The sequence below is a fragment of the Podarcis pityusensis genome (assembly GCF_964106645.2).
Source record: "Podarcis pityusensis genome assembly, chromosome: 13".
NCBI lineage: Eukaryota > Metazoa > Chordata > Lepidosauria > Squamata > Lacertidae > Podarcis > Podarcis pityusensis.
In genome coordinates, this window is record NC_138038.1 from 43311728 (window position 1) to 43453173 (window position 141446).

General features: G+C 45.5%; 6 protein-coding genes and 2 long non-coding RNA genes across 12 annotated transcripts; 2 read left to right on the forward strand and 6 right to left on the reverse strand.

The window, feature by feature from the left end:
• Nucleotides 1-16295: 16295 nt before the first annotated feature.
• On the forward strand, nucleotides 16296-63535 carry ADCY4 (adenylate cyclase 4; the record flags this gene model as incomplete). Of its 2 annotated transcripts, none has more annotated exons than XM_080977717.1 (25): nucleotides 16296-16466; nucleotides 19533-19730; nucleotides 21443-21604; nucleotides 23140-23289; nucleotides 23938-24092; nucleotides 24248-24359; nucleotides 25077-25204; nucleotides 27836-27994; nucleotides 30964-31096; nucleotides 32859-33041; nucleotides 36906-36949; nucleotides 37892-37978; nucleotides 39206-39275; nucleotides 40253-40350; nucleotides 42499-42583; nucleotides 43767-43904; nucleotides 44011-44103; nucleotides 44361-44545; nucleotides 45352-45436; nucleotides 48936-49094; nucleotides 50530-50679; nucleotides 52843-52950; nucleotides 56535-56649; nucleotides 59616-59740; nucleotides 61195-63535. In XM_080977717.1, the coding sequence occupies 25 exons, from the start codon at nucleotides 16296-16298 to the stop codon at nucleotides 61345-61347; spliced, it is 3246 nt and encodes a 1081-aa protein (XP_080833843.1). In that variant the 3' UTR covers nucleotides 61348-63535. The 2 variants fall into 2 exon arrangements, with proteins under 2 accessions (XP_080833843.1, XP_080833844.1); XM_080977718.1 differs by having other exon boundaries at nucleotides 50533-50679.
• On the reverse strand, nucleotides 49510-56423 carry LOC308461127. The gene is made up of 2 exons (XR_013978811.1): nucleotides 56127-56423; nucleotides 49510-49990 (listed from the first exon to the last, which is right to left on the reverse strand). It is a non-coding gene; the product is annotated as an uncharacterized lncRNA (long non-coding RNA).
• Nucleotides 54000-55988, reverse strand: LOC308461126. The gene is made up of 2 exons (XR_013978810.1): nucleotides 55359-55988; nucleotides 54000-54695 (listed from the first exon to the last, which is right to left on the reverse strand). It is a non-coding gene; the product is annotated as an uncharacterized lncRNA (long non-coding RNA).
• A 700-nt stretch (nucleotides 63536-64235) lies between the features above and the next one.
• Nucleotides 64236-89502, reverse strand: LOC308461104 (leukotriene B4 receptor 2-like). 3 transcript variants are annotated; one of them, XR_013978798.1, is made up of 3 exons: nucleotides 73443-74207; nucleotides 64647-67140; nucleotides 64236-64606 (listed from the first exon to the last, which is right to left on the reverse strand). XR_013978798.1 is itself a non-coding variant. In XM_080977730.1 (2 exons), coding segments are annotated over exons 1-2 (1152 nt in total). In that variant the 5' UTR covers nucleotides 89011-89502; the 3' UTR covers nucleotides 85020-85580. The 3 variants fall into 3 exon arrangements, 1 of the variants encoding a protein (XP_080833856.1); XR_013978799.1 differs by lacking the exon at nucleotides 73443-74207 and adding an exon at nucleotides 69692-70790; XM_080977730.1 differs by lacking the exons at nucleotides 64236-64606; nucleotides 64647-67140; nucleotides 73443-74207 and adding exons at nucleotides 85020-86730; nucleotides 89009-89502.
• Nucleotides 89503-93991: 4489 nt separating this feature from the next.
• LOC308461112 (uncharacterized protein) lies at nucleotides 93992-102453 on the reverse strand. Of its 2 annotated transcripts, XM_080977743.1 has the most exons (6): nucleotides 102297-102449; nucleotides 100059-100097; nucleotides 97796-98092; nucleotides 96540-96836; nucleotides 95439-95534; nucleotides 93992-94430 (listed from the first exon to the last, which is right to left on the reverse strand). In XM_080977743.1, exons 1-5 carry the CDS (start codon nucleotides 102325-102327, stop codon nucleotides 95446-95448), a joined length of 753 nt encoding a protein of 250 aa, XP_080833869.1. In that variant the 5' UTR covers nucleotides 102328-102449; the 3' UTR covers nucleotides 93992-94430; nucleotides 95439-95445. The 2 variants fall into 2 exon arrangements, with proteins under 2 accessions (XP_080833869.1, XP_080833870.1); XM_080977744.1 differs by lacking the exon at nucleotides 100059-100097 and having other exon boundaries at nucleotides 102297-102453.
• A 941-nt stretch (nucleotides 102454-103394) lies between these two features.
• Nucleotides 103395-113733, reverse strand: LOC308461111 (immunoglobulin superfamily member 1-like). Its single transcript, XM_080977742.1, has 6 exons — nucleotides 113486-113733; nucleotides 111251-111289; nucleotides 109757-110053; nucleotides 106065-106361; nucleotides 105071-105187; nucleotides 103395-104048 (listed from the first exon to the last, which is right to left on the reverse strand). Exons 1-5 carry the CDS (start codon nucleotides 113514-113516, stop codon nucleotides 105078-105080), a joined length of 774 nt encoding a protein of 257 aa, XP_080833868.1. The 5' UTR covers nucleotides 113517-113733; the 3' UTR covers nucleotides 103395-104048; nucleotides 105071-105077.
• A 3020-nt stretch (nucleotides 113734-116753) lies between these two features.
• LOC308460909 (vomeronasal type-2 receptor 116-like) lies at nucleotides 116754-124829 on the reverse strand (the record flags this gene model as incomplete). The annotated part of the gene is made up of 4 exons (XM_080977443.1): nucleotides 116754-117905; nucleotides 119088-119214; nucleotides 121878-122105; nucleotides 124572-124829. The coding sequence occupies 4 exons, from the start codon at nucleotides 124827-124829 to the stop codon at nucleotides 116995-116997; spliced, it is 1524 nt and encodes a 507-aa protein (XP_080833569.1). The 3' UTR covers nucleotides 116754-116994.
• Nucleotides 124830-136908: 12079 nt separating this feature from the next.
• On the forward strand, nucleotides 136909-139409 carry LOC308460910 (vomeronasal type-2 receptor 26-like; the record flags this gene model as incomplete). The annotated part of the gene is made up of 3 exons (XM_080977444.1): nucleotides 136909-136977; nucleotides 137651-137777; nucleotides 138511-139409. 3 exons carry the CDS (start codon nucleotides 136909-136911, stop codon nucleotides 139407-139409), a joined length of 1095 nt encoding a protein of 364 aa, XP_080833570.1.
• Between the last annotated feature and the right edge of the window lie 2037 nt (nucleotides 139410-141446).

Genomic DNA, 141446 nt, shown 5'->3' on the forward strand with positions numbered 1-141446 from the left:
GTTGGGGATGTGAGGCCAGTTTCCTCCTCCAGGTTAAAAAAGGAAGGTGATCCAGGATGGGGGCGGCGAAGCAGCATCTTGTTCCATTACGGAATTCCCTGGGCAGCGAATTTCCCATCAGCCCTTTTAGTATAGCTATTCTGCGGTTCCCCTTCTCCGTCGCCTCCAAGCCGGCTGGTTTCTCCGCAGGTCTCCGTCCAAGAGCAAGCAGCTCTGGCAGCCCCGAAGCACTCGGCTACGACTCGGAGTCGACAGTGTAGTAATAATGAGTTTTCTGGGCCTCGGCCAAGGGCCTAATGGCATCTGCACCGTGGCGTCTTTATTGACTGCGATGAGTGCTGCTGACTTATATATAGGAATGGCAGGGAAGGCTGGCGGAGGTGAAGAGAGCTGAGCATTGGGGGAGTTCGGAAGAGGAGAGAGGAGGGCGAGGCTGGAATTATGCGAGGCGGGTGGGTTGGGGTGGAAAGGGGCTGGGATCTTAGCCCTTAAGTTCCTTCCCTGCTCAGTTTAGGTCATAAGAGCATTCTCCATTAGATGTCAAAATACTGCCCTTAATCATCTTTAGTCCTCACTCAGGCCCCATAAACCAGCACTGGCAGCAGCAGCAAAGAGTTTTTTTGGAACCATGAAGACCAAAGCAGAACTGGGGGATTCTCAGGTTAAATGGAGTTCTCCAGGCCTCTGTTTCAGCCCTCCAAACTCTCCTCAGGCTGTTACTTTGACAGGCCCTGATTTAAGCCCTTCTTGCATATTTCTGCCTGCCTGGAATGTGTCCTTGAGCCCAGTTCATTCCTCTTGCTTCCTTGGATAGAGGCTCAAGAGGAATACGTGAGTGCGTGGGGAAGCTAACCCACCGTGCAAAGGAAAAATTACATTTGCTGCTCAGCGTGCTTTTGTCTCTGGCCTCATCCAACTGCTGGCATGCAGCTCTTGTAAAAATATACGGCCTTTGGGCTGAAAAATGTTCCCCTGCCCTGGATAACAGCACAAGCGTTTGTGGAAGCAAATAGTCTAGGGACTATATTAAGGGATTTGAATGCGCTATAAACATGCAACACTAGACTGCGCCAGAGAGCAGGAAATTCTAAAACACGATTTTCCATAGGGATTTTTTTTCTTTTGTTAAAGCGATCTAATTTCTGACTTATTTATAGCATTTTACCCACCTGTGTTTAGATCCACCCTAGCTTTTGGCTAGGCTATTGGGTGAATGGCTATTGGGATTGCGTCATATATCTCTGAGGAAGTGGGCTCATGCCCACAAAAAAATGATGCCGTAATACATCACACTTTCTAAGATTTCAGTCTGTGTTAGGAGGATTGCTAGTTTGTGCTTTCAGAAAGCGCTTGTTTAGTATGTAAACCTGGGAGCAGCATGGGAGCTTTCCAGTGGGTCAGGAACCAACCCGGCCCCTGCATTTATCATCTGAGGCCCTTCTCACTGTGTTCCCTCCGAGGGAGGGAGGTGCAGAGTGTGTCAACAGAAGAACATGCCTTCTCAGTGGTGGCTCCTTGCTTATGGAACACTCCCCAAGGAAGCACATCTGGCACTATCACTTTAAGGGCCAGGCAAAAATTTCACCAGGTCTTGGCTCTTAATTATCTGTGGCCTCCTTCAGTGAGTGGGATGCATTAGTCTTGCGTTTTTACAAATACATTTTTAGCTTTTACTCTCTTTTAGTTTTACCTTGGTTTTAATGTATGCACTATTTTTGAGTTACTTTAAATAAAAAGTGCAATAAGTAACAAGAACAACCACATGCCCTCCACCATGTCTCCGATGAAAATAGGGACGTCCTATTCCATAATAATAATAATTTTACTATTTAAACTTCACACATCTGACCGGGCTGCCCCAGCCACTTTGGGCAGCTTCTAACATATAGAAAAACATAATAAAACATTTTTAAAAACCCTACCCTATACAGGACTGCCTTCAGATGGCTAGGGGTGTGTGTGTCATATAACTCCATACCCTCCAACATTTCTCCAATGAAAATAGAAACGTCCTAAGGAAAAGTGGAACATTCTGGGATCAAACCAGAAACCAGGACAGTTTCTGTAAATCTGGGATTATCACTGGAAAGTAGGGAGAATTGGAGGGTCAGCAACTATCTCAGGCCTGGAGACCAAGTGTGACCCTCAGGCCTCTCGATTTGACCCTCCTCCTTAGCCAACCCCACATCTCTCCCAGCCCCACTTTTGCTCACCCTCCTTGCATGTTTTTGCCTGGCTGGAATGTGTCCTTAAACTCTGAGAATGCATTTTGTTTTCCTGGATAGATGGAGAAGGGCGTGCGAGTATGAACAGAAGCTACCCATGCAAAGAGGCACACATCCCAGGGCAGGTGGTGTAATCTTTCTTCTCGGAAGGTTTAGGCTTTGTCACTTTTTGATTTAAAAGCAGAGTCTTGTAGAAGGACCAGACCTAGGGTGAGATGTTGATTTCTCCTCCTGCTGCTGCTGTTGTGAATCAGCAAGGAAAAGGAGGGGCAGGAAATATCACAATTTCCTCTCTCATCTCAGGCAGCTTCAGCAGGGAGAGGGGGCTGGGGTCGGAAAACAAGGGGCAAGAGAGTGGGATGCAAGCGTCTTTGGTGTGAGTTTAAATATTATCATTATTTTTTTCCTCAGGAGGGAAGGAGCAGTAGACACTGCCCCACCACCTACCTGTTTTTTACTCACAACAACCAGCACTGCCTGTCAGTTTCCTCCTCCTCAGGCTGTGTACACACGCCAGAGTGTCAATGCACATGTGAGTCACACAGATCTGATTTTCCCCACGTGGGCTTTTGGGGAAGTTTGTCCACACAGGACCACTTTCCATTGAACTCTGTCTTAATGTTCCAGTCCATGCAAGTGGGCAATGCTTGATGGGTTGTGATCAGTGCCAGATATTATGTATAAGCTAAACAAGCTATAGCTTACAGCCCCACTCTCTTGGGGGCCCTAAAAAAAATTTAAAGGGGAAAAAACCTGGATGTACATTTCCAAAATATAAGAAAAAAAAAACGATTACTTTGATAAAATACATACAATGGTACCTCAGGTTAAGAACTTAATTCGTTCCGGAGGTCCGTTCTTAACCTGAAACTGTTCTTAACCTGAAGCACCACTTTAGCTAATGGGGCCGCTTTGCCGCTGCTGCACGATTTCTGTTCTCATCTGAAGCAAAGCTCTTAACCCGAGGTAATATTTCTGGGTTAGCGGAGTCTGTAACCTGAAGCGTATGTAACCTGAAGCGTATGTCACCCGAGGTACCACTGTACAGTCATACCTCGGGATAAATACGCTTCAGGATAAGTATTTTCGGGTTGCGCTCCGCGGCGACCCAGAAGTAACGGAGTGCGTTACTTCTGGGTTTCGCCGCTCGTGCATGCGCAGACGGTCAAAATGACGTCACGCGCATGCGCGGAAGTGGCAAAACGCAACCCGCACATGCACAGACGCGCTGTAGCAGCTTACGTTCTGTTTAGGATGCAAACGGGGCTCCAGAACAGATCCCGTTCACATCCCGAGGTACCACTGTATTTTGTTATGTGCAAATGGGTTTAGATACCTATTAGGTCCATAAATTACCATATAGCATATATTCAACACAAAACAGCGACAATTTGTTGTTGACAAAGGACAGCTGGACATATAAAGGGCCCCATTAGCTTCAGTGGGTTAGGGCTTCATCAAACCTAAATCCGACCCTGGTTGTGACACCACTTTATGGCTCCCCTCAAGTCATTCTGGGGGCTGTGGTGTGTTAAGGGTGCTGAGAGTTAAGAGGCCCCCATTCCCCTCACAGAGCCTCCATTCTCTTTGCCAATTCATTTCTAGGTTGCTAATTCAAGATGCTGACATTAGGGTTTACTGAGGCCCCAAATCTCTGGAAAACCATCTCCTTCCCTACAAACCGTCTAGGTGCCTTCAGAGGCTTGGGGTGGAGGCAGCAGAAGAGGGCATTCTCTGTTGTTATAAGGGGGAAAAACTGCTCCTTTTCCCTTATGGGGTATCAAAAGGCCCATACAGAGTCCTTAAGTAGGTTCCCTATTGGTAGGAGAAAATCACAGAGACCAACCAGAGTATATTGAGAAGCAAAGCAGCTAGTAAGCCTGATCTTTATTGCAATAGAGAAGTACTGTTGCAACAGGGTCCACACTCCCCCCCCCCACAGGAGGGAAGAGAGAACCCAGAACAATGGTGTGCAAGCCCTTGTATAGACTTTTGAAATTGCCTCCCCTGTAGCCCAAGACCACCTCTCTGAAACATCATACATACATCACAGAAGGAGGTGGTCTCTAGTAGAAATCCTGTTTGCCCGAATACCTGATAATGGTCACTGATTGCTTTACCTGGGCAGCCTGACCATTCTTTTGTGATGGTAAATACTTTAATTCCTGAATCCAGGTCACAGGCTCACCCTATCCATAACAAACACTCCCTTAAGACAAGATTTGTAAGCAAAAGGCAATGGGGAGGCTTTCCCATTTCTTTCCCGCTTGCAGAGAAATATTTGAGGTTGATTTGGGAGAGTAAAAATGGCTTCAGGATGGCTCTCCTTTACCATTTGAGAAACGTGGTTTATATGCATATGTATGTGTTTGCCTTGTACATTTATGAACATTTTATTTATATTTGAGACCTTAGAATTCTTATAACACTGTGGTGGCCCCTAAGGTGTGGAATTCCCTCCCCACAGAGCACCTTCTGGCACCTTCATTACACAATTTTCGGAGAATGTTGAAGGTGTATCTCTTTGCTCTGGCTGTTGGGACCCACCTTATTTTTGTAATTGTATGTTGTTTTGAACTGTATTTAATTGTTACAACCTGCCCTGGGACCTTAGGATGAAGGATAGGTAATTAATAATAATAATAATAAATTAATAATAATAATAATAATAATAATAATAATAATAATAATTCACAAGGGGTCTTAACAATCAATCCCTCTTCCCAGGAGCCTATGGAAATTGTAGCTCTGGGAGGGGAATAGGAGGTCTCCAAACAACTCTCAGCATCTTTAACTAACTGCACCTCCCAGAATTCTTTGGGGGAAGCCATGTCTGCTTAAAGTGGCATCATGGTGCTTTAAATGTATGGTGTAAATTATGCCTCTGTGTTGCTGTGCCCTCCCCTGAATTTCTACTTGCTCACCCTCCCTGAGTTCTGGAAACCTATTATGAGCATTCACACAGGAATGTTTACCTGTCTGTGTGTCCATTTAAGTCAGGCATAGGCAAACTCGGCCCTCCAGATGTTTTGTGACTACAATTCCCATCATCCCTGACCACTGGTCCTGTTAGCTAGGGATGATGGGAGTTGTAGTCCCAAAACATCTGGAGGGCCGAGTTTGCCTATGCCTGATGAAGTAGGTTTTTTCCTGCCTACCAGGCTTCGTGGAATCCAGCTACCAATTAGAATCATAGAATCATAGAGTTGGAAGAGACCACAAGGGCCATCGAGTCCAACCCCCTGCCAAGCAGGAAACACCATCAGAGCACTCCTGACATATGGTTGTCAAGCCTCTGCTTAAAGACCTCCAAAGAAGGAGACTCCACCACACTCCTTGGCAGCAAATTCCACTGTCGAACAGCTCTTACTGTCAGGAAGTTCTTCCTAATGTTTAGGTGGAATCTTCTTTCTTGTAGTTTGGATCCATTGCTCCGTGTCCGCTTCTCTGGAGCAGCAGAAAACAACCTTCCTCCCTCCTCTATGTGACATCCTTTTATATATTTGAACATGGCTATCATATCACCCCTTAACCTCCTCTTCTCCAGGCTAAACATGCCCAGCTCCCTTAGCCGTTCCTAATAAGGCATCGTTTCCAGGCCTTTGACCATTTTGGTTGCCCTCCTCTGGACACGTTCCAGTTTGTCAGTGTCCTTCTTGAACTGTGGTGCCCAGAACTGGACACAGTACTCCAGGTGAGGTCTGACCAGAGCAGAATACAGTGGCACTATTACTTCCCTTGATCTAGATGCTATACTCCTATTGATGCAGCCCAGAATTGCATTGGCTTTTTTAGCTGCCGCGTCACACTGTTGGCTCATGTCAAGTTTGTGGTCAACCAAGACTCCTAGATCCTTTTCACATGTACTGCTCTCAAGCCAGGTGTCACCCATCTTGTATTTGTGCCTCTCATTTTTTTTGCCCAAGTGCAATACTTTACATTTCTCCCTGTTAAAATTCATCTTGTTTGTTTTGGCCCAGTTCTCTAATCTCTAATCAATTGGATGAGAGCAACATTGTGTGGATGAACTAAGCAAGATGCAGACACGAGATGCATCAAATCCACTTCAAAATACTTCATGTACACAGTCTTGGTCTCAGGTTTCCCCCTTGTACAACTCAGCAGGGAGGAAGATGGGGACAAAACTAGAATTAGTTGGCCCTGCACTTGTGGTTGGTTTTGTCTCCCTGTCACATTCTCGGGCTCCACCTCCCGTTGGCCTCCCAAGTCTTTCCAATTACCTGTCCCAATCCAGCAGCCGCCGCCACTGGGAGCTGGCTAGGAATTGTGGTCATTCCATACCTTGGCTTGTCATCATGTCCTATTAAGCCCCAGTTCCAGCATCATCAGATGCAAACGAGGGTGACCAGATGCAAAGGAGGCTTCGGCTCTCTCACAATAACCTTTCATTATCGTGCAGAAGAGGGGAAATGTGCCAGGTACGGTTTGCCGTAAAGGTCAAAGGTGAGAGAAGCCTGCTTGTACTACAACCCTTAACCGGCTCATATTCTCGTGTATGTATAGGAAGGGCTGATTTTGTCTCGCTGTGTTTTTTTACATAGAGTTTCAGGTTTCTAGTTCTCAAAGCTACAAAGAATGTCCAAGACAAAAAAACCCATAGTTCCCCCCTTTTAAAAATTTCTTTCTTTCTTTCTTTCTTTCTTTCTTTCTTTCTTTCTTTCTTTCTTTTTTATTGTTTTCAGGGAAGATTTATTTATTTATTTATAGTTTTCAAGTTTATACATTTCACTAATTTTACAATCATTTTGACGTTTCAAAACTTGACTTCCCTTCCCCCTCTTTCTGCGGTTCCCTAAATTTATTTTTAATATCTTCTGCACATCCAAATTAACTTAATTCACTCATTTATTCATCTTCTTTAAATATATACTCTTATAAAACTGCAGGTGCCAATATTTTCATCTGTTTATAATTTATCTGTAAATATTCAATAAACCATTTCCATTCTTTTGTTAAAAAAAGAAAAAGGAATGTTATCTGGATCTCTTATTCTTCTGGTAAGTTTCACCATTTCTGCATGTTCCATAAATTTTTGTATCCATTCTTCCTTTGCTGGGACTTCTGCTTCTTTCCATTTTTGGATAAGTAACATTCTTGCCACTGTAGTAGCATACAATGGTACCTCGGTTTAAGAACAGTCCTGTTTACGAACGATTCGGTTTATGAATTCCACAAAACCGGAATTAGTGTCCTGGTTTAAGAACTTTACCTCAGTTTAAGAACAGTCCTCTTTACGAACGATTCGGTTTACGAATTCCACAAAACCGGAATTAGTGTCCTGGTTTGAGAACTTTACCTCGGTCTAAGAACGGAATCCGAATGGTGGAATGGCACCGGCGGCATGAGGCCTCATTAGGGAAAGCTTGCCTCAGTTTAAGAATGGTTTTGGTTTAAGAATGGACTTCTGGAACGGATTAAGTTCGTGAACCAAGATATGTTCTCATTTTAGCCTCACAACAGATTGCGAAAGTGCAACTGAATCTAACCATTACATCCCAACAGCTTCCTGTTGGTGTCACCTCTGTAGAGGGATGTAACTGTGGTCTTGCAGGGTACTCCTTGCCATCAGGATGCTAAGGAAAGTTTCCTCTGTAGAATTTCTATTACTAGCATTAATTCTTGAAAAAATATATCTAGAATTTGAATGACAGAGCCCTCTAGATTTGGCAGAGCTCAGAACAGGTCGGGTGGGGGAGGAGGCAGGAAACAAAGACTAACCATTTAGGGGCAGATCTGAGGCTGAGATTTGTTCAAGCTTGAGTGGTATAGCTCAGTACAAAATCTGTCTGTTTACCAGCAGTTTTTCTTTTAAAATGCATTTTTTTCAAAGCAGAGACTGGATGGTCACTTTATCAGGGATGCCACCATGCTGGGTTTTCTTCATCGGCAATGGCCTGGACCATATGATTTGTGGGTCCCTTTCATCCCTAACTAGAGATTTTTATGTGACTCTAAGCTTGGTGGTATATTTCTAGCGACACATATAATAAGAACGCAAGAGCGTAGTCACGCAGAAGTAGTTTGCGTGGCTGCCAACAGGTGGCACTATGAACCATCACAGCTTTGCTTCTCCTAGCCCTCTGCTGTGGGGGCCCAAATAGCTTCATTGGCCTGAAGTGGTTGGTATGAGTGAGGGGAGAGGAGGCCCCATGTGGCGGGTGGTTTGAGCAAGCTATAAGGGAGGCAGATGGCAAGGGGGTTGGCCAGGGGAGTGAGCAGGTGTCAACACCTCCCCAATCTCTGAGGAATGAGAGACTCCATGGCTTCCAGGTGCTCACCCAGGTTCAGTTTTCTTGGAATGAAGGTCAGCGGATACTGTGATGTCTTTAGGATATATGTAAATAGAACCTGAGCATAAGATGGAGGGGCTCACAGCATCAACACCCCAAAAGATCTTGCTTCCCCAATAGCTGCAGCTTTAGTTGCAGCACAGATCAATTATGTCTCTGTGTCTCATGCTTTAAGCTCAGCTCCCCACACACACTGCCTATTTTTCTTCTATCTACCCATCACATGAGGTTGGGCAGCATGGGAGAAGGCCCACCTGTTTGTTCTATGGCACAGAGAAACTCCTTTGGTTATGCTAGCTCAGGCGTTGGCAACATTTTTTGAGGCCGGTCCGGTCCATACCCCGGCAGACCTCTCGGTGGGCCGGAGCATGTGAACCCAAGCTATTTCCGGCACACCTCTGGGTTGGAAGAGCGCAGGAAATAGCGTGTGCGCATGCGCACGGGCGCTCCTCTGTCCCGGAAGTGTGCGGAAATAGCGTGTATGGGTGAGGAGTGCGCGTGCGCACATGCTAATTCCGGCGCTCTTCCAACCCAGAAGCTGGTTCCCGCGGTGGATAAAAAAATGGTGCCGCGGAAAAAAACACGGAATCCCCACACTGATCCATAGAACGGCCGTGGGTCGGTTCCAGGAAGCTCATGGGCTGGAACCAGCCCATGGGCCTTAGGTTGCCGACCTCTGTGCTAACTTATGGCACTTAACTGTTGTTTAGTCGTTTAGTCGTGTCCGACTCTTCGTGACCCCGTGGACCAGAGCACGCCAGGCACTCCTGTCCTCCACTGCCTCCCGCAGTTTGGTCAGACTCATGCTGGTCGCTTCCAGAACACCTGGCACTTCGAGAACATGGCACTTAACTAGCCAGCCGCAACCTATTACCTAGTGAAAAGCACTGGTTGGGTGACCTTGCTCTCATACCTTCTGCCCTCAGAGAAACAGGGCCCCAAGAAGGGACTCTTCACATCATCCGGACCAGGGGTCAGCAAACTATTTCAGCAGGGGGCCGGTCCACTGTCCCTCAGACCTTGTGGGGGGCCGGACTATATTTTGGAAAAAAATATATGAACAAATTCCTATGCCCCACAAATAACCCAGAGATGCATTTTAAATAAAAGCACACATTCTACTCATGTAAAAACATGCTGATTCCTGGACCGTCTGTGGGCCAGATTTAGAAGGCGATTGGGCCAGATCCGGCCCCCAGGCCTTAGTTTGCCTACCCATGATCCAGACTGACCCTGCAAACCTACACCAATACTTTTGTAAGACCATCATGGCTATACCTGGAGTTTTAGAAAGCAATGAAAGAACAGAGAGACAAATGATCGAATATGAAAGCCTGGCTGGAGACAATATTAAAAATAACACAAGCCACGGTAAACTGTGTAAGAAAACAGCAGAAGAGAAGAAAGACAGGTTCTAACATGGGGAAGAGCTTCCTGATGGTGCCAGCTGTTTGAGGGTGGAACAGTCTGCCTCGAAAGTGGTAGACTCTCCTTTGTTAAGCTGAGGTTGGAGCGCCACTTGCCAAGGGGCTGTGCTAGATTTCCCTAGCTATGGACACTGGAGCCCTGCGGAGGGAGAGAGGTGGCAGTATTCCTTAAAGCAGGCAGATGTTGAAGGCCCAGCCAGGTTCTTCTGTGAAACGACAGTTTGTTGGTTGTGTATGGAGAGGGTCCTGTGTTTGGGGAAATTGATGGGCCATCTAAATGGGACAAAACTGTCTTGCGACTGCGAGGGACAGGATGACAAGCATGAAATGACATTAGCTGGACAGCTCATTAGTGGCTCTAAAGCCGTCAGGAAGCTGCCGGTTCCCTCTGGTCTCATAAGTAGCCTGTTTCATTCAAAGGTTTATTATTATTATTTTGCTTTCCTGTTTCTAAGCCTACTTTCCCTTTCTTCTGGCCCCCTTTCTCCTCACCAGCTTCCTGGTGGGATCCTCGCAAGCACACACATATACTACAAAACCCGTTTCAGCAGCTGAAATAGGCTCTGCTATCCAGTATCGGTTTTTCCTTTGTCGCAAAGAGGCAGGCGGAGGAAACAGATGCTTTTGACGTCTCGGCTCCCAAAGGGGGCTCCAAAATGATCAAGAGGACTAGAATTCCGAGCCGAGAGTAAACAATGGGAATTCCGCAGCCGATTCTGTGACTAAGCTTCTGTTGGGTAAATGGGTGCAATTCAAACACTTGATTTCTTTGAAGTGCTGAATTGGAAAAGAACAGCTGAGACACTGTGTGACAACTGCGTCATGAGTTACATGGCCGTTACGGACAATACAGCCTCCCTTTTAAGCGTTTTGTCGGAATTGCTTGGTCTTTGATGTGGGACAATGCAGCAAGCTCTAATGGATATTTGTTTGCTCCAAGCCCTTGGGATGTGAGTCACACCTGCATTCTATTTCAGGCGCGGTGAATGTAGCTTGCGGGCACCAATCCCTGCTCCTTTCTTTCCCTTGGTCTAGGGCAGAATCCTTCTCAGCCTGAGAACCATGTTCCCTCATGCAGGATCTTCCAGAGGCTGTACGCCATTGGTGGGTGGAGCCAGAGGCAAAAGTGGGTGGAGCAATAGCTGTGTGCAGGAAGCTGCATTCCAGAGTCAAAAGTCAGAGGTCTCTGCACCTCAGACCTCTCAGCTCTCCAACCGTCGTCCAGAAAAGTGGGAGGTGTTTTAACACAGTTCAAGGACACATTTCAGCCAGACCCAAACGTTCAAGGAGGGAGTGGAGCAGGACTAATGTAGCCTGGAGAGGGGGGTATCCTAGAAAGGGAGAATGGCCTAGCAAAAATCTCGAGGGCCAGAGAGAGAGAGAGATCTGAATGGCCACAGTCAGGGCCAGCCCACCCATGAGGCAAGGTGAGGTGACTGCCTCAGGCGGCAAGACCCACCAGGGAAGCAGATGCTGATTGTGATCTCCACCCGCCCCACGTGCTCCTGATGTAGATCTTCCCTCACCCCTTTTTCTTTGGGGGAGAGCGGGGTGCCCTTTTGGCAGTCAACATTTGGGCCTGAGATTCTCTCCCACCAACCTAAGCCAAACCCTGCTGCCAGGGAATTGTAATAAACCCTGTTTAATAAGCCTGCTTCGTTAATAACGCCTACACATGGAGCCTGAATGAGGAATCTGGGGTCAGAACAGCACAAGAGATACTTATAAGAGGGTGAAGCTGGTTCACCAAGTGGGAAGAGAGCCTTGGATTTTGTTCAAAATTATAAAGCATCCTCAATTAAAATATGCAATAAAACAACCAAACAAAAATAAGGCGGAATATAAAGTAGTGCTGAGAAGAATGTCAGCGTAATAATTTTGGCTGGCCTGATGGAGAAATCTTTACTCTCCCCCTCTCCTCCACAGGTGCTGCTCTGGGGCGGTGTGTGTGTGTGTGTGTGTGTGTTTTTTTTTTCTCCCACCCCACAGAGACAATTGCAGGGAGGGAGAATTGCTCTAGTCTAGCAGAACTTGTTGCATTGGTTTGTGGAACTATTTACTTAAATATGGCTCTTCCCATTAAAACAGGGGGCGGAGGAATGCAGTTTAAATGATAAAACCATAAGTTCAGTTTAAGGATATGCTGGTCTAAACATGTATGTCTTCAGGAGCGAGGAGTAAGTGTTGTTATAAGTCTCCAGTAAAGAGTTGGATGAACGTGTAAAGTAGGCATTGGAGGAAAAACCCCTGCTATGTTTAAAGAATTTGAAGGGAACATTTAGAAAGTAAAAGGCTAGGGCTTGTGACAGTTTACTGCTGCGGGTTTTATGAGGTCCAAAGATGGAAAATTAAAACAAAATCAAGTGCTCTTGTGCAATGCAGTGTTCTTCAACCTTGGGGGCCCCAGATGAAAAAAGCCTCCATTTGACAGTGGCAAAGGCAAGAAAACTGAGCTCCTTTGGATCAAGGTCCTGCATGGGCCATAGTGAATCCCAAAGGGCTTCCAAGGTGTTGCCATTTGGAGGTGGGATTCCATTGCATAAGAGTAAATCGAGTTGTGCCACTAAAAAGGATTTCACACACTTGTGCCACAAACCCTACTTCCCCCCAAAGGTGGGTCACTTCCAGCTGACCTGTTTATTGAGCATTCAGCCTGATTTGTTTGCTGGGAGATCAGATGATGTCAGCTATTTTAACAAACATTCAGTCTGTTTTTTTTTTTGTTTTTTTTGCTTTTTTTTTTTTTGCGGGGAGCTTAGATGATGTTGCATCAAGCAAGTGCTTTCCCACACTTGCCGGTGCATTTTCTCCTCTCTTTCCTTATTGCAAGAAGTCCAGTCTTTTAAGAAAGCGGGTTTGTTGCAGCCAGCTTTAATTGCACAACCTGGATTTGTCGCTATGTGATTGACTCCCACCCACCCGCAGATTGCGACACTCAGGAAGCACAATCAGACTTTTTACAGATAAGGAAAGCAAGGGGGAAACGCACAGGAAAGTGCCGGATAGCCAGTCCTTGATGCTTCATCTTCGAACCTCCCTGCAAACATATTTGAAGCAAACATATTCAGTGCATAGCTGCTGGTGTCCAGCCTCTCTGCAAACTTTGTGCAGGGAAATCTGGATGAGTGCTGAATAGAACAGTCCACTTGAAAGCAACCCAGGAGGACTGTGCCTGCCCTGGCCATTGAATTCCACCCCCTGCCCCTTGGGGATGAAAGTGTTAATCTTGCCGGGGAGTTTTTAATCTCAAGTTCAGATGGCTGGGCTGTGGGGAGGCAGGCAGACTGACTTCCTGCAGCTGCGTGAGAGAAGTCGGAGCATGGTGAGTAACGGGAGAGGTTCCAGGCTGCCTGCTCGGAAGATGGAGCTGCCGGTGGTTGTTGGAGCAGGTAAGAAGCGCCCGCTTCCTCGGCGTTTGGGTACTTTGTGAGGTGGCAGCTGCCTGTTGTGTGTCCAAGGGAGGGAAGGCTGCGCAGGGGAGAGATGGAAGACGGAATGGGTTTTTGCATCTTGCCTTTTTAAAAAAACGTGATGATCGGTGGAGAGGCAAGAGGGGGTGGCCAACTAGGCATGGGAAAAGCAATCCATCGTTCTTGGGTCTTTCTTCACCTGCACAGAATGAGGGAGGTGAATATTTGTGGCATGGAGTGAGTCCTGGATTTTGTGAAATAGCACTTTCTTAGAGGGAACTGTTCAGAAATACATGCGCTCACCAACGGGAGTGTGTGGGAAGTGTGTGCATTTATACTCTACAAAGGAGCACAGCAGAGGTTGACGGATGCTTAATTTGTTGTGGCACTTTGACAGTTTATATCAAAGCTGATTGATTTCCCAAGTGGGCAAGATTATCTAATCTATCTATCTATCTATCTATCTATCTATATCTCTAAAATATTTATTTCTGTGTGTAATCATCCCTGAACGTCATCCATCCACCTGAATCGTTTATCATTTTGTATCCCTAAAAGTCAGATCTGCCTCATCTATCTCATATGGGCGACGTGAACAGATAGACAAGTTTGCTTTCGGGAGAGGTAGCTCTGAATTCAAATTCCAGCCCAGCCAACAAAGCTCTCTGTACTCCTAGCTCCACTTTCATGGGAGTAAGCCCCACTGAATTTAGCAGGACTTGCTTCTGAGTAGGCATGGTTAGGATTTCACCATAATCTATCTTGCAGAGTTGTTGTGAAGCAAAAATTGATAGAGCTCATTAGAGGAAGGTGAGATAAAAATATGGTAGTTCATGTTGTTGAGGGGAAGAATACATAAAATTTCTAGTAGCCAGCCTCATGTCTTTTAGTCAGCCATCTATCTTCTTCTCTCTTCTCTTCTCTTCTCTTCTCTTCTCTTCTCTTCTCTTCTCCTCTGCCACCCTTCACACTTTGTTTTATTTCCAGACAACTTTTTCTGGCTTTTCTAACCACTCTTTCTATCTGACCATCTCTGCACTCATTCACTGAGGATGTGAATTCACACGAATTCCAGCATGGCTGTTTTGCATATTATTAATATATCACTTGCCAGAGCTCATAGTTTAGATGATGAGAGGTTCTTTCTTTGTTTGTTTCTCCTTTCCTTTCCTTTCGAGGCCACAATTATTACATCCTTGTGTTCAAAACAGTCCTTACAATAATTAATAATAATGGTGGTGGTAGTGATGATGATGGCAATTACATTTATATCCCACCTCTCAAAGCTCAAGGTGCTAGCCACGGTGCTTCTCAGTCATATCGACACCGTATGTTTAAAGAACATTTGAAGCACCCAGATTTCTCCAAAGAATCCTGGGAACTGTCGTCTATTCCTCACAGAGCTACAAACCTGAGAATCCTGGTGTGGCGGTGACTTCCATTTTTATCCTCCCAGCAACCCAGTGTGACAATTCAGGCTGAGAGAGACCCAATGTCATCTAATGAGCTACATGGCTGAGTGGACACTGGAACCTTGGTCTCCCAGGTCCTAGACCGACACTCACCACAGCACCATACGGACTCAGCAGATGATGATGATGATGATGATAAAAACAAAATCCAAAGGCACCCACTTTGGGTCCCCAGATGTTGCCAGACTGCAGTTCTCATAATCCCCAGCCAATTTAGCTGATGGTCAGGTGTAATGAGAGCTGTAGCCCAATGACATATGTGGTCCTAAGGTTGAAGAATACTGATAACTCCGTTGGTAGAGCATAAGACTCTATCTCAGGGTGGTGGGTTTGAGTTAAACATTGGGTTAAAAAAATAAATCCTGCATTGCAGGGGGTTGGACTAGATGACCCTCATGGTCCCTTCCAACTTGACCGTTCTATGATTCTATGACAACATCTGTCTTTTCATGAATACTTACGCATGTAGCTAAAGAAACAGATTGTGGAATTATAGAGTTGGAGGGGACCTTTTAGGTCATTTACTCCAACCACTCTGGGGTTCAATATATGAAGTTCAGAGCTAGAGCGCCCCCTACAGGTGTCCCTTCAGTTTCTGCCTGAAGACCTCCAACAAGGTGGAACCTTTCTACCCATTATTACTAAGGAGGAATAACCAAGATAACAATTCTCTGGCATTTTCAGTACTAAATTTATATTTCACATTTTAGAATATTCACTTAAACAGCCTTAACATATCAGTGACTTCCCTTCCTCTCTTTCCATGGTTCATTTTGCGCAACATAAATCCCTGCATATTTTATATAAACTAAACCCTTCAGTATTCCATTATAACATCCACCAAAACTTATTTACGCTGTTGAATTTATCTTAATGCTGCCCACTTTTTCAAATATACACCATTTTCCTATATTCAATAAACATTACCCAATCTTCTTTAAATGTATGTTCTTCTTGTTCTCTTATTCTATATGTTAGGTCTGCAAGCTGCGTATATCCCATCTCTTTAAGTTGCCATTCTTCTTTAGTCTGTTCATTTTCCATTTTGGGGCTAACAGAACACAAGCAGTACCATTGAAGTATTCAGTATTAATCTATAAGTGTGAATAAGGACCATTTGTTACCTATTTTTAATTTCTTTTCCCAGGGCCTCGGGTTTCTGACTCTCTGCACTGACAATGCCCGCTTCACCTGACTTAGCTGAGAACATCGTTTCACATTGAGATCATCCACCCCAGGTTTCATGCTCACTGCTCAGTTGGATTTCCCCATGTCCCCTGTCTGGATTAATACACCTGTTTTTTCAACAATGGAGCTCTGCAGCCTTGAAGTACAAATGGGTACCCTCAACAGCTGCAGCAAAAGGTGCTGATTGGCTTTCCCTTACTCACCTTGGGAGGAGTGAGCTCTCCTCCCCTCCAAGGCGGGAGTTTGTGGGAGCAGGAAAGCCATGCCCTGCCAGCGTCGCCCACAGTCAACCAGCAGCGACACCCCACGGGAGGACCTCTACTATCAAACCTATTACAGCTTGAGCCAACAGTACCCCCTCATCCTCTTGCTCCTCTTCATTGTGTTGGGCATCTGCGTGGCTCTCATTGTGACATCCTTTGCCAGTGGCCGGGTAAGCATGTTTGCAAGGAGAGAGAGAGAGAGAGAGAGATGGGGTGTCTATGGGAGTCAGGACAGAATAAATTTGCTCCCATAAAAGACCACCAATGGGATGGTTTTAAAAGAGGATTAGACAAATTCATAGAAGATGTGGATATCAACAGCTCTTGGCTCTAATCGTTTTGTTGTATGTCCTTTTTCGGAAGCATTGTGCTTCTGAATACCAGTTGCTGGAAACCACAGAAAGGGGAGAGTGTTGTTGTGTTCAGGTCCTGCTTGTGTTGTCCACGGTGAGACTATGCTGGACTAGCCTGATCCAGGAGTCCTATTCTTAGGTTCTAAGAATTTGGTTATGGGTGGGAGAGCTTGTGACCCTCCAGATGTTGTTTCGACTCCCATCACCCATGCTGATGGGTTTTTGGAGCCCAAGAACATCCAGAGGACTACGCAGGTTCTCCATCCTTAGATGAGGTGGTTGGGAGAATAGTTGAGTTTGGTGGAGGGACCATAGCTCAACAGCAGAAAGTCCTCAGTTCAGTCCCTGGCACCTCCAGTTCAAAGGATCTGGCAGCAGGCAATAGAAAAAGCGGAGTAGATCTTGGTGGGCAGACTTCAGGCTTGCAAGATCTGTTTTGGGTCCCTCCAGACATCCTCTTTATTTTCCATGATTTGTAGTCATGATGGCTCCAGGAAGGATATATGTCATGCTGCTTTCATTTTTTTTATTAAGTTTATTTTACAACACATACACACTGATAAAAATGCACAATTAAAAACAAAAAATGAAATACAAATAAAACATAATAACATATGCAAACTTACACAGGTCAAATAATCAACAGAATATCTATATCATATTTCAATTCTTCTTTTCTTCTAGTTGACTTCTTTCAGCCTAAACACGGTTCTCTTTTTGTTTTTGGTAAACTGTCTCCTTAGTTTATTATTACCCCCTTTTCTTTCTATTTTTAGCTTTTATACTATAATTTATTTTGCAGAAGTTAGTTGAAACAAATCCAAGTATTAATTTGAGGACACTGCTTTTTCAGGTATTCTCTATATTTTCCCCATTCTTTTTGAAATTTTTACTTGGGCTGACCCCTAATGGCTCCTGTCAATCTAGCCAATTCAATATACAGTGGACCCTCCAGATATGAACTTAATTCATTCCGGGGGTCCGTACTTACCCCGAAAAGTCAGTATCCGGAGGCGCCACTTCTGTGCTCGTGCATGCCTTGATAGAGCGCTTATGTGCACGGGGCAAAACCTAGAAGTATACACTTCTGTGTTTGCCACGTTTGTAACTCAAAATTACGTTACCCGAAGATAACATAACCCAAGGTACTACTGTAGTCAAATAATTTATCTTGCCACACTTTTTTTGTTGCTATGATTTCTTTTTTCCAATTTTTGCCAGTTAGTATTCTCGCAGCCCCTGTAGCGTAAAGGAATATTCTCTTGTTTTCTCTGGCTATATCTGTGTCTAATATCCCCAATAAAAAAGCTTCTGTTTTCTTAACAAAGTTTTGTTTAGCTCTTCATACACCATGCTGTCATGCTGCTTTCAGTACCATTAGTGACTGAAAAAGTTTTGAGGCAGACAAACTGCTTTGTTTCCAATCGGTGCATGCCCCCATGACTTCCTGCTGTAATCCTCTAACTCAGGGGTCAGCAAACTTTTTTCAGCCGGGGGCCGGTCCACTGTCCCTCAGGGCTTGTGGGGGGCCGGACTATATTTTGAAGGGGAAAAAAATGAACAAATTCCTATGCCCCACAAATAACCCAGAGATGCATTTTAAATAAAAGGACACATTCTACTCATGAAAAACATGCTGATTCCCGGACCATCCGCGGGCCGGATTTAGAAGGCGATTGGGCCGGATCTGGCCCCCGGGCCTTAGTTTGCCTACCCATGCTCTAACTTCTCATATCACGAAAGATCGGGATTGTTGTTGTTTCCAGTTCCACTTTTGTTACACTACGGCTCTCAGCACTCTTAACATACGGCTTCTTTGAGGAGAAGCCACAATGCTGCTTTAAATGTGCAATGTGTTTGGGGACCTCGTTTCCCATCAGTGCATGTCCTGTAACTTTCTGCTGAAAGCTTCCTGGGCTCTGGGGAGGATTGCGCCAGTCCTCTGACAGAACGCTGGAGCCCTGCTTCCTCCTTCCTAAAGTTGGGCTGGATTTGGGAAGGTGGAAGAAGGGCACAAACCGCACACCCAGGGCCGGATTTAGGTTTGATGAGGCCCTAAGCTACTGAAGGTAATGGGGCCCTTTATATGTCCAGCTGTCCTTTGTCAACAACAAATTGTCACTGTTTTTTGTGTTGAATAGATACTATATGGTAATTTATGGACCTAACAGGTATCCAAAGCCATTTGCACATAACAAAACATGTATTTTATCAAAGTAATTGTTGAACTGAAATACAATTAAGAACACAGCTGTCAATGTTTTCCTTTTTTTAAGGGAAATTCCCTTATTCCGAATAGGATTCCTCTCAAGAAAAGAGAAAAGTTGACAGCTATGATTAAGAAGAAGTATATTTGGGGGGGGGGGCAAGAGAGTGGGGCCCTAAGCTACAGCTTGTTTAGCTTATACGTAAATTAGGCACTGTGCACACCACTGACCCTGAGATTAAGAGGAGGAAGCTGACAGGTGCTGCCAAACTCTGGACTGTTTGAAAGTACAGGCAGCTGTGGGATGGCAGACTGTGGTGATGGGCACCGTTTCCTTAGCCTCCATTGAGCCGTAGCACAAAGTCCAAACCGCCAGCTGCACCGCTCTGTTTGCTGCTGCGTTGAACATACAGAGCAGTATTATACTGTGTCTGAGCACTCCTGCATCTGCCCGGGAATTCTGTGCTCCATTCAGAGTCTCTAGCACTGATGTTTCCCATCTTGGTGTCCTGACTCTCTGACAGGGGATGCTGGCCTAAACCTGAGATTTTTCCTTTTTTGCGTTCAAAGCATCTGCTCTACTATTGAGTGCAGTGCCCCCCTAGTGGTATAACTCGGGCCAATGCTGCAAACCAGCACAAACGGAATTGCTCGTTTAATTCCCCTTTTCTCTCCAGGATTTCTCCTCCAACCTGGGCTTCCTGATTACATTGTTCGTTGCCCTGGCAATCTTCAGCCTCATCCTGATCCTTGTGTGCATAGAGAGCTTCTTCCAGCAATGCACACGGATCTTCTCTGCCATCATCTGGACCTGCCTGATGACCATGGGCTATGTCTTTGTCTTCACCGGAGGGGTGGTCAGTGCCTGGGATCAGGTGAGGGGCTCAGGCTGCATCCTGAAAATTAAAATGAGGAATAGGAGGAGCCTTCAGAGACCTGAGTGTAGGCTTGAGGGGGCCTCAGCGTAGTGCTCTTTGAACCTATCCCCGCCTTCTGCATTGGCAGTCCTTTTCTGATTGACATCTGTGTAGAGCTGGGAGCATGCTGTTATACCGTACTGGCCTGAATATAAGCCTCACTTTTCCCCCAAATTCCGTGTGGCTTAAATTCATGAAAATTGGCTTTTACCATATTGCTGCTGAAACAGACATACGGTAAAACGAAACGGGTGTGAGTGCCTGTGAAATTTTAAGGGCGCGGCTTATATTCAGGTATTACAAGAAAACCAAAACACCAAACCGGCTTGCAAATATAAAGGACAATTTTACTTAGTTCAGCAAATTAAAGAGCAACGTGCATATCAGAGCCTGGAGAGACTTATAGACATACAGTCAACTAACGGCACAACTCTGCCAATAATGTATACAGTGGTACCTCGGGTTAAGAACTTAATTCGTTCCGGAGGTCCGTTCTTAACCTGAAACTGTTCTTAACCTGAGGTACCACTTTAGCTAATGGGGCCTCCCGCTGCTGCTGCCGCGCGATTTCTGTTCTCATCCTGAAGCAAAGTTCTTAACCCAAGGTACTATTTCTGGGTAAGCAGAGTATGTAACCTGAAGCGCCTGTAACCTGAAGTACCACTGTACAATAATTGTGTCATAGCACAGTTGAAACAAGCAAATCGTTCTACAGTTAGTTATCTACTGGAAGCGCAAAGTCGTGTATGGTTGCAAGAAAGGGTTCTTCACATGGCCATATGTAGAGGCAGGGGTCATGTTCAAAGAACATCTAGACAGGAATTGCGCATCTGGGACTGGGCAACCGGGTGGGGGGAGGGGCGCCGGGTGGATCTTTGCACCCCGGCGCCGCATATGCTTAAGACAGCCCTGCCTCTATTTGCAGCCCTACTTGTAGATTGGTGACTGATATGGAAGAAACAGATGGGTATCATGTGTGGAAAAACTGGGAGTAGGCAAGTTCTTGACAATGGGTCTGAGGGGTGCTTGTTCCAAAGTCAGCATGAACGTGGCAGAAACCGTTTTAGCAGATTCTGGCCCACGTTGGACCAGTCTGGATAGTTAGCCTATCCAGACTTGATGTTTTCATCCCCAAGAAAGTTTTTGAGTTTCTGCTGAAATGAGGTTGCATTTTAATCTTGTACCGTATTTTTCGCTCTATAAGATGCACCAGACCACAAGACGCACCTAGTTTTTGGAGGAGGAAAACAAAAAATATTCTGAATCTCAGAAGCCAGAACAGCAAGAGGGATCGCTGCGCAGTGAAAGCAGCAATCCCTCTTGCTGTTCTGGCTTCTGGGATAGCTGCGCAGCCTGCATTCGCTCCACAAGACGCACACACATTCCCCCTTACTTTTTAGGAGGGAAAAAGTGAGTCTTATAGAGCAAAAAATACGGTATTTTAACCTTGTTTTTAAGTTGTATTCCAATCAACTTGTTTTATATTTGGTGTTAGCCGCCCTGAGCCCGGTCTTGGCTGGGGAGGGCGGGGTATAAATTATTATTATTATTATTATTATTACTATTATTCCCTGACCCCCGATTTTCTTTCGCAGACTAGTGGAATTTACACATTCCTAATTTCCCTCCTGTCACAAGGAGAACTGATGCCGTGTTCTTTTCTTCCAAAGGTCTCATTCTTCCTCTTCATCATCTTCACCGTCTACACCATGTTGCCCGTTGGCATGAAAGATGCCGTGGCTGCCGGCTTGGTCTCCTCCCTCTCCCACATTGTCGTCCTGAGCGTCTACCTCTCTCTGGGGCGCGGCTCGCGCTCGGAGCTAGCGCTGCAGGTAAGTGGGGCCCTGTCACCCAATCCGTGCTTCACATCACAAGGCAGGCCACCAATATTGTTTTTTCTGGTCTTGGAAGTACTTGCCAAAAACATAAGAGTAAATAAAGTGATTACAGGTGTAAAAACTGGGAAAAGTGAATTATCTTACTAGATAATTCACTAGATGACCTAGTGATAACAGTGGAATAACCTAAAACTTCACTCCCTAAAGTAATAGAAAAAATTCATAATTTTGGGGTAGTGGCAGGATTTAAGCTAAATAGGAATAAAACTAAATTATTAGTTAAAAACATGAAGGAAGAAGTAAGAACCGAACTAGAACAAAACATTGAGATTGAAGTCTATAAAAAGGTTAAATATTTAGGGATTTGGTTAACATCAAGAAATATAAACCTATTTAAAAATAAGTATGAAAAAATTTGGCTTGAGGTAAAAAGAAATTTAGAAATATGGAGCAGAATGAATCTCTCAATGTTAGGGAAAATATTGGCGATTAAAATGATTGTGTTGCCAAAAATGCTATTTTTTCCCCAATCACATCACAAGGCAGGCCGATGGGACATTCCTGGGAATTCCTGTTGTGTGTGGGGAAATTCCCTTTGAGGGACGCTCACAGTAAATTCAGCATGAGTCTGACCTCATTCAATAACGCATTACCGGACAGAGTCCAACAGAGTCTGTGAGAGCATTTCCATTAGCACACACCCTATATCGAAAATGTACATCTTCTTAGCTGCTTCATCCTCTAGCCAACCAGCTTCTGCCACCCTGGCATCTCGCCATCTCTTCATCCAATCACAGTCTTTGAAATCGCTTATTCAATCCAAGCTTTTTGCTGTACATTCAGTGCCTTCCTTGCACTTTGTCTGGAGTTGCTTTTCACTCTAACAAGCAGCGTTGGGCTCCTCTTAAACCAGATCTGTGTTCAGGCTGCACTCTTGCGTGGTGACGCTGGCCTTACTGATAACGGGCCTTGCAGAATTTCTACCCTGAGGTATTATTACATTTGTATCCCACATTCTGTCCAAGGAGCTCTAGGTTGTTGACGTAGTGCTCCCCTTAAACCCCACAACAACCATGGAAGGTAGGCTAGGCTGAGAGTCAGTATTGGCCCGAGGTCACCCAGGGAGCTTTGTAGCTGAATGGGGATTTAATCCTTGGTCTCCCACAGTCCTATGGCTCATCCAGACTTCCTTTTGTGCCATGCTTTCCATGTCTAAACAGAGTTGTTGTTGGTTTTTTTTTGGTCCCTGTGCTTTCACTGGGAAAACCCGCATTTTACTCCTGATTGTGATTAAGCATTGAAATGTGGGTTTTCCCAGGGACAGCTTTGGGACCAAATAAAATAAACACAGAGCTTTAAAGCCCAAATCTGGGCCTAGAAACATGGCACAAGAGGAAGTTGGATGAGCCCCTTGTCTGACACGCAAAAAAGTACACCGCACTGGCTTCTCTTTCCACCACTGCACTGTGTCATGATCGCCTCCAAGTCTTTCTTCGCCCTACATCTTCTCTTTTTGCATGTGCCTCCAGCTCCTGGCCAATCTAGTCATCTTTGTCTGCGGGAACCTGGTGGGTGCCTACCATAAGCACTTGATGGAGGTGGCCTTGGGGGAGACCTTCCACGAGACCTTCAACCTCATCCAATCCCGAGTCAAGCTGGAGTCTGAGAAGAGGCACCAGGTGAGTACGGAGAATGGCTTTGCGCACAGAAGGTTCCATTCCAGGTAGAGCATGGAAAGGATTCCAGCCCAAAACCTTGGACAGCAGCTGCCAGTCCGTGAAGATGAGCCTCTCCCAACCTGTGGCCCTCCAGATACTGCCTGACTACAACTCCCATCATCCCTGACCATAGGCTGTGCTGGCTGGGGCTGATGGGATCGTAGTCCAAAACACCTGGAAGGCACCAAGTTGGGGAACATTGTAGATAATATTGAGCAGGATGGACCGAACATCTGAAATGGTAGAGTAGCTTCCTATCATCCTATGACCTGGATCAGGCCCTTCTGGCTTGCATCCATTCCGTCAGGCCTTTGATTTATGCACAAGAGAGATATCAGAGCTTAAACCTTCCTGTAAAGGTTGGGTGTTCTTCTGCCCATGCACAGAGGAGCTATTTTCCTCTCCAATCATAGACAAAGAAAGGCCCCTTCAAACTCATTGCACGGGGAACTCCCAGGTTCTGAAACTTGTAAAAAGAGCTCAGCAACAAACCAATTAATGTTGAAGGTAGCATAGCATTCATTCAGTCCAGTACTGGAAGGGTACTATAAACTGACTCTGTTGTTCCTGATTCCTCCCACCACCACCTTGCTGTGCTGATCCTCCTAGGAGCATCTGCTTCTCTCCATCCTTCCTGCCTACATTGCCTTGGAAATGAAGGCCGAAATCATCGAGAGGCTCCGGGATGGAGGCCAGGCCCAGCACCGTCACGAGGGCACCAATAATTTCCACAACCTCTACGTCAAGCGCCATGAAAACATCAGGTACTTGCTTTTGACGCCATCTGTCATCTACAAGATTGCCTGACCTGATGTATATGGATTAGGGCTGAACAATTGGGAGCTGGTTAGGTGAATCCCACTCCATTGCACGGTTCCACACAACATCTTTCGTTTCTTTTTTCCTCGCCCTCTTGTAGCATCCTATACGCCGACATTGTTGGTTTCACACGCTTGGCCAGCGAATGCTCCCCAAAGGAGCTAGTCCTCATGCTCAACGAACTCTTTGGCAAGTTTGACCAGATTGCCAAGGTGAGTAAGAGAATATCTCCCCTCCATAAATACCCTTCCCGTGCCTTAAAAAAGGTTGCTCTCCTTAGATTGGAGTCGGGGAACCTGATGTTGTAGGAATACAACTCCCATCACCCCTGGTCATTGGCTGATGTGAGGTGGAGTCCAGTGACATGCAGGGAAATCTTGTACACAAGAAGCTGGCGTAAAATTAAGTTAAACTGGCAGAAGAGTGTGCTATATCCAAACTCCAATCTGGAGCCGATCTGCTTTCTGAGCTGGACTAAGCTTTGCAGAGAGAAAACAAGCCTTTAAACAGAGTTAGAAGACTCTTTTTGCAGGCTTAACTTATACCAGCTTCCCAGGTTACCTGACCCAGGTGAACAGGCTTAGGATGCAGCCTAAACCCCCCTTTCCAGGATTTATGCCAGCCCCCCCCCCCAAAATCCTGGGTGGTGCAGTTGTTAAGGGTGCTGGGATTTGTTAGAAGACCCCCCGCTTCCTATTCCCCTCCCAGAGCTACAATTCCCAGAGCAGATTAACAATCACAGTGCCTTTCTTCAGGGAAATTTGGGGAAATTGTGCTGTGGTGGCCATAGAAACATCCTACCCCTCTGTGCAGAAATGGTACCCTAGCTGAGCAGCCCTAAGCCAGTGAGTCATGATGTGTACGTTGCCAAGGAAACCGAGATGTTGTCTCAGGTGGCAAACTTCATCCTCAACCCTGTTCCCTCCCAGGATAACGAGTGCATGAGAATCAAGATCTTGGGCGACTGCTACTACTGCGTCTCTGGGCTGCCTGTGTCGCTGCCCAACCATGCCCGGAACTGCGTCAAGATGGGCCTTGACATGTGCCAGGCCATCAAGTGAGTGGAGTGGGGGAGGCAGTTGGCAGGTGAAATGAGAGGGAGGGGGAGGAAAAATGGGGGGAAGGATCCCAAGTCATGATTGAGGTCTGAGCAGCAGCAACATTGGGGTGCTCTGGTTTGGTACATGTGCCATTCAAGATCTACAACTCCATCCTTTAATGTTATATAAGATATTGGTGGGACGCGGGTGGCGCTGTGGGTTAAACCACAGAGCCTAGGACTTGCCGATCAGAAGGTTGGCGGTTCGGACCCCCGTGACGGGGTGAGCTCCCGTTGCTCAGTCCCTGCTCCTGCCAACCTAGCAGTTCGAAAGCACGTCAGAGTGCAAGTAGATAAATAGGTACTGCTGTGGTGGGAAGGTAAACAGCGTTTTCATGCGCTGCTCTGGTTCGCCAGGAGTGGCTTTGTCATGCTGGCCACATGACCCGGAAGCTGTATGCCGGCTCCCTCGGCCAATAAAGTGAGATGAGCGCCGCAACCCCAGAGTCGGTCACGACTTGACCTAATGGTCAGGGGTCCCTTTACCTTTACCTAACATATTGCTAAGCTATATTGTAAGCTATATATGTTTAAGGAAGTTTTTAATATTTAATGCTGTATTGTTTTAAACATTCGATTGGCAGCCACCCAGAGTGGCTGCAGACACTCAGCCAGATGGGTGGGGTGGGCATGTATGTATGTATGTATGTATGAATAAATAAATAAATAAATAAATAAATAAATAAATAAATAAATAAATTTCCACAGATAATTCACCTTTAAAGTCCTGAATGTCCTGGGCCCAGGTTACTTCAGGGACTGTCTCTCCCAGTATGAGCCTGCAATCTCTAGATCAGTGGTCCCCAGGTTTTTCAGGCCATAAACTCATCCCTGGTGCTCCCCTACCCTACCCTACAAAAATATATTATTTAGAATAGTGCTTTGCATGGCCCGCTAAGGAAGATAGTAACACAATAGAATTCAAAACAGTAACAATGAATTGCACATTTATTCAAAACCCAGTTAAAACTATTTAGTTTAATTAATTCAACAGAATCAATGAACTCGATACAGCGATACCAGCCATGACTAATGGCTATCTTTCAACAATTTAGAATCGTACATACAAATGTGACCAAAGGAAAGAGCTCTGGAAGCAACAAGAGCCATAAAACGTTGCATATGAACAGAGGAAGGTGTTTTGCTCTAGCTCTAGCCTGGCCACTCACGAATAAGAGATCAAAGCACTTGGAGGGACCTACTTCCAATGCCCCACTGCCATCCCTTGCCTCTTAGTGCCCCCTAGGTAATCCCACCTCCGGGGTGGGGACAATACCACCCACTTTGAGAACCGTAGCTCTGGATAAGACTTCTTCAACCTGATGCCCACTTACTCATCTCAGATCTTGTTGGACTCCAACGCCCATCAGTCCCAGCCAGCATAGTCAACAGGCAGGGTTTATGAGAGATGTAGTCCAGCAACATAGAATCATAGAATTGTAGAGTTGAAAGGGACCCCAAGGGTCTTCTATTCCAACCCCCCCCCACCCAAGGTGGGGCTCAAACTCACAACCCCAAGATTAAGAGTCTCATGTTCTACCAACTGATATTTAATTACTCCCTGACTTCTTTTAAAAAAGGCTAGTAGAATGTTATGACTTGTTAGGGATGTGGGTGAGCCTCTTGGGCTTGGTGATCGGAAAGTCAGCAGTTTGAATCCGCACAACAGAGTGAGCTCCCGTTGCTCTGCCCCAGCTCCTGCCAACTGAGGTTGAAAGCACGCCAGTGTAGATAAATAGGTACTGCTGTGACAGGAAGGTAAATGGCATTTCTGTGCACTCTGGCTTAAATCAAAGTGTTCTGTTGCGCCAGAAGTGGTTTAGTCATGCTGACCCATGACCCGGAAAGCTGTCTGCGGACAAACACCAGCTCCCTCAGCCTGAAAGTGAGGTGAGCATCGCAACCCCATAGTCATCTTTGACTGGACTTCACCGTCCAGGGGTCCTTCACCTTTTACATTTTGAGTTGTTCTTTAGTCATTTAGTTGTGTCCGACTCTTCATGACCCCATGGACCAGAGCATGCCAAGCACTCCTGTCTTCCACTGCCTCCCGCAGTTTGGTCAAACTCATGTTGGTAGCTTCGAGAATACTGTCCGAATCTCGTCCTCTGTCGTCCCCTTCTCCTTGTGCCCTCCATCTTTCCCAACATCAGGGTCTTTTCCAGGGAGTCTTCTCTTCTCATGAGGTGGCCAAAGTATTGGAGCCTCAGCTTCACGATCTGTCCTTCCAGTGAGCACTCAGGGCTGATTTCCTTCAGAATGAATAGGTTTGATCTTCTTGCAGTCCATGGGACTCTCAAGAGTCTCCCCCAGCACCATAATTCAAAAGCATCAATTCTTCGGTGATCAGCCTTCTTTATGGTCCAGCTCTCATTTCCATACATCACTACTGGGAATACCATAGCTTTAACTATACAGACCTTTGTCGGCAAGGTGATGTCTGACTTGCTATTTTAATTTCTGAAATACAGAGGTGTGTCCCTTCCCCCCTCACTTTTAATCGCTTCCATTTATTTCGTTACTAATTTGGTTCAGGCATTTTAAATAAAATGCAAACTTATTTTGTCCTGTTTGTCCTCTCACAAATAGGAAGCTGCGTGATGCCACTGGAGTGGACATAAACATGAGAGTTGGAGTCCATTCGGGGAACGTCCTGTGTGGGGTGATTGGGCTCCAGAAGTGGCAGTACGATGTCTGGTCCGATGATGTGACGCTAGCCAATCACATGGAAGCAGGAGGTGTGCCAGGGTGAGGGAAGCAACATGGTGAGAGGGAATGCTCCCACTTTGGTCCAGAAAAGGCTTTGTTTCTTGGTGTATGCAGTCCAGGCTGGCCCCTAGTGACCTAGCAAGGAATCTCAGCAACAACCAAACAAATCCGGGGTACCTCCGTTTATGAACTTAATTCGTTCCAGAGGTCCGTTCTTAACCCGAAACCGTTCTTAACCTGAGGCGTGCTTTCATTAATGGGGCCTCCTGCTGCCATCACGCCGCCGGTGCACGACTTCTGCTCGCATCCCAGGGCAAAGTTCGCTACCCGGAACACCTACTTCCGGGTTAGCGGAGCTCGTAACCCAAAGCATTCGTAAGGAGGACGGTACATAACCCGAGGTTCCACTGTAACTGATGATACACTTTTGACTGTGTTGCTATTTGTGGGACAGAATGCAGGCTCTACTGCTGCTATAATGCTATCGAGATACAATGAAAGTAGTGACCAAGCAGACCCTGGTGTATTGCGGTAGTTCTAGGGCAGGAGCTAGACCCAGAATCTTGTCGGTCCCAGGTTGGGACTGGAAGAATCAAATTCTAAGACAAAGCCATTTCCCGTACCCGGGGAGATGATGTTGCGGGCTGGGAGCAAGCGGGTGGGATAGCCCCTGCGCCATTGGTTGGTCCTAGGCCGCGTCAACCCAAGGCTCACCAATCCGGACGGTCCAGGGGCGTAGCGCGGGATATTTAAACTGCCCACGGCCGGGGACATATTCCTGCTCGGTCAGTTCTCCTACCCCCCCTCCCTTAGGTTAGGCTCTTTATCTCCTGACCTTGCTATGGACTTTGGTTGGTCACCTGTTTTTTAACAGGGGCCTGGTAGGAATATTTTCCACTTGGCAAATTGGCACCAGCCATTTAATTTTTCGCCTACTTCATAGCAATTTGTCACAACTTTGTAAGCTTTGGCGGTTAGGCATTGGAGTATTAGGTTGAAGGTGAGTGGAGGTAGTGGCCATCACCTACCCCTCGTATTTCAAGGGTATTCCGTTAAAGGAATCTGAGTGGTGTGGTCCTGTCCAAAGCCCCAGACGGGGGGCTAGGGCCATGGCACGACCCCTAGTGGTGACCCTGGGGGAGTTCCTAGTTGATGTGAATCAGCAGGGCTCCCCCTTCTGGTGGTCAACCCTTCCAAGACTCCTGCAGACGGACAGGAGTCAGATATAGTCGAGTGGTTTCCAATGCCTAAGCCAATACCACTCACATTCTGTAACCAATAAAGCTGTGGCCTTTTTCGCCCATTAACCTAAAATACTGTTCCATTTGTCTTTATTCCACTTCCCGGTAGGGTTTGGGACCTTGCCACGCAATGAGGGATCTGGTGGGCTGGAGGTGGCAAAGCTTAGCAGTTTAGGGGCGGAGCCTGGATGGAATTGGTAGGTAGCTGTGGGCTTAGTAGAAGGTGTTGGGTTAGGGGTGGAGCCTGACTGAAATTTATAGGTGGAGCTTAATGGAATGTGGTGGTTTGGGGTGGAGCCTGCCTGAAACTGGTGGCTCCACACCTTGTGAGAATGTGATGCGTTGAGTTTCAGGTGGAGACTGCTAGGTTAGGAGCAGAGGCTGGCCAAAAATGGTGGGTAGAAGTGGAGCTTCGTAGAAATTGGTGGGTTAAAGGGTAAAGGCTGGGAAAATCTGGCCTTTGTTGGCTTTTCAGATCCCAATACAGGTTCCCTGCCAGAAGAGTATTTTACTGCTCAGGCTGGGACAATACTGGCCAGTTGACCACTTTACCGCTATTTAATGTTGTAGACATTGCAATTAAATTAGCTATCAGTTCTCCACCTCCGTTATAAACTATATCCAAATAAAGGATTCCAACACAATGTTCCAATGCTCCCTTGAAAAATAATACCTTTTGTTGCTTCTCAGCGGTTGACTGAAATATGTGGGCACTGCTGTTCCCTGGAGGCAGGGAAGAGGAATTACATGAATTTGTGTGTATTTGCTGACAGTTATTGCAGTGGCAGAGCAAGCCGATTGGGCGCCTGGGACGACGCGCATGCCCTGTGTCCAGGGGTGGGTCCACCTGCCCGCGGAGTGGGGCAAGCCAGGGCAGGATGCCCCGTGGGGCCTTCAAGGAGTCTGCCTGCCTCCTCCCACTCAGCCACCCTACAGCTGAGGGGGAGGCGGCGGGCAGACCATTTGGGGCAGCTGAAGCCACTGTGTCACTCCCAGGAGAGATGTGTGGCTCGGGAGGGCTACGGGTTAGTACCACCTGGTGTTTTGTCACCCCCCTCAGTGGTGACACCTGGGGCAGACTGCCCCCACCGAACCCCTTCCTCTGCCCCTGAGTCATTGTATGATGAACAGTCTGTCCATTCTGTTGTACAGTGGTACCTCGGGTTACATACGCTTCAGGTTACATACGCTTCAGGTTACAGACTCCACTAACCCAGAAATAGTACCTCGGGTTAAGAACTTTGCTTCAGGATGAGAACAGAAATCGCGTGGCGGCGGCACGGCAGCAGCGGGAGGCCCCTTTAGCTAAAGTGGTGTTTCAGGTTAAGAACAGTTTCAGGTTAAGAACAGACCTCTAGAATGAATTAAGTACAGTGGTACCTCAGGTTACATACGCTTCAGGTTACAGACTCCGCTAACCCAGAAACAGTGCTTCAGGTTAAGAACTTTGCTTCAGGATGAGAACAGAAATCGTGATCCGGTGGCGTGGCGGCAGCAGGAGGCCCCATTAGCTAAAGTGGTGCTTCAGGTTCAGAACAGTTTCAGGTTAAGAACGGACCTCCGAAACGAATTAAGTACTTAACCTGAGGTACCACTGTACTTAACCCGAGGTACCACTGTATACATAGTTAGGACTCGATCTGCCATCTGGGGTGACCTCTAGTGGTGCATGCAGGGAAATGTCCTAAATGGGGGGAAACTGTACCTCTGTGTCCTTGGCTTCCCTCTTCTGTATCCGTCTACATTCTCATCTCTTTTCCCTTTCAGGAGGGTTCATATCACGGAGGCCACGTTGCTGCACCTGGGTGGGGCCTACGCTGTGGAGGAAGTTTGTTTCTGGCCACGAGACTCTTACCTGAGGGAGAACAAAATCAAAACCTTCCTGGTCGTTGACCCCAGGGTGAGGAGATCTGCTTTGAAACTGGAGGTGGTGCATCCACTTTTTAGGGGAGAGGGAAAAAAGGATAAAAGCTTCACCTGGACTTCCTAGTCTGTGATAGATAGTTATCAGCCAGTTTCCATCACTTCTTGGAAAAGAGATTGAGATGGTTGTGGTGGAGCAGCTGCAGGTATACTTTGGTGAAACTTACTATCTAGACAAACCTTTCCCAACCTCAGGTCCCCAGATATTGTTGGACTACAACTCCCATCATCCCTAGCTAGCAGAACCAGTGGGCAGGGATGATGGGAGTTGTAGTCCAAGAAGGTGGGACCCATGGTAGAGAAAGGCTGGTGTAAACCCATATTAATCTGATTTCAAACCTGGTTTTGGAACCCACTCAGTCTTGGTTGCCCTTATCAATGATCTCTATTAGGATAAGGATATCCAGAGTCTAATGTTGCTTCTTTTCCTTGATCTCCCCGCAACTTTTGATAACATTGGCCTCGGTATCCTCCTGGGTTGGCTTTGTGAGATGTATGTTCTAGGGCTGCCATATGTCCAGGATTTCCTGGACATATCTTGGATTTGTCCATCGGAAATAGCGTTTGGGTGGAATATGTGAAAATCAGTAAAAATGTCTGGCCACCCATATTGGAAGTGTTGATTTTATGGTAAATTTCCTTTACCATAAAAGCTCAAAAACTTCAATTATTTTGGAGATTTTGCAGAAAAAGCTCAGCAACTTTGCCCTCCCCCCCCAAAAAAGCTCAGCACTTTTGAAATATGGCAACCCTATTGGCAGGGGTGTAGCTAGCTGCTCTGGCACCCGGAGCGGTGGGGGCGTGGCGAGCTGCCTATGGGGGTGCTGTGGCGAACCGTGCATGGGGGCGCCAGGGCGATCCGTGCACAGGGGCACCACAGCGATCTGCCCAGGGGGGCAGCGCTACGAGCTGCCCACAGAGTCCACCTGGTAGACGCAAGCCCCATGCTGCCATTTCGGGCAGTTTGGGGCCCCGAGTCGCTGCGTCACTCCCAGGAGAGATACGTGGCTCGGGCACGCTGCAGGCCAGGCCCCGCGGTAAGTGCCGACCCCTGCAGTGTGCCATTTTGTCACCCCCCCCATGGATGACGCCCGGGGCGATGCACCCCCCCCCCCGCACCCGCCCTCCTATGCCCCTGCCTATTGGTGACACTCTTCCACAGTGGGTTCCACAGATTGGCTCTGGGGGGATGCTCATTGGCCCATTGGCATAAAAATAAAAATAAATAAAATTTATTTATACCCCGCCCTCCCTGGCCAGAGCCAGGCTCAGGGCGGCTAACACCAATAAAATCACAGTAAAAACATAATTGGGGGGGGGGGGGAGAGAGAAAAAAACCCAACCCAATTTAAAATACAGGTTAAAATGCAAATTAAAATGCAGCCTCATTTTAAAAGTAGCCAATAGATCAAGACCATAAGGGGAGGGCAACATAAGGGTCAGACTCAGTCCAAACCAAAGGCCAGGCGGAACAGCTCTTTCTTGCAGGCCCTGTGGAAAGCTGTCAAGTCCCGCAGGGCCCTAGTCTCTTGTGACAGAGCATTCCACCAAGTCGGGGCCAGTACTGAAAAGGCCCTGGCCCTAGTTGGGACCAATCTCAGGGCACACTTTTGACCCCCATGCTATGTAGCATCTATGTCAAGCCGTTGAGAGCTGCCATTAAGGGATATATGGATGCCGCTGGCTGGGGTTTGTCACTCAGGATTTTCACTTGCTCTTCTGGTTCCTGTTGTCTTTAGGCTGAAGAAGAGACCTCCAGTGGCACCCTCTCACCTGCGCCAGGTGAGGGCTACAAGATGAGGGCTCCAGCGCGGATGACTCGCTACTTGGAGTCGTGGGGGGCAGCCAAGCCCTTTGCCAACCTCAAACACCTCGACAACCTCCCCGCAGAACCAGCAGGGTTTGTCAGGAGCAACTACTCGGTACGTCCAGCAGGTTGTGCTCATGTCAATGCAAGGACATGTGCTGAGAACCCTCAAGCCCTTTGAGCTGCCCCTTTTCTTTTCTTTTTATATATTTTTATTAATTTTTTAACATAATTTCATATGATATACAATTTTTAGACTTCCGTCAACCGCATCTGAAGATTTTTCAATCTTTTTCACTTGATTTACATTTCTTAATTTCTCTATTACTTTTAATAATCTTTAACTAATAACTCTCTTCATAATCTTCCTTGCAATATTTCATATAGTCCTCCTTACAAAACTGCTTGCATAATCTGCTGATTACAGTTGCTTTTCAAATAGTTCGCATATTTATTTCAATCTTTTGAGAATCTCTGGTCCCGCAGGTTTAGAATCCTTCCTGTCATCTTATCTAATTCTGCATAGTCCATTAATTTCAACTGCCATTCTTCTTTCGTCGGCAATTCTTCTTGTTTCCTGAGCTGCCCCCTGTTCAGCTGCCATGTTTGTTTTGGCAAAATGGATTACGGAGAAGCTTCTTCTGCTCTCTCTGGTCCATCTGAGCTTATGTGCAAAGGTTCAAAAGCGTGTTTTTAGACAGGAGAGCAGAAATGAGATTATCTTATCAACCGCACTCACACGTCTTTGAAGCAAGATACAAAATGCAGTGCATGTTAAAAGCTCACAGGTTTCTTACTATCATTGTTTCATTGCATGCCTATTCCTTATTTCCTTGTTTCATTGCATGCCAGTGTGGTGTAGTGGTTAAGAGCGGTAGACTCGTAATCTGGTGAACCAGGTTCGCGTCTCCGCTCCTCCACATGCAGCTGCTGGGTGACCTTGGGCCAGTCACACTTCTTCGAAGTCTCTCAGCCCCACTCACCTCACAGAGTGTTTGTTGTGGGGGAGGAAGGAAAAGGAGAATGTTAGCCACTTTGAGACTCCTTCGGGTAGTGATGGAGCGGGATATTAAATTCAAACTCTTCTTCTTCTCCTTTTCTCCAAGAAGCTCAATGTGGCATGCATCGTTCATCTCCTCCCTGTTTTATCCTCACAACAGCCTTGTGAGGTAGGTTAGGCTGAGAGTGAGTGAGTGGCCCAAGGTCACCCAGCGAGCTTCATGGCTGAGTGAGGATTTGAACCTGTATCTTTCACATCCTGGTGCAGCGCTCTAACCACTTGTGGGCCAGGACTGACAGACACAAAGCGCTTGTCTGCTATTTGCAGTTCTGCATTCAAGCACAAAATGTAGGGTTATCCAGGAAGGGGGTGGGGGAAGGTGTTAGAGTTCACAAGTACATTTTACATGGCGTGGGTATTGATAGTGCAGGATAAGAAAACCATCTCACTGCCGCACATGGTTTTCGGAAGCATGTCTTAAAACCACAGTTGCTTTGCTGGAAATGTCACTCTTTGGGGGGAACCTAGGTGCCACCATTTTCTCTTCTGCGCTTGAGAAAAATAGGGAGGAGAAGGTGAACGGCAGAAGTTTCAAAGCACCTTTCCTACGGCCATTGAGATCTGGGATAAAATAACCTCCTCACCTGCTCACGTGCTTCTGGGAACCTCTGTTTTTTGGGGGGAAGGGCTGTAGCTCATCTAAAAGGGAGCGCATTCAACCCCTGGCTTCTTCAGGTAGGGCTGGGAGACACTCTTGTCTGAAGCCCTGGGGGAGCGTCTTCCACCCACTGCAGACAATACTGGGCAAGATGGACCAATGGTTTGACTCGGTATAAGGCGGCTTCCAAATTCCTAAGTTCCATTTAAGCACATAGTGTAAAGATAGAGCAGGGGGAAGCAGTTGTGTTGCAGATTCAAGGTGGAAATGGCAGAGACTTCAACTAGAAACACAAATTGGACCCAATGTACCGTATTGGCCCGAATATAAGCCACCCCCCCCATTCTGATCATTAAAAGTTAAAGTGTGGCTTATATTCACGACCTTACGCCGCCAACAAAGCAGCACAGCTCCCCCCCCCCGCCAAAAGCAGCCTGGGAGCATGGGGCAACTATGCCTAGCCTGCCTGCCGCTCCCAAGCCTCCCCATAGCTGTCAGAACGAAGGGGGCGGAGGGGGGAGCCTGCTGGCAAAGCGGTGCAGGCCCCCCCCCCCAGATCAGCTCAGAAGCGCAGGGCAATGGCGACCATCCCGTCCGCGGCTCCCAAGCCTCCCCCAAGTCGCCAAATTTTTAAGGTGCAGCTTATTTGCCGGTGCGGCTTATATTCGGGCCGATACAGTATTTGCAGGAAGGGTGGAAAATGAGGGAGGAGGTGCATTAGAAGTGTCTTTTTCTAGATTCTCACCCCCCCCCAAAAAAGTCAAAGGCATCCACAGAAAGCTGTCCGCAGATCTCTTTCCAGATTTTCCAAGGACAGGGTTTTCGCAGGAGAAAGTCCAGGACAGCAGCTGTTTCTGGTGAACATTGTATGGACAAGGGGGGATTAAAAGGCACATGGGGGTATGCATTTCACATTATGTGGAGGTGTGGATGGGCCCTTAGTCTTTTTCTTTCTGCTGCTAGATGTTGCCAGTTGCATGAGAATCAGGGCCTAGTTAGATGCCATGCCCTAGCCGCATGAGAGAGCATCTGCTTTGCTTGTAAAAGGTCCCTCCCCAGCTTTTCCTGGTGGGTCTGGTAATTTCCCCAGCCTGAAACCCCAGAGATGCATTTCCAGTCAGTGTCAAGAACACCAATCTAGGTGAGCCCCATAGTCTGACTCAGTATAAGACGTCTTCCTGTGTGTGCCAAATGCATCATTAGCAATGATGTCAGAGGAATTTGCAAATGAGTGGCAAGTGTGGGCGCCCATCTCCTGCTGCAGGAGGAAGGACCATGGCTCAGTGGTAGAACATCTGCTTTGCACAAACAAGGTCCTAGGTTAAATCCTCAGTGTCCCCAGATAGAAATGGGAAGGATTCCTTGTCTGAAAACCTGGAGAGCTTTTTCCAGTCAGTGTAGACAGTATTGAGCTAGGTGGTCTGACTTAGTATAAGGTAGCTTCCTACTTTCCTAAATACACCCTCAACTAAAGGCAGAACCTTTAGCAGTCCCTCTGTAACAGGCACCCCCAAACTTGGCCCTCCAGATGTTTTGGGAAACAACTCCCATCACCCCTAGCTAACAGGAACAGTGGTCAGGGATGATGGGAACTGTAGTCCCAAAACATCTGGAGGGCCAAGTTTGGGGGTGCCTGCTCTATAATGCGAATGTGCTCTAGCTGTGAGATGAATATTGCAGGTTGTCCATTTGGCAGCACTGTCTAAGGGAGCTTCCAGGCTGTCATTTCAATCACAAACCATCAAATTCAGGTTTCCAAATTAAAGCTGATCTGGAGGATTTGCCCCACAAACCTACCCTCCCCCTCCGCAAAAAAAGAGAAAGGATTGTATTATTTTGCAATAAGGAAAGTGATAGGAAAATGCACCGGAAAATGTGGGATAAGGTTTGCTTGATTTAGCAGCCTCTTGTTTCCCTGCAAACAATTTGCTCAATAAATACCGTATTTATTGCTCTATAAGACTCACTTTTTCCCTCCTAAAAAGTAAGGGGAAATGTGTGTGCGTCTTATGGGGCGAATGCAGACTGCGCAGCTATCCCAGAAGCCAGAACAGCAAGAGGGATTTCTGCACAGTGATCCCTCTTGCTGTTCTGGCTTCTGAGATTCAGAATATTTTTTTTCTTGTTTTCCTCCTACAAAAACTAGGTGCGTCTTATGGTCTGGTGCGTCTTATAGAGCGAAAAATACGGTATTTGACATTGTCTAGCTTCCGTGCAAACAAATTTGGATGGAAGCTAGGCGAAGAGGCTCCCTGGGAGCATTCAGGCTCTCGGCTGTGTCCCTACAGTTGAAGGCAACAAGTGTTTCTGTTTTCTTGCAGGAGATCTCTCTGGGGTCCTTGAACCAGCAGAAGACCTTGGAACGGTAACAAGGGGGGTATCTTGTTTAGAGGGGGGAGAGGAGGAAGAGGCCAACAAGCGAATAGATTACTGAGAAAAGAATGGGGGGGGGGGGAGAGGAAGAGATAGAGCAAAATGTACATTGTGTCTGGTGTTATCACACTGTGGATTGGAGCCAGGATGTTGCGGTCTAGCTTCCTTCTGCGGGTGCTGTGATGTTCTGCAGATCTGTGGGGCTAGAGTTCTTCCATGGCTAGAATTGCATGTTAAGCCTGTGGTTCCAATGACTGCAGAGCCACCCTGAGATGGAATGGGAGTCTCATGGAATCTGCCACAATTCCTTAGGCTTCTGTTGTCAGCTAGGTAGGTCTCTCAATGTATGTGAGCCCTAGAACAAGGCAAGGATGCTCTGGGGCCACCTAAACCACCCCTTGTCTGCAGTAAGTTTAGTGGCACAGTGGAGGGTACCAGAATTAATCTTGGGAGGGGAAGCTGGGTGAACATCCTGAATTGACCAGAGACCTCATGGTGTGTGTGACCATGCTGGCTGGGGCTGATGGGCGATGGAGTCCAGCAAAATCCAAAGGGTGCCAGATTGTGGAAGGTTGTGCTAAACGCTTCCTAACTCCTATTTCCCGTTGAGTTGAGGGGAGGAATGTTGTTGTTGACTTAAGATCCCTGCCAGAAGTGGGGCTTGCAAGTTGTGCGGACCAGTGTGCCATGGTGATGCCAGGTGATGGGGGTTGGGAGAAGTGAGGACCTGGCCTACCAGCTGGTAAAATACCCCCCACTTTCCCATCTTAGATGCAGAACATTGGGAGTCCAGTTGCTTACTCAGTCGTGCCCTCTGCTGTCTGTTTTATTCTCTCTGTTGTGCTGTTCGGGCATTTCACGCTGCGTTTCTTTGATTTCTGTGCGATTCCTCAATACCCTGCTCACTCTTTCTCCTCTCCTGGCTGTATTACAGGGGGCGTGCCCCCAGGAGCCCAGATGAAGACCTGGAAGGAGTAGACGAGAAGTTCTTTCAGCTCATCGAACAGCTTAACTCGCAGAAGTGCGTCAATGAGACTGTGAAAGGGGTGGGGTGGGGAGAGGAAAACGGAGGCACAGGAAAGAAGCAGGGATAATTACAAAATCAGATGCAACAGAGGAAAGGGCTTCTGCTAGCATGAAATAATGGCACACAAGAGGGCATTTGGGTGAGTGCAGCTTGTCACGTCATTGCATTGCAGGAATAAGAGGAGCTGCGCCTTCGAAGTTTCTGCTTCCTGCACCACTGCTACAGGAGTCCTGTTTCCTGTTGCAGTGGATCATACATAGCAAGAAAAGCAAAAAAGTACAGAAAAAGAGCAAAGGAAAAGGAGAGGAGGAGAACCTACCGTATTTTTCGCCCTATAGGGCGCACTGGCCCATAGGGTGCACCTAGTTTTTTTGGGGGGGATAAAGAAAAAAAAAATATTTTCCCCCCAGGCGCGGGGCTGGGGTGGGGGAAGCCTGAGCTTCCCCCGACCCCAGCCCCCAGAACAGGCTGCTATCCGCAAGCCTGGGGATCCCGGTGGGAACTCCCGCCGGTCTCCCCAGGCTTGCGGATATCTGCCTGAAGCCCGGGGCGTGCTGCTCAGCGCGCCCCAGGCTTCAGGATGCAGGCTGCTGTCCGCAAGCCTTGGGAGCCCGGCGGGAAGTCGTGCCGGGCTCCCAAGGCTTGTGGAGAGCTTCCTGAAGCCTGGAGAGCGAGAGGGGTCAGTCCGCACTGACCCCTCTCGCTCTCCAGGCTTCAGCGAAAGCCTGCATTTGCCCCATAGGACACACACACATTTCCCCTTCATTTTTGGAGGGGAAAAAGTGCTTCCTATGGGGCAAAAAATACAGTACCTCTTCTCCCCCAATCACAAACAGTGCTAGGAACCAGTTCGCCTGCTCTTTGTTTTTACTGAGTTTTTGATATTTTGTTGGGAGCCTCCCAGAGTGATTGGGGGAACCCAGTCAGATGGGCGGCATATAAATGATAAAATTATTTTATTATTAAATCATTACTATTGACTGTTTGCCAAGCCCTTTACCTATCTACTATCACATGAGATACCCAATGCCTCCCATACGCCGCATTCACTACTGTAAAACAACCATGCCTGTCTCCCTGTTTGACTATGAGTTTGTGGGTTGCAAGGGAATCTGGGGCCAAATCTAATCTCCATTTTAAAGAGAGGTAGATGGGTGGAAGCAGGTGGGAATGTTGCCCAAGGAAAAATCTCCCATTTTCCCCTACACTTCTCCCCTGCAGGCAATGGAAGGAATCAGAAGATTTGAATCGCATCACGCTGTACTTCAAGGAAAAATCCCTTGAGAAGGAGGTAAAGGACTTGGGTGTTTGTTTGTTTGTTGAACGCTCCAATATGAAGTCAGGCTCGCCCCTAGCATTAAGCAGAGTGAGGCCTCAGGTGGCAAATGTAGAAGGGCAGCAGGGGCAGCCCTCCTTTTGCTTCTTGGTACTGAAATAAGATTTGGGATTCACTCCCGCTAGATGTAGTGATGAACGCCAACCTGAACGTCTTTAAAAGAGAATTAGGCTAATTCATGGAGGATGAGGCTAAGAGTGGCTACTAGCTATGATATGCTCTGCCTCTGCAGAAGGCTGAAAAAGTGGGATGTAACATAAGCAGTCAAGTACAACACTTCCTGTTTGCCCTGAGCGGACACACAGGGGGATGTTACTGCAGCCAGGAGGACTTCCTGTCACACCTGTCTGGAGCATCCTCCCTCTGCGTGTAACCAGGTAGATGGGTGTTACCCTGGGTGACCCCATAAACGGGCTGGTCACATGGCCATCTTCCCTTCTGCTTCTCTTGATTCTGTTCTCCTGATGATTTTGCTGTCTGCTGGCCCTCAGCCAGCAGCACATGGGCTCATTTCCCTACATGGGATGAACCCACTCTCTTTTCTGTAACTACAAGCTAAAGTCTGCCTTCAGGGAACCTACTGCGAACTGAATGTAAGTAAACTTCTTATCATTACCTTTTGAGAGGGAACAAAGGGGATTTACCAGGAATAAACCCAATCTGGACGAACCAGATTGAATTGCTTAAGTAAAGAGTTTCAGACGAATCTACCAACTACTGTAGCTTCCTGCAATATACTGGGGAATGTACTCTGCTACTGACTCACTAGAGTGAGTGAGGAAAGATAATATTTCATCAATATATCCTCTCCTGCTATCCACAACATTCCCACAGAAAATGATGCACAACAAAGTGGGGATGTTGTGCAGAGCAGCCCTTGACCTTGTTTTCACAGTTGCTCACCCTGGGTTCTCTCTCTTTGCCTTCTCCAGTATCGTCTCTCCGCGCTCCCATCTTTTAATTACTACACGGCCTGCACCTTCCTGGTTTTCCTCTCCAACTTTCTCATCCAGATCCTCGTGGTTTACAAGTAAGCAGGAAGAGGGTGAGGAGAGGATGGGTGGGTGAGTTATTTATGTAGGCAGAACTGGACCCCAAAGCATGTGAATACTTTGCCTTTTGGGGTTTTACATAACTGGTTACTTTTTTTAAGGGTTCCCCTATATGACCTGTTTATTGAGCATGTATCCTGATTTGCTTGCACAAAGCTTATGCAGCGGTTAGACTACTTGGCCCACCAGATGCCTCTTTTAATTGTGCATTCATGATGCTCAGGGTGGTATTGGGGTGATTATATACTGTATTATCCAGCTTTCAATACTTTCTACACCTGCAGAAGTTTGGGGGACGAGATACTGTATTGTTTCAAACTGATGCATGCCCCATAACTTTCTGAAATCCTGTGTGATTTTTTTATCATAACTGCTCTGGTTTATTTTTCGTACTGCTTTTTGTTGCACAAGAATTCCCCTCCAGGCAGCAAAGGCTGGGAAAGCATTGCAGAACATTTCACAAAGTGAAATGATGTCTGGACCGTCCAGTATAAATCCACCGCTTATGCATCAATGACTTGGGGCAACACCCCACCACCCCAGCAGTCTAGAAGGACGCTGCATTCAATTATTATAGAACATTCATTTTGATTAGTTTGTGGGGGCAGTTATAAGACAATAAGATTTGCTTGCAGGGTGTTTAATCATTCGTCCATCCCACAGTTTTCAATGCATTTCCCAATCACTTTCCTAACCACAAAATGTCTGTTTTTATTTTCAAAGTGGATTTCTTGGGCTAGGCTGACAGAGCGCTTTAAACCACTTCCACTGCGCAAACCTCTATTTCCTGGTATGCGCTTGAATTCCTCCCCCAAGCGGTAGAGGGGTCTGACTTGGATTGAGACAGGAATGCGATAAGAGGGGGAGATGCCATCCTTTGCTCCTGTTGTGCATGCCTGCCTGGCTGGAATCCTCTCCCCCCCCCCCCACATGCTTTTTGCAGTGGGATGAAAATGGTGTGCAGGCTTTCAGGTTCAGCAGAGCTCTTCTGCTTGAGTGATAGCTAATGGTAAACCAAAGCAAACTCCCCATGAAAGTTGTAGAATGGAGATTGTAGAAAAGAGGGTTGGAGGGGAGATATTCCCTCTGGGCACAATGGAATTCCCCATCTGTCACTTGTAACGGCCTTAGTTTGGAAAGAAGGAGGTGCTTTCCTTTTTAAGTTGGGCAGCGTACCCATAAGTGTGTTTACTTGGATATTACGTGTGACAGAGATCTGTGGGTTTTACCTTCTAGTAAGTATGTTTAGGTGTTCACCCCAAATTAGATTAGACCAGGGCTGGGGACCTATGTGTTTCCAGACATTGGACTACAACTCCCATCATCCTTGGACCGTTGGCTGTGCTTTCTGGAGCTGATTGATGGGAGTTGGAGTCCAACAGCATTTTCTTGGGCTAGACTATTTGAGGCAAAAAATTGTCATGCGGCTGCAATGATCAAAGCCTTGCTTGGCTTTTAAAACATCAAAGCAGGCAGTTCATTTGAATCTAGCACTGAATGGAACCAAGAATGAGTTTCTAGTCCTCATAGAGGTACAGATAAGTCTGGAAATGGTGAGCAGTGCCTTGTGGGAAATGACACGCTTGTAGGATGCTGAGTATGCCAAGGGGTGCATACTTTTGTGAATGGGCTTCAAGAAAGGGGATTTCTGCTAAACATTAGAAAGAACTTCCTGACAGCAGGAGCTGTTTAATAGCAGTGGCAGACAGCTTTGGGAAATGATGGACTCTCCCTTGTTAGAAATTTTTTAAGCAGAGCATGAATGGCTACCTATCAGAGATGGGGAACCTGTGGCTCAGTCGGTAGAGCATGAGACTCTTAATCTCAGGGTTGTGGGTTCAAGGCCCACACTGGGCAAAAGATTCCTGCATTGCAGGGGGTTGGACTAGATGACCCTTGAGGGCTGGGGCTTGGAGGGCAACACTTGGAGGGCAACAGGCTCTCTATCCCTCCTAACAGCGCATATCTTGTGTCTGAAAGATGCTGGATGATGTCTTCTGCATGGTCCATTCCAGCTCTATGGGTCTAATGCCTGGCTCCTTCACAGAATCAGCAGAAGGGGAACAAAAAGTTTAAATGAAAAACGCATGCCATGTTTGGTTGCCTTGTCTGCTCTTTCCATCCAGGACAGAAGCATTGGGGATATCCTATGGAATTTCCTTCTTCCTCTTCTTCCTCCTCCTCCTCACCTGTTTTGCAGGCCACTTGGCAGTAAGTCGTGCTGATTCTACTTCTCAACCCCCCCCCCCATTGTTATGTACTGAAGTTCTCACCCTGGGCCAGCAGGGGGATACTGTAGATAGTTCAGGTCCACATAAGGGGATCGAAAGTGACGTTCAGTGATTGGATAGTTACAGAAAGTTACAGTTACGTTGTACTGGAGCTCTATATAAGCAGGCTGGCTGAACCCTTCAGTTCAGTTCAGTTCTGGCCTGTGAATAAACAAGAGCTGTTTGGAGAATCGCTGTGTTGTCTGATATGTTCACCCCAACCTAACACCCATCATGCAACTTTCCCAGCATCCCTAAGGAATGTGGGATGCAGCCTTGCACCCAGTCAACCCATTGGCCCATCTAGCTCAGTATCGCTGACACTGGCTGTCAGCAGTTTCAGCTGGGGTGTTTTTCTCTGGATGGAGGGGAGGGATAGATGGATGCCGGGGAACAAATCACAGGACCTGAGCTATGGCCCTTTGCCACTTCTCTCTTTTTTCCCCCGGGCTGTCAGAGCACGGATATGATGAAACATTGTGGTTGGAGGATTCCTGGGGCCCTGCTGCTGCTACAAGGAGCTTGGTAGCCCTGCTTGCAGGAGTTATTTATAGGGTTGAAGTTTGAAACTGTGTTGTCCATGCTAAGAGAGGACACCATTGAGAGGAAGCAAAATGGCTTAACCTCAGCTGTTTTCTGCCAGCAGGGTTCTTCCATCAAAATTAGCCACCTGTGAAACCAGCAGAGCGGAAGAGGTTTTAAGGTGCAAAAGCAGGGGGTGAGGGACTCCTCTGTTTGCTGCCCACACTGTGCTTTGTGTCACCTGACTGCAGAGTTGGGGAACCTCTTTTTTTTAAAGCCCACCTCCCTATCCTCCATCCAGCAGGAGGCGCTACCAGAATGCAAGGACACAGCCAGGCAAAGCAATGCATCTGGTTGGCCACTGCGAAAACAGGATGCTGCGCTAGGTGGGCCCTTGACCGGATCCAGCAGGCTTTTATTATGCCCTTAATAGAGCTTATGAAATCGGCACAACCCAATTTTGCTTAGGTGGCTCCTAAGATGCAATAGAAACTCATAGCTATCTGCTTAAGAATCTAACGTTAGGAGCAATGAGGGTGGTGAAATAAGAAAACTGGACCACAGATGTTGTTGACTCTTTCTTACTCCTTCTTTTGCACCAGAAGTGCTTCCTGAAAGGTCCAAAAGCCTTATCCTGGGTCCCGTCCATCTCAGACAGCATCTGCACCCAGCCGTGGCTGCGAGTCTCTTTGGGCATCACCACCATCCTGGTGGTCCTCACCATGGCTGTGCTGAATTTGGTAGGAGACATTTTTGACTCAGTGCTACTCGTGTGTCGCCATCCTGTGCCTCGCCTTATCCCTTCTAAAGCTCTCCTTCTCTCTCCTTTCCTGGGCGGATTATTAGTTCTTCATGCCAGAGACGTCCTGCTTTTCGAAAGCTCAGAATTTGAACGCCACACAAGAGTTTGCTCGCTTTAACTCTCTCTTCAGTGTGCCAGTAAGTATGTAACCCAGGCATAGGCAAACTGGACCCTCCAAATGTTCTGAGACTACAATTCCCATCATCCCTGACCACTGGTCCTGTTAGCTAGGGATGATGGGAGTTGTAGTCCCAAAACATCTGGAGGGCCAAGTTTGCCTAAGCCTGATGTAACCCTTCGGTTACAATTGTTTTCCCCAAGCTGTTGCTGATGAGGTCTAGCCCTCTATTTTAACCACTTTGTTTTCTACTGCCCTGCTCTCTTCCCCCTCCAGTATTACATCTACTGCTGCATCTTGGGGTTCCTCTCGTGCTCCCTCTTCCTGCACATGAACTTTGAGCTCAAGCTCACCATGCTGACCCTCTGCCTCGTCGTCTACAATGTGCTGTTCCTCCATACCCACTCGTGGCTCTCCGACTGCTACGTCTCCCGCCTCTACCCCAACCAGACAGCTCTCAGGTAACTAGTCCTCATGGAACCAGCGGCAACGTCCTGGCATAAAGGCAGAAACCAAGTGAAGGCTACCCAAGCCATTTGCAATGTTAGCGAGGATCTTTTTTGAGTGAGTGTCATGGGTGCTGCTCCCTCTGGACTCCATCTCCCCACCCTCCCCCCAGTAAGAAATAGAGAAGAAGGGGGGAGGGACACAGGGGTACGCATACCCCTAAACATTTTGTGAATCTAAGTTTGGCCTAATTGAGGGGCAGTGTTTCAATATGAGTAGGAAAATGAGAGTACCCCTAAACATCTCTCTTTTTTTGAAAAAAAGGACTGAGTGTGCATATACACTCCATCTCTCCAATTGATCTGGGTTGGTTGCAGCATGATCAGTCTGGTTCTTGATGAAGACATGAGAGCTGAAAGAGGAAGTGGGGAATAGAGCCACTCTACCAACTTCCTCCTTCAGCTCTATGTGCTTTTCAAGGGAGGAAAAAGTCGCCATCTCAAGGGGCTGTATGTGGTTGCGTTTAAAAACTTTGCAGGCACCAGGGGAAAGACTTAAAGGCACTATTGCATCTGTGGAACCGTCTTGGCAATGCCTGGTGTAATTTGTCCAGAAGCAGCCACTCCTGACCCACCCTAAATAAGATGACTCGCCCTTGTTCCTGTGAATCATGCCTGAGGAGAGTGCTTCTTAATGTAGCTTCCCATGGACATATTTGGTTCAGATGTGAGACCTTGAGGATTATGGGAGAGGGATGACCCAAGAGTGATGTTCACTTCTTCCCCTTCTTCTTCTTCTTTTTAATCCCCCCCACCTCTAGACCTGGGGTGCTGAAGGAGCCTAAGGTGATGGGAGCATTCTCGTTCTTCGTCTTCTTCTTCACCCTCTTGGCTCTGGCCAGGCAGGTAAACTGGTTTCCTATCAGCCCTGAAGAACGCGAGCGTCCATTTCAAGAAGAGCTCATTTCTCTGTCCTTCGTATGTTCTCCACCATCATCTATCTATACAGCTTACTATTAACTTTTTAAAAAAAGGAGATGTGGAGATCACACTCTATACTGCCAGGCTTCCAATCGAACAAGACAACAGCAGGAAACGAAAATGGATTGGGAGGGTTGAGGAAGTAAGCAAGCTCGGGTTCAAGTTCTTAGCCCAAGCTTTCAAAGACTGGGTGGAAAAGTTCAGGGAGGTTTCCCAGTTGTACTGTTGAGGTGGTCCTTCATCCCATCTACCTCCCTTCTCTGCTGCAACCATAATGTAATAACTTATGCTAGGTAAGAGGGTGGGTTCTGGCTTTCTGGCCCAAATTGCCTGCATGTCTTCTATGGAACAACTTGTGCATTGCAGAGGATTGTCTGTGCATTGTCCTATATGGGCTGTGAGGGATAAGCAATTTTGCAGACGAGGGATGGCGTTACTTAGGTAACACAACCATCTGCTGTGGGTTGGGTGCCTGTTTGCTTTGCTGTGCCATGCAAGAAACCACTGTTTCCTGTGTCGCCTTCTAGGTCATCTCTCTCTTTCTCTTCTCTCTCTCTCCCCCCCCCCCATCTCAGCCCCAGCAACTTCCCCTTCTGATTGTGGTTTGATTGTTTGCGGTCCATGCCTATGCTAGTCAAGCAGGGTTTGACAGCATTTTTCATGTGGTAGAAGTGGGAAAGAACAGTGAAGGAGGCCACATCAGTACTATGCACTTAAATCACTAATATGCTACTTTAAACACTCATGGCTCCCCCCAAAGAATCCTGGGAATTGTAGATTTCTAGGGGTGCTGAAAGTTGTTAAGAGACCCCTAATCTCACAGAGCTAAATTTCCCAGAGTTCTCAGAGTTCCTAGAGATAGATTGTTAAACCACTCTGGAAATTGTAGCTCTGTGATTAATTGTAGCTCTCAGCACCCTTAACAAGCTACAGTTCCCATGATTCATGCAGGGTGTAACAGCATTTCCGTGTGCTGCTCTGGTTCGCCAGAAGCGGCTTAGTCATGCTGGCCACATGACCCGGAAGCTGTACGCTGGCTCCCTCGGCCAATAAAGCGAGATGAGCGCTGCAACCCCAGAGTCGGTCCTGACTGGACCTATTGGTCAGGAGTCCCTTTACCTTTACCTTTAATAGCATTTTAAATGGAAGGTCCGGGTAGAGACTCTTATCTTTCTGCCCAAGGTGTGGTTTTCTCACTTTGCATATTTGATTTGGGAAAGAAGTGCAGCTCAATGGAATTACTTTTCTTCATGTGATTTATTTATTTTTTAGTTGGGGAAGGGTTTTTGCAGCAAGCCAAGATTCAATCTCTGATATCTTCATATGGGACTGGGAAAGGTTTCCAGCCTAGAATTATGGTTAGCGGTTGCCAGTCAGGATTTACAGAACTGAAGTAGATGGACTGACTAGGAATAGACAGAGGTTTAATCGTTTGGTGTCTCAATAGAGTATCTCCTAGGAGAACCTTTCAGCCACTGAGAATAAGTCTTTTCTCCCTTTGTGATTATTGGAGCCAATCAGAGCAAAAGGAGGAGAGGCAGCCACTCAGGATTGGCTCCTAGGGTCACTCTGGAGGAGGCATGTAGGAAGCGACTTGTTCTGTATGCTCCAAAATTGAGCTTTTGGGAGCTATGAAAAGACACGGTGCTTCCCTTTCAAGAGAATGGTGTGCAAGTTCTGGAACTTCAGGGAAAACACAACTTAAATCACTCCAAAAGAAGATAATTGAATATGATAGCCATCTTCAAATATCGAAAGGGCTGTCACCTGGAAGTTGCAGCAAACCTGTTTTCTCATGCTCCAGAGGAAAGCATCCGCACCAGTGAATCCAGATTACAAAAAGGAGATCCCGACTAAACATTAGGAAGAACTTCCTGACAGCCAGAGCTGTTCAAAAGTAGAATGGGCTACCTTGAAAGGTGGTGGAATGTGGATGACCATCTCTCAAGGTTTCTTTAGTTGTGCTTCCCTTCCAATTCTATGATTTTCTTCTCTTTTGTTGCATGTGGAGTGTTCCACATAATTTCCCCGTGTATGTGCACATATCTAGCTGAAAGGCAACACGTGAGGATCTGCGTTGATTGTTGCAATGCATCACAAATTATTATTATCGTCTCATTATGAGAGTATTGTATACTCCTAGAAGGGTGTGTGTGCCAGTGGACATGTCTGTGACTAACTTGAAGGGACACTTCACTTATGAGTTTGCTGCTACACTCAGGGCCAGCCCACCCAGCGGGCAAGGTGAGCCAACCGCCTCAGGTGGCAGGATCCACTGGGGCAGCAGATCTGGCCTCCAAGGAATGAATTGCTTGCTGCTGCTGCCATGGTAGAGATGCCAGCTCTGCTACCTCCTTGGCAGCCCCCCAGTGCCATCTCTACAGCGGCCTCTTGGTGAATAGAAGACACTGCTGGTCCCCACCTGCCCTTGTTCACGATGTAGATCTTCAATCACCCCTTCTTCCCTGGTGGCAGTGGAGAGGGCGGTGTGTGCCATTTTGTGGTTCTCCACAGGTGTCAAAATGTATAGGGCCAGCCCTGACTACACCACTGGGTATAAGGCAGCTTCCTATGTTTCTCTGTAGCACTGGGAGAGGTTTCAGGTTTACTCCATATTTAAAAGCGAATCAAGCTGACACGACTTTTTGCTGAGTGCTGGGAAGCGCATTGCATACCTGAAAGAGCATCTCCACCCCCATAATTCAGCCCAGACACTGAGGTCCAGCTCCGAGGGCCTTCTGGCAGTTCTCTCCCTGCAAGAAGCGAAGTTACAGGGAACCAGGCATAAACACCTGACTTTTAGAAGACATCTGAAGGCAGCCCTGTTTAGGGAAGTTTTTAATGTTTGATGTTTTAAAGGTAAAGGTAAAGGTAAAGGTAAAGGTAAAGGGACCTCTGACAATTAAGTCCAGTCGCGAATGACTCTGGGGTTGCATGCTCATCTCGCTTTAAAGGCCAAGGGAGTCTGCGTTTGTCCGCTTCCGCAGACAGTTTTTCTGGGTCATGTGGCCAGCATGACTAAGCTGCTTCTGGCGGAACCAGAGCAGCACATGGAAACACCGTTTACCTTCCTGCCAGAGCGGTACCTATTTATCTACTTGCACTGTGTGCTTTCGAACTGCTAGGTTGGCAGAAGCTGGGACTGAACAACGGGAGCTCACCCTGTCGTGGGGATTCGAACCGCCAACCTTTTGATCAGCAAGCCCAAGAGGCTCAGTGGTTTAACCCACAGCGCCACTCGCATCCCTATGTTTTACTGTGTTTTTAATACTCTGTTGGGAACAGCCCAGACTAGCTGGTGAAACCAAGCTGGACGGGTGGAGTATTAATAATAAATTATTATTAATATCAAAGGGGTATCCTTCAGCTTTCCCCTCCCTTCTTAATCTCCCTTTGTCTTTCTCTCCCCATCCCTGTCTCTCAGAACGAATATTACTGCCGTCTAGATTTCCTCTGGAAGAAGAAGTTCAAGGAAGAACGTGAGGAGATTGAAACCATGGAGAACCTCAACCGTGTCTTGCTGGAGAATGTGCTTCCCGCTGACGTAGCTCAGCAGTTCATTCGCCAGAACCGGCGCAATGAGGTGAGTCTTGAAGCTTGATGGCCAAAGACCCAAGGGGAGATGACTTGTGAAAGGAGGTCTTACTAAAGAGCCCACTCTGGGAGAAGAAATAAAGGGGTGTCTAAGCCAAAGACCAGAAATGCTTTGGTACTGAACCAGTCCAATCCAAAGGGACCTCTGAGAAAATCAGTGGAAGTAATAACCCTCTTTGCTGTACGAGTGACTAGGTTGCAGTGCTTATCACTGCATTTCAAGAGGAGGTCCACGAAAATTTAATATTTAGGTCAACTGCAAACTTACAGACATAGAAACTCTGCATAACCTCAAAAAAATCACTCTGCAGTCCAAAACTTCAGACTAGGTCCTGAACAAATCAAAAATGAAATGTAAATATTATTTTCCTGAAGATAATAAATGAGGTGAGGACCCAACTGCAGTTTGTTTGTTTGTTTATTTAGTTGGCAAGATTTAAGTGTCACTGTATCAAAAAAAACTATGTGGTTTGCATGAAATAGTTTAGAACAGTCATTTAAAAATAGCTTTTGGTTGTCACTAGAATGACAGTAACACAGATGGTCTTTTCCATTGAGAATTGAACTGGCAAAATTGTATCTGGCATTGATGGAGAAGCTGACTCATAATGTAAGCAGGCACGTATGGAAATGTGTGGTTTCCATTTCTGACTTAAAAAAAGATTCTACCTCTGAAGCTTTAAAACCCTCTGCTTCATATGCTGGTTTTTTGAAGAGACTCTGTGAACTGACATGACTTGTTCCTCTTTTTCTTTTCATGAATTCTGTATACAGATATGATATATAATCTCTGTACTTGTATGATTTTCTTTCTTTCTCTTTCTTTCTTTCTTTCTTTCTTTCTTTCTTTCTTTCCAATTTCATTGAAAAACTACAGAGACAGATCTATAGATACAAATATAATAAATTATATAGTCAAATACAGAATTTCACAATAAATCTGATTTCAGAATTCCATTAAGCCAAAGCATTTTGTCAGATGGCCTTCAATGTATTCAATGCAATATTTATTTTATGTGGTAAGGATTCACATATTCTGTATGTTGCCCCCTGTTACCTCCCACTACCCACCCTAGAAGAAAGAGTTGGTTATTATAAGGTTGCTTGAGACCACTACATGCCCAAATGCTGCAGCAGTGGCTGGAGTGTAGGACTCGGGAGCCGAAGGCCGAAGCCTCCACTCTAGGGCCAGTCACTTAGTCTGACCTACCTCACAGGGCTGTTGAGAGGATAAAATGGAGAGAGAGGGGTGAATTATGTTTTGTGCACCACCATGAGCTCCTTGAAGGAAAAGTGGCATAGAAAAGTAATGTATAAATGAAGAGAGTGGGTGGGTGGGGAATTTGCCTCTATGTCATTAATTTTTAAGGGTTGTCCTGCCTGCTGAGGTCTGATAATGCCCCCACCCCACCTTTCTCCCCTAGCAGGATCTTTACCACCAGTCTTATGACTGCGTCTGTGTCCTCTTCGCCTCCATCCCAGACTTCAAAGAATTTTACTCTGAATCGAATGTAAACCATGAAGGACTCGAATGCCTTCGGCTACTCAACGAGATCATTGCCGACTTTGATGAGGTATCAGGAGTTCTAGTCTTTATTTAAATGTTGTTGTTATTGTTGCTTGAACAGCTTTTCTTTTCTAAATTTTTTTGTTTGATTTTACAAGTGTAGAGTTATAACAATACAAAACAGGTTTCCTATATAGAGATTACTCTGAATCTCTGGGCTTCCCACCTTCCCCTCCATGGGTCCTATTGTCAACTTTTTCAACTGCATATTCTCCAGTAATCCATATTTTATGCCTCTTTATTTTGTCCATAATATTTGCTACATTACAAGTGTTATTGCAATCCTGCTAATGTTTTCATCTGCTAACAGTGGTCTCCCAGGTAAATTATATTCTGCTTGCCTCTTCCACTTCCTAGCTATCATAATTCATGCAGCTGTCAATAAATTTTTGAGCAAGTCCTTCATAGCCTGCTAACCCTCCACCCCATGTAAATTGATAATAATGTTACCTCTGGACTTTTGGTCAGCTTTAACCCAGTGATTTCTGTTATCTCCTTAAACACCCTTTGCCAATTTTTTTTTTACATATTTACAGCCCCACCACATGTGAACATAATTCCCTGTTTCCTGGCATCTCCTCCAACATAACACTGAATATCCCTTGTTTATTTGATTTAATCTGACTGGTGTTAAATACCATATCCAAACTAATTTATAATGATTTTCTTTTATTCTTATAGACAACATTTTCAACGTACGTTTCTCCCATATGAGAAAAACACATTTTAAGACAGTGGGATTTGGGAATATGCTCTAAGTGACCTAAGCATCACAACATTGCCATTCTCTTCTCCCTCCTTTACATCCTATGGTGTGGATGTGATCACAGACAAAATTCTGGACTAGATGGAAGAGTCTTCCCCAACCTGATGTCCTCCAGATACTGTCAAACTGCAGCTCCCATCAGCTCCAACCGTCAGGGCTTATATGCTGCCTATACGCCAAAATGATATCTGATTGTAGAAGTTGATGGGAGCTGACATCCAAAATGCCCAGGGGAAAAGCTTGCTGGGGGAGATTGAGAAAGACTTTTGATGTGATCCAACAAGATGTTGAGATGCCTCCCACCTGCCTGGAAGTGGGTGCCTATGTTTCCACAGTAAAAACAAGAGTTTCATGGCCAACCACAAAAGTTACAGACTTCCTGTTGACAAAAAGGATGTGCCACTCGATAAGCAACTTTTGGGAATAGGATAAAAATATGTGTTGAAGTGCCAAATACTTTTAGTCCTGTTGTGGGATAATTCTTATATTGGTTGCCTTTGTCATACAACCTGCATATATTTAAAAATAACACTTCTTCTTTTTTTCTTTTAAAGAGGAAATCTAAAAGTTCCCCTTTCTCTCCCATATATTATGTTTTTATCAGCATTGCTGGAAAGATGATGAGAATGGTTAGGAGACTCCTCCCAGAGTTATAATTCCAAGTGCCCATCACAAACTACCCTAACCCTGAATTCTTTGGAAGAAATCCATGACTACTAAAGTGGTATAAAAGTGTTTTAAATAATGCAACCTGCTTTACTGCTTTTTGCCACCTCTGCTACATTAAAAAAATGCCGTCAGCCCCAGAGGATGAACATTTGTAGGAACTGCAAACAACCTATCAATTCCCTTTTCCCTATGGCCATTGCTCTGATCTAAATCCCCCCACACCCTGCCCCTCCGCCAAGTGAAGTGTTTTGCAGTAAACAAGCAGTCTGGGTCACCAGGAGTGGAACAGAAGAGGAGAGGAGAGAGCTGAACCACCTCTCATTCACACTTTCCCACCTGAATCCCTTTGAATCACCTAAGTGACTTACTGTAAGCAGCATAAAGTTGTCCCTTTCCTCAGGGTTGCTCCCAACACTACAATTCTATGATTCTTTCACAGGATTGAAGGTGTGGATGCAACATTCTGGACTAGATAGAGAAGATTTTTCCAACTTGGTGTCCTCCAGATATTGTTGTCTGCATTAGCACACATTAGCCCCAGCCATCATAGCCAAGGGTCAGGGCTTATATCCTGCTTTTACGCCCAAATGCCTTCTGATGACAGGAGTTGATAGGAGTTGCCATCCAAAATGTCTGAGGGGAAACCGTGTTGGCAAAGGCTGTTGTGATCCAACAAGAATGTTCTCAAGTTGATAACCATTGAAACAAGCCTTCTTCCTGTCTCTCTTTCAACAGCTCCTCCTGAAGCCCAAATTCAGTGGGGTGGAGAAGATTAAGACCATCGGCAGCACTTACATGGCAGCCACTGGCTTAAATGTGGTGGCTGGACAGGATAACCAACAGGTGAGGCCCTCCTTTCTTTGGCATGACTCTTTTGTTCACAAATCTGCCTGTGGCACCCTGATCCCATACTCCTCAACCCAGTCAGATTGGAGGTGGGGTGGGGTACAAATATAACAACAACAACAACCTGTCCTGGTAACTGGGACATCCCATTTTTTCATACAACAGCATGGCGGCCATTTTGGGGCACTGTGCTCTCATGCAAGAGCATGGTCCCAAAGAAAGCACATCTTGGGGGCCGCAATCTTGCAGGGGTCATGTGACTCACATAGAAGCGCACCCCTCCAGAAGATGTGCATCCCGGTTTTTCACACTTCCAGGTTGGAGGGTATGTGATTCCATGGGGTGGCTTCGCAAGACCACTTACACTCGTGTTAACTATGTGCACCACGGGTCACCAGTGTAGCTCTCATGAACCCAGTAGTGCCATTGAGGTTGCCCTCCAATGCGCATGAACCCTCCCCTGCTCTTTAGTTATGAAGTTGTGAGGGTAGTTACCTCTTTGTCCCTTGATAGGTTCATCGTAGTGCTGAAGGAGGAACTTGGAAGGCTGACATTCTTTCCCATTGCCTCTCTGAGATCCATGTGCTTTTCAAGACATATTACAGTGGTACCTCGGCTTACATATGCTTCAGGTTACAGATGCTTCAGGTTACAGACTCCGCTAACCCAGAAATAGTACCTCGGGTTAAAAACTTTGCTTCAGGATGAGAACAGAAATCGTGCTCCGGCGGGACAGCGGTGGTGGAAGGCCCCATTAGCTAAAGTGGTGCTTCAGGGTAAGAACAGTTTCAGGTTAAGAACGGACCTTCGGAACGAATTAGGTACTTAACCCGAGTTACCACTGTAATTCTGTTGGATATGGAATCTGTTGGATAGAATCAAAGAATCGTAGAATTTGTGGGAATTTAGCAGAGTTAAACAATCCCCTTTATAAGTTTATGCAGCGATCAGCTTGTTGCTGACTCCTCTGAGTTCTACGAATAAAGATGCCTTCCTGGTTAAAAATCCCTTTGAATCCCTCTTGAAGAATACACACACGAATCTGATTCATGTTAATATAAAACTATTTTACTCTCAGAGTCATTCAGGTTTACAGAACTGTACCTGAAGGCAGGCTTAGGTTACATAACAAGCAAATAAAACTATAACAGAGGGAAGTTGGTCCTGAGGTGACTGCAACGGAGCAGTTATCTTTCAAAACTACCATCAGCTGACAAACTGGTTGTCACAGCAACCAGTTAGAACATGGAGGCCGTTAGTTCTCTGTTGGAATGTTGCACTTGACTGCACCTTTACATCCCACATACCCCTTCTCAAGCAGTACAACATTAACAAAAGTAAACAACTTTAATTAACCACTCAGAGTCCCAGCTTTACACGTAGATTCTGGAAACTTTCTTTTGGCAGGGGCTTTGTCAGGCTGTCAGCAGTCATCTCTTTGGTGCTGCCATAAGATAGTTCCATAAGTCCACTCTGAATCATTTCACGAATGTAGTGGTACTTCAGCCCAATATGCTTAGTTCTTGGTGGAACTTCTACCTCAGAGATAGCTTCATGCAACTTTGATTATCCTCTAGCAGCTTAACAGGGACCTTGCTCACCAACCCAAAATCCATAATGAGTTGATCCAGCCAGGCAACCTCTCTGCATGCTTCTGTAGCTGCAACATACTCTGCTAAAGTAAACCTTCCCACAGAACTGTAGAGCTGGAAGGAATCTTGAGTTTCAGCAAGTCCAACCCCCTGCAATGAAGGAATCTCAGCTTGATCATACATGACAGATGGCCACCTAATATCTTTTTAGATTCCGTAGAAAAGCAAAGTGACCAGAGTTTGTAACACCTGTGGTACTTGTTTAAAAATCTAAAAGTGCTCATAGACCTCAGAAGACAGGTCTCCTGACAAGATGAACATCTTCATTTTATTGTCTGGGGGCTAGAGAACCCCAAGTTTTCTAACCCTTTCACAGCTTTCCTCCTGTGGTCCTTGGTCCCCTGATTGATTTTATATACTTGAGTTCACTGCAACCAAATTCCAAGGTTGAGTTGTCTCCCTCCTGCTGGGAAGTGAGTGTCTTTGTTCCCACAGCTTAATGAAAATAATGAAAATGCAGTTTCATGTCAAACCACAAAACCGGCTTTCCGTTTGACACAAATGATGTGTAGCTTGGTAAATAACTTCCGCAGATATGATCAAATTATGCTTTGCTGTGCCAAAACCAATAGGCATTTTTGTGAGATGATGATTATTTGTTGCCTTTGTATGTATTTGAAATATTATATAAATTTGAAATATTTTTTACCCCCCCTCCCATGCATCACAACCCATATCTATCAATCAATCAATCAATCAATCAATCAATCAATCAATCAGAGTTTTAACCAAATGCTATAACAATTTCCTTACCATTTGACAAACTGCAAATCCCAACATGCAGCATACAACAATTACACAACACAAGATGTCAAGGGTTTAACACCAGGGAGTCGGAGTTCAAAAGTATCAACTGCTAACTCATCCCCAGCTAAACTTCCGTTAGACCTCAGAATCTCCAGCACAACTTGTTGCAATATTGTCTATCTCTCCCTTTGTTATCTTTCTTGTGACCAGAGCATAAAGCCCCACTTTATACGTCACAAAACAGTTAGCGTAACCCAGAAGAAAGTGAGCTGTTTCTGCCATAGTAAACCTGCTTCCAGGAATTAGCGAAGGTTTCAGGAATCAGTCCCTATGCAAAGGGCAGATTAACAAGGAATGTGTAATGTCTTCCACCTGCTGTTGACCACATATACAGATTCTGTCATCATATGAAACCCTATTTTAGTGGCCATCCAAGACTTTTGTGGGTAACACCTGAAATGCTCTATTTTCAGAAATGGGCACCATGGTGAGAATATGGATACATCGCTGGATCACAGTGCCATATCAGCATTGACACTACATACACACACACACCCCAATTTTTTTTTGCTGTTTTGTAACAATGCATGTTTGCTGAATTGGTTCCTGTTCTGGAGATAATCACAAAGAATATGAGGGTAGTTTGTTTTTTTGTTTTTCTCCTGTCGTTTACACTTCATTTTTTCTTTGGGCCATGCTATACAAACCTGTCGATTCAACTCTGCACAAACTGCCATTGACAGGGTTCCCACAAGTCCCTAATCCAGTCCTTACCCATGTATGGAATATCTCATGCTCTCCAACCCAGTGCTGCCGATGTCTGAGGAGTGCCTCACTCAGCATCAATTTGTCCTGTGAACGGCACGAATTGGAGTGGGCCTTGCCGCCTCACTCCTGATGCAGCCAATTGGGATAGCTGCCAATGGAGACAATTCCGGAAGGGGAGGAAGCCAACAGCTGTTAGTTCCAGCCAGTCCAACAGCTTTGTTGTCTCAAGGCTGAGGACTTATTTCTCCGAGTCAGAGGAAGTCAGGTGGAATGTCAGTCAACTTTTCTTGTCTGAATTTGTATGGTCTGTATCAGTGAGGCTCCTCTCCACTTAGTAATTATGGGTTGCATCTTTAATTTTGCCTTCACCTATTGACACATGCTTTTCTTTTCTCTTCCGGGTGGTCCCTGCAGGACACAGAGCGGAGCTACACCCACCTGGGGACGATGGTGGAATTTGCCATGGCTCTGGCGGCCAAGCTAGACATGATCAACAAACACTCTTTCAACAGTTTCAAGCTTCGTGTGGGTGAGTGAGACAAGCGGGAGCTGAGAAGACTCCTCTTCAAATACCACCTCAGTCAGAGGCGCCAACTTGTGAGGGAGGTTGGAGCAAGGGCAACATCACGTGTGTAGCATTGCATGTGATGTCACATGCATGACATCATGACGTCGTGTCAGGACATCTGAGGAGCCAGGGGGCAGAGCCGAGCATGGTAGCAGTATGCCTTCAATGGCCGGAAGTGGCTCCTCTTTCGCCTCCTTCTGCCACCTCCACCGGCCGTGGGCTGCTTTCCCCTCCTTCCCCTCTGCGGCAGGAGGAGAAGGAGTTGGCCACTGATGCCCTGCCACACACAGCTGTGCACTTGGCCCTGATTATTTTTAACGTGGGAGGCCTGACTCCCCCAAAAAATTTATTGCCCCCCGAAAGGGTTGGACCCCAGGAATTTGCACCCCTGACCCCAGCCACGAATTCAGCATGTGACAGAGACAAATTATTACGTTTGATAAAGACAAACACAGTAATATATATATATATATATATATATATATATATATATATATATGCATTTATATAGCATTTATATAGCATTTAAATGCACTTATTCTTCTCTTTGATGAGTTGTTGTTGATTTATTTATCATTCACTCTCCGGTCCCAGAACAATCTGCAACAATTTACAACCATACAATTAGGTGGCGCCTAAAAACATACACCTGCAAGCGTGGAAAGTCAGGGTAAAGAGGCATGTCTTCAGCATTCTCTGAAAGCTGTATAATGAAGGCTCCAGATGCACCGCTGTGGGGAGGGAGTTCCACATCTATGGGGCTGCCACAGAGAATGTCCTCTCCTGGGCTGCCTTGAGGATGGAGGAACTACCAATGGGGTTTCCTCTGCCAAACTCAACACCTGAGAGGGTCTTCAGGGAAGGAGGCGGTCTTCCAGATATTTGGGCCCCCCATCATTTAAGGGATTTAAACATCAACTCTAGTACTGGGGTGAGGAACATCTGGCTCCAAGGCCCACTTGTCCTGCCAGGCCATTTTGACCAAGCCACACCCACTTTCCTCACACCTCTGAGGTATGTAGCAGGTAAAGTTGTGGCTGGACCAAGAAGGGTGAATGCAGCAAAATGATTCAAAGTCCAGATTATCAGTTGACTTTTGAGGATTCAAAGCGCCAACAATTGTCAGTGGTTATAGAGAACCCTGCACAGGCAAAGCCCCAACCATCTGATGGGATCAGCTGTGCTAGAGGATTCCCCATCGGAAACCACCTTGTGCAACTGAGGGGGCTGCAGGAAACATTCAAAGAGCTTCCTCCAGTGCTTTGAATGCAAGCTGCTTTCTGAGCAAAGGGGAGGAGTACTAAAATCTTTTTTTCCCCTTTCCACAGAAAGCAGTGTCCATTCAAAGCACTTCCCCCAGGGCTTAGAATGCAAGCTGTTTTTTTCTGCAGAAGGAAAAACGTTCTGTGTTTCGGAGCATTTCCCTCTCTGCTGACACTTCAAACCGATTCCTGGAACTGCTGATCAGCTGATCAGCAACGACAAGGAGCCTCTGTGAAGATATGCTCCCAGCAACAATCAGCTCACTGGCGCAGAAAGCACATTTCTGGCAGCAGTTGCTGCGACCACCAATTGGCTGATTGGCAGCTTACAGCAACCTCCTTTCAACCGTGTCAGTCACCTGACATCATTATGGTATCAGGTGACTGAAAGGTGGACGTTTTGCTGGCCAGGTCCAGGTCCAGGTCCAGTTTCCTGATCCCCGTTCTATAAGAAACTGGCTGTGTGCACAGCACTTACTGGCTGGTGCCTATGCTGTCACCAAGAAACCTCCCTTCCCCAACCCAGCGCTGCAAAGTAATGAATAAACCGCTAAACCAGGGGTGGGTTTGGGGAAACTGCAGCCCTTCAGAAAATGGAAGGGAGGCATTCCATACACAATACGGAGGCTATAAACTGTTTTGAACATTGCTCCACAGGCCTGGTATAACCTTCCCCCAACCAGGAGCCCTGTCTTTCTAGTTTGGGCTAAATATGAAGTGTAAAATGAGGATAGAGGAGAATTAAATACTTTCGAATGTTAAAATAAGTAAAAGAAAAGAAGGTTAGAAGGATTTGCTGGAGATACGATTTAAACCAGAATACAAAGCAGGGAGGTGAGAGGAAGTCATGGAAACAAGTAAAAGGGGAAAAGGTTGTAATGGTCTAATTTGAATTTTGTTATTTTTTACTGTGATTTTTTGTCTTTTTTATTTCTTTTTTATTGTTTGTTTTTTGTAAGATGTGTGTGGTTTGTTTTTTCTATACTTTTTGTAACTTTAAAACTGGAATAAATATTTTTTTTTTTTAAAAAAAAGGATGAATAGATCAAACAGTGTTTGATTGGCTGGCACACCTGCCTGTCATTTCAGTTGTGAAGGCAATGGAGGAGTGTAAAGGCAAAGATAAAGGGACCCCTGACTTAAGTCCAGCCGTGAACGACTCTAGGGTTGCGGCGCTCATCTCACTTTGCTGGCTAAGGGAGCCGGTGTTTGTCCGCAGACAGCTTCTGGGTCATGTGGCCAACACGACTAAGCCACTTCTGGCAAACCAGAGTAGCGCACGGAAACACTGTTTACCTTCCTGCCGGAGCAGTACCTATTTATCTACCTGCATTTTGACATGCTTTCGAATGGCTAGGTTGGCAGGAGCTGGGACTGAGCAGCGGGAGCTCACCCTGTCACAGGGATTTGAACCGCTGACTTTCTGATCTGCAAGCCTTAGGCTCTGTGGTTTAGACCACAGTGCCACTCATGTCCTAGCAGATGGAAAACACAAAAAACCAACTGATTACATTTAGCCCAGAATGACCCCCCCCCCAGCCCTTGCTAAATTCCTACCAGCCCCCCTTAAAAATAATTAATTTATAATACTCGCTGACCATAGGTATGCAGTCTTTAATCCACTGTATATCTGTGTCCCCAACCTCTATGGTATCTTTTTTTCAGGTATAAACCATGGACCGGTTGTGGCGGGCGTGATTGGAGCCCAGAAACCCCAATATGATATTTGGGGGAACACAGTGAATGTGGCCAGCAGGATGGAGAGCACGGGAGTGCTGGGGAAGATACAGGTAGGGCTTTTAAAACACAGCCTGCGGTTTCTTATGTGGCCCCCAGCGCCACCTGAAGCTTCCCTGTGCTTCCCTTCTATCAGTATTCCTCACCTATTTAAAAAAAAAGTTTCCTCTTTCTAAGTAGTTTCTGAATGATAGTGTTTTATTTGGATGGATTGTTGGGCGGGTGGCAGCAAGGGGTGTGAGTTACTTCCTGGTTATATGGCTTGGGATAAAAGATGTTTTTCCCCTAGCTTCCTGAGAACAAACTGGTGTAGAGCACTGAAGTCAGAAAGGAAATACATCCAGTTGCATTTCGGAATAGTAGCTGGCTGTTATCAGCCACAGCAGGTGTAACAACAACAACAACAACAACTATTTATTTATTTATTTATTTATTTATTTATATATATATATATATATATATACATACCCTGCCCATCTGGCTGGGTTTCCCCATCCACTCTGGGCGGCTCCCAACAGAATATTAAAAACATGATAAAACATTAAACATTAAAATCTTCCCTAAACAGGGCTGCCTTCAGATGTCTTCTAAAAGTCAGATAGTTGTTCATTTCCTTGACAACTGGTGGGAGGGTGTTCCACAGGGTGGGCGCCACTACCGAGAAGGCCCTCTGCCTGGTTCCCTGTAACCTTATTTCTTGCAGTGAGGGAACCTCCAGAAGGCCCTTGGCGCTGTACCTCAGTGTCTGGGCAGAATGATGGGGGTGGAGACACTCATTCAGATATACTGGGCCAAGGCCATTTAGGGCTTTAAAGGTCGGCACCAATACTTTGAATTGTGCTCTGAAATGTACTCGCCGGGTTCTGGGAGAAGGGGGGTCTGGAATGTTCTCCAGTGATAATGAGTCAGCCAGCTGCTCTGTCTCTGTCTCTCCCTCTTCTTCTTCACCCATTATCTCTCAACTACTCTCTTCATCTATGTCTGAGCTGACCTCAAACCACTGTTGTAAATCGACACTGTCTCCCTCTTCTCTAGAAGGTTCAGGAGGGGGAGGGGGAGGCGGTCTCCACCATTCCTCCTCTGATGTCCACTCCCTGACACACACCTGTGTGGGAGAAAGATTTGGCCCACCAGCAAATATCTGGTACCCACCCACCCCAATGAAATGAAACCTCCATATTCAAAACCAGTGTGACTTTGCATACCAGTCACTGGGAGCCAAACAGCAGGAGAAAGGTTTGTCTTTTAGTATATGCACCTTGACTGAAGAGGTGTGAGGGGGCAACCCTATGTCATTTCATCTCAAGCAGCATATGGTCTTAAACATACCCTGGAATAATAACCTGTCATGGGTTAGGAATTATGACATCTACTAGTAAAGGACTACCAATGAACAAAATAAAAATTAGGGGAGTATTTTCGTTGTGACCATTTTTACCTAACCCAACCAAGAGCAACCAAGTTTTGACCAGATTTTTGTATTTCCTCCTCTCTTCTTTCCACACAGGTCACAGAAGAAACAGCCAAGGCCTTGGAGACACTGGGTTACACTTGCTCCCTTCGTGGGGTTATAAAGGTGAAAGGCAAAGGTGAACTTCGAACATACTTTGTCTGTACAGACACGACCCGGCCTGGCCCCCAAGCACCTATGCTGAGCTGAGTTTCTGGGAACGAAACTGTGACAAGCACCGGATTATATTTTTTTTTTGGGGGGGGATTCCCTGGAGACAGCTGCAGGTGCTTCTTCCAGCCACTTGGGGGGCAGCAGGAGGCTCGACTCTCTAGCACTGGATTCCCCGCAAGTCTTTGTGCTCCACGCTTGGGGTTCATGGGCTCTCACAAACTATGTGTGTCATAAATGGAGTGGCTGTCGGAGGAAGATTGAACCCTGGGGGCTGGGGAAAGACCCCCAAGGACACACCACACATGTAAAACTACTGTGAGCTGGAGAAAGTTGCTCAAGTACATTTGCCCCTTTTGAAAAACAAACAAAACCAAAACCCTACCTCTGCAATCAATGACCAATACACCTCCATGTTTTCCTGCTGTGACAAAGACAGACCTTGCTGTTGACTCACCTAGAACTCTTTAAGGGCACCTCAAATGGCCAAGTAGGGCTTTATCCCACTTCACAGAAGGAAGACAGCAACTCCGCAATCAAGTTCCCAAACCTTATTTGAGGAACCTTCAGTCCAGCTGCTTGATCTAAACCAGTGGTCTAAGGAACACCTTCAACCCTCCTTTAGCAAGGCTGCTAAACTAAACTAAGCTCAGCTCAGCTCCCAAGCCCAAAACATGGTGTCCAGTCATTTTGTGATGGTGCTTAATCCCCACCCAGTCTGTTAAGTAGGGGCCAATCACAGTGTGGCTTCTTGAAACCATGGGGTTTGGCAGGGTTGGGAGATGTCTGAACAGGCATGTCCTGTATCAGCAGTGGGGAGCTTTCATCTTAGGGGCCTAATCAGACCCACCAGACCTCCCCATTTGGCCTGAGAGGCTGTTTCAGCCAAGCTGGACACAGACTGGCAGATGGCTGTCCGAACAGGCATACCTTAAACGAACAGAGAGGGAAGTAATTTGGGGAAACTGGGGGGATACAGCTAGGACTATGGTCCCACTACTTGTCTATTGTAGACAAGGGGTGAGGCTGGTTGAGCCCAAGAAACCAGGTTGTCACACAAGAAACCAATATTTCCCCAGTTTCTTTCTAGGCCAGTTTCTCTTCTGCCCTGCCCTGCCCTCTTCCTCTCCTGATTGTGGCATGTGTCTTTACCCTCCTTTTCACGTGCAGGTGCTGCAGGGTTTGAAAGCGACGTCATGCCGGGGAACAGCTTCCCCCTTTTCATTCAAGGAATGGATTCTCACCCGTGGTCAGTTTTGATTTTGTGGGAAGGGAGAGGGAAGCATACAGTACACAGTTTAAGGCCTTAGACCTGAGACCTGGGACACAGCTGTTGCCAAATAGCTCAGAGGGAGCCTAATTCAGCTCTCCTCTCCAGTCACTTTACTAGTTAATGAGTTGACACTTCAACCATGCTTTCCACCAAATGGGAACCCTTTATAGCATGCACCGCATCTCACACATTGCTCTAGTGTTGCACTGGAAGCAGCATGTGTGAATCAGGTGGGGGTACGTCTTGTCCACAGGCCAGATTTTGCCCTTCAGGTCTCTCCATCCAGCCCTTGGGACTTTCCTTGGGCCACGCCCCTCTGTCCAGGCCACACCCCTCACTGGTCCTGCGCCACACCTTCGACTGCTTTTGCCTGGCTGGAATATGCCATTGAACTGTGATCAGGTCTCTTGCTTCCTGGATAGAGGAAGGAGAGATTTGGGGGATAAAGGGAATTTAGAGTGCTGTATAAGGGCAAGAGTCTCACCCATTGCTCCACTCTCTTTTGCTCCTGGCCCTGCCCACCACTGGTAGGTGCCCCTCCAATGAAGGTTACCCACAAAGTAACATGCTCCTCAAGCTGCGAAACATCCACACCCCCTGTGTGAATCCTATTCCCCAGGATCTGACCAAAACCAGAATTTCTTGCAAGTCCAAAGGCATGGCTGAAAATCCTCTGTGAGGTTGCAAGCAATTGTGGGCTGGACTTCCAAAATCCAGTGACGACTCGCCAGGCCATCAGGTGCCTTTTCAAGAGATGAGCTGCTCCCTTTCTGCTTGCAAGGAGGAAGAGGTGCAAGTGGAATCAGAGCCGACCTATTTAAATTCTTGCAGAAATAAACAGCGTGGTATATATTTTATTTGTAAATAACGGTGTCTCTTAAGTGTTTCTTTCGTTGGCTTTGTTCTGCTCTTTTAAAAGAAAAAAGAAAACACTGGCACTTTCAAAGTTCTAAACTTTTTTTCTGGTGTTAATTTTTGATCCTGCCTGCCACTATTGAATTCCCAAACAGTAGGGCTGGAGAATCCTAGAGTACGCCGAGATAAGCTGAACATGCTAAGACGAATAATAGAACGAAAGTCTGCTGGAGTAGAGAAGAGCCGTAGCTAGGTGAACTTGTGCCCCTGGCAGAACAATCTAGATTGTGCCCCTTAGCCACAGACAAATTAGCTCTTCTTTCTGCCTCTCCTCTAACTCCCCCCTCCATCCATTCAATTCCTTACGCACTTCACCTTGTAATGAATTCTTTCACAGAAAATCCAATACTTAATTATATTTCTTAGCCGATTTTGACCCCCCTGCCTGTGCCCCTGGTGGGGTCCTTCCTCACCACCCCCTAGTTACAGCCCTGGGGTGGAGTCTTCCTTGCCTCTGAGAGGGCTGGAAAGGGCTTGACTTTCCCAAGACTCTATTGCCACCTTTTCAATGTAGGGATCGCATTTTTGTGAAATTGTCCTAGTTGTAGCACAGGTTTTTGTTGCACGTACCTTTCTTTCAATAAGGGATAGATGAGAAATTTGTTCATTCCATGCATTTAAGTGAACTGACCACCACCTTTCCTCACAGGCTAATAATATGGATATACAAATACTTATTTGTCAGAATTTGCACCTCTCCACATTTTGCGACACAGATAGCAAAAAGCCCACCGAAACATGTTTCAAAATACATATTTTATTATAAAATGTGTTCAACAGTGTGTACATTGAGATAAAATATGTATTTAAATATGTATTTTTTGATACAATCATATTTAAGTGTGTATTCAAATGCAGATTTCCATACAGACTGGTTGCTTTTTTTAATGCCGATTGATGCAGATGCAGCATAGAAAGGATTTATGAATTAGCACATGTAAAACTGAAAACAGACCCGAAATTAATGGTTCCATCCATCCCTACTTCAAAGGAACTGAGGACTGCTTGTGAGTGTCCCTGCTTTCATTCTAGAAATCCACTCTCTGGTGATCTGCAATCTATAACCTCCCCAGATGCCAGCAATTCCTGAAAGCCTTGTGATGTCCTCAGCTAGGCTTTCCTCTAAATGTGCAAAGCAGAAGTGGCTCACCAGGTGGAACTATGCATAATTCTGGGCAGGTGCATCACTGTTGCTTATGAGGAAGGAAAACGGGGAGGAAGTGAGACAGTCGGGACAGTGCAAACTCCCTTCTAGTCCCCTGATTTTGCCTTATATACAATAAATACAGTCACATAGGACTCCCTCTCCGTGGTACAATGGGAAAACTGGTTTTCCTAATGGTCTTGAGTATTTTCTGGGGCTGCTATACACCCGATATTTCCCAGACATAGCTGGGATTTGTCTTTCAAAAATGGCGCCTGGGTGAAATTTTCGCAAAGCAGCTGAAATGTACGGGGAAACAACTTTTGTGTCCGAATTTTCACTTTTGGAAATATGGCAAGTTTGAAATAATAAGTCTCCATTGGATGTACTGCACTGATTTTTTTGTACCTCTATTATGCCTATTGAATTGATGATGATGATTTTAAAAAAGCTTTTATTGAAGTAAATCAAACAAACCTAATTTTTATTCAGCGTAGACTCACTGGAATTAATGAATACGACTAATTTAGGTCCATTAATTTTAATGGGTCTGCTCTTAGTAAAGCTTAGTTAATACTACCCACAAATACATCTTTTCACCTTTCACTGCTAAGGTGAGCTTGACCCTCCATATACCCACTGAAATCATAAATTCTAAAGCACTCTGAGGATAAGATAGAAAAACTGAGGCATATTTAGTGAGGTAAGAAAAACTTTTAAAAGATTGGAGGCCAGGTTTCAGCATGCACAAAGAGAGAGGAAGCACCAATACAGCAATTCGGGTTTGTGACCAATTTGAGTCATATTCAGAGTAGACTCGTTGAAATAAATGAGCATGGTTAATTAAGGCACCTTCGTTTCAGTCGGTCTACTCTAACTTAGAGTACAGCTACAACCCCTAGATGCTTAGGTGGGCTAATGTGGTATGTGAGACACTCTATATGTTCAATGCCCTCTCTTTGGCTACCTGTAGACCTTGCTTTTTAACCAAACAGTGTCCATTTATGGTGCCTAAATGTTTGTACTGAATAATCAAAAAGCTCTATGTAGTTTCTGTAATGCATTTTCAGTTAGGGCGTCACAGTTTTCAGGTGCTGGGCGCGCAATATTTTGAGGAAGCTGGTTGCTAGGCCTGAGAGCGAGCGCTTTGAGGGAAATCTCAATACGACAGCTGTGTGCGTCCAAATGAAATCTTCATGCCACACAGCAGATTACAGATGTGTGGGACCTGCGTATCTCAGATAAAGGGCAACTGGGAGGGGGAGGGATGGAAAGAGAGGCCATTTCTAGCACGCAATATGAAACCACGATGGGTCAGACAATCCATTGGTGCATGCACAGAATCCACGCCACTCCACAAAACAGTAGGCTTTCAAGGTGACTTGAGAGGTTTAAAAGTATCTTCATGTTCTCGAGATGATCCATTCTCCACTGGGTTAGTAGACATGGTCATAGACTCGGGACTCACATTATTTAAGTTGGGCAACTTGGCGTCTGCCTGGTACTGATGGTCCCGGCTGGTACCACGCCTGTAGCTGGACACTTCTGAGGCAGTTCCTTCAAAGAGTTTGGCCATGAATCCGAAGCCGGCTGACCGAATGAAAGAGCTGCCACTGAAGGCGTAAAGGATGGGGTTGACGCTACTGCTGAAGAAGGCAAGAGCCACCAAGGTCGGCCTAGCCATCTTAGCGGCGTTTTGGACATTTTCAGAGCCGCTCCACACAGCAGCCACATCCAGAAGGTTCACTATGTGATAAGGGAGCCAGAAAATAGCAAAGGCCAGCACGATAAGTCCAATGAGGTGGTTTGTACGGCGTTTTCGACGGAAACGGGTCTCCTTCAGCCGTAGGCCGATGGTTCCGTAGCTGTAGAGCACGGCAACAAAAGGCACCACAAACCCAGTGATGGTTTCGAAGAGATTGTGGAAGATCAAATGATTGGTTGTGGGATGAAGGATTAAACAAATATACCTATTTCTCCAAAAAATCACCTTTCTGTAGAAAAGTACAGGGATGGCCAAGAAAACAGCAGCCACCCAAATTGCCAAAACCAGAAGCCATGTGGTACGTTTGGTGCGTATCTTCTGTGAGATGAAGGGCTTGGAGATAGCTAAGCAGCGGTCCAAGCTCATGAGGGCGATGAGAAACACGCTGCCGTACATGCTGACCCCACAGATGTAATGGCAGGCTTTGCAGACCGCCTCGCCGAGTTCCCAGTTCCCAGCGCTTAGAAACCGCAGGAATACGGGCGCCGTGAGCAGCACTGCCAAGTCAGCTATGGCCAGGTGAAGGATGAGGAGGCATGTGACCGTACGCTTGCGGACAACACAGCCTGCGCTCCAAACCACAAAAGCATTGCCAGGGAAGCCCAGAATGAAGGCAAGAGAGAGCACAGTTAGGCCAACCGCCGCGCCTGGCAAGGGCGATAGCGCTGATGTTGCATTCTGGGTGATGTTGGAAGTGCTCATGGTCCTCTTGGGTGGCAGACAGCAGTGGAGGAACTGTGTAGGGAAGAAGAAGGGAGAGAAACATCAGCAGAATGTTATGACTGCGGGCACACATTTTATTCTCGAGTCAAACTTGGACCAGAGCTTGATTAGCATTTTTCTCATCTAGCAGCTTTGAGACTATTTTCCCTTTCGTGCAAAGCGGCTGCTAAATGTAACCATGCACATGCTAGTGTTACCAGACAAAAGTCTGTTTTCCTTGGTTCCCAAAGCCGGTTAAGGATGCACAATGAGTGGAAAGGTTCGAGTCTTTCTTGCTGTAGCGATAGTGGCTCAGTTTGGTTTGCTCTCCAAAAAGACTGAGCAAAACAACACTCGAGGCAGAAAACATTTCTACAGGGTTGCAGAGCATGACCACACCCATGCCTGATTCCCCCCACTGCTCCCAAACTTGCTCTTGACACCAGGTGCTAATTGCTGATAAGCTAAAAGGCTTGCCTGAAGCCCTATCTGATTTGGTTGTTGCTCTCTACTTGCAGAGCATTGCTTTTAATATGAACTTTCAGCTTGCTGATGGGCCGAACTGGTGGCGTTTCGGCTGGAACCTGAGAAGTTATCCCCCTCGATAGAGCCAGACCACTGGGTTCACCCAACCTGGTGGTGTGCACACTGACCAGGAGCTCTCCATACTTCAGAGCTAGGATATTTAAACAGGAGCTTCCTTGAGGTTTCGTAGCCCTGTTTAGGGAAGCTTTTAATGTTTAATAGACTATTGTATTTTAAAATTCTGTTGGAAGCCACCCAGAGTGGCTGGGTCTAAATAAATTATTATTATTATTATTATTATTATTATTATTATTATTATTATTAATATTAATATTTCTTCTAGCATGGGACTGGTCAGGGGGGCATTCCGCTAGCTCTCTTGCAGATGCTGCTGTTGCTTGCTGCCTCTCCTTAAGCTGTTTCACTCTTTGATACTGACTTCTCCATCACAAGTTCATACAGAGTTCACAGGGAAGGGAGAGTTGTCTCCTTATTCTCTGGGTGTTAGCAGGCTAATCAGAGTAGCCAAGGGGGCACTTCTACTTCACCTGCTGCCAGCCAGCCAAGCCCAGGAGGCCAGGGACTTGTGGGATGGAGGCTTGATGCTGTCCAGTGGGGTGTCGCTAGAGCGTCGGATTAGGACCTGGGAGACGAGGTGTTCAAATCCCTGCTCAGCAGGGACAGCCGAATATATTTTGGCACCTAAGGCGGACCACAAAATGCAAATTCCCTCCCTGCCAGGGATGAAGGTGTGAATGAAGTTGTACAATAGGATCAAGCAGGGAACAAAGATCTACACTGGGATCTGCTGCCACCTGAGGCGGTTGCTTCACCTTGCCTAATGGGTGGGCTGGAGCTGTTCCTCAGGCATGAAGCTCACTGGGTGTGACCTCAGGTTGGTCACCACCCCTCAGCCTAACCTAATTCGCAAGGTCATTTTGAGTATTAAATGGTGGGGAGGGAAGAACCATGGATATTACCTTGAGCTCCTTGAAGAAAAGGTGGGACAGAAATGCAATGCGTAGAAATAAATAAGTAATAGAATTGCCCGTTGATCTGCTCTTTCTGCTATACTTGGAGCACAAAACTCTTAAGCCATTGAGCTTTGCTTCAAGGGGGCAGGCTTCAAATCTAGCGGAGCAAAATATTTCGTGATTGCTGCCCCCATCCTGCAGCAATGGACTTTCATAGAGGATGTGCCACCTGAATCGACAGTGACGTCCGATGCTCCCTTCGACTAAAAGAACAAAGACTTCTAGTTTCTTTAAAGCCCATGAAGCAACTTCCTTGCAGTTCTTACATAAATGGTGAGGCAACTGTTTTGCGATGGGAGAAAGGGGGAAGTGTGTGTGTGTGTATGCACAGGAGTGCATAGGGGTGTGTTTATGCATGCCCCTCTACCAAGACTCTTCTTGGAGAGGAGCTCCATCGTTTCCCATTTCCCTTTCTGTGTTTGCCCTGCAACAATGGAGCAAAAACGTTGCATCAGTGGTGCCTTTTCCTCTCGGAAGTTAAAAGCAGCTGTGGGGGGATCTTGTTGGGTATAGATAACCCATAGATAAAAGATTAAGTGCAAACACCCATTCTGATCAGTGCTAGAACCTCAGTAGGTGTGTCTCTCTCTGTGTGTACAGACAGATAAATACAATAGACATAGATATAGATTGTATATCTATGTATCACATTTGTATCATATTTGATTTGCACCATAATGGTTTGTTTGCTCATAGTACCAATGTTCCAAGAAATATGTTGGGTTTACCTTGATAAGGTAAAGGACTCCTGGACAGTTAATTTCAGTCAAAGGTGACTATGGGGTTGAGGCGCTCATCTCGCTTTCAGGCCAAGGGAGCAGGCGTTTGTCTACAGAAAGCTTTCCAGGTCATGTGGCCAGCATGACTAAACTGCTTCTGGCACAACGGGACACCATGACAGAAACCAGAGTGCACATAAACACCGTTTACCTCCCTGCCTCAGCAGTACCTATTTATCTACTAGCACTGGCGTACTTTCGAAGGGCTAGGTTGGCAGAAGCTGGAACAGAACAACGGGAACTCACCCCGTTTGTGGGGATTCGATCTGCCGAGCTTCTGATCGACAAGCCCAAGAGGGTCAGTGGTTTAGACCACAGTGCCACCTGCATCCCTGGATAAGGGCTCCATGAGACATAGCATGAGACAAACACATTCAGACAAACACAAGGCATTATCAGAGCCCAAGGCCACATTCCAGCCAGATCAAAGTGCTCAATGAGGGTTTGAAGCAAGATTGGTGTGGTGTGTGTCTGGGAAGGATGTGTGGCCTAGAGGGGTGTATTTGGGCCCAATGCCTGAGGTTGCCCACCCAGGAGAAGGGTAGTGTACACCAAACACCTGTAGCAGAACTCAAACGCGGGTTGAATGCTGTTTCTAAGGTCTGTCTGTCCCAATGCTCTATGAGTCAAGACTGCTCTCTAGCTGTTTGCTGGCAGGAAAATTGTAGTATTCATGGCAAGTAAATTCCCTGGGGTTACGGTATGCCACGTCATGTGGTTCTTATCACATCCGTTCTTCTTTCTCCAGAATGTGTGGGCTTTGTGGTTTCTCCATGCAAGAACCAAAAATTCAGGGCATCCTCCCTCACCCCCAAATGATACCTGTCAAAGCTGAAACTGAATCAGGTTATTGTCACTTAGAACCTCCTTTTAGAAAGGCTAAGCCTCCCCCCCCCCGTGACAAGAGTGCACTAAGCATACACAGATGGCCTTTGCCATCTCCTATTTAACATACGGGAGTACTTCTGATGTGTATTCCTTCATGTGAAAATGCACATGAATATGTTGGACTTTAAGTGAGGTGAGGTCAGACTAGCAATAATATTAATGGTCAGTTCCATGTAATTATCACTACTACTACTACTACTACTACTACTACTACAGGCAAAGGGCCTTCTTGGTAGTGGTGCCTGCCCTGTGGAACACCCTCCCATCAGATGTCCAGAGAATGAACAATGATCTGATGTTTAGAGGACATTTGAAGGCAGCCCTGTTTAGGGAAGCTTTTAATGTTTGCTGTTTTATCGTGTTCTGTTGGGAGCTGCCTAGAGTGGCTGGGGAAACCCAGCCAGATGGGCAGGGTATGAATAATAAATTAGTATTAAATTATTATATTATTAAAAAGAAAAGAAAAGCAGCTTCTGAATTAAAAGCAGCCACTTCAATTAAAAGTGGAGGGTTGAGAGTTAGTAGACTTCCTTTTTACCCTGGCTTTTGACAGCTGAGATGTGTATATTTCAGGACCCACCCTATTTTTGTGACTATAAGCTGTATTAATTGTTGTTAGCCCTCTCTGGGACCTTAGGGTGGAGGGGAAATATAATAAAAACACAAACACAAACAAACAAATACAGTCTAGGGATGGGAGCATGAGATTTCACCCATTTAGGAGTACAGGGATGTGACTTTAGTAGCATGGCAAATACTCTCCAAGGACTGGCCTGAGAGGAAGACTACAAGAAAAATGGGTGAAGACAGAGAGCTGCTGTGTCTAGTTCTGGCGAATTAAGGAAGAGGTAGACAAATTGAAATAGCTTCAAAGGAGGGCAATAAAGATTGTCAGTGGTATGGAAACAAAGTTCTCTGAGTTAAGGGTGACAGAACTGAGCTTATTTAGCCTGGAGGAGGGAAGACTAAGAGGGGAGAGGACGGTACTCCAGATCCCTGAGGGTCTAGGGATGAAAGGGAAATTCAATTTGGTTCACATTTAAATCTGAATTTATCACATTGGCACTTTCTGAAATAACATGAGAAGCAAAACACAGCCAACCTTCAGAATTCTCACTTATACAAAATGCTGTTCTCCAACCAAAGAACATTCACAATAATGCATACAGTACGTTGGGGGGAAGTATGGAGAAGAATGAATATATCAATGAAAACAAGATACAAAAGTGCATCAGGAGAATTTGCTTGCAGACATGAGTGCATTAGTCAAAACTGCATACAAATATGTTTATTAGAGAAAAATTCACACTAAAATGCTGGAGAATTTTCACGAGGACTTAGTAAAAAGAAATAGCAAAATTGAGGGGGGGGGTTGGGGGCGGGGAACCCTGAGAAACTGAGAGAAGAGAATCTGACAGATCTTTCCACCTGTGCAAAGGAGAGGTTGTTCTCTGGTAGTGCAAGAGGCTGGAGCTGGATTGTCATGTGCTTAAAGTTTCAGGAGGATAGATATCAGTTGAACATTAGGCAAAACCTCTTAATGGTTTAGAGGGGTGATGAGTGAATATGTAAATTTTTGTTTCTTCCAGTTTCTCATATATATTTTTTTCAGTCTTTAGGTCACTTCTCCACATTTCCTTGTCAGTTTACAATATATATTTTTATCCTGCCCAAACGAAGTCCTCCTGAAAAATTTTCAGCATTCTTGTCTGAATTTTTCAATCTTGCTTAATATTCACATTTTTGCAAAGCAATTTCCCCCAATATGTGTTGGGTTCATGAATATAGGCATATTTTATCCAAGCACATTCACCGACGCACACATTATGTAGCTGGATAATGACCTTGCTAAATCTGAAGAGGTGTGAATTTTGGAGGATGACTGTGTTTCAGTCTGCATATTGTTTCGGAAAATGAAAATTATGTAAGTTTGGTTTTAAATGGAAACAAATGAATTTCCCCACCGCCCCATCTCAGAGGCATGTGTCAGTGGTCATATCCACACCATCCATGTAAAACACATGGACTCCTGGGAACTGTAGTTTTGGCTTCACACAGAGCTACAATTCCCAGCACCCTTAACAAACTACAGTTCCCAAGATTCAAGGTGTGTGTGTGTGAAATCATGTGCTTTAAATGTATGGATGCAACCCAGTGTTTGCTGGGGTTAGGGTATATAGGACTGAAGCCACAGTACAGATTAGAAACAGGTACAGCTTCAGATACTTAGTCAATTCATTAAACCACAGATTAAGCCACTGAAAATAGTGAAAAAACCCACAGCAATTAAATTTAAAATATTTTGGTCAGATATATTTTGGTCCAACTAACTGAGCAGCAGATGAATTTGTCAAAATTATGGTTCATTAATTTTCCAGGTGATGAAAACAACCGGGGGGGGGGGATCTAGCATGCTCGTCCCCACAACCCCTTACACAAATCACTACTTTATTTAAGCAATGAAAAAGGACTAAGGAGAACTATTCTAGTGAGTTGTGGTGGGAAAGTCTTTCAGATCCCTACATAGCCATGGGTGACTATAGCTCTTTGTCTCAGCAGGCTGTCCTACCACACAGGGTTGTTGTGGAGACAAGGATGGGAGACTATCTTGCACACACCCTTTGTGCACTTGGAGAAAAGGTGGAATAAACAGTCTAATCAACCAACCAACCAACCAACCAACCAACCAACCAACCAATAATAACATGCATGCCAGACATGGTCAAAGGAACCCTTCATTTTTTGTCATGGCTTCACATCTTCCAGAACCGCACCTGCCATTGAGAAAGGTCCCTGTAAATTCCCACTGCAGCGATTCTGCCTGGCTTAAGTTATGCCCTGTTAAGGATGCCTCCTGCTTTTCACTCTGATTGTTGTCCCATTACAGGGACACCAAAGGAAACACTGCCTTATACTAAATCAGACAATCTAGCTCAGTCGGCTCTCCACTGACTTGCAGCCTCTTTCCAGGGTTTTTGGGGACAGGGGAGTCTCTCCTATCCCTACCTAGAAATTCCAACGGATTGAACATGGGACTTTGTGCATGCAAAGCAGCTCCTCTGCCATTGACCTACAGTCCTTCTCCAAAGAACCCGCCAGTCCCTCTTACCCTTTCGGACTTTGAAATCTCTCTGTCTGCCACCGACTTCTCCAGCCGTCTGTGCCCCGAAGCTTGTCTCGTTTCTATATTTGCATATCACCACTTGCGGAGGTGGTGAATGTGGGTCTGTTTGTTTGTTGCCTCGCTTTCTTTCTTAATGACTTCCACGGACCCCCAAGAGGAAGTGAACTGACAAGTTTCACAAGAGTTGAGTAAGTGATGGGAGGAAACGGTTCTGGCGATGGGGTTAGCCACCGGGCCGGAAAGGTGAAGAAGTGAGAGGGATGGAGGTATAGCCACCGGTTTCATTCCTCCTGCAAAAGAACGGGCTGGCAATCTTAGATCCAGCTTTGTGACTAGAGAATCAGGCAGCCTCAGTCATATTAGTGTGTGTTCACAAACTTCAGCTGGGGCTATTTCTGGGAAGGAGTAGCCTGGCCATAATGATCCACATTCTGGTAGCCTCCAGGTTAGATGACTGCCGTGTGATCTGCATGAGGCTGCCCTTGAAGGTGATGATTATATTATTATTATTAAATAATATTTATTATTTATACCCCACCCATCTGGCTGGGTTCCCCCAGCCACTCTGGGCGGCTCCCAACAGAATATTAAAAGCACGATAAAACATCAAACGTTAAAAACTTCCTTAAACAGGGCTGCCTTCAGATGTCTTCTAAAAGTCAGATAGTTGTTTATTTCCTTGACATCTGATGGGAGGGCATTCCACAAGGAGGGTGCCACTACTGAGAAGGCCCTCTGCCTGGTTCCCTGTAATCTAACTTCTCGCAGGGAGGGAACCTGCAGAAGGCCCTCGATGCTGGATCTCATATTATTTGTCTCACTATCTGCTGTGGAAAAAATACATCACCTACATAATTATTTGTGTCAGTTACTTTGTCATTACATTATTCTGCCCAATTCATTATAACGCAAACACAATGCAAATTTTGGGAATAATCAATTACGTATCATTTGCAGACTGGAAACAACAGCACCAAGTGCTGATTGTATTCAGTAGGTTGGTTTCTGTTCTGGATTTGGGATGAATAAGAAAACCTTGGCAGTTTCTGCTCATGTTTCTGTTTTCATCAGATTTCTCTGGCATTGCTATGCCTAGGGCAGCAAAGAATAGTTTTGGGTCAGCCCTACAAATCTGGATAGCACCAATGAATTGTAGAACAGAATACAGTGCTCCAAATAAAACAGTGCTTTCCAACGCCACTTACACTAGAACGTGCTAAAAATTTGTGACAAAACAGACACAGCATTAGGCATTGAGGAGAAGTTATTGGTTGACAATGTTGCTTATCGGTTGCTAACATACCTGAGTCAGATAAGATAAAATGTTTCCAGAGCGGACAGGTTAAAAAGGGCACAGTTAGCGAGCCGTTGTGCAAAACATGCTAGGCAAGTGCAGGAAATAAACAGCAGTCAATATAAGGCATGCTAAATTGCAGAAGTGTCAAAACAATAGGTTTCTTAAGCACAGCAGCTGGTGCAAAGAGTCTGGGAGTTTCCAAATCTAACACATTCTTGAGGGTAGGGCCTTTTAAAGCAACCAGGCCTCTCAGCAGGGCCTCCAATTACCTAGACTGATCCTCCCCCTCTTACCAGGTGGGGTTGATGGGAGTTGTAGTTCAAAGCATCTCGAGGGCACTAGGTTGGCAAAGGAGGTACCAGTAATATCCCCCTTTCTAATGAAGATAGCAAAACACATTTGCTTCGACTTCTCACCGTAGTATTAATAATTGAAGAACAGGGGCTATTAAGTGCAAAGTCTCTCTGCCTGTGTTTTGTGAATGCTGTATGGAAAAGCACATGAAACTGACCTTTGAAGAATTTGTAAGTAAACCATTTTTTTAAACTTCCCAAATGTGTGGTCTTTTTCTCTGCTAGGGGAGGAGGTGAGTTTTGGCAGGAACGTAGATGGGCATATTTTAAAGATCTAACGGCCTATATTTCCATACTTTGCTGTGCTGCATGTTTTGTGCTTTTAAATCTCTGCTGGGGTTCTCTCCCCTGGATTTTGGCATAGTTTTTCCCTTGCCACCAACACCTTTAAGTACCGTATTTTTCGCTCTATAGGATGCACTTTTTCCCCTCCAAAAATGTAGGGGAAATTTGTGTGCATCCTATGGAGCGAATGCAGGCTTTCGCTGAAGCCTGGAGAGCGAGAAGGGTCAGTGCGCACGGACCCCTCTCACTCTCCAGGCTTCAGGCAGCTATCCGCAAGCCTTCGGAGCACTCCGAAGGCTTGCAGATGGCAGCTTGAAGCCCAGGGAGCGCAGCGTCAACTGCCGCTGCGCTCCCAGGGCTTCAGACAGCTATCTGCAAGGCTTCGGAGCCCGGCGGGAGTTCCCGCCGGGCTCCAAAGGCTTGCGAATAGCCTGTTTTGGGGTTTGGGGTCGGGGAAAGCCTGCTTCCCCCGTCCCCAGCCCCGCAAGCTCCGGGAGTGGTGGCGAGATTGTGCGCAATCTCGCCACCTCTCCTGGGCCTGTTTTGGGGGCTGGGGTCGGGGGAAGCTCGGGCTTCCCCCTCCCCAGCCCCACGGCTAAAAACAAAGCCGTGCGCAACCTCTCCCGGCTGGAGAGGTTGGACGTGGCTAAAGAGGAAGCCAATCCCGCTGGCTGTCTTGGCTTCTTTGCTCTTTGGGGCTGGGGGAGGGAATAATTCCCCCCTTTATTCCCCCCCTAAAAAGTAGGTGTGCCCTATGGTCCGGTGCGCCCTATGGGGCGAAAAATACGGTATGTATTATATTCCAGATTACAATGAAGTGCAAACTAGATGTGATATCTTGTTTTTTACTTATTTAGTTTTGAAAAATAGCTACTTGGGGTCTAAAATTGATCAAAATGGGGTGTGTGGCTTTTCCCTTACCATTCCAATCAGATGCACCCCAACCCAACTGTTTTTCTCCCTCCAGAGGGAAAAGCACCCCTTATCCAATATTTGCCTCCATTGTGCAGGACAAATTAAGAAAGAAAGAAAGAAAGAAAGAAAGAAAGAAAGAAAGAGAGAGTAATGCACTCCTCTCCAAGCAGAAACTTCTAATATGAAGTCCCTTGGTAGACCCAGTTGTTGGCGGCAGTGGGGGCACACTGACAACCTTTGTATGGGGGGGGGGGGAATTCTAAATCTTCCAGTTAAAGGCACAGCTACAAAGCTAAGCAGCGGAGCCTGGCACCTCTTGGGTCTGGTATGGTGGAAGGCACAGAGGCCCCCAGTAGATGGGGCCAGAGTCCATGACAGGGAGGGCCAAGTAATTCCAGTTCTGCCCACATCCTCCTCCCTATGGGCTTCTAGCATGACAACAGTGGGATTAAGGAAGAGGAAGTTGACAACCAGTCCCTGGACTGGGTGTAAGTAAGAAAGAGGCAGGTGAGGGCCGGCTGAGGGCAGTTTGATGTTGGTGGTGCAGCCAACATACAGATAAAATAATATGAAGTCTGTGCCTCACACCAACTTCTCTTTCTCATTCCACTGCAGTCTCTACAGGTTCTAGCAGTGTTACGGGACGTGGATACACCTGTGTGTGTGATTTTGTCAGTCTCTTTCCATGCCCCGGATGTGGAAACAGTTCCCTTTGCAAATTCCTGCCTGTGAGGCAATGCATGTATATATTTAGGCCACCCAGATTGTTTCAACGGTGTGAATCTAATTCCTCTTTTTGCCACACAAGCCTTTAGGCAATAAAGATTAGGAAACATTGTCCCTAGAATGACCCAACCTTGAAATCCCTTTGCTGCTTGCAGCAACGCAACCCGTTGTCCCTCCAGACGCTTCTACTACAGCACCCCCTGGTGTTGTGTCGGGTCTCTGCCAACAAATACCTGACTCACAGCTGACTCATTTCCTGTTCCCTTGGCAAGAACGTGATTTTTGTTGTGATCCAAGCAGGTTTATTGCCTGTGAAGAATTCTCCAGCTTTCAAGTGACACCAGAATCTGAGAGCCAGACTACAGAAGGCCTTTGAAATCAATGACGGGATCTGCTGACATTTTCATCGTTAGCTTAAAGATGCTGGTGTAATTAGGCAATTTTAGTCTCTGGATCAGGGCTAGAGTCAGCACCTGGTACCTTAGGGCAGCTGCTGGGGGTCCATTTTGGGGGGAAGCTCCACCCCTACTGCTTAAGATGGACTTCGACTGAAGCTTTTTGTGGTGCTTTGATCAGTGCTGGATGGAGGACTCTAGATGCCATTATAATCCCCCATAGTACCACAGTGGCATTGTATTGGAGGTCTTGTGAGAATTCATGGTGGGCACTGGACCAAGATCTTGGTGATGCTCAGAGCACTAGGACACACTAATAGAAGAGAAGGCCCACAAGAGTGCCCTGAAGGATGTAAGAAGAGCTCATTTAGTCAATTGTCTATTTTATTGCACTTATGTCTCACCTTATCTTAAAAGAGCTCAACGTGGTACACACATTTCTCCCTTTCCACATTTAATCCCTGAGACGTATAGGGGGGAATTAAGAAGCTTAAATAATTTTTGGATTTGATATCCCGCTTTATCACTACCCGAAGGAGTCTCAAAGCAGCTAACATTCTCCTTTCCCTTCCTCCCCCACAACAAACACTCTGTGAGGTGAGTGGGGCTGAGAGACTTCAGAGAAGTGTGACTGGCCCAAGGTCACCCAGCAGCTGCATGCGGAGGAGCGGGGAATCGAACCCGGTTCACCAGATTATGAGTCCACCGCTCTTAACCACTACACCAAGTTTTGATGGCTGTAATAATGGAATACTGAATGGTTTAGTTTATATAAAATATGCAGGGATTTATGTTATGCAAAATGAACCATGGAAAGAGAAGAAGGGAATTCATTGATATGTTAAGGTTGTTTAAATGAATATTCTAAAATGCAAAACAAAAAATGTAATGACTTTCAATTCTTCGTCTGTCCACTATAAATAAACATTATTCATGGATAGCTCAGTTGGTAGAGGAGGCAAGTCTTAATCTTAGGATCATGGGTTCAAGTCCCATGTTGGGCCGGCTGTACTTGAGGGATGATTCCAACAGATTCCACACGACAAACGCTTATGTCCCTGTGGAGATGGCAGTACCGAATCGGTGGCACATGCCCTTCTGGCTTGCACTCTTTATAAAGACTTGAGGAATGAGATTATCGCCCCTCTTTTATTGTCCATTCCGAGTTGCCCAACCACTGCCACAGTGTCCTTTCTCTTGGCAGATCAAGAACAGCAGGTGACAGCAAAGGCTGCAAGGTTTTTAGCTGGGGCAATCAGAATAAGATCCACCATCTGAATATTGATTCAAAACCCTAAAATGTATTTTATATAATTGACTTTTTGTTTCTATTCTTTGTATATCGTATTGTTGTTTTATTGCTATGGCCGATGGCTGATGCAAATAAAGATTCATTCATTCATTCATTCCCATGCTGGGCAAAAGATTCCTGCATTGTACAGGATTGGACAAGATGACTCCCGTCATCCCTTCCAACTTTACTGTTCTACGATTCTGTGATTCATTCATTCCGGTATAACGCCCAATAAAGTCACACTGACCCTGTTCTCACACTGGCACTCCTCACTCAGCAGTCATCCAGATGCTTGCAAAGAGCCTGCAAGCAGGACGTGAGTGCCACAGCACCCTCCCCACTTGGGATTCCCAGCTGCTGGTATTAAGCGCCAAGCTGCCTTCACCAGTGGAGTTGGAATATAGCCATATGCAGCCTTTGTGCATGTACCCACCATGCACACATGGGACAACACACCTTCTTGCAAACTCTCACTGATTTCCTCCAAGCCTCTTCTCCAAGCACCAGTTCACCAACTCACATTTGAGAGACTCTGCAAGTGCTCAGCCCAGTGAGGCTCGGCTCCTTACAGGCGCATTGCTAAAAAGAATGCAAATATTTGGCTGTGCCTCATCCCTGCTAGGGATGGGGGAGAAATCCTATTCAGTTCACATGAGAAAACAAACTTACTTAATTCATATGTTCCAAAGCAAGAAGCAGATTGCAAGCCAGTCTTCAAAATTTGCTCTTTCCCCCCTGAATTTTGCAGTGAAGTTCTCCAGCTACGTTTAACGTACAAATGTGTATATATTGGGGTACTGTTGCCCAGAAATGCACAGGTTAATGAAAATGACTTAAAATCACATTATCTTTGGGAAAGCTGCTTTGCGGAAATGTGCACACATGTATTGGGCAAAATTGCACATAAAAATGTATGCATTGTCAGCAATTTGCGCTGAAAGGTTGGCAAATTAAAAATCAATAAATTGCAAATTGATGCTGCAAAGTGGAGAACTGAGCTTCAGACTGCAAAACTTAGAGAAACTGAAATCAACATCTTTGCCCAGCCCTAGTTGTAGCACGGACGTATTGCTTGTATTTCATCGCTCAGATTTGGAGTAGGGTCGAAATGTAAGGGCCCTAAGTGAAACCAACGAACCTCAAGTAGCTGACTCAATCCAGTTTTACCAAATCATACATTCCTCCCACCCAACCATATGCTTCTAAAGTAGCCAAGGGAACAGATCTCCCATCAGTCTCAAGGGGACCTGCAATGGGGAGAACGGGTAGCATGGAAGCTGAAGGAGTTCTGTAGATAGAGACAGCAGTAGATCAGGCAGACCCTCAGCTCAGTGTAAGGCAGTTGCTTAAGCTTTGCTAGAACATGCCAAAGTCCTGTTTCCTACATAAAGCCAGCAAGTCACCTAAGGGAAGCCAGAGCATGAAGGGAACCACCGTCCTTTGTCCTCAGTAGCTGATATTTACAGATATACTGCCTCTGCCCCTGGAGGTTTGCTATATGGCTATTTAATTGCATGCTCAAGGGACACGGGTGACACTGTGGGTTAAACCACAGAGCCTAGGACTTGCCAATCAGAAGATCGGTGGTTCGAATCCCTGCGGTGGGGTGAGCTTCCGTTGCTTGGTCCCTGCTCCTGCCAACCTAGCAGTTTGAAAGCATGTCAAAGCGCAAGTAGATAAATAGGTACCGCTCTGGTAGGAAGGTAAACGGCATTTCCATGTGCTGCTCTGGTTCACCAGAAGTGGCTTAGTCATGCTGGCCACATGACCCGGAAGCTGTATGCCGGCTCCCTCGGCCAGTAAAGCAAGATGTGTGCCGCAACCCCAGAGTCAGTCACGACTGGACCTAATAGTCAGGGGTCCCTTTACCTTTACCTTTTAACTATATCTTTAAGCTCCTCTATATGCATGTGTGTGTGTGTTGATGGGATATGAATCTTGACAGGAAAAAATGGGTAACGTTGATGGGCATACCTTCCATAAACGAGTCTATTCCTCTCTTATGAATAATCCCTTTGCAACTGAAGTACATCTGCTCAAGCTCTTGAGCCCAATAAATTGTGATCTGTGCCAGTTGCAACTGGAAGGTCTGAAGAAATGGAGGCAAACAGTAGGTGGCGCCAGAGTCAATGGCAAGCAGAGCCAACTCGTACTAGTTTTATCCCTATTCTCCTCTCTGCTGAGTTCTACTTGGGGATCAATGCTGAGACTCAGGAGGAAGAGGCTGACAGCCAGTGTCACCCACTGGGCTGAGCTGGATGTAAATAGGAAGGCAGACAGTGAGGACTGGTTAAGGGGAGATTGAGAATGGTGTAGCAGTACCCCATTCAGTCTAACAAAGCAGCCTCCACTTATTTCAGTTAAAGGTGTCCAAGACATTTTGCTGCCTGAGGCACACTGCAAGGTGACAACCTTCCCTTCCACGTACAGAGGTACTTTGGTTCTTGAACCTAATCCATTCCAGGAGTCCATTCGACTCCTGAAACCATTCAAAAACCAAGGTGTGGCTTTCAATTGGCTGCAGGAGCTTCCTGCACTCTTGCAGAAGCCAAGTTGAATATTTGGCTTCTGAAAAACGTTCGCAAACCAGAGCAATTACTTCCAGGTTTGCGGCGTTCGGGAGCCGATTTGTTCAGCAGCTAAGCCGTTCAAGTACCAAGGTACCACTGTACAGAAGTTGATCAGACTGACAGCCGAGTCTTACACTGTCAACAGTACCTGAAAGCATCTGCCTCACTCTGCCTAACAGTAGGGCTGACCCCAATTCTAATATCATCCGTATTTTTCTCTCTCTCTCACTCTGCTTACAATACCTGAAATTTTCACTGACATTTCATTTAAAACAACAACAAATGGGCACATCTCAGCAAATCACAAGAAATCTTTCGTTTATTATTGCAAACAATCCGACACAAATAAAGATGGACTATTGATGTACTTTGGATTTTTACTCCTCTTCAGCATATGGAAAGGAGGATTCACATGCAGAATAACTGTTTCAAAAATGAGACCTGCGACAAAATGTGTGGCACGGAGTGCTGCTGTTCACATCCAAATTCTAATTTCTTCCTGTCCTCTAGCAATGAGCTGGCATTCCATGGCCACTGAGCATGCTTAGTCCTCATCGGACTGATTTTGGAGTTTCCCCACTTGGAGTTTCCCTCCCTAGCCCTTCTGAAAACCTTGGATTGCCCCCTGCTTGTTGGCAATAGCTGCATCATGGCTGCGCCCACTCGGCTGCAAAAGCAATGATGCTCACAGCATGAACTTTGGAAATAGAGATGTGTTCGTGTGTAGAAGCCCCTACTGGATCCTGCTACCTTGAGAAAACAAGAATGAATTCACCGCTCTTAACTTCTAAAAATGGGCACTTGTGCTGCAGGCAGATAGTGAAGGAATACTATGCAGGTTTTGTCAGAGTGGATCTACAGATCTCTTTCCTTGTGGGCACACCCTAGCCCATTTTAGCTTATTAAAAAACCAAAACAAACCTTGCTGTAAGGTTAGAAATATTCCACATCAAGATGGATAACATGCCCATTTAACATACAAGAGAGGCAGAGGGAGAGAAGTTGTACAGAAAACAACATAACTTACATTGAAATATATTTCCAACCACCTTTGGTTTCCTAAAAAACAAAAAAAAGCTCAACAACAGCAACTTGGTAAAATACTGCAACCTTAGTTGAGTCGCTGATTAGACAACACTGATCTCCTTCACACATAGCAAACTTCAAAAATGTGGGATCTCGTTTGTCATCTTTGTGACCCCAGCCCCAAGGAGCAAAGCAAGCTTAGAAAGGGGCTTTGAAAGAGAGATGGCTTTAGAATTAAGGAACATCTGGGCTCCTCTGAGCTGAGGAATTTGTTTTCAGTACCAGAGCCATGCTCACATTTCTTTTTCTGCGCAAAACCTGTTGTTGGTTCCCCACCTGCCCCAAAACTTTCCTCATTTCAGCAGCCTATTCAAGCCTGATTTCATCAGCCAAATTTGGGAAAGGGCTGTAGCTAAATGGTGGAGTGTATCCTTTGCTTGCAGAAAGTCCAAGATCCCCAGCTTCTCTTGGTAGGACTGGGAAGAGACTTCTGGTCTGAAATCCTGAGGAGCTGTTGCCAGTCAGTTTAGACAATACTGAATGAGACGGACCAAAGTCCAAGGCAGTTTTTTGTTTCCTGAGGTTCCCTATGATCTGACTCAGTATAGGGCAGCTTCCTATGTTCCCATTTTACTTAAAACTGGTCTGGAAGGTCCAGCTGGTGCGAAATTTCAAGGCTAGACTTAAAAGTTTGCACTGGTTGACCATATGCTAGTGGGCCAAGTTCACGGTTCTTGGAGTAATTTACAAGGCCTTTAGCAATTTGTGTCTACGGTACCTCAAGAACCATCTGATACTTTACATGCCTCCCTGATCACAGAGATCTTGGAGGGAGTTGTTGTTAGCAACCCCTCTCCCCCCTGGCTCTGCATTCAGCATTGTGCATCCATTTCTGCAGAACTTCCTCCTGACTGACAGGCCCCTTCTCTTAGTGAAGCATTTAGTGAAGACTATTTTAGCAGGCATTTTGAGGAGGCTATGCTGATTTTATGGTTAATTCTGATCGATCTTGTATATTTCCTAACCTTGTTGTTAAAGCCACAGTGCTCATGCAGTGGGGGTGTAAGAAATCTAAGGAATATTGAGGGAAATAAAAAGGATGTTAAGGATGACCCCCCCCCCGAGATGTTCTTTTTGGGTATAATAGAGGGTGAGATACCTCTAAGAATGTATTAAATCTTTTTCTTTAAGCAACTGCTGCGGCCAGAATAAGGTAAAGGTAAAGGGACCCCTGACCATTAGGTCCAGTCGTGGCCGACTCTGGGGTTGCGGCACTCATCTTGCTTTATTGGCCAAGGGAGCCAGCGTACAGCTTCCGGGTCATGTGGCTAGCATGACTAAGCCACTTCTGGCGAACCAGAGCAGTTCACGGAAATGCCGTTTACCTTCCCGCCAGAGCGGTACCTATTTATCTACTTGCATTTTGACGTGCTTTTGAACTGCTAGGTGGGCAGGAGCAGGGACCGAGCAACAGGAGCTCACCCCGTCATGGGGATTCGAATCGCCGACATTCTGATTGGCAAGTCCTAGGCTCTGTGGTTTAACCCACAGCGCCACCCGTGTCCCGCGGCCAGAATAGCCTATGCACAAATGTGGAAGGACAAAAACAGTCCAACAAAAGAGGATCGGCAGAATAAGTTAATAGAACACGTGGAGTAAGCGAGGCTGACTGCAAATGTAAGAAACCAGGATGAACATACCATAAGAGAGGAGTAGGAAAACTCTGGGGAATTTTTAAATAATTATAACAGTTACATAAATCTCCAAGTAGGACTGGATATAGGAACAGCAGCTAAATCAATTAGAAGGTGTAGAAAGATATGTAGCACAACTAAGAATAAAAAGGAGCCCATGGAAGGGTGTGTGGGGAAGTGGAATAATGTAGAAGGATAATGAAGAATATTGTGAAATGGATGTACCAATTTACTGTTAAAGCACAAATAAAATGGAAAAGAGAGCAAAGGCCGCAGTGCTAAGTGGTATATTAACTCTTGTAATAATAGAATGATAATAATAATTTGGAATAAGAAAGGCTGTTGCTATTGTGAAACAAATGGGACTCAGAAAAGCTTGTTGAGCTACAGCAAATCTAACAGCAGTTCTTCACCTACATTTCCCCCACTTCTATACTATTGCCCTCCAACATTTCCGTTGTACTTAATTTAAGAACTGAGAGGTGTGGCTCTTCCCTGTCTCTAATCCCTCAAGTGTAAATTATTTATTGAGGAGGGAGACACTCTGTATATGCCCAGAGTCACCCTTTGTTTTATAAGTTTCACATCTGGCCCTGAAGGCAGAAACACACACACACACACACACACACACACACACACACACATATATATATATGGACACAGGTGGCGCTGTGGGTTAAACCACAGAGCCTAGGACTTGCCAATCAGAAGGTTGGCGGTTCGAATCCCCGCAACGGGGTGAGTGCCCATTGTTCACTCCCAGCTCCTGCCAACCTAGCAGTTTGAAGGCACGTCAAAGTGCAAGTAGATAAATAGGTACCGCTCTGGTGGGAAGGTAAACGGCGTTTCCGTGCGCTGCTCTGGTTCGCCAGAAGCGGCTTAGTCATGCTGGCCACATGACCCAGAAGCTGTACGCCGGCTCCCTCAGCCAATAAAGCGAGAAGAGCGCCACAACCCCAGAGTCGGTCACGACTGGACCTAATGGTCAGGGGTCCCTTTACCTTTACCTTTATATATATGACTAAGCTTAGTGCACTGAGCATCAGATTAAACCTGACTTGGGTTGAAGGAACAATAGCTGTGGAAGTCATTTAGCAGCTTTGTAGTGTGGACATGGTCTCAGCGAGTTTCCTAGAAGCCAAGTTTCCAAAAAAAGAGTAGCTAAGACAGCCAGGCTTAGCAGATGGAGATGGCTCAGCAGTAGAGGACATGCTTTGTGTAAAGAAGGTCCCAGCTTGAATGCTGAGCATCTCTCAGCCAGGCTGGGGAAACACACTGCTTTAGACCCCAGGGAGCTGCTCTAGTCACAGAGCTACTGGTCTTCAACTGGTGGGTCAGGCCCCATTAGTGGGTTGTGGCTCGATCCAAGATGGATCACACCAGGAGCACTCCCACCATGCAAATCTATGCAAAAGGTAAAGAAACGGGTCCCCAAATGCATGTTTGCATTATAAGTTGGTCCTGAGTCTGAAAAGGTTGAAGATACCTGGTGTAAACAATACTGAGCTGGCAGGACTGACTCATAAAGCATAAATTACATCTTGTGTTGAAACCTGGCATGATTCAGTCTAGGAGTGTCTATATCCGAGTTGCTCTCTTGTGCCACCAAGACCCGGCCCTCCATCTTGGTCCTTGTCCAGCCCGTCACAACTCTCCAGGGGCTGCTGGTCCATGCCCATGGCAGCTCCTGCCACCACCACCAAGTCTTTGGCCAGGTTTTTGTGGGACTGGGATCTTCTGCCGAGCCCATCGGATGCCCCCTCAAAGAACTGGGCAATGAAGTTGGCCCCGGAGGTCTTGATGAGGTTCCCAGCCACAAAGACATAGAGCACAGGGTTGATGCTGCTGCTGAGGAACGCCAAGGCTGTGGCACCCGCTCTGCCACTCTTCCAAGCCTGCCCCAGTCGTTCCGCCGTCCGCCCTGACGACAGGTTAGAAGCTACCTGGAGCACGTTGACGATGTGGTAGGGCACCCAGAGGACAGCAAAGCAGATGACAATGGCGACAATGAGCTTCTCGGTCCGAGCCCCCTGTCTCCGCTTCACTCCCCTGAGGCGGATCAAAACGGCAGAATAGCAGCCGACGATGATGGTGAAGGGTATCACAAAGGCCACCACGGTTTCCAAGGTGAAGTGGAAGATGGTCAGGCTCGGCCTGGGGTGGCAGGGCTCACAGATGTACCTCCCTGAGGGATCCTTGACTACTTGTCGGAAAAGGAGGGCCGGGATGGATAACAAAATGGCCGCCACCCAAATCCCTGACAGGATCTTGACCACCAAGTGCTTCTTGCGAATGGCTTGGGAGAAGTAGGGCTGGTTGACTGCGAGACACCGGTCCACGCTCATGAGGGTGATGATGAAGATGCTGGCAAACATGTTGATGCAGCACAGGTAGTAGACGCCTTTGCAAACTGCTAGGCTGAATAGCCAGTTCTTGAAGATGAGGAAGATGATGAAGAAAGGAGTGAGGAGAAGCACGACCCCGTCGGCCACTGCCAAATTAACGACTAGGAGGCAGGTGACTGAGCGGTGACTCGGCTTCATCTTCCAGAGGATACTCCAAATGACAAAGAGGTTTCCAGGCAGCCCGATAAGGGCAGCCAGGAGTAGGAAGACAATGCCAGTCACACTGGAGGTCGGGGAAGACAGGAGGGTGCTGTTTCCAGAGGTGTGGGTGCAGTTGTTGGTGGCACCACTGGAAAGAGGGGCTGGGGACTCCCTGTCAGGAAGGAAGAAGAAGAAAAGCTTGAGCCAGGAGGAACTGAATTGCGCCTTAACCCCTGTCCACCTTGGCTGCCACAAACTGCAGTCTATTTTGCTCACAGCCATCTCGTGCTTTATCTGCATCTCTCTTTCCTGCTGTGGTCTATTACACTCCCTGAAATTGATCCTGTAAGCTCACTGGGGCAGGGGCCTCTCTCTTTTATGTATGCACTGTAACTTTCAAAATGTTTTGATTATTGAGTGTATTTGTATGGCTTGCAGTGCAGAGTCCCGGGTTCCTTTAGGAAGAAGGGCATGACGACGACAATTATAATATCAATAATATTAATAATATTAATGTTAGCCTATGAAGTGATGAGGGGAGGCGGGTGGCGCTATGGGTTAAACCACAGAGCCTAGGACTTGCCGATCAGAAGGTCGGAGGTTCGAATCCCTGTGACAGGGTGAGCTCCTGTTGCTCAGTCCCTGCTCCTGCCAACCTAGCAGTTCGAAAGCACATCAAAGTGCAAGTAGATAAATAGGTACCACTCCGGCGGGAAGGTAAACGGCCTTTCCGTGCACTGGTCTGGTTTGCCAGAAGCACAAGATGAGCGCCGCAACCCCAGAGTCGGCCATGACTGGACCTAATGGTCAGGGATCCCTTTACCTCTACCTATGAAGTGATGATGGTGATGTTTTTACTACTCCATCAATAGGGAAGAGTGACAACTAGAGGAAAATGTTCCTGTCCTGAGGAGATTGCAAATTGGAATTTGGCAAAGCTGGGTCAACAGAAGGAAGGGAGGAAGATGTTCTAAGCAACTGCCTGTGAAGCTTCAGAATCAGGGGTAATGATTTGGTGTGTGTGTTAGAGAAGGCCAATTGTATTCTCCTCCCTCCCTCCTATCCACGGGTCTCTGTGCCTGAGGTGACTGGGCTGCGGAGGATGGAGCTGAACTGCTTCTCTCCCGGCCGATTTTTTTCATTGACTTTGTGGGTGCCTGGCCTCCACAATTATATTATTGTGGGTGCCCACAGCTCCCTTATGCTCCTATCCCTCCCTTGGTTCTGTCTCCCTTGGTTCTGTCTCCTTCCTTTCAGCTGTGTCCTAGCCTTGCATTTTATTCTGTTTATGGCTGTTTGTGGCCACACAACGGCTCCCAGCCCCTAGGCAACATGGGCCACCCCTTTCACCTGCACCACTGTCCTTGGTCCCGTTTCTTGGTCACACCCTATGTAAGAATGTAAGAACGAACAGGTCAAAGGACCACAGAGTCCAGCATCTTCCCTCTCCCAACACTGGCCTGGCAGATGTCTTATGGAAGCCATCAAGCAGGGCAGGAAGACATCAGCCCTCCCTCATGGTTGGATCCCAGGAGCTGTTATTCAGCTGCAACTGAACATGGAAGCTCCATTTAACCATCAAGTCTAATAATACCAATGGACAGACCCATCCTCCATTAATTTGCACCATCCCCATTTCAAAGCCCCCTGAGGTTGCGGCCCAGTGTCACTCCATTCTGTGACAGCAACTTCCATTCAAAAGTCATCATTTGAAAAAGTTTTCTCCTGCCTTTCCTGAATCTCCTGCCAATCAATGTCAATTGATTCACAAGCTCCCCGATTTCTACTGCAGAAAGAGAAAGAGAGAGAAAGCATGAGCATGCCTCTCTCTAAGCACATTCCTCAGAGGGTGCAAAATATTTTTTAAAAACCTCCCTCATGTTTTCCCTCCCTTAGTGGCTTTCAGTCTTCCCTCAAGGGCAAGATGTTCTACCACCACATTCCCTAATCATTTGAGTTGCCCTTTTCTGTCCCTTTTCCAGTTTTATGATATCCATTTTATCATCAGCTGACCCCAACTACAGACAGGTTTCCAAGTGCGGCTTCCCCATGGATTTGTACGAGGGCATTATCATCCTGGGCAGCTTAACTTTCATACCCTTTTCCTGATAATGCCTGGAATTTTCCACTGGAATTTTCCAGAGTGGTGCAATGTTTCTGTTCCTTTATTTTGACAACAACCATCATGCAAAATACGCAAAACAATATTTTGTCTTGTGTAACTCAGAGAGAAAGAGTTGCGGGTGTGTTTTTTCCCCTGGCATCCTTTTCACACATTGCCACACATACTTCCAAACCGTCAACCTTGATTTTGATCTATCCCAGATCTGGGCTACTTCCTACCCACTTCATCTTCCCCAAACTTCCAACCTGAACTATCACAATGTGGTCTTTTTCTGGATCTGCTTATGGTTCTTCGCCCTGACTGAACCTGCAATGCAATGACTTACATGGGTGAGTTGGTCTCTGACTGGAGCCCAGCGAAGCTTCTCTTGCTTTGTCTGCCTCCGTCTTTCCTTCACATCCTTTCCCTGGGCTGCGAATTATCTCCTTCTCCCAGAGCTTCTGAGCTGCTGCTTCTATTGCTGCTTTGCACGTCCAGACTGGAAGCTGGAATGAGGTTGAGTAATGGAAGAGGAGGGAGTGGCAGAAGGACTTGCCTTCTGCACACACCCCCCCCCCCCGCTTCTTCGCTAGATCTCCAAGTTGGGACTTGCTGGCATTGAGGAAGACCACACCCAAATACATTTGTGCCAAGAGGACCCTGGTTTTCTCCGTGTTTCTTCTCTTTCTCTCTCCCCCTCGCCTTCTGGCCCCTCTGCCATCCTTTTCTCCTTGTCTCATCCTTTCATTCAGAGAAATCCGCCTGGACGTTGCTTAAAAAGGAAGCGGCTAGATGGCATGAGGCTGGCTGCGGAGCACAGATAATGGAACCCACAAAGCCTCTCGAGGAAGAAAACCTCACATTAGGCAACAGCAGCTCCTCTCGCAATTTTTGTTTCTGCAGGGGGAGTGACAGAAACATCCTAGAATGGCTGATTCTTGTAATTTACCTACACAATCTCTCTCCCCCCTGTGCCCCACAAATAGGAAGGCAGGAAGCTGCTTTATAACTCAGTCCACACCTAGCTCAGTAATGTCTACACGGTCTGGCAGTGACTCTCCAGGTGTCTTTCTGATCCCTTACCAGAAATGCTGGAGGCTGAGACAGGGACGCAAAGCGGATGCTCTTACCACTGAGCTACAGCCCCTTTCCTGCTTAAAGCTCATTCTGTTTGATGCTAAGTTCTTGGCCTACCCTGGAGTGGTTACTTTCTGAAATGAAGTGTGCTGGCATAGGAGCTGGTTTGGTGGAAGTTACCCGCTCTGGTCTGGGAGTGCCTAAAGGGTTCCATTTGAGCTAGGTCTTCGGCTCAGGAGCCAATTCTTTTTCCAAGTTTGCAAATATCTAATTTTAAAAAGGTGTGTGGGGGGGGAATCAAAGAGTTGCATATGTAAAGTGTCTTCAGCTTACAGAAAAACAATAACCCATTGGGAAAACCCCATAGTGGGACTGAAAGCTGCACCTCTTGAATTTCCAGCTGCCATGACTGGTGAAAGAAACTGAGCCTTTTCTTTGGGGGGGGGGGGGGAATGAGCCAGCAGAATAGTTTTCTATTTTTGACATTTTGCATTGAATTGGGTGAGGTTTCTAGCATGAAAAGTGTGTGTGTTTCTCCACCAGCAAATGGGGTAGCAAAACAAGACGACTTCTGCTCAGTGCTAGGCCTTTGCCGTGCGGTTCATATCAAAAGTCCATTGAATCCAGTATCCTTTTCCCAATAGTGGACACTCAGACACCACCGCAAAGCTCACCAGCCAGGCATGAAGGAGATACCCACCCATTGCTGCTTGTCCCTTGCCCCCAGCATCTGGTAGTCAGAGGTATACTGCTTATGAACATGGAAGTTCCATTTAATTGTCTGTATCTGTTTCAAATGTGTTACTTATTGCATTTATATTTTTAATGAGGATGCCTCTCTCTCTCTCTCTCTCTCTCTCTCTCTCTCTCTCTCTGTGTGTGTGTGTGTATAAAGGTAAAGGTAAAGGATCCCCGGATGGTTAAGTCCAGTGAAAGGCAACTATGGGGTGCGGCGCTCATCTCACTTTCAGGCCGAGGGAGCTGGTGTTTGTCCACATACAGTTTTCTGGCTCATGTGGCCAGCATGACTTAACCGCTTCTGGAACAACAGGACACAGTGACGGAAACCAGAGCACACGGAAATGCCATTTACCTTCCCGCTGCAGCGGTACCTATTTATCTACTTGTAAGGTAAAGGTAAAGGGACCCCTGACCATTAGGTCCAGTCATGACCGACTCTGGGGTTGCGGCGCTCATCTAGCTTTATCGGCCGAGGGAGCTTCCGGGTCATGTGGCCAGCATGACTAAGCCGCTTCTGGTGAACCAGAGCAGCGCATGGAAATGCCGTTTACCTTCCCTCCAGAGCGGTACCTATTTATGTACTTGTACTGGTGTGCTTTTGAACTGCTAGGTTGGCAGGAGCTGGGACAGAGCAATGGGAGCTCACTCCGTTGTACAGATTTGAACTGCTGACCTTCTGATCGGCAAGCCCAAATGGCTCAGTGGTTTAGACCACAGCACCACCTGTGTCCTATGTTTATATAATGTTTTTAAAGATGATACCTTATGTATTTGTTTTAATCAGGCTGTGGGTTTTAGTTGTGCTTTATTTCCAGTTTTCTTTGTACAGTGGTACCTCGGGTTACATACGCTTCAGGTTACATACGCTTCAGGTTACACACTCCGCTAACCTAAAAATAGTGCTTCAGGTTAAGAACTTTGCTTCAGGATAAGAACAGAAATCAGGCTCCGGCGGTGCAGCGGCAGCAGGAGGCCTCATTAGCTAAAGTGGTGCTTCAGGTTAAGAATTGTTTCAGGTTAAGTACGGACCTCCAGAACGAATTAAGTACTTAATCCGAGGTACCACTGTATATCACTCAGAAACATTTTGATCAAGTGGGCTAGTGATTCCCCCCCCCCAATACATTTACACTTCAAGCCTCATCAACCGCTGGTAGCACTCTCCCCAGCATCAACCCTCCTTTAAGTGGGCAACCAGCTGGTAAGATGACTGCCTTCTCTTCTCTGCCCTCCTTCCCTCCACCAATCCTGATTGCATCCTGCTCTGTTTGTTATGCAATACAATTTGCATTAGTGAAATCGGAGAGATGACTGTAAGGCGTGACCTTGGATGGGGATTCTTTTTCTGCTTCATCATGGCTCTAGTCACACTCTTGAGACACGGCTGGTTCCAGTGTCACTGTCTATCCCCGTCTCAGAAAAAGGACTATGAGCTGTCCGTCTGCATGCTGGCCAAAATATCACAGGGTTGAAAGGCAAAAGGGTGCATTGGAGGTCATCCCCCTCCCCAGCAGCTTCTCCTTCAAGGCAGGTAGATCCATCTGCCACCCACTCAACACACACCACCCTGATGGTCAATTGTGGCTGAGCAGTGTATTATTTCCCTCCCCTCTCTGAGATCTTAGCTCTCAGTGGTGGTGGACCTAGCTCAATGTGGCTCTGCCACTGGTAATGGGGGGGAACCCAGACCCTTCAGCAAAATAGGAGTGAACTCCTCCAAGATACACTTTCTCTACAATATGCTGAAAGCTGTCTATTTCACTTTTGTGTAGGCATCTGAAAGTGAAGTTGGGTCAAAGTTCCCTCTCCCTTCTTTTGGAGGACCATTAGTTTCCTTCAAAAGTGTACAGTGGTACTTTGGTACTCGAACGGCTTGGCTCCCGAACAAACCTGGTTTGCGAACGTGTTTTGGAAGCCAAAGTATCCTGGTTTGAGAACGTGTTTTGGAAGCCAAACTTCCAATGCGGCTTCTGCTTGAGTGCAGAAAGCTCCTGCAGCTTCTGCAGCCAATTGGAAGCCGCGTCTTGGTTTTTGAACGGTTTTGGGAGTCGAATGGACTCCAGGAACGGATTCAGTTTGAGAACCAAGGTACCACTGTATATGTATGTGGCAACTTTTGGCAATGCCAGCAAATTTCAGGTATTTTCGTTTTACCTTAAATACATGGTGGCGAAAGCTGCCTTCTCCTTCTCCTTCTTTTTCTCAAGACAAACAAAACAAAACCTGGCTGCCGCTTGAAGGCCACATTCCTGGGACAGAATGCCCTCAGGAATGATGCTGAGTCACACATCCAGTCCTAGGAATGTGGACAGAGCAGCCAAACTGCCACTTGAACTGACCCGGTCCTACCGTTGGACACAGATAGGTGGCCAATTCAGATGGCAGGTCTCTGGGGGCAGCACCGACAGCACCCCCAGAGACCTTGCCCATTCCTCTCTGTTGTCACACATCTGGACCTGGACTTCATATTCTGGCATGCTTTTTGAGTTGAATTCATATGCAACTTTCAGTGTGGCTAGTGTCAGACTAGGACCTGGGAGATCAGGGTTCGAATCCAGATTGGTGATGAAGCGCGACCCTTGGGCCAGACACATTCTCTCAGCTAAGTCTACTGCACACATTTGTGGTGAGAAACATTTATGTCTCCTTGAGCTCCTTGTAGGAACGGTGGGATATACCGTATTTTTCGCTCTATAATACGCACCTAGTTTTTGGAGGAGGAAAACAAGAAGAAAAAAAATTCTGAATCTCAGAAGCCAGAACAACAAGAGGGATCACTGCGCAGCCTGCATTCGCTCCATAGGACACACACACATTTCCCCTTATTTTTTAGGAGGGGAAAAAGTGAGTCTTATAGAGCAAAAAATACGGTAAATGAAAAAATAAAATATAAAAAACTATTGCCAGTCAGCTACTGGAGACAGAGGCATCATCTTATCCTTCGCCTCAATCAGCCGAATGTCTTGGGTTGGCCCTGCATTTGAAATAGTTGTTTTTAAGAAAGATGGACTGCATCTTTAAGCTAAGTCAAGAAAAGGTGTGTGTGGGGGGGGAGGCATTTGCCTACCTCAAAGGTTAATTCAGTCACAGAGAGGCATTCTCTAGCTCATGTCATTCTGCGAAAGCACTGAAACAGCTGGTTTAAACATTGTGACTCAGCATTAGCTGAAGTCCATGACTCAGAATAGACCCATTTCAATGAAGGAACATGACTAATGTAAGCCCATTGAATTAAACGGGTCTACTCAGAGCACTCCTTTGTTGGAGACAACTTTCAACACATGACTTGGTGGCCAGCATTGCAAGTCATACAGTGGCCCAGAGCAGTTTCTCCCTTAGGCACAAACCAGCCTTGGCTTGTGAAGGATTTGCAGGGGCAGAGAGGAACCCAATAGGAATCCTGACAAAAGTGTGGGACATCTGTCTGTTTACTTTACACTCTTTCACCCACCTTGTGATGGGAAGGGGTTAAAAACTGGATCACCAGTGGCAGCCAGGAATGTATCTATGATTGTGGAATACAAACTGTATTTATTAGTATGCATATTTAGAAATAATTCATTAAAAAGAAGGGTTTGATTGAAAGAGAGCATGCTAGTTTCCCATAACAATGCTCAAAATCTATTTTAATTGAAACTACTGTGGTGCTGTTGATTTTTCCTTTCTCTCTCTTTTTTAAAAGAATATTAAAATTGTTTTGCTCAAGTTAATGGAATCGGTAATATGTGTTTACAAATGTAATAATGTCCGTAAAATGAAACACCATCAAAACAATCTCTTTTCATGATGGGAGGAACCAGGTTTTCCCTCTGTGAAATGTGATTTGTGGGGGAAGCCAGTTCATTTGATGAATGAAGCAATATATCGCAATCTGATTGAAGAGAAGCTGATAAGGGTAGAACTGCAATCAGCCAGGCAAAGGGGCTATTTCAGTCCTCTGCAGAGGAGACCTGAAAATGATTTTTTAAAATAGCAAGTGATGAGAGACTTTCCTGGATGATAACATCAGAGCAAAAATTCAACCCAGGAAGACCCTTTCCTTCCCCGACTCCAAATCCCGTGACATTTGTAGTGGAATGAGTTCAGAATCGGACCAATTCAGACAGATTTTGACTACACACAGTAGCAAAAATAATAACTTGAAGCGAGCGAGCGAGAGAGAGAGAGAGAGAGAGAGAGGCTAGTTTGGAGCCTGTGGTTTTCCCGCTACAGTCAAACCTTGGATCCCAAACACCTCCATTTTGGAACGGGTTGGCTCCCAAACGCCAAAAACCCGGAAGTAAATGCTCCGGTTTTTGAATGTTTTTCGGAAGCCGAACATCCGAAACGGCTTCCGCTTGAGGGCAGGAAGCTCCTGCAACCAATCGGAAGCCGTGCCTCAGTTGTCGAACATTTCAGAAGCCGTATGGGCTTCCAGAACAGATTACGTCTGACAACAGAGGTTTGACTGTATTACTGGGTTTCATCAGCCCTAACAACTAGCCATGCTGGCTGGGGGTTGGTGACGGATGGAGTTCAACTAGATCTGGAGGTTCCTCGCACCTGCTTCAGGGCTCTCCGCATCAAGACCGCCACTCTGAAATGGCCCTGGAAATGAAGAGGCGGCCACTGGAGACGAGACAACGCCACGCTGTATCCTTCCTATCAGATAACAATCTGGCTCCTACATTCTGAAGCAACTGTTCCAGACACCTGGAAGCCAGAGTGCAGTTTCCAGACTCAGTAGCACGTGCTACAGTGATATAATCTGGATGTTACGAAGATCTGAATGACTGTTGCCACGTATGTGTGTGTGTGTGTTTGGACTGGGGTGGCAGTGACGCCATTCTCTCCCCCGCCCACCCCAACCATAAAAAATGTTTTGGGCCACACCTGTCCCAAAGTACTCTTCCTAAAGTGTGGGGGGAAAGGAAATCCTTTAATCCATGGGGATTTTCTGCAGAAAGTGCATTACTTACCTGTGGTTTAAAAACAATAGTGGGAGATGAGGAAGATGAAGCTGTTGATGGTGAAGAAGGACCCGCCAATAGCCAACATCCGTTCCCATCTGGTGCCTAAGTAGACAAGGGGTAAAAGAGCTGTTGGCTACAGAGTACAATGAAAAGTTGCCACATTTTGCTGAGTAGGTCGGGTGCCATTTTTTCAGAATCAGATAAGGCTTCGTAATTCCGGTTTGGGCCTCAGAATGCCTATTAGTCATTTTGGCAGACTCCTATCAGTGAGATTGTTATCGAATTGCCCTGTGTGATTCATTGTTCCTATCTAATCCTGATCTCAAAACCTGAGAATTACATGAGCATGAGAGATAGCATTACGCATGCTTTCCCCAAAGACTGCCTGAGAAATTCAAGCAGCAGAAGGGAAGCGTTTATGAGGAATTACGATTCGGTAGGAGCTACTCCTTCCTCCTGGATGGAACATGGTCACCTGCTCTGCTCCTGGGTCTGATCTGGGGAGGGTAGATTGTTTTTTGGGAGGCCAAAGCCACCACTGACATAAGGAAGGGAGGAGGGTAAATGCATTATATGAATACGAATATTATTATTTATCTGTGTAGTGAAAGCCATCATGAAAAATACAGAAAATGAATGCATTACAAAGAATAAAATACACTGCACAGTTAAAATAACTATTAAAGGCAGGCATTCTGCCAGAAAAGATTTTGCTCCCTTGAAGAATTTAGCTTACCTGTCCCACAAGCTTTTTTCCTTAACACTGCCACCCTAAATGCAAAACAAGCACTTTTTCAGAAGTGTAGGGGGACCTGTCCCCTAATAAACAGCTAATCAAACACCTCTCACCTGGGATATTTAAATTTTTGAACAAGGCTGCTCTTAAGTCCTTGTAGATTGGGCAAACTACATTATAAGAGTTGCAACTATAGGAGCGTTTGCTTAAGCTTGTTTTCCCCTTCTCCCTCCCACTCTTCCCCCCCTAGGTAAGCCTGGGGGCAGGGTGGGTATTAATACTGTCCCCCCTGCCTGCCAAGCAGCTCTGGGAGAGCTTTTTTGGCAAAGGGGTGTAAATGCCATAAATAAATAAACAAACCCAAAGATTACCTGGTCCAACAACAGTGACAGGGTTACTCTTCTTCGAAATAACTTTCCGTCCAGAAAGAAGCACTACGTATCCACACCTGAAGAGTCCCACATTCTTGAGCTTCATGATGCTCATGTTGTAGATGTAGATGTTGCCGTATGAAGCCACAGCTGAGACGCTAATCCAGTCGCCATAAAACTGGAACTCCTTGAGATTCTTTGTTTCAGGTGGAGCTGAGCACACAAGGCTGACCAAATCTCCCAGGTTGTACTTGATGAGGTTGGGGTTCAAAGAGAGGGCTGGGGCTTCCGGGGCTTCTGGGAAAGAAAGATAAACACTCAAGGTTGAGATTCCTTTATGTAACGGAGCCAGCAGCTATACTAACTCCTCTATCCTGAAATATGCTTGCAATGGTTGGGTGGGAAGAGAGAAATTGAGAGAGGATGCAGATTCAGATGTCTGTTTTTAGGTTAATTTTTGACAAGGTGAAAGGACGCAAAGGTTGGGGAAGAAATCTCATCCAGTTGCATTTTCTGAAACCACATGCTAACCGAACCTCTCACACCCTTTGAAATTTGCAATGCACTTTTGCAGCCAGATAATCCATCTACATTCAGTTAATGGCTTGCAAAAAAACAGGCCTCTCAAATAACTTTACAGACAGGGAACTGTCAAAATAAGCACAGAGACTGCATAAATTGGTATTTTCTGCTACCTGGTGTGGTTAGGATTTGCTGCTGTAGTCCATGAAGTTCTGGCCAGGTTCTGCTGATCAGAGTTAATGCAATGGCTATTGCAGAGCATCCAGACTGGCCCAAGACAATTTGGCACCTGAGGCAAACCACAAAATGGTGTCCATTTCTCTAGTCCTAGTGAAGATCTACACAGGGAACATGGATGGGAACAGCACCTCCTATTCACCAAGAGACTGCTGTAGAGTTGGCATTGTGAGGCAGCAGCCAAGTAGGCGGCAGATCCAGCCCACAAGGAGGACACCACAGCTGTCATTGTGGACGCAGCAGTGGCTGACCCATTCTTGGGAGGCCAGATCTGCTGCCCCTATAGATTCTGCTGCCTGAGGGAGTCACCTCACATTGCCTCATGGGTAGGCTGGCCCTACAGAGCACCTCCTCTGAATACAGGTTGAATCTCCCATGCAGATCGAAAACTTTCCCTAGAACTGCTTCCCTGATGAAAGTAGAAGTCGGAAACTAATATATGCCCCAAGGGGTTTTCTGGCACAAAACCACTGATGTCCTAGGGACTAGAAACCTACCCTTCACTTGTAGAGAGATGGAGTTGCTTCGGGCAGATGTGACCTCTGTGTCAGCTTTCCCCATCCAGGAACCACAGCTGTAATTTCCCGTGTTGTTTGCTTCAGCCCTAAAAACCAGTCTGCCCTTTTGATAAGGGTCGGCAGCCATTTTGAGAATCTGTTGCCCGTCCTGATTGAAGAACCTGTATCCCTCCACCGTCTCGTTTGGGGAAGCTGAGCATATGAGCACAACCCTCTCGCCTTCAAAGTATTCAGGATAATTTGGCTGTACCGAGAGTTTGGGGGGTTGGAGAGCCCCTGGAAGAAAAGCAGAGGGGTCTCAGTGGCAGGCACAGAAGAGGAACCTGAAATGAATTGTCACAGTGTGGGGTGCTTTGTTTTATCCTTGTTCTTTTCCAAGTTACTCCACCCCCCCCCCACATGCTTCTTTAAAATTCTGCAAACCATGAGTTGCGTGTCGAGGTCCCCAGGTCCACCCCAATAACTCACACATCACACAGAAGTTTTTGTTTAAGATTTTTGGCATAATTTTGGCCACAACTTTATTAAAATACAAATTTGTTAGTGGTTGCGTAGGCATTGGTTGTGACTATCTGCCCCCACCATGGGGGACAGACTGACATTCCGCACGATGCGAAAGTCAGAATGGGGGAATACACTTGGGGGTTACGCGGAGCAGGGAACCTGCCCTCATCCCAAATGCAACCAGGAGCTCATTGCTATGGCCCGAGCCCCCTTGACAGAGTGGACAAGCAATAGTTAGTCCCCAATTCCTTTAACGGAATCTCTTGCAGCAGCAGCATTAGAGGGGCAGGCACAGCCAATCCATGCCCCTCAACCAACCAAACCATAAACCAATGCCTAACCGCCAACCTTACAAGTTGTGACGATTTGCTATGCAGTAGGCAAAAACCAAATGGCCCCAGTCAATCAGCCAGATGGACAAAATTCCTACCAGGCCCCCGCTCCAAAGCAGACGACCCCATGACAGGCACAGCAAGGTCAAAACGAACAACCCTATTCTAGGGAGGGAGGGACGGGCAATCTGATGCACGGGCGAAAAGAGGAAGCTCTAGCCTCGTGCAAGGAGTTTTACTATTTCTGGCTGTCAATCAAAAAATGGCAACATTAACTTCTTCCCAACAACAAGGGAAGCCCCAATCGTATCAGTGGCCAACAATCAATTAGCCCGCCCCCCAACTTTGGAGTGTCCTGGCAGCCCCCACCGCAACACGTGCTCTCCATGAAGGAGAACACGCTATGCAGACCAGATCCCTTACAGAATGCTCCATTCCATTTCTCCCCCTCGTGCTTTTCCTGAAATATTTTATTATACTTCTGCAAACGTGAGGTTCCCCCAATGCCTGCTGGTAACTTCCCTTTTTCTGGTGTCGTTTTCGCTATATTAGGACCCACACATGGAGAGTCAGATCACTGTTAGTATATAGAATTCTATTACAATACATAAGCTGTCCTGGGAATTAGAAGCTTTCTACAGTCTCTTCATGGAAAGTTGGAGCAACATTGCACAAAAATGAGGAGGAAGACTAAGGTGGTGGGATTCGGGACTGTACCACTTCAGACTACAGGTGTGGGCAGTGATATTTTGGAATATCCCCTATAAGAACTCACTGAATGTACTCATCAGAATACAACAGGTAAAACTGTGGTAAACCAAGTGAGCATACACCACACTTTTCCTCACCTCACAACAACCTTGTAAAGTAGGTCAGGCTGAGAGTTAGTGCATACCCCACAACATTTCTCCAATGAAAATAGGGACATCCTAAGGAAAAGTGGGACATTCCAGGATCAAATCAGAAACCAGAACAGCTTCTCTGAATCAGGGACATATCTGGAAATTTGGAGGGTCTGTTACTGATTGGCCCAACATCACGCACTGAGCTCCACGGCTGGAGAAGGAATTTGAACCTGGATATCACAAGTCCTACTCCAGGGGGCAGTGGGAAACTTTCTGGCATCACAGGCCAGATCTTTATCAGTATCAGCCTTGTGGGTCACATTTGACAAGTGGAATTTGATTTTCCTCACAGTGTGATTTTTGCAATAAAAATGTTAAAATTCGCTACTTTTATGCTGTATGATCAGCAGAGGATAGTGGAAGTTGTCGTCTAAAACAGCTGGAGGGCACCAGGTTGGGGAAGTTGGCTCTAAGAGTTGAACAAAAGAAAAGTGTTCTCCTCTAGAGACACTCTTGTCTTCTCCACATCAACAACTCATTGTGGAGATGTTGGAATGTTACCTGCAGATGATGCTGGCTGTAGAACAACATGAGGGAAAACTGAAAGAGAGAAGTAAAAAGGAGGGATGAGGCATGTTTAATAGGCCTGGAAGTTTGAACTGATTTGATCTGAAGATTATTTACATGTTAGATTTATGTCAAGGGAGCACATGTAAGGTTCATTGGGAGGCTCCCATCCAAGCACTGACCAGACTCTGGGACCTGCATAGCTTCAGGAAGGCTGCAGCATCAAATCCCTATGCATTATTCAGCCCCCACAAAACAAAACTATGTTGTCAACATTACGGGGGGAAAGATAATTATGGTAAAGAGCATAGTATAAACAAAAATCACATTCTTGAAATAAGTACAAAACACATCACAAATCAGTAGGTCCGATAAATTAAATGTCAAGTATGCTGAATCAGCCCCCTAGGAAAGATGGATGAGTTTTGATGATGCTGGAGGTGTCTGCCTGATGTTTTCTGGCACTTCAAAAGGACAGGTGCTACCACACTCAGGTGTCCTTTTCTTAGCGCATGTAAGATGAACCTCATGAGCATAAGGCACTACTAAGAGGGCCTCTCCCAAGTATCGCAGTGACTGGACATAACACAGGAATGGTCCGACTGAGAAGTTCAACTTTGCAGGCTTTGGCTGCACCATATGGGTGTTACCAATTGGTGTTACCAATTAAAGAGTGTTAAAGCACATACCCAAGTCTTATCCACCAAGGCAATCCTTACACACTTTTGCTCTGATGTTCCTAAAAAGAAGAGACCTCTAGCCAGGCTCTCGATTTTCTTTAGGAGGGATGAGCAAAGCTCCCACAGTGCCCCCTTATGGACTCTCTGTCTCCTCCTGTATGGGAAGAGGGTGTCTCTCAGTGGGCTCTCTTCCTCCCTCTGCCCAAATCACTGCTGCCCATTCCAGTTGCCTCTGAGCCTCATCCACATTACCACCCAGAGGAGAAGCACAAGGCAGGTGGGAGGCACTGCTGTCAATCCCTCACTGTTGTTGTTGTTGCTTGCTTGTACAGCGATAGTGGGTGAACGCTGGCAGTGATAGCAAGGCAGAGGAGGACCAGGTATGCTGAGCCCTAGAGAATGTCAAGTGTAAGAGGCTCCATAGCCCCCCCTCCTCTTTCTGTGTGTGTTTATTATTCTGACAGAAAGGATGACGAGGGTAGAAATAACAGACTTGTATATTTGCATACATACCATGACATAGTCCAGGATGAAAGATGAGCATTTATGGTTACTAGCTGCTTCTCATTACTCAGCTGTTAAGTTCTGCTTCGCACATTTCCACATCTGTTTCTAGCCCCCCCAATCCTCATGAAATTTCAGGAGTATTTTAGTTTCTCTTAATATGCAGCATTTTCTGTATCCAATTAACTTAATATGCCTTTTTGTGGAAAACGGTTTTCAATAATATGATGCATTTTGCATGATTCTCCCCTCCACGTTTATTTTTATATACATGCATTCATAAGAATGCTTACATGCATATTGTACGCATGTACTTTTGCACGCGTAGCTTGGCTGCAGAACTGCCCTTCAAAATTTGGAAAATGTGAATTTTGAAGGATGGTTGTGTTTCTGTTTCATGTCTTGTTTGGGAACATGTGAATTAGGTCGGTTCACCTATTAACATGAACTGAATTTAAATTCTCAGCTATCGCTAGTGAGGATGCAACTGAGAAGTCTGTTTGCCCTCCTCGGGCGGGCTGGCACTGAACTGAATTTAAATTCTCAGCTATCGCTAGTGAGGATGCAACTGAGAAGTCTGTTTGCCCTCCTCGGGCGGGCTGGCACTGTATCTCATTTGTGAACTGGCCTCTAGCAGGCTGGATCATCCTCCTGCTGCCATAATGGCCAATTTAGGGAGCAGGAATTTAGGGGGCATTCCACTGGGCACAATGCCAACTGGCCAGTAGTGACACTTGGCGCTATGCCCAGGGAAAGCTTAAATACCTGCAGGGCCGTGATATTGTGCACACACACCACTTGAATGGCAATGCCCATCAACTTGGGGGGTGGCCCCCTCAAATATTTTGTTGGGGGGGTCCAAAGACCCCTCACCTCCTAGGAGTTGGCTCCTATGGGTCAGAGCGTGTTCTCAGCAATTGCTAGCCCTGAAGCCAGTTTAAAAATTTATCAATATGATTCTTTTATGATGGATCAAAGCAGGAATTAAAATCCAGGAGAAAGGAGTGGTAGAAGAAGAGGTTGGGGGAGAAAGAAAGTAGCAACATACCTAGCATGGGAACCAGAAGAATAACCTCCATGTTGAGAAGGATCTCTCTCCACCTGGACTGCACCTCCTTGGAAACTTGGTATCGCCAGTTTTTATATCACCCTTCCTCTCCAAGGCAGACCCTTAAAGTGTCTTTACAGGAGGGTGGAGGAACATCAGTGAAGCCCATATTTGCATAATCGCCCAGAGGGGAAATGCAGTCATTATTGGGGAAAGAGCCATTGGACTGAGGGACTTTGCTGCCTAAAATAGAAAATGGAAATAGGTCCAGCCAGACTAGAGGAGTCAGCACTTGACCTGCTAACTGCATTGATAATTCCTGTTTTGTTCGTGTGCTCAACACATGATCTGCTCCACCCAGCAGAAATGCAGAGAGAAGAGGTTTTGTTGCAGGAGAGAATTGGAGCCAGTGGAGGCTGGTGCATTGGGGCAAATGGGTCACTGCCCCACCAAACTTACCTTGCTGTTAGCCAGGCTCCACCTGCCTGCCACCTTAGTTCCAATCAATCCAGTGGGAGATCCATTTTTGATAGACTAACTCAGTCTGACACTTCCAAACTTGCTTGTTTCAGTCCAGAACACAACCCCCCAGTCAGATGACACATTTTCCCAGATTTTTCTTGAGTGAGTGTGTGTGTGCATAGCAGACAATAGTGAGATGGACAACGTGGTATTTGGTGGAAAGTGAACTGCTGCAAAATGCTAGCAGTGCTGAGTGTGATGAAGACAGCGCAGGCATTACTTTTTAAACCTTTTCATGCACAATGAAAAAGGGGAGTGAAGAGTGGATCACCAAACAGCAGCCAGGAATATGTCTCTGATTGCAGAATACTATCTGTATTTATTAGTAGGCATTGTAAACCACCCTGGGATCTTCAATGTTAATAATGTTAATAATAATATGTTGTTAATAATAATAATAATAATAATAATAATAATAATAATAATACTTAGAAAGAATCCAGAAAGAGACATGTTTGTTTGATAGAGAGCATGCTCATTTCCCATAGTGACACCCTGTCTAGTTTCATTGCAACTATTGTGGTACTGATATTTCTTTCTTTCTTTCTGTTGTTGTTTTTAGCAAAATGATTATAATAATAATGTAAAAATTGTTCATGTTTATTGAGGGAGTGAAATATATTTACAAATGTTAGGGCTGATCTAGGTGTATCAGACAGCCACTAATACTGAGAGGAGAATGTTGAAAAGAAAAGTACAAGTTTCAAAGCAATTGTCCCAAAGTTTGGAAGGACCTGAGTTGTTGTAGTCATTGCTTTCAATGAATTGGTTTTTTTTTTCATTTAAAAAAAGGAGGAGGGGGGAAGCCGCATGTTAGAGCAGGGATCAGGAAACTGGCTGAAGCTGATGGAAATTGAAATTCAACAACATTGCAGGGCCAGAAGGTCCTCATTCCTGTGACAGGTTTACACAACAAAATGATTGTTCAAAGCCATCAATTTTCCCCCCTCCCCTGAAACAATTGCTGCAGCAAGTCACTTATAATATGTGATAAAGCCTGTAGAGACAGAGCAATCAAAAAGATTTCCACTGCAAATGTCATGCCCCAGAACTTGGTTTCCACCCCACAGCCCTCTGTTTGTGCTCTTTTGTGGAAGATGGATCCAGATTTCTCCTCCTGGTTATGTGATTTATGGAGGAAGCTGGCTCATTTGGTGAATGATGAAGAGCTGAGGTCAGACCACCATCAGTCGGGCAAAGAGGACTATTACAGTCACCTGAAGAGGAGACCTAAAAATGATTTTAAAAATAGCAAGAGATGAGAGGCTTCCCTGGATCATAACTTCAAGGCAAAGATGCAACCCAGACCAACCATTTCCCTCCCTAACTCCCAGTTTTGTGGTGCTTAAGGTGGAATGTTTTGGGAATGTGACCAGTTCGGATAGATAAATAAATAAATAATAAATAAGTTTGCTAGAGAGGTGGTGGGACCCAGGCTGGTTTAGATATAAAGGTAAAGGGACCCCTGACCATTAGGTCCAGTCGCTACCGACTCTGGGGTTGTGGCGCTCATCTCGCTTTATTGGCTGAGGGAGCCGGCGTACAGCTTCCGGGTCATGTGGCCAGCATGACTAAGCCGCTTCTGGCGAAGCAGAGCAGTGCACGGAAACACCGTTTACCTTCCCGCCAGAGCGGTACCTATTTATCTACTTGCACTTTGACGTGCTTTCGAACTGCTAGGTGGGCAGGAGCAGGGACCGAGCAATGGGAGCTCACCCTGTCGCGGGGATTCGAACCACCGACCCTGTGATTGGCAAGTCCTAGGCTCTGTGGTTTAACTCACAGCGCCACTCATGTCCCAATGGTTGAGATATAACTATCCCTATGTCATGATCCTGAATCCTTTGCCACACAGAAAGCCGCAGAGGCAATGCCCCCACTCCCCGCAGCCTCCACAGGTGGTGAGAAAGTGATCCTGGAATGTCATGGTCAATCGAGGAAGACATCTCTGGGCTCTGTCAGGGATGGATAACCTGTTGCCACCTAGATGTTGCTGGGCTTCAACAGCCAGCAAAGCCAATAATCTGGGATGGTAGGGGACATAGTCCAGCAACAGTTCCTCATCTCTGCTTTGCATGATGGAAGGCTCAAGTCTTCGAAGGCCTCAAGGCCACCATCACACATCTAACACCACAGTGGTTTTCAGTGAAACTGAATCATCTTAAACCCTTACTTCAACCACAAAAAATGTATTGGGCCACACCTGCTCCAAAGTACATATTAGAAAGGAAATGTTTACTCATTTCAATTACCTGTGGTTTAAAAACACAAGTGGGAGATGAGGAAGATGAGGCTGTTGATGGTGAAGAAGGAGCCACCAATGGCCGCCATCCGTTTCCAGCTGGAAAAGTTGTCTAAGTTCCCGTTGACTAAGAAAAAGAGTTTCTGGTTACAGAGTGTAATGAAAAGATGCCACATTTCACCGAAGTTGGGTTCTCTTATTCAGAATCAGATAAGACTTTGTGGATATTGGTTTGGACAATCCAATGCTTCTTAGTCATTTTGGCAGACGCTCCGAGTGTTATTTCTACAGAATCTCGCCATGTGATTTCCATTTCTTATCAATTCCTGATCTCGCAACCAAATCTATGGAAGATAGGTTTGCAAGAGAGATAGCATTGCCCCATTCCCTGCTTTCCCCACGGCCAGCTGGAAAAATCCAGTCAAAGGTTTGTGCATCTGTGATGGAAGGGAACCATTTCTAGTGGGGATTGTCAAATGCAACTCAAGCAGCATGTCTGGGAAATAACTGTGTGGTAGAAGCTGCCCTACTCTCCTGGCTGGCCATTGGCTCTGTTCTCACATGTGATCTGTGGAGGAAGAGTGCTTCAAAACAAAGTGTGTTCTTTATCAACGAGAAGACAACAAGGAGTCACCAGTGAAGAATTCCTTTTGTTAACTTCGCAGTAAGATCTGCAACTTTAAGAACTTTTATTTCAGCTTGCATTTTCCTTCTCCCTTTGACTCCCTTTTTCTTTGCATGTCATGACTTTTTTATTTTTGGATTGTAAGTCTGAGGGCAGGGCCCACCTTAATATTGATCTTCCCCCCTCCCAAGCAGCCCTGAGAGCCTTTATTGGCTAAAGGCAGGTAAATAAATAAATTAGATAGATGACAGATGGATAGATAGATGATGATGATAGATGATAGATAGATGATAGATAGATAGATAGACAGACAGATAGATGATAGACAGACAGACAGACAGATATAGATAGATGATAGATAGATAGATCTGGAGATTACCTGTTTGAGCAATGGTGACAGAATTACTCTTCTTTGAAATAACTTTTCTTCCAGAGAGGTCCACTACGTAGCCACACCTGAAGCTCCCCACATCTTTGGGTTCCATGATGCTCATGTTGTGAGTGTAGACATTGCCATATGGAGGCACAACTGATATTTCCTCTTTGTCACTATAAAACTGGAACTCCTTGACTTCCTTTCTTTCAGGCGGAGCTGAGCACACAAGGCTGACATTATCTCCCAGGTTGTACTCAAGGAGGCTGGGGTTTAAAGAGAGGGAGGGGGCTTCCGGGGCTTCTGTGAAAGAAAGATAAATGCCCATGGTTGAGATTGCTTCGTGTAACACAGAGACAGCGGCTAGCTAAACTCCTCCACCCTGAAGTATGCTTGCAATGGTTGGGTGGGTGGAGAGAGAGGGTGGGAAGACATCAGATTTTAGGCTTGCATTGAAATAATTGAAGGGTGGAGGAGAAATGTGATTTAGTTCCTATTTAAAGGTGAACCTAACTGATTTGCAATTTCTAAAATGACAGAAAAACTAAAACACAGCCACACTTCTCTGAATTATGAACTATGCAGAACTGGCCAAACTGACATACAAACTGTGAGATAAGGACAACTGTGACTTTAAAGAAGAATGGGAACTTTTCACAAATTACATAAAAAGACAACAAAATGAATTGGACTCCTTGGCAGATTTTGAATAAACATACATAGATTTACTGATTGATAACATGGTAGATAGATAATGTGAGGATTTGTACAATTTTATAACATGCAGAGAATAATATGGGTTGAGAAATCAGAGAGAGGAGCTGAGAGAAGTCTGGGGGGGAGGGAGGCTTTGAGGGGAGACAGGGGGGAAATAATGAATATGATATGTTTTGATATGTTGTTATGTTGAAATTGCTAATAAAAACATTAAAAAAATAAATAAAGGTGAACCTAACTGATTTGCACTTTCTAAAACTACAGAAAAACTAAAACACAGCCACACTTCTCTGAATTTTGAAATGCGGTTCTCTAGGCAAGGGATGTGTACAAAAATACATAGATTAGGGCAAAGTGTGCCTAAAGATGCAGATAAAGACCAACATCTTGGGTCAGGATGTCACCAGCACTCCATGCATCAGCACTGGTGACTATACACTTGAGATAGTAGACAGTGTTGGATTCCACTTGGGTTCCACCATAATCAGCGTATTGGCATGGCAGCTATGGCAAAGGCTCACCTCTCCGAAAGGGTATGGGAGAATGTGATGCTAGCGTCCAATACCAAGATAAAGGTCTATCAGGCTTGAGTGTTGAGAATGGTGCTTTATGGAAGTGAGCTGTGGGCAACTTACAGCCATCAGCAGCGGTGCCCCAATGCCTTCCACATGCACTGTGTCAGGAGGATTTTGGGTATCACATGGCAGGATAGAATTCCAAACAAAGATGTGCTCTCCCAAGCCCACATTCCCAACATGTTCACACTCCTGTCTCAGAGTTGCACTAAAATGTTCCTATCCAACTTTGTACGTACAATGAAAGGGATCTGGGGGTTTTATTCAATGCTAGCACTACTCAGAATAGCTAATTAACACGGCTCATTTGGGCTCATTAAATAGTTGGCAACAACCCGGAAATTTGAATTTGAAGCTTAGCAGGAAAAGAGTCAAAAGGAGCATTCAGGTTGCATAACCTAGCCTTTGCTGCCACTTAGTGGTTTTGCTGCTCCTTTCCACATTTTCCCAACAAGTTTAGTTTCTTTTCACCGAAACTGATAACTAAGAATGAAAGTAATTGCCTAAACATTTTTTATTTGGGCGGCTGGGAAACTTCCTGCAAACTCAGTTTCTCTTCTCTGCAGTAAAAAAATTGAAAACATAAAAAAGGACTAATATTCACCTAAGTCATACTTAGTGTGCAGAGGCCATTGAGCTCTTGAGAGATTATTCCAGTTAGAGAAGCACATATATATACAGCAAAGCTTCCTTCCCTCCATCATATTGACGGGGGCACCTTGCAGGCACAACACTTCGGCACTGTTTTTTTCTGCTGAAAATAGCCACCTGAAGCTATAATTTTCCCAAAAGGTTATTATAACAGTGGTACCTTGGGTTACATACGCTTCAGGTTACATACGCTTCAGGTTACAGACTCCGCTAACCCAGAAATAGTGCTTCAGGTTAAGAACTTTGCTTCAGGATGAGAACAGAAATCATGTTCCAGCGGCGTGGCAGCAGTGGGAGGCCCCCATTAGCTAAAGTGGTGCTTCAGGTTAAGAACAGTTTCAGGTTAAGTACGGACCTCCGGAACGAATTAAGTACTTAACCCGAGGTACCACTGAAATTTTTTTGCTTTATTTTTGCAGCAAATGAGTGCATTTGCAATACGTTTGTTCATTCTACACTTTCAGGGCTACAAAAGTACAGAAAGGGTCCTCCTTAAAGTGTGTTAGATAACAGTGAGAGGTTCCCCCACCCGAAAGCTAATAGTGTATATGTGTGTTTGCCTGATTTTTGCTGAGATTGTTTCTAGGGAGGGAAAGATTAAGCTGATGGCTGCCACCTTCCACCCAAGGCATTTATTTTGTTCTTTATTTTAAACCTGTGATTTGCCAGTGTGGTGTAGTGGTTAAGAGCGGTAGTCTCGTAATCTGGGGAACCGGGTTCGAGTCTCCACTCCTCCACATGCAGCTGCTGGGTGACCTTGGGCCAGTCACACTTCTGTGAAGTCTCTCAGCCCCACTCACCTCACAGAGTGTTTGTTGTGGGGGAGGAAGGGAAAGGAGAATGTTAGCCGCTTTGAGACTCCTTAAAGGGAGTGAAAGGCGGGATATCAAATCCAAACTCTTCTAATCATGCCATTTGTATTCTGCATAGTTATCCACCTCTACCCCACCTGGGTCTAAACCACAGAGCCTAGGTAGGGCTTGCCGATCGGAAGGTCGGCAGTTCGAATCCCCACAATGGGGTGAGCTCCCATTGTTCAGTCCCAGCTCCTGCCAGCCTAGCAGTTCAAAAGCACGTCAAGTGCAAGTAGATAAAGGATAGTAAATGGTGTTTTCATGTGCTGCTCTGGTTCTCCAGAACCAGTCTTAGTCATGCTGGCCACATGACCCGGAAGCTGTCTGCGGACGAACGCCGGCTCCCTCGGCCTATAGAGCGAGATGAGCGCACAACCCCAGAGTCGTCCATGACTGGACCTAATGGTCAGGGGTACCTTTAGTTTTACCTTTACCCCACCCTGAGCAAGGCTGTAGGTTTCTAACACTGGGGTCCCCAGACTTTCTGGGTCCAGGCTCACATTGGGAAATGACAATTTCTTAGTCATGAGCAGCAGCAACAACAACAAATCCCATTTCACAGGGGAGGAATGGACAATGTCTAGAAACTCTATCCCCCCCCCCCCCCAAAGCCATGCAAAATATCTACATGTGTACCAAAACAAAGCACAAACAAAAGAAACAGGCCACCGGCTAGCAATGAGGACACCCCCAGCCAAACAACCCACTTAAAAAAGAAAGAATGATAAAACTGGGAGGGCATGGGCCCTTGTCAGTCATCAAGAGGGGTGTCAGAGGACAACAAATTGGGGACACCAGATGTAGCAAGTGGCAGAGGAGAAGAAAATGAATCGGACAGATCATCACTAAGGCTTCTCAGCATTGGAACAGGCCACCAACGTCCCAGGAACTAGAAACCTACCTTTCACTTGTAGGGAGATGGAGTTGCTTCGGGCAGATGTGACCTCTGTATCAGCTTTCCCGATCCAGTAACCACAGCTGTAATTTCCCATCTTGCTCATTTCAGCCCTAAAAATCAGTCTGCCCTTTTGATAAGGGTCGGCAGCCATTTTGAGAATCTGTTGCCCGTCCTGATTGAAGAACCTGTATCCCTCCACTGTCCTGTTTAGGAAAGCTGAGCATATGAGCACAACCCTCTCGCCTTCAAAGTATTTGGGATAATTTGTCTGTACCGAGAGTTTGGGTGGAGGGAGAGATCCTGGAAGAAAAGCAGAGGGATCTCAGTGGCAGGCAAACTAGTGGAACCCGAAACGAACTGTCACAGTGTGGGGTGCTCTGTTTTAGCCTTGCCCTGTTCCAGGTTACTCCACCCCACCCCACATACTTTTAAAATTTATTTGTGTGTTTCTGCAAACTGTCTTATTCAGCCCAGCTCTGCTTCAGGACTTTTCATTCCATCCCCTCCCCTCCTAAATATATATATTTTTTACTTCTGCAAACCTTGCAGTTTTCCCCAAGCATGCCAGCAGCTTTGCTCCTAAACATGGGTACAGTGGTACCTTGGGTTACATACACTTCTGGTTACAGATGCTTCAGGTTACAGACTCCGCTAACCCAGAAATAGTAACTTTGCTTCAGGTTGAGAACAGAAATCGTGCTCCGGCAGCGTGGCAGCAGCAGGAGGCCCCATTAGGTAAAGTGGTGCTTCAGGTTAAGAACAGTTTCAGGTTAAGAACGGACCTCCAGAATGAATTAAGTACTTAACTCAAGGTACCACTGTATATGGGGACGCGGGTGGCGCTGTGGGTAAAAGCCTCAGCGCCTAGGACTTGCCGATCGAAAGGTCGGCGGTTCGAATCCCCGCGGCGGGGTGCGCTCCCGTCGCTCAGTCCCAGCACCTGCCAACCTAGCAGTTCGAAAGCACCCACGGGTGCAAGTAGATAAATAGGGACCGCTTACTAGCGGGAAGGTAAACGGCGTTCCGTGTGCTGCGCTGGCTCGCCAGATGCAGATTGTCACGCTGGCCACATGACCCAGAAGTGTCTGCGGACAGCGCTGGCTCCCGGCCTATAGAGTGAGATGAGCGCACAACCCTAGAGTCTGTCAAGACTGGCCCGTACGGGCAGGGGTACCTTTACCTTTACCTACCACTGTATATGTTTCATTTTACCTACATAAGGATTCACACTTGGAGGGTGACTTCGCTTTTATAATACACAATGATGTTGCAAAAGTGGGGTGGAGGTAGCACTGGGGTTTGTAAGTTTGGTACAGTTTGCTTCTGGAAAGTACCCACGTATAAGAGTGAAGTTACTAGCATACTTGGGGGATCTACAAAGCAGCCGGAGGGGGTGCTGGGTTGCTAAAAGAGCACAAAAGAGACAAGGATTCTCCTCTAGAGACACTCTGGTCTTCTCCACATCAACAGCTCACTGGCAAGAAGTTGGAATGTTACCTGCAGATGATGCTGGCTGTGGAACAAGATGCAGGAAAACTGAAAGAGAGAAATAAAAAAGGAGGGATGGAACTGGTTAAATAAGCCTGGATGATTATTTACATGTTATATTTGACTCAAGGGAGCATATGTATTAGGTAGGCTCCCATCCAAGCATTGACCAGACCCCAGACCTGCATAGCTTCAAGAAGGCTGCAACAATATATCCCTTTAGACCTTAGCTTTAGGTCTTCAGCCAATGGGTCTGTACCCACAGGTCGGCTGCACGGCCACGCCAGGCGGGTCACAGAAAAACTGCCATCTCCACGCAAACCCTTCAGTCCAACCTGGAGGCTGCAGTCTTTTATTCCCCTTTCTTATGTCTTACCTTCCAACTTCTTCCGATGCAAAGCTGGAAGAGGACGTGTTCCTGGGAGACTCACATGACACGTGCCTCACAAGATATTGTACCGTGCCTCCAAAGCATGACTTTTTGGGAGCTGTGTGGGGCCGTGGCCCCGGGAAAAGTGTTTCTTTGAGGTGAGAGCGTGACAGATCATGACACCCAAAATGGCCACAGAGGTTATGTGAGAAAATACAGGATGTGTCCAGGGCACTTGGAAGGTATGTTGTATGAGAGAGTTCCCTCTTTATTTTGCACCAGCCCAGCCTTGCTCCCACATAGTGGAAACACGCTGCCTGGCTTGAGAAGAGGCTATTTAACTGACTATTGCAGCCTCACTGAATCATATACAGCTGGTTGTGGTGTGAAGCCTAGAAGCCACAGGACTCAACTGTATAGAAAAGAAGCACTGGAATGGTTGCAGCTGTTGGTGGTGAAACACTCAGGGAGCAATGAATCCAGGCAGCCCCAATTCTAGAGATGTGAGGGTTTATTCACCAGTAAAGACTGCTATTCAATGACTTCTATTTGCTTGGAAAAGAAGGATTGGGTTGGGGGGAAATGGTGTGGAGATTCTAGCTGAACTTAATGGGCAAACATGCCTAAAATACTGGATAAGATGAAATTGTTGCTTTGTGTAGTTATGTCTGAACTCTACCTATGTTCAGTCCTGTTGAGGTTTTTATATCTCCTCCCCTCTCCACTTCTGCCTGTATTATGTTCTGAGGGTACTGAGAGAGGAAAAAAATCAGTTTTATTTTCTGTACATCTGAGTTCAGGAAAGTTGATACATGGAGAGGGCAGGCAGACCGGCAGTTGTGAGAAAGGGGGGGAAAGGCATCCACAGAAGATGTAAAAAAGAAAACAAAACCTACAGGAAAGGGGAAGGAAATGCAGCTCACCAGGGAGAGAGAACCTTAGTAATTGTAATTAAATTAACATACAAATCCTATGCATGTCTACTTAGAAGTAAGGCCTATTTATTTTAATTGGACCTGTTCTCAAGTAAGTTTGCATCTTTAATATTTCAGTGTTGATTTGGAATCAAGGTTAGTTTTATCTAGTTGCTTTTAAAAAGAATTATAAAATGGCATTATGTAGAAAAAGGAGAAAAAAGCTTTTTGTTTGTTATGGAACTACCCGAATATGTTGCTTCAGTGTAGCAGAATCTGGGAAGTTTCCTCAAACTTCAACCAAGGAGCAACAAATAACAACTGCCGTCTGTATTGGGTGCTGAGGGTGATGAACCTTCCCAGAAACCCTGTTCATTTTTATTTCAGGAAAGCTGATATTAGGAGGGGTCCTAAATGACAGAGAGGTGAATTAAAGGCAGCAGTGAAGATGACACGAGATGGAAGAAAGTGAGCAAAGGAAGAAGGGAAATGAGAGGGAGATAAAAAGGCAATAATGAGCAGGTGAATTGAAGTAGAAGGCTGAAGTACAGAAAAGTTTGAGAAGGTAGAGAGAATGTAGAAAACAGTATGAGTGGAGAGGAAGTGGAAACAGGAAGATTGTGAAAGTTGAGATGACCGCAAGTGACAACAGAGAAAGAACAGGAAAAGTGGAAGGTGAGAGGAGAAAGGAGAGAGAAAACAAAGACAAGGCAGGCGATGAAGGACAGAGAGTGAAAGAAGATAAGAAAAGAGAAAGATGACAGCAGTTGACAGAGAAAGAAAGGAAGTGAAGAAATTTATAAAAAGCAATAGACCCTTTTCCTCTGAGGCAGCTGGTGTGTTTGTTGCTGCCGTTATCGCTCATTCTTGCCAGTGCTTCTCTATTCAAATATGGTAAGTGGACAGAACAGAGCAGAACAGGACCAGAGGCTGGGGTTATCAGAAAGTAGCAAGACATACCTAGCACAGGAACGAGAAAAAGAACTTCCATGTCGAGAGGGGTCTTTCTCCACCTTGATTCCACCTCCTTGGAAACTCTCCTTCGATATCTCTAGCTTTGAATATGGTCTTCCCCTCCAAGGCAATCTCTACAAGAGTCTTCTACAGAAGCTCAGAGAACGAGCAGGGAAGCACGTCTTTTCACAATCACCTTACTGGGAAGTCTAAACTGATCTCAGCTGCTGGACCATGGGAACTTACTGCTCAAAAGAGAAACTGGAAATGGTTTGGCCAGAATGGAAGAGTCAGCAGACAGTATGAGCTGTCAGCCACTTTAGTATTTCCTGTTGTATTGCTACACCCAGTAAATTGGACATTGCTCCACCAAGCTCAGCTTGCCATCAGTCATCCCCCACCTTACTTCCAGCTGGCTGTCACTGGCTGTCAGCCGTTACCTCCTTAGTCTCAATGTAGTTATCTCCATCTATTGCGTGGACAGGCGGAGTCCCCAGATCCCGAGCGGTCTCCCCCCCCCCCCGTCATGTGGAATAATGACTCAAGACAACGTGCTATGGGGTTAAATTGGCCACAACTTTATTAAATTTCAAATGTGGGTAGACCTTGGCTCAGGCATTGGGCGTTCTCCCTCCCCAGTCCCCAGCCGGGGACCTAGGGAGCATCAGGGTTATCCAGTGTGTGTGTGGGGGGGGGGTGGGCCGGCCCTGGAGAACATATGTTCAAGCAGAGATAGCCACCCCTGTTACGCCACCGCCGCAGGGGAGAGCAATGATGACCTTTCGGCGTACTGTCAAAGCCTCACTTCAGAAACCCCTTTAACGGGGAACCCTGGTATCGCCGCCGCAAAGAGGAAGATGGACTAAAGGATTCCGCCCAAGGCCTGATACCGCCAAAGTTGTGACGTTTTGCTACGGGAAAGGCGAAACCTGCCAATGCAGGGAAATTCCTTTCCGGCCCTTTAACAGCGACCTTAACGTAGCAGCGCCCACATACCTGTGAAGAAAAGTTAACCTGCAAAACCTGTGAAGAAAAGTTAACCTGCAAAATAAGACATTAACTGAGGGTGGGTAGGGTGGGAGAAGCTCTGGAGCCAAGTGAGGATTCCCAGGTAAGATCCTCCCTCTATTGCGTGGGCAGGTAATCCCTCCCCCACCTGGCCTGGTCTCCTTGGCAACGCTTCCCCCAGGTGGGATTGGACAACTGACTGAGGTAGGCGGAGACCTCCAGGTATCCCACCTGAGGGAAGGCAAAGCCAAGCCTATGCTGTTGGAGCCGCTCCAGATCTAGGGGCTGCGCGCGTCCACGCAAAGGGCACCCCCCATTTTAAGCAGGGAGCAGTCATTATTGGCTCTGGCTCCTCCAGCAATAGACTCTGACTCCACCTACTGTTGGTCTCCTTGCTTTCTGCCCGATCAGCCCCAATGGGCACCAACCTTCACTGACTGAGACAGTTTTACATACCAACTGTAGATCCAGGGCATGTGAGAATGTCAAAGTGCTGGATCAGACCAAGGTCAACCACCTTGCACTTTGGAATGGAGTAGGAATTCGTTTGACTTGTTTTCCATAGAGGACGGCCTTAATCCTATGCTTCCAAACATGCTTGTTGTGGATCAGAAAACAACCCCCAGTCAGATGATGCACTTCTGCAGCCTATGGAATGTATTTTCAATGCACAAAACATATAGAAGATGCATACAAAATGCCTGTTTTAATGGTGAATGCTTTGAAAAGTGTATACCTTGAAGCTATTAGCTGTGAGGATATGCAACTGCTTTTACATGCTTTAATTTGATTATTTTAAAATCTGTGTTGTTTTATCGCTGTGTTGTTTGCTGCCCTGAGCTTCTTTGGAAGGAAGTGCAAGAGAAAAAATTACCAACAGTGGCAAGAATAATAAACAGGGATGCTTAAGGGGAGGATAATAATCCGTAACAGAAGCCCCACCATAAGACTGCAGCAGGGAAGTATGCAGAAGGAAAAGGCACCCAGAACCTGTCTATTTCACTATAGTCATGCTTTGGGACTGCATCAATTTAAGTGCTTTGAGACCTGAGATTTGACTTGAGACCTTGTTGGACTTCAAATGAAATTAATAAATGTACATATGAAGAGGAAGCCCATCACGTGCACACACACACACACACACACACACACACACACACTTAATACCTGGCTGTCAGTGTTTCCCTGCTTGGTCTTTTACATTCTATTTTAAGTTAGGATCCAGATTCCTCCCCCACCTCAGGTCCTAACACAAATTCTTTAGGTCTTGTATGGTTTGGCTCAGACAGTATTGCTGTAGGTTTGGAGGGGTGAGTCTGTATGATACCCTGAGTTCCTTGGAATTCTTAGGGTCTAGTATCTAGTAAGAGTTAAAAGCAGATAGAGAATTATATTGTTAAACCAATGGTCATTGCTGGCCACTTAAGTACCTTCATCAGCATAACCAAAGAAGTTGCTCTGTGCCATAGGGCTTTCTCCCTCTCACCTAACTGCCAGCTGGAGAGAATTTTAGGAGAGTGTGTTGTGAGTGAGCTGAGCAGAAAGAAGGCTGAGAAGCTGGAGAGGCAGAGACATGCTTGATCTGTGCTGGATCCTGTTGTTGTCATCTGTCTATCTTGGGAGACAATGCATCAAAAGCTGTGACTAATCAAGAAACAAGATCTCTTGGGGTGTTAATGCTGAGAGCCCTTCCATCTTAGCTAGGGTTGCCACCTGTCCTGTGTAATGCAGGATTGTCCTATATTGATGCAATTTTGTCCTGTATTTCAGGTCTTCTCCCCCCCCCCGCCCCCATGCCAAGTTAGGGATCTTCTCCAAATGCAGGTGTTTGAAAGGGTGTGTGAAAGGTCATGCATTTAAGCTCTGGGGAGCCAAGCACAGACAATGTTACAAATTCGTGTGTGTATGTATGTGACAAATTCTAGAGGGGCCATCCTGTTAGAATGCCACAGACTGCAATGGATTGCTTTGAAGTCACTTCAGCACAAGATGGAAGAAATAATAATTGTTTGTTAATTATTAGGGTTGCCATACATCTGGAATTTCCCAGACATAGCCGGGATTCAGCTGTCGGAAACTGTTTGGGCAGGAATTGCCAAGATGTCCAGGAAAATCCAGACATATGGCAACCTGTGTTGGTAGTGTAGATTTGGGCAAATTTCCATCCAATTTTGTCTCCAGTCCTGCTCACCACTGATGAGTGGCCCCCATGAAGGAGAGGAAATGAGGGAATATGGCCCTCCTCCATTGTGCTTTCAAGTTAGCTTATGAAGGCTAGCTGACAATAAACTGAATAATACCAAATTTGAGAGGGCACCATTGGCTCCCTTGGTCTGCTCTAGATTGCTAAAAAGTGAAAACTTCTGGTACCAGAGGAGGAAAGTCATCACAGACTGCCTAATAGGGGCTCTAGTCTGGGGCACCTTCTCTTGGTGCTGTGCCTAACTGCAGTGTTTTTGCATCATGCTTCTTTCTGTGTGAAGACATGACAAGAGACAGGTGGCACTTCAAGTCATATATTTATTTCTCTTTATTAGCTGTTCTCTGTTGTTCAGCTCAGGCCTCATCATAATGACAAAGCATTTGGGGAAAAAGATACAGCTCAGCAGTCCAGCCCCAGAGGCCAAAATGGAGAAGATCTCTACTGCCACCATGTATTTCCCCTTAGTGCTCAGGTAGGTTGGAACAAAGGATACCCAAACACTGCAGAAAACCAACATGCTAAAGGTGATAAACTTGGCTTCGTTGAAAGCGTCTGGAAGCTTCCTGGCTAGGAAAGCCAAAGTGAAGCTGACGACAGCTAGCAAACCCATAAAGGCCAATAGACAGTAGAAGAAGGTGGCATAGCCTTCATTGCATTCCACTATGACCTCATCTGCCAATGAGTGCATGTCAAAATCTGGGAAGGGGGGAGCCGATCCCAGCCATGCTGTCGAAATGCCAACTTGAACAAGGGAGCAACAAAGAACAATGAAAGTTGCTAGCCTTTTCCCCACCCATTTGCTCATCCTGGAACCTGGTTTAGTGGCCAAGAAGGCCAGAAGCACTGTCATGGTTTTGGCCAAGACAGATGAAACAGCCACAGAGAAGGTGATGCTGAATGATGTTTGCCTGAGCATGCAAATCACTTTCCCAGGTTGGCCAATGAACAGCAGCGGACAGAGGAAACAGAGCAGGAGGGAGACGAGGAGAGTGTAGCTGAGGCTCCGGTTATTGGCTTTGACAATGGGAGTGTCCCGGTGTTTAATGAAAGTTCCCAACACTAAGGAAGTTACCAGGGAAAAAGAGATGGCAAACAAAGCCACGCTGATCCCCAAAGGTTCTTCGTAAGAGAGGAAACTTACAACCTTAGGGATGCATTGATTTTGAGCCTCGTTTGGATACTGATCTTCAGAGCACTGGAAACAAGAGTCCGTGTCTGAGAAAAGGAGGAGTTGAAAAGTCTCAGTGACAGTTCATATATTTACATATTTGTAGAGGTGACCAGGGACTTCCCTGGTTGTTACAAGCATAGCTGTAGGGTGACTGGGATAGAGTGGGAATTCCTGCCTTCCTGCTAACTTGATAGATACCTTGTTAAATCCAGCAGGATAAGTCCATGTCAGAAGAACTATCCAATTGCCAGTGGTGTGTTTACATTGGTTGATTTGTAAAATCCATATAGAAAGAAATCTCGAAGTGGTTTACATGAAATATAATCAGGACGAGGAGGAATGAAGTCATATTAAAATACAATAAAATAAAACTTCTTAAATGAAAACAGAAAGCCAATATTTACCTTAGATTTTTTTTAAAAAGGAATCTGACTCCAGGAAAACCTATGTAAGAATATATGCTTTCAAAGAGACATTTAAAGCTGGTTACTGTAGCTGCCTCTCAAACCACTCAGGGGAGGGTACAAGGGTGGGTGCTGCCACCAAGAAAGTCCACTTCCGTGTTGCCACCATTAGGCAGGGTGAGGCTGCTGCACCTGGTGTTAGAAGACCCCCAGGTGGCACTTCTATGGGTGCCCCACTTGCCTCGCTGCCTTTGCTAGCAGTGGAAAAGCGCTACCACCATTGGTGCAGATTTTGGGCCAGATTGCATCCATTTGGGGTGAGATCTCATGCAAACCGGTGCTGCCTGGAAGGGCACACAGCAGCAGTAGAGTGGGCAGTGTTGGCAGCACTTCCCACTTCACCTCTAGTGGCAAAAGAGGACACTATGCCCCAACCCAAGTGACAATCAGCTGCCTGTGGAATAGCCAGCATGGTTTCCTTGGAAGATCTTAAGGCTGAACTTGGTCTGACTGGCCCTTTAGGTGTCGCTGGACTACAACACCCATCACCCCTGGCCATTGGCTGTGCTGGCTGGGCCAGATGGGAGTTGGAGTCCAGGAGGATCTGGAGGGCCACAGGTTCCTCCTGCCTGCCTTACCACATGCCTTCTCACAATGGTGATTCTGATTTGACAGGTGGGGATTCTGGGGTTGAGGAACAGTAGCTCTCTCTATGCAGAGGTGAGATTTGAGTGCCTGTTCAAAGTTCAACTCTCATTTCTCCTGACATCTTTGGTTCTCACTTTTCATTTGCTTGGGAATACCGTGCTCTTTGTCACTTACCCTCCAGAGCTGAAATCTTCCCTTCTTGGCATGGAGAACAGGTGTAGCAGCAAGATGGTGCACCCTCCTTTGTGATCTTCTGATAACCAGGCTGGCAGCAGTCATTGCACACCGAGACGGGGGGCACCTGTCCATAAATGATAGAAGACTGGGGGAAATGGTATTTTGTTTTCACCAGCTGGTGTTTATTGTTTTTTAAAAAACATTTTTACTAAAGATTACTTGATTTACAAAAGTATATGCAATGTCTCTTTTTCATATTACATTTTCTACAGATCAGTTTCATTTGCTGAGACATTAGTGGTACATTAGGAAGAAAAGGGGGAAAGAGGTGGAGGGGGGAATGGTGGGTGGGGTCAGGTGGCAATGCTTCTATTCTACTTACTGTATTTTTGGCTCCATAAGACGCACCTGACCATAAGACCCACCTAGTTTTTAGAGGGGGAATGCAAGAAAAAAATAATCTTTAAAGGGAGCGCAGATGACACCAAATTGGGAGGGGTGGCTAACACCCCAGAGGACAGGATCACACTTCAAAACGACCTTGACAGATTAGAGAACTGGGCCAAAAAACAAGATGAATTTTAACAGGGAGAAATGTAAAGTATTGCACTTGGGCAAAAAAAATGAGAGGCACAAATACAAGATGGGTGACACCTGGCTTGAGAGCAGTACATGTGAAAAGGATCTAGGAGTCTTGGTTGACCACAAACTTGACATGAGCCAACAGTGTGACGCGGCAGCTAAAAAAGCCAATGCAATTCTGGGCTGCATCAATAGGAGTATAGCATCTAGATCAAGGGAAGTAATAGTGCCACTGTATTCTGCTCTGGTCAGACCTCACCTGGAGTACTGTGTCCAGTTCTGGGCACCACAGTTCAAGAAGGACATTGACAAACTGGAACGTGTCCAGAGGAGGGCAACCAAAATGGTCAGAGGCCTGGAAACGATGCCTTATGAGGAACTGCTAAGAGAGCTGGGCATGTTTAGCCTGGAGAAGAGGAGGTTAAGGGGTGATATGATAGCCATGTTCAAATATATAAAAGGATGTCACATAGAGGAGGGAGAAAGGTTGTTTTCTGCTGCTCCAGAGAAGCGGACACGGAGCAATGGATCCAAACTACAAGAAAGAAGATTCCACCTAAACATTAGGAAGAACTTCCTGACAGTAAGAGCTGTTTGACAGTGGAATTTGCTGCCAAGGAGTGTGGTGGAGTCTCCTTCTTTGGAGGTCTTTAAGCAGAGGCTTGACAACCATATGTCAGGAGTGCTCTGATGGTGTTTCCTGCTTGGCAGGGGGTTGGACTCGATGGCCCTTGTGGTCTCTTCCAACTCTATGATTCTATGATTCTATTCTATGATTCTATGAGCAGAGCCTGTATACATCCCAGGCTCTGCTCAGCGCTCCCTTTCACGAGCTGTGTGGAGCGTGTTTGCGGCTCTTGGGGGCTTTTGACAGGCTGCCCTTTACCCTCCTTGGGGGAAAGCCCCCAAGAGCCATACACACGCTCCACACAGCTCGTGACAGGGAGTGAAGCTCTTGGGGGCTTTTCTGGGAGGTGGGAGGAAGGGACAGAGGGGCTAAGCCAGAAGCTAGAACAGCAAGAGGGAGTGCTGCGCAGCGATCCCTCTCACTGTTCTGGCTTCTGGGATAGCTGCGCAGTCTGCATTCACTCCATAAGACGCACACACATTTCCCCTTACTTTTTAGGAAGGAAAAGTGCGTCTTATAGAGCAAAAAATACGGTAGTGTATGTGTGGGGTTTTGTGTCAGTGTCGCTTCTGCGGGTCCTCTTCTCTATTCGCTTGTATTCCTTTGGTGGTGAAAGAGGTTAAGCAAGTGAATTGCTGCTATGAAATGATGGCATTTTATCTTTTCTGGTTGGCAGGTCAAATGGTTATTTCCCCACTATTAGCAGGCCAAATGGGACAGGGTGACTGTCCATCTGTCAATCAAATGTGGGTGTGACTGTCCATCTGTCAATCACCTAACAACATAGCGATATCAGATGCTGATGCTGCTTGTCGGGACTACGAAGTACAACACAGGGATGTTTGAAACCCTTTTGCAAACAGCCTCACTCTGCTTCTTTAAACCTCGTAATTATTCTTTCTAATCCTTATTGATCCTTTTGAATTATGGTGCTGGAGGAGACTATTGAGAGTCCCATGGACTGCAAGAAGATCAAACGCATCCATTCTTAAGGAAATCAGCCCTGAGTGCTCACTGGAAGGACAGATCCTGAAGCTGAGGCTCCAATACTTTGGCCACCTCATGAGAAGAGAAGACTCCCTGGAAAAGACCCTGATGTTGGGAAAGATGGAGGGCACAAGGAGAAGGGGACGACAGAGGACGAGATGGTTGGACAGTGTTCTTGAAGCTACCAGCATGAGTTTGACCAAACTGCGGGAGGCAGTGGAAGACAGAAGTGCCTGGCGTGCTCTGGTCCATGGGGTCACGAAGAGTCGGACATGACTAAATGACTAAACAACAACAATCCTTATTACCTTGTATCATGATCATCACCACTAGTTGCCACCACAATATTATGTACTATTTAATTTCAAAAAACCCCAACAAAAATATTTACCTGGCAAAGGATGAATAAATGCTTCATTTCACCCACTTTAAATCTGTTTTCCACCCATTTTATGCTGTAATTCTCTACTCACTGACCTGAGAATGAGCCCCATTGAACTTGGACTTAAATCTGAATAGATTCATAGATTGTGCTGCTGGTGGATAACCTTTATTTTCATATTAGAGAGGGAGTGTAGCTATTGTCTTACTTTGGTGAATTCTCCATGCCACTGGATTTTTTCCTCATCAATGGTGAACACTTTCTCTGGAGGAGCCTGAGGATCCAGACTTCCTACTTTGACCCTGACATAGGATTGATTTGGGAAAGTGATCAAGTTGGTAACATCAAAACCAGCTTCTAATTCTCCACGTTCATTAAATCTAATTTCATCTCCAGCGCTGTTGTTGAATGAGATCCTCTGAAGAAATGAATGGAGCTTCGCATGAAAGAATTGAAGAACCTTTTAAGTCTTGGAACACACTCAATGATATATTTCCCCCCAGATAATTTTGTAACAGGGCATGCTAGTCATAGGGATGGGGAATTCAGTTTAATTTGGATTTTAATGCGAACCTCCCTAAATCACACTTCCTAAAATAACATGTGATTCGAAACACAGCTTTTCTTCTAAATTTGCTCTTCCATGAAATTTGCAATGTGGTTCCTCCCAAAATGTGTGTACATTAAGGGGAAAGTATGTGCAAAAATGAATATATTTGTGTACATTACATACAGAATGCATTCTGTCAGGGGAAATCATTTGCAAAAAAGGGGGGGATGCATGCTAAAATGCTGATGAATTTTGATGAAGACTTTTTTATTATTGCAAACTGATGGTGAATAGAACTTAAGACTGGAAAAATGTGCATCTGAGAAAATGTGAAATTGATGGATTCTCCCATCCCTAAGCTTAACATTTCATACCAAACCACATGGCATACAGGGACACTGGGGATACGTTACCTTCCAAGGTTCCATATTTAGATGTGTCAAGCTACCTTCATATTTCATTGCTCTGTGACTGGATCTAGATCTGTACATATTATGTATGGCACGTGCCATGGCATAGACTGCATTGTAGATACTGTAGCTGTGGCCAGTCATGCTCATTTCAAAATAAGGTGCAGGAAGATTCTCCAGACTCTCTTCTCCGGTACATGTGTCAGTGATGTTTGGTGACTCAGAGGAGTTTGAAACAGAGCAAATAAATGCTTGTTCCCATAAATCCTTGATAAAACCATCTCCGTATGCATAATAAGGGTTTGCACCCTGAACAAATTCTTGGAAGCCTTGAACTTCCATAGAGTGAATTGTGAAGGAGATTGAACCATGGAACATTTGCATATCAAGAAACCTTTGGAAAGGACTAAATGTGAAATCGATTTGGGCTGTTGTAATCCACACCTTTCCTGCAGAATACATCTCTACAGAATCAGGAAGTATTAGAGGAATAAACTCCATTGTCAACCACACAATAGTTGCCACTGCCTGCATGGTGGTAGATTCTCCATATACAACAATAGCATTGGCTTTGCTTTTCATGAAAAGTGGGGTATCATTTAAAATGTGCTCGAAAATTTTTTGTATGCTGGCCATCCTCATATTCTTTTTTATTCTTTCTGTGAAGGCCAGACAGATTCTTAAATGGGAAAGAACTGGTTCCAAAGCATCCAAGAAATGTTCTCCACTGTCATCATCTATAGTGATGAGACCTACCCATCTCCACCCAAAATGCAAAAGTAGGTGGGCAATTCCCTGATATTGAAGTGCTTCATTGGGAGACATGTGGTAAAAGGAAGGAAAACGAGATTCGCCACTCACTCCTGGTTCAAATGAGCCATATGACAGCTGGGCAGGGAGGGCACAGAAGATGACAGAAATTTCAGAGGTGAAATAGAAGAAACACCTTGTCACATATTATACTTTTGATTATTTATTTATTCTTATTACTCTATTTTTTAAATAGAGCCACAAAATGATCGTGGAGGCTCTATTTTGGTGATGTCAAAATGGCTGCATTCACACACAGGAAGGAGATATTAGAAGGCTTGGAGAGACTCTGTCAGGAGTGCATGCAGGAGCCAGGCCCTGTGACTGGTAGGGCCTCACAGGACTGGGGCCTTCCTGAGTTTGGCCTTGAAGGGCAAGGCGTGGCCGCACAGGTGAGGCTTGGCAGAAGACTCATAGCACCTGCTGGCAAGGGCCAGGAGGGGTCTATAAGACCAGCATTTCCCTCTGGCTCTTTGCCACAGCAACACGCTACCCACCTATCTTTGCTTCGGCTTCCTGACTCCTGGTATCCTGACTCTTGGACCCTTGGCTTCCTGACTCTTGGACCCTTGGCTTCCTGACCCCTGGACAGCTGACCCTAGACTCTACCCAACCTCTACCCTGGTCCCGACGTACCAAGCTGAGACTCCGACAGCCTGTAACCCGGACCGTGACAAACTCCAAGGTTTACAAAAGAACAAAAACCTTCAGGAAAAGACATGTGATGGTGGGAATGAGGAGCTTACCGTACTGTGGCTCTCACATTGTTCCAGGAGTTGCAGAGCAGAACGCATACAACCCCGGAATTATTATTATCCCTTATCCGTACTCTAGAGTAAGCATGCATACTGCAGTCTAAGTTAACACCAGGGCAGCAAATTTCAGTTTGCCATGAACCTCTGTCAGATAAAGCAGGCAAGACAGTTTACTGGGATGAATATGAATATTAAACGGGCAGCCCTGAGATCCCCTTTGTAAAGAGACATATGCTCAAAGCTCTGCAAATATCTCATTTTCTCTCAAACCCCACCCAGCATTATTCTTCCTCCTGCTTCTAATTAATGAGCATGCTACCAGAAAGAAAAGGGAAGGGTATGAGATCAGGGGAAATCCCCACAGCTGAATGCCCTACCTGGGGGATCTTGTAAAGGCTCAAGACCTTTGCCATGTGTGCGGTTGTAGCAGAGCTAAGTCCTCCGATGACAGCCACAAGTTTTTTCTGGATGTGACAGTTATAGTTCGGGAAGAACTGGAGTGAACTGCAGAGCAGGTCCAACGTGGCCCGGTAGGTATTCCTTGCAATGGAATTGCTGTCATAGATGTGGAATCCAAGAGTGATATTAAGCAAGATGCTGGGATTTTCATTGATCTCTTCTACAGCAAAAACCATGGCCAGGATGTGCTGGTAGAACTTTGTCACCACTCTGTAAATAAAGCCATACAATAATTCACCATGGTACCACAGAAATGGTTCGTTGTGCCTCTAAGACACCCTTTGCCAGCCTGATGCCCTCTGGATTTTTTGGACTACAGCTCCCATCAGCCTCACATAGTATGGTCAGTGGACAAGGATGGTGGCAATTGTAGTCTGGAGGGCACCAGGTTGGGGAAGGGTGTTGTAAGAGATTCAGATGCCTGAACCTAAGGAGGTGATGAAATGTAGGAGCATTGTTGAAAATGAGGAAAAGGGACAATGGTCATTTCCTGCTCAGTTATGCCCATATAGTTGCATAGTGTGTGCCGTACAGTGTGCTTTTGTGCAGTAAGAAACGACAAATATTATTTATAGTGGAGTTTGCTTTAAAAATAATAATCCCTGCCTCCTTCTCCTTATTTTGAGATTTGCCAAGGCTGTACCCCTAAATGGGAAGAATCCCAAAACACGTGTTGCATTCAAAAGGTCCACTCCCTAACATCTCCAGTCTTAACAGCATTGCAGTTTTCTGTTATCATAAGGCACCTTGAACATCTGCTGTTGGGCAGAAATATGACACTTTCTACTGACTAAATAATCAAAGGAGTGGTTACTGATTTTCCATGCATTTTTTTTTTAAAAAAACCCAACTGGAAATGGGATAGCCCCAACTTATTGGATTCAGCCTGCTTTGTGGGCAGAGGGAGAAAAAATAAAAATATGAATTCCTCAAAACATTCCCCAGAGAGCAGTCAGTGTAATCCTTAAGGAAAGCTTTTATAAGTTATTGTTCTTAGCACCATCAAGTCATGACCATATATAGCGAGTGATGTCTATAGGAGGTGCAAAGAAGCAAATGCCAGGTTGTAGCATATTCTGGATGTATCCTAAAATCAGAATTATTTTTTGGGGGGGCGGGTACAATAACTGACATTAAAGTAACAACAAGTTACCAATGGACCCTCTAACTTTGTTATTTGGATATGATAAAGATCTTGCACTAATAGAGGATTAGGTATTGTCACGATATGGTTCAGCATAACATAATCCCTTTTTCATTACTCAGAACTTCATTGTGCTCTATTTGATTTTGGTACGTGGGTGGCAGCAGAGGTGAGGCAGGTTGGGGAAATGCTACCCCTCTCCAAACAAACAAACAAACAAACAAACAAACAAACACAATGAACTCTCCCTCCCACTCGCCTTCCTCTATCGCTGGGCTCCTGTCATTAACATATACTGCTATTTTTTTTCTTTCAGAAATCTTAATATGGGGGGGGGGGGACTCACACACCTAGAAATATACCACACTTTTCCATGTAAAAGATGAGGGTTTTTGTTTTTGTTTACTGTAAAATAATGTTTGGAAAACGGGGCTCGTCTTATACACGGATAGTGCTGGGGGGGGGGGGGACAAGTGATTGGTTGCAGCCGTGAGCAGGAGCTTGTCAGTGGCAATTTTGTTGGTGATTGGTGGCTGTGTCAAGTGCTTTTTATTGGCTGGTGCTGCAGAAATTGGGTGGGTAATTGGTTGCTGCGGCAAGGGTTGCTTAGGATTGGCTGGCTCTTCAGCAAGTGGGCATGCGATTGCCGTCTGCTGTTTGTGAGGGCAGGCACATGTTGGCTTCCTCAAACGATTGTCAGTGTTTTTCATTTGGGTTAGTGATTTTCGGCATACCCCCCTCCCGAAAAAAGCTCAACAACTCTGGGCCATCCCCACCATTTTCTTAAATTTGTGTCCCCCAAAATAGGGGACGTCTTATACATGGGGTGCATTATACATGGAAAAATACAGTACTTTTCTGGTCCCACCATTGATTTGTTATGGAAACCTGTTCTTTGATTTCAGTCCTGAATATATGTTTTCTTCTCTTTTGACATTTGTTAATTTATTCATGCTTTACTTTATTCTATATCCTTTTTTTAAAAAATAATAATAATAACAATAAGAAGAAGAACAATCCTTACAATGGAAATTTAACCCAGTCTTTAGAAGGGTGTTTCTTGAAGGACACGTTGGGCAAAATGTAAACTGTGTGAGAGGCAATCCCACCGATGAGGATTTCGCCAGGTTGGTACCACTCCAATGGGACATGAATGGGATTGTTTCCAGCGCACTTCAGAGAGTGTCCTTTGTGCACCATCTGAGAAAGCAGCAGCAGCAACAACAACAACAGCAACATCGCAGAACCTCAGCTTCCTGGTAGTAAAGGCGCCTGTAAGATGTGGCGTCTGTCTCTCAGGACAGCATCACGCTGGATTGAAATTACATGGCTCGGAGGACAGCTGATTCGGCCAATACATGTATTAAAATGGCATGTATGTGCTTTACTTTGAGCGTCAACTGGAGAACAGAAGGACACATTGGATACTAATCTAGTGACACTTATCTGAAGCATGACCTGTCCTACTTAAAGGAGAAACTGCCCAGTTCAGACAGACAGAGCTCTGCCAAATTTAGTCCCTGGAACCATAGCCCCAAGTGACACTGTTGGGGGTTTATATAACAATTTCAGATTTGTTTTCAGATAATTTTTTATGTGCTGTAAGCCAGATGGATGGGGTATAAATAATAAAATTGTTTCTTGCTTTCCCCCCTTTTCTTTTAAAGACGTCTGGGGCTTTGTCCAGGCAAATAAATGACAATGATTTGGATAATTACAGGGGTGGTAATAGCTAACCCTGATGGTTATCTTTCACTTCCACTGTCAGGCCCCATCTGCACTATGTACATAAAGTGGTATCATATCACTATAAACAGTCACGGCTTCCCCCCCCCCCCAAGAGTCCTGGGACCTGTAGTTTGCTAAGGGTGCTGAGAGTTGTTAGGAGATTCCTGTTTCCTTCACAGAGCTACAATTCCCAGAGATCTTGTCAACCACAGAATTATTTGGGGGAAGATTGTTTCGAGTGGTGTAAGGTAAAGGTAAAGGGACCCCTGACCATTAGGTCCAGTTCTGGCCAACTCTGGGGTTGCGGCGCTCATCTCGCTTTATTGACCAAGGGAGCCGGGGTACAGTTTCCGGGACATGTGGCCAGCATGACTAAGCCGCTTCTGGCGAACCAGAGCAGCGCACAGAAACGCCGTTTACCTTCCCGCTGGAGTGGTACCTATTTATCTACTTGCACTTGATGTGCTTTCGAACTGCTGGGTTGGCAGGAGCAGGGACCAAGGAACGGGAGCTCACCCCATCGTGGGGATTTGAACCGCCGACCTTCTGATCAGCAAGTCCTAGGGTCTGTGGTTTAACCTTCGAGTGGTGTAGTACTGCTTTAGATCAGGCATAGGCAAACTTGGCCCTCCAGATGTTTCAAGACTGGCAACCCAGTCAGATGGGTGTGGCATAATAATAATAAAATACAGTCAAACCATGGTTGTCAAACGTAATCAGTTCCAGAAGCCTATTCGGTTTACAAAACGTTCGACAACAGAATCACTGCTTCTAATTCATTGCAGGAGCTTCCTGCACTCAAGCAGAAACCATGTCGGATCTTAGGCTTCCAAAAAACATCTGAAAACTGAAGCATTTACTTCCGGGTTTTACTTCCCTAACCGAATCATTCAAAAACGGAGCCGTTCAGGAGCCAAGGTTTGACTGTACAATGATTTAAATAGAAATACCACACCCTCCAACATGTCAGAGGAAAATTGGGATGTGCGTCTCTTGGTGTCACGCTGCCGAAGTTTTGTCAGTGTCCTGAGAGGGGCAGGGGGCAGACAGCAGCACACTGACTGGTGGATGAGAGTCAAGAAGAGGGATGGATATAAAAATAGGAAAAGGTGTACAGTGATAATACAACCTAAACTTCTGGTAAACAGCTAAAGACTCTGAATCTCTATGGCTCAGAACTGTGCCACTCTGACTCTTAGCCACTCAGTGATGAACCCCTGCCTCCTCCTCTATGGCACACTTTTGTGCTGAGACAGCGGAAAGCCAGTTTTTCTTTTTTTCCTTTAAAATCATTTTTTTATCAAAAAAATTCAACATAAAATACAAAAAAGGCCAACCTAATCTAAAGAGAAGGAAAGAATAAAGACAGAGCCATAGAAAGCATTGAAGAAATGAATAAGATAACAAAGGAAGAAAAAAAATAACAGAAATAAAAGAAAAAGGTAAAAAGGATTCCCAGCTATCCATCTGTTAGTTAAATATATAATAGTTCTTCAAAATAGTTAAATGTTCAGTCCAAATTAATATTCAGATGCTCCTCCTCTGTTAGGTAATTCCCAGTCTTTGATCCAGGGTGCTCCAGTTCATTATTCTTTTTCAGTGTGAAGTCCAAGTAAAATTCTCCAAATAATATTATAATAGTCTACAATAGTTCTCCTCTAGTCCCGCGTCACAATGTTACCTTCAATATTAGGAAACATTCAACCTGTTTTATTTACTCCAAGACTTCTTCACTGTGTTTATGTATTAGAGCACCAGTCCATAATTATTTGAGTATTATACAGCCCTTGATCCACACCCAAATCCATTTATCCTAGTCTCTTTTCATGACAACCCTACTTATCCGTCCTTACTTGAAAAATTCAAATTTCCAGTTTTTTGATCGGAGGCCGGGAGTGCCAGGAGTGGTGTTTGGTGTACTTCCACATTGGGGTCGGCAAGCATCAGGGAGAGGCAGGCAGGGGGCCAAGGAGAAGCACCCACGTTCTGTAGTTGTAATGAGAACATGCTGATGGGGGGGGCTGACATGATGGGGTAGCGTGGAAGACAGGCCTTCCCAACAATAGTGTTGCTGCAGGACAAGACAGGGCAGTAGTGAGATGGGGCAGGGCAAAGCTGGCACTCTTGACAGTTTGCCCGTGCAGCTGCAACCTTGCTGCTACTCTGCCCTATCCCACCATCATCCAGATAAGGGTAAGCAAAGCTATTATTAGGGTGGCTCCGGACACTACCCTGCCTTGCCATCTGCTCTTGGAACACACAGTTTTGCTAAATCCTGTACTAAATCCTATACTGCAAACTGTCCTGTGTTCCTCAAAGGAAGGGTGGTATATAAAACAAACAAACAAACAAAATAAATAAAAAAGGGAATCTTCTTCTTCTTCTTCTTCTTCTTCTTCTTCTTCTTCTTCCTTCTTCCTTCTTCTTTCTCCTGCATTGATGAATTTTCCAAAGCAGTGTACTATGAATTAAACAAGGCTGGGAATTCAAATAAAAACCCATCCTCTTTTTAAATTATTGTTTTATTTTTCTTACATGCTTAAATGTGGAGAAATGACAAAATGTCAGATATTTGCATAGTTCCCTCCACTTTTAGCTTGGAGAAGAGACTGGGAGGAGATATGAAGATAGCCGTCTTCAAATATCCCGAGGCCTGTCACATGGAAGCTGGAGCAAGCTTGTTCTCTCCTGCTCTGGAGGGTAGGACTCGAACCAATAGCTTCAAGTTACAAGAAAGGAGATTCCAAATAAACATCTGGAAGAATTTTTTGAGAGTAGGAGCTGTTTGAAAATGGAACTGATTTCCTTGAGAGGTTGTGGACTCTCCTTCCTTGGAGGTTTTAAGCAGAGGTTGGGTGGCCAACTGTCATGGATTCTATAGTTGAGATTCCTCTATTGCAGGCGGTTAGACTGAATGACTGGGACACTCCCATAGTCAAAGCCAACAACTGCAACCTCTCCTACACTCTCCTCATCTCCCTCTTGTTCTCCTCCCTTTGTGCTTTGCTATTCATCGGTCGACCTGAGAAAGTGACGTGTCTCCTTCGACAAACAGCTTTTGGCATCATATTTTCAGTGGCAGTTTATTCTGTGTTGACAAAGACAATCATTGTGGTCCTTGCTTTCATGGTCACCAAACCAGGGTCCAGCATGAGGAAATGGGTGGGGAAACAACAGGCCACCTCCATTGTTCTTTCCTGTTCCTTGATTCAGGCTGCTCTTTGTACTGTGTGGCTGGCAACTTCTCCCCCATTCCCAGATTTAGACATGCACTCAATGAGTAAAGAAATTGTTCTGCAATGTAATGAAGGGTCAGTCACCATGTTCTACTGTGTCTTGGGGTTTATGGGCTTGCTGGCCATTGTCAGCTTCTCTGTAGCCTTCCTAGCCAGGAAGCTACCCGACAGCTTTAATGAAGCCAAGTTTATCACCTTCAGCATGCTGGTATTTTGCAGTGTGTGGCTGTCCTTTGTTCCAACTTACTTAAGCACAAAAGGAAAATATATGGTGGCTGTGGAGATCTTCTCCATCTTGGCCTCCAGTGCTGGTTTACTAGGCTGTATATTTTCACCAAAATGTTATATTATTGTAGTGAAGCCTGAATTGAATAGCAAAGAGCAACTCAGAAGGAAGAATTGACATATCTAAAATTCAGGGTCCCTCATCTATGTCATATTTTAATTAGAAATGGGGTCTATGTTACTTCTGTATTTTTTATATTCCTCAGCTAAATGCAAATGTAATTTTAACTGTTTGTGCCATATTGGAGTAATCCTTTTCAAATCTGTGATATATTCTTGTTCTATTCTCCTCACCAAATGTAATGCAAAGAGGGAAGGTGTGCATCTCTTAAAAGGGGTGTTCCAGGGTGTGGCGGCACGAGGTGAGGCCAGGAGGGACACACCTGTTTCATGCCTCTTGATTAGTTACATGAGCTGGTAAACCCATGAAATTCATGCCACCCAAAATTGTCATGTAAGTAGACTCCAGTTCCCCATTATCGTCATACTTTTGTAAGGTGAGGCGGTTGCTGTGAGAGAGGTGGCAGATCTGACCTCTAAGGAGTGTGCCACAGCCATTGCTGCCACTGTGGCAGCAGCGGCAGGTGATGCATTCTTTGGGTTCTAATTCTGCTTCCCCCGTGAATCCTGCCATTCGAGGCACTTGTCTCACCTTGCCTCATGGGTGGGCTGGCCCTGCCTCATCCAGAGCATCAATGTTAAGGCTCTTAGCAATTTTATTGAAATACACTTGGTGAGGCTTATACCTTAATTGTTATTCTGATATGGCACAAGACTTGGTTTCAGCAAAAACTCTTTACAGAGAGGTGATAAAACTCTCACTTCAACACTTCAACTGATTCCCCATAGAATGGCTATTCTCTTTTCTTAAACCAGAAACCCACTCCAAGCCCCTTCCAGGAACTTTCATAATCTAGGTTGTTCTGCCTAGCTATTCCCTAATAAAGCCCTTTTCAGGTCCTAAGGTAATCCCTGTCTGACATATCTGACACTTAAGACCTATCTAAGTGCTTTTCAATTCCTATTTGACAGTTTAACCTTAAGGGTCTAACTTTTAACTCTCCATTCCTTTTTGACACAGCAAAATAAAAATGCAACAAGATTAATGAATGAATAAATGAATGCATGAATAAATAAATAAATAAACAAAATGAAAACTTTCAAGCCAAATGTGGTTTCTATTGAGGTACTCTTCTTTTGAATATCTCAGTATACCAAAATCCTTTACTGTCACATAATCATACAATTGTACACTGGGAAGGGACCCCAGGGGTCATCTGCAATGCAGGAATATGACAGTCCGTAAAAACATCGGTATCTCTTGCCATTCCAGTGAGCTGGATTATGGTTTCTTCTGCAATGTCTCACAGAAACTGTAATTCTGAATAGGTGATTATCTCCCTTATCATTATCCAATTAACTGTGATTACATGCTATTTCTTCTTTAAGTCCCAAGTAACCATGAGTAAAACTACATGACAGTGTGATTCTATAACTACCCCCTGGGCAACTCAGTGCTGGAAATTAAGAGGGTGAGGGCTTTGTAAATTTGATGGTGGACAATTTAGATGGCACAGTCTGAGTCGCATATCATTCTGGGTGCGGCCGTTCCAATGAAGTTGTGAGACTCAGCACGGAACCCAGTAAGGTATAATGTGGAGGCAAGAGAATAGGTGTGGAGAAGGAATTCTGTCATGGAAGATAGTGGCATTTGCAGTTGTCCTTTTGCCTCTGGTGGCATTCAAGACGCCTGACATCAAATGCCAAGTCAGCAACTCTCTTCCTATTCTTCACAAGTTTTACCAGCCTGGAGACTTCATCATTGCCAGCATTATAGCTCAGATATATAGAGTTTATATTCCACTAAGTTTTGCAAAGCGCCCTTCTAATGACATCTTTGAAGACACGGTGTAAGGCTTTCACTGTTTTTTAAAAAAGATATTTTGCAATGCCATGTATTTGCCCTAGCTACACCACATTACCCTTCAGCCTTGTGATGATCATGCTGTTTTATGCTTAGGAGTATTTGAGAATTTCCTGGTTGTTAGGAAGAAATTGCGAGAGAGCAGTGACCAGAGTTTCAAGATTAATTTTTAATTTTGGTCCGTATTGGTTTTAAGGCAATGGAATGTAACAATATTTCATCACGCTTACCTAGATCAGAACCATTATACTATTGTGTATTCGGTAATAATGCATTGAACTGAATGGAAGTATATGTCATATTTTGTAGTAAATACACTGTCATACTGCATGCAACTCTAATTGCAGGGTGGTGACCCAGATCTACCAGCATATCCTGGCCTTGATATTTGCTGTAAAGGAGATCAATGAAAACCCCCAGATTTTACCAAATGTCACCCTAGGTTTCCATATCTATAATAGCTATTTCACTGCAAAATGGACCTATCATGCCTCAATGGAACTATTCTCTACACTGGGCAAATCAGCCCCCAACTACAAATGTGATATTCAGAACAATCCAGGAGCAGTCATTGGGGGACCTGTCTCTGAAGTCTGTCTCTACATGGCAGATATTCTGTCCATTTATAAGATTCCACAGGTAAGATGTAAGCGTGCAGGAAGAGAGGTTAACAAGCCATTTGCTCATCCCTTTCCGGGTAAACTTTTCTTTTTATCAGTTTTATTTCCAATGTTTTTTTCCAGAAGCTCCAACAATAAAGTATTTGAGGTTCCTGAGATTTTTCTGTAGCAGGTTCAGGGTCTGCCTTTTTCTCAGTGTCTCTGTACTTAGATCTTGCAGCAAGATCATGTTAATATTATTATTATTATTATTATTATTATTATTATTATTATTATTCACATCCCAACTTTCACATTGACGGCTTTTGTAAATTTGCCATTAATGAAAAATCGGTCAAAGCAAATAATAATATCATGGGAAAATACTGCATTTTTGTTTGTTTTGTTGGGAGCTAGAGGACAATGAACAATTTTTATGTCTGACGATTAGGAGGACTTCTGGCATTTCTGTTGTCCGTCATGTTAGTAAGACATTTATTACATCTGCAGTGTCTCAGAATTTTAAATTCAAAGTCGTCTCCTATTTTCTTTGTCATCAAGTAAGTCAGTTAATGGTTTCTGACATTGTAAAAGGATTGTGTGTTTTTTCACACTCAGTTCTGTAGCTGCATTTGGAATGTTTCCTATTTTTTGTGTTTTCAGGATTAATTGTTCTAGATGATTTTTAATAGCAATAAAGGCTTTTCCTCACTCTGTAAATAAGAAATGTGGATTTTGTACTTTGCCATTAACTGCTTGAATCATTGTTATTGCAGAAGTGATCTGTGTTCAGCTTTCTCTTCCTTGGCGACCATTTTGTGCACATTGTTCACAATTTATTTCTCTGTCTAAGATTATAGCAAAACGTACAGGAAGAGGAGACTCATATTTTTGATGTTTGATGTATTTGTTGGCAAGAACAAATAAATCCTTAGAAAGAGTTAAAGTTTTGTTTCATTTGATGAAATCAGTTATAAAGACAGGAGTCAGAGCTACTTAGCTAAAGACTGTTAGTACTAGATTTAAATTAAGCAGGAGAGCAAAGGAGAAGGAATTCTTTTCCTATCAGACAGCTTGTTGAACACTAACATATGCCATTCAAGAACTCAAAATACAGAAGAGAAATTAAATCAAGGCAAAACTAAAGCCTTAAAGAGAGCATGGGAACAGATTGTGTCATCTGATTAGGGAGAAACCACATGGCAGACTTTTCCCTTTTATTACAAAAGCTACTTAAATTTGCAGCTTGGAAAGAAAAGTGCTAATATTAAAGTATTTTCTAAACGCTAAGTGTACGCTCTGTGGGCTGGTAGAGCAGCAGCCGGTAACAGTAGGGTCAGAAAGAGGTGCTTACTTGATCTCCCTGAACTGAAGTCATTGCAGTGTTTCAGGTGGGGAGTGTCAGTGAAGCCAGTCTGCTACAAAAGCAATGGTGGGAGTGTCATATTGATTCCACCAGGGTATTTGCAGTGTACAGACCTCACTGATGCCTCACCCCTTCGACTCACCTTTCCAAAACATCAATGAATCTCTGAACACACTTGCTGTACCCTGCTGGCCAATACTGGCAGCATCATATGTCTTCCCTAGAGAAATTATATGGGATTGGTACCAAGCCCCCTTAACTTTTTTTTATTTCCATTAGATCATGTATTGCTCTGCTGCGGCACTAGATAAGAAAACCCAAGCTGCTTTCTATTACCAAGTGTTCCCAGATTTGAAGCTTCAATATAAGGCAATTCTCTGGTTACTGCTATATTTCAAGTGGACGTGGACTGGGATTATTTCTGGGCAAAATGATAATGGAGAGAGGTTTGAACATAATATTATTTCCATGTTTGCCCAGAGAGGTATCTGCTTTGATTTTATAGTGAGAATTCCCAGAATGTCTTTTTTAAGTGATTTTGATGACTTGATGGGAGAGGTATTTGAAATGAATGAAATTATTCTGAGCAGCACTGTCAATGCATTGGTCATTCATGGTGAGATCGAGACCATGATCATCCTGAGGATTTTTTCCAGGGCTTCAGCATATGACCTTATATCAACAAAGAGAAATAGTAAGGTGTGGATTATGACAGGCGAGATAGATTTCACTTCCATTCCTCTTCAAAGAGATTGGGACATAGACTTCCTCCATGGTGCTATATCTTTTGCCATTCATTCCAGTGAGGTTGTAGGATTCCATCAATTTCTTCAGGTGAGAAACCCCACCTCGGAGAAAGCTGATGGCTTTGTTAGAGTCTTCTGGGAACAGGTCTTTGGGTGTTTGTTCCCCAACTCCATGGTAGACCTACAGGATGAAGACCTCTGCAGTGGAGAGGAGAAGCTGGAGACTCTTCCTCCATCTGTTTTTGAAATGAGCATGACTGGCCACAGCTACAGTGTCTTCACAGCTGCCTATGTGGTTGCACATGCTTTGCATGCCATGCATTCAACTAGCTTCAAAAAACGAACGAAAGTGGACGAAGGAGTCAAATTCAAGAATGAACAGTTATGGAAGGTAATGTTCTGAGCACGCTAAAAGTGGAGTAGAAATGGTGATGGATCAGTCCAAAGGTTTCCCAAGGCAGCCAACCTGATACCTGTGGGAAGTGCTCAATCAGGACATTATGGCAATACGCCACTCCCAACAGTCTGGTGTTCAGAGGCACGATGCCCCTTTTTCTGGAGCAAGTATATAGTCACTGTGGCTAATAGATATAGATATCCAATTTCTTCCTTGACTTTGTCTAATCTCCACTGCTCACCAGTTGCAAAGGAATAAACAGAGAATCTAGATTCTTTGGAAGTTCAAAAGGTGATAATGATAAGCATGCAGCAGGCTTTTTTTCTACTTCTGCCCTCCACCACATCACGGTTGTAAATGTAGTAGTGGCTATACCATTCTGACCTGCTCCACTGCTGCCCAGTCACTTCCTTCATTAGTACCACTGTTACATTTTATTATTGTAGTTTATTACTGTATCTGTTTATTGTTGTATGTATCTCTCATTGTTCCTGCAAGAAGCTCAAGGCGGCCTATAGGGCTCTTTCCTCTCCATAGATATATTTACTTGATATAAAGCTTTTATACAGTTCAGTAAACAAGTGGGAATGATGATCAGTCTTTTGTATATCCTTATGCATTGGCTTTCTTTTATTTTCTCTGTGGTTCTATCCATTTTTTTTTCTAAACAGCTCAACCACTTTGTTAAAAGCATCTCATTTAATAATAGCGATGGGGAGAAAGTTTCCTTCAACCAAAATGGAGACTTAGAGTCTGGATTTGATATTATAAACTGGGTCACATTTCCAAACCAGTCCTTTCGGAGAGTGAAAGTTGGAAAGATCGACCCCATGGCTCCCCAAGAAGAAGTGTTCAGCATTTGTGAAGAAGCCATTGTGTGGCCCAGCAGGTTCAACCAGGTGAGATAAATTCATATTTTGTAGCGTATTCATCACTTTTAAAATGATTCACAGTTCAGATACTGACCTAGCTCTGTGCTATGTTCATCCATGTGCTCAGTGTAGGAGTGAGGGCATGGCTGTAGAGATCTTCCATGTTTTGCCAGTTAAGTGACACTCATTACATCCACTATTGCACTACTACCACCAAATTTACTACTTGGAAAAAATAAAACTTGATAAATTTACAGAGGATCATATTCATGTAGGGGAAGGCAGCGTAAGGGTTCCTTCTATCACGATGGAGCTTGCTTGTTTCCTTTCCCTAACCAAACCTGTGAAATATGGCTCTGCTTTCCTTTGGACCACATCAATGAGGTCGGCAAAGGTTTCTTTTTGTCTTGGTAACCCAGTGCTCGATGCACACTGCCCAGGTTTCGTACTGCTAATGCATCAGTTCAACTTCTCCCCCAGAGGTGCACTACATTGGATGAGAATAACAAAAACAGTTGCCTCCAACTGTGGAGAAGAACCAAAATCATCAGGGCAAGTAGCCCTTGATTGCCCTTTCCTATTTGTCTCTTGCCTCTTGCACCATAAAAGGAGATAGTTCAGCAAGTTAACAGAATATAATACATTGTGGATACACAATATTGCAAAAGAGAAAACATTATCCTCTTACATTTTTGGACAGGCACAGCCCCTTTCTCTTTGCAATGCCAATTGTCCTTTGGGTTATCAAAAAACAAAGAAGGAGGGGAAACCGTTTTGCTGCTATGATTGCATTATATGTCCGGAAGGGAAGATTTCCAACCAGACAGGTAAGAGACATCATGTAAAGAGCCTTTAAAACATACTAACACTAATATATTCTGACACTCCCATCCCTTGTGGTTTTCAGTTGTTCAGACAATTCAGGAAAGTTGTTCAGAATTCAGTGAAGGTTGTGGTTCCTGAAATAAGGATACAGCATGATATATTCAATAATATCAATCCAAGCCATTGACAACTGGTAATTATGTACACTATATATATATATATATATATATATATATATATATATATATATATGAAATAATCACCACTCAGATGATGGAGGTATCAAAAGTTGAAAAAACAGAAACCTTCAGAGATATGAAAGAACCTCGGGGAGAAAGCTTAGGTTGTAACAGCCATTCTTAAATGCAAGACCCAAGAACCATGTTTCCAAATTCAGAGAAGTGCTAAAACGGAAATGCAACCTTGTTCCAGTCAACATATTAGAATGGGAAGTTCAAATGATGTTGGGATGCTAAAAAATGTCAACAAGTAAAATCTGCTGGAATCCTGACGGTTAATGATAACATTGAGCTTCAGAGGTGGAGTTAAATCCTAACATCTGGGGTTGGTGGGAATTGAATATTGTATGTTGCTAATAATATAATGACATGAGAAGTGTGCCAAATTGGTTTTTTCAGATTTAAACCTGGCAAACCCTTATTTAAGGTTTAATTTTCATTGTGATCATTTTAGTATTATGCATGTAGTGATGCTCCTACGGCATTTCTTTTTCAGACATGGATAAATGCTTTCAGTGCCCACAAGATCATTACCCAAATGTGGAAAAGGATTCTTGCCTGCCAAAGAACATACAATTCTTGTCTTATGGAGAACCACTGGGGATCTCTTTGGCCTGTTTTGCTCTTTCCTTGTCCTTCCTTACAGCTTTGGTGCTTTGGATTTTCATTAAGCACCAGGACACTCCCATAGTCAAAGCCAACAACCGCAACCTCTCCTATACTCTCCTCATCTCCCTCTTGTTATCCTTCCTTTGTGCTTTCCTATTCATCGGTCGACCTGAGAAAGTGACATGTCTCCTTCGGCAAACAGCTTTTGGCATCATCTTTTCAGTGGCAGTTTCTTGTGTGTTGACAAAGACAATAATTGTGGTCCTTGCTTTCATGGTCACCAAACCAGGGTCCAGCATGAGGAAATGGGTGGGGAAACAACAGGCCACCTCCATTGTTCTTTCCTGTTCCTTGATTCAGGCTGCTCTTTGTACTGTGTGGCTGGCAACTTCTCCCCCATTCCCAGATTTAGACATGCACTCAATGAGTAAAGAAATTGTTCTGGAATGTAATGAAGGGTCAGTCACCATGTTCTACTGTGTCTTGGGGTTTATGGGCTTGCTGGCCATTGTCAGCTTCTCTGTAGCCTTCCTAGCCAGGAAGCTACCCGACAGCTTTAATGAAGCCAAGTTTATCACCTTCAGCATGCTGGTATTTTGCAGTGTGTGGCTGTCCTTTGTTCCAACTTACTTAAGCACAAAAGGAAAATATATGGTGGCTGTGGAGATCTTCTCCATCTTGGCCTCCAGTGCTGGTTTACTAGGCTGTATATTTTCACCAAAATGTTATATTATTGTAGTGAAGCCTGAATTGAATAGCAAAGAGCAACTCAGAAGGAAGAATTGACATATCTAAAATTCAGGGTCCCTCATCCATGTCATATTTTAATTAGAAATGGGGTCTATGTTACTTCTGTATTTTTTATATTCCTCAGCTAAATGCAAATGTAATTTTAACTGTTTGTGCCATATTGGAGTAATCCTTTTAAAATCTGTGATATATTCTTGTTCTATTCTCCTCACCAAATGTAATGCAAAGAGGGAAGGTGTGCATCTCTTAAAAGGGGTGTTCCAGGGTGTGGCGGCACGAGGTGAGGCCAGGAGGGACACACCTGTTTCATGCCTCTTGATTAGTTACATGAGCTGGTAAACCCATGAAATTCATGCCACCCAAAATTGTCATGTAAGTAGACTCCAGTTCCCCATTATCGTCATACTTTTGTAAGGTGAGGCGGTTGCTGTGAGAGAGGTGGCAGATCTGACCTCTAAGGAGTGTGCCACAGCCATTGCTGCCACTGTGGCAGCAGCGGCAGGTGATGCATTCTTTGGGTTCTAATTCTGCTTCCCCCGTGAATCCTGCCATTCGAGGCACTTGCCTCACCTTGCCTCATGGGTGGGCTGGCCCTGCCTCATCCAGAGCATCAAAGTAATGTTAAGGCTCTTAGCAATTTTATTGAAATACACTTGGTGAGGCTTATAGCTTAATTGTTATTCTGATATGGCACAAGACTTGGTTTCAGCAAAAACTCTTGACAGAGAGGTGATAAAACTTTCACTTCAGCACTTCAACTGATTCCCCATAGAATGGCTATTCTCTTTTCTTAAACCAGAAACCCACTCCAAGCCCCTTCCAGGAACTTTCATAATCTAGGTTGTTCTGCCTAGCTATTCCCTAATAAAGCCCTTTTCAGGTCCTAAAGTAATCCCTGTCTGACATATCTGACACTTAAGACCTCTCTAAGTGCTTTTCAATTCCTAGTTGACAGTTTAACCTTAAGGGTCTAACTTTTAACTCTCCATTCCTTCTTGACACACCAAAATAAAAATGCAACAAGATTAATGAATGAATGAATGAATGCATGAATAAATAAACAAAATGAAAACTTTCAAGCCAAATGTGGTTTCTATTGTGGTACTCTTCTTTTGAATATCTCATTATACCAAAATCCTTTACTGTCACATAATCATACAATTGTACACTGGGAAGGGACCCCAGGGGTCATCTGCAATGCAGGAATATGACAGTCCGTAAAAACATCGGTATCTCTTGCCATTCCAGTGAGCTGGATTATGGTTTCTTCTGCAATGTCTCACAGAAACTGTAATTCTGAATAGGTGATTATCTCCCTTATCATTATCCAATTAACTGTGATTACATGCTATTTCTTCTTTAAGTCCCAAGTAACCATGAGTAAAACTACAAGACAGTGTGATTCTATAACTACCCCCTGGGCAACTCAGTGCTGGAAATTAAGAGGGTGAGGGCTTTGTAAATTTGATGGTGGACATTTTAGATGGCACAGTCTGAGTCACATATCATTCTGGGTGCGGCCGTTCAAATGAAGTTGTGAGACTCAGCACGGAACCCAGTAAGGTATAATGTGGAGGCAAGAGAATAGGTGTGGAGAAGGAATTCTGTCATGGAAGATAGTGGCATTTGCAGTTGTCCTTTTGCCTCTGGTGGCATTCAAGACGCCTGACATCAAATGCCAAGTCAGCAACTCTCTTCCTATTCTTCACAAGTTTTACCAGCCTGGAGACTTCATCATTGCCAGCATTATAGCTCAGATATATAGATTTTACATTCCCGTAAGTTTTGCAAAGCGCCCTTCTAATGACATCTTTGAAGACACGGTGTAAGGCTTTCTTTCTTTTTTAAAAAAGTTATTTTGCAATGCCATGTATTTGCCCTAGCTACACCACATTACCCTTCGGTCTTGTGATGATCATGCTCTTTTATGCTTAGGAGTATTTGAGAATTTCCTGGTTGTAAGGAAGAAACTGCGAGAGAGCAGTGACCAGAGTTTCAAGATTAATTTTTAATTTTGGTCCGTATTGGTTTTAAGGCAATGGAATGTAACAATATTTCATCACGCTTACCTAG

Coding starts and splice junctions, on each gene's coding strand:
- LOC308461112 (XM_080977743.1), bottom strand. CDS start 102,327: ATGGAGGTTATTCTTCTGGTTCCCATGCTAG. Junction 100,098..102,296: donor TCTTCTGGTTCCCATGCTAG/GTATGTTGCTAC, acceptor TCTCTCTTTCAG/TTTTCCCTCATGTTGTTCTA. Junction 95,535..96,539: donor TGTCACTGTTGTTGGACCAG/GTAATCTTTGGG, acceptor TTGTCTACTTAG/GCACCAGATGGGAACGGATG.
- LOC308461111 (XM_080977742.1), bottom strand. CDS start 113,516: ATGGAAGTTCTTTTTCTCGTTCCTGTGCTAG. Junction 111,290..113,485: donor TTTTCTCGTTCCTGTGCTAG/GTATGTCTTGCT, acceptor TCTCTCTTTCAG/TTTTCCTGCATCTTGTTCCA. Junction 110,054..111,250: donor ACAGCCAGCATCATCTGCAG/GTAACATTCCAA, acceptor CTTTTCTTCCAG/GATCTCTCCCTCCACCCAAA.